This window comes from Coptis chinensis, chromosome 6 (genome assembly GCF_015680905.1).
Source record: "Coptis chinensis isolate HL-2020 chromosome 6, ASM1568090v1, whole genome shotgun sequence".
In the NCBI taxonomy this organism is placed as follows: domain Eukaryota; kingdom Viridiplantae; phylum Streptophyta; class Magnoliopsida; order Ranunculales; family Ranunculaceae; genus Coptis; species Coptis chinensis.
The window spans coordinates 29,216,719-29,360,897 of record NC_141461.1 but is presented as its reverse complement, the minus strand read 5'-3'; the positions used below and the strand labels follow the sequence as shown (position 1 = coordinate 29,360,897).

Sequence of the window (144,179 nt, the reverse complement as noted above, 5' to 3'; positions counted from 1 at the left end):
GATATCCACTGCTGTATAAGGGTAGGACCGCGTCCCTACACAAAATGTTATTAAGTCCTACCCTCCTGCAAAAGAAAGTTAGAACTTCTATATAACATATGTAGATATTATATTAGGTATTCAAAAGTAAACCCAAACACTCGCATAATCAAAGAATACAACAAACCCGCAAGGCGAATACCTTAGTTCCTCTCTAGGGCAGTCCAGAGAATCTGGTGCATTCATGGCACATTCAATGAATACCCGGGTCATTCATGGCACATTCAATAAATACCCATAGATAACGCTAACAAGCCATTTATGGCACATTCAATAAATGCCCACCTAACATATGACATCAACAGTCATAAAACTAAATTCCAAAACTTGAGGCGTGAAGAGTTCTAAAAGAGGTGGTAAATTTGTTTGCGCATTATTGGATTTTATTGCATATATTATCTCCGAGAACGAAAGAGTATCTTGATTCATGTATTTTTGGTTTACGCGTTATTAATTTCATGGATGTATAAGTGTTGTAACGTTGTGTATCGTAAAAGACTGAAAAATCACAAAGCAGTAAATACACGTACACAAGTATATTTAGGAAGGTCTTAGCCTAAGTCAAACATGCTAATAGTCCTAGACTTATCCTAATAGACCGAATCATAATTTTAGGAAAAAGTCAACTTTTGGGTCAACTGGTCAAAGTCAACCCTAGTCAAAGGTTTGACTAGTCAGCAGTCAACCGGTCAAAGGTTTGACTGGTCAGCAGTCAACCGGTCAAGGGTCAACAGCAGTCAAACAGTCTAAACTTATCTAACTCCAAAAACCCAAAAGCCTAAAGTCAAAGGCCCAAAGTCTAATACAAAAATCCAAATTTTGAAAATCTAAACTAAAACCCATAAGCCCACCCACGATTGGGCCCAAGCCCAAATCAAGATTTACTGTTCATCTTCTTCTTCCTCCAGCCACTCTCCTCCACCTCCAGCCACCACCGGCCATCTAACAAGACTCATGGTTTGACCCAAACCACACTATGAGTGGTTCGGCCCAACCTCAAACCCAACCAAGGGTCGTCTCCCTCACCAGCGCCATCAACTCTCTCCACCGATCAGCCACCACCGGATCAGCCACTCGCCAGCCCTCCCCACCTAATCGAAAATGCTCCCCTTCAAAACCCCTATAACATTAACCAAAGCAAGAACCTCAATTCTTAAATTCGAAATCCTTCAACCAAAACTAGATCTGGGAATTTCGACCTCCATTAAAGCTTGTTCAAAGCTTCAACCACACCCTCTCCAAAGACCCAAACAACCACCAACAAATCAACAATCAAAGCTACAGCCTAACCTTACAACAAAACCAACAAAACAAATCATTCCAACAATAAAAATCATGACGAATTTGGTTTGTTTTGGCGCCATTATCGCTCCTCCGAGCTTCAAATGCCCATCATCTCGCGACACCAACAAATCGCCGTCAATCAAAACAACAACAATCACAACAACAGTATTCAAGTTCAACTAATCTACAGGACGACTCTGGGCTCGCGTCTCCATTAACAAAGCTCCAGAGTTCGAACTGTTCCAACAGTTTCAATTCTCCAATTTTAGAGTTTCACAGAGTTTTTAACAACACGACGTGACACCGAATAATAATTGGAGAAAACACATAAATAAAATGGAAATATTGGACAGAAATAAATATCTCTGTATACACGTAAAACAACTATAGGTTTAATAAAAACAAAATAGCTACTCACCTTTAGCGCGCTCCGACTATCAACCAGCTACCAGAAAAACCTTCATTTTCTTCTTTTCAAGAAATCCCTTTTTTTTTTTCTCTCCTCTCTATAAAACTCTCATTTGTGTTTTTGACCAACCCTATTCTCGTTTCCTTTCGTTAAAAAACAAAACCCCCGAAATAGGGAAGAAGGTTTATCCCATAAACCCACGTCTCTTATTTCCACTAACACTTATCCTATTTTATTTATCTATTATCTATTATCTATTATTATTATTATTATTAGGAAAAAGAATAAAACACGGGGTGTTATATCGTGATTCTTGCCAGAGTGGCATCTGCTGCCGGAAATGAAGGATATGGTCTACTGGATCTCCTTTTCCATCGTACCTTTCGAATCTAGGCTAGTTGAAACGCTTTGGGACTTCTTTCGCCTAGATGCCATCCACCAATGGGTTGCAATTCAGACCGGCCATCACCTGACTAGCTGCTCCCCCACGACTCTTCGGCTGCTGCCGGTTAGCTTCCCAATCGTTATTTATCATTTCTTGCACCTGCTCAACTGTCAAACCGGTTATCGGATTTTCCACAAGATTCGGCTCATTCTCTTCCTCTTCCGCATTCCCGCTTGCCTCTTCACCCATCTCTTCCTCTTCCCTTTCTATTTCTCGTCTTAATTCGTCATTCTCCTCTCTTAGCCTCCCGATCTCTTCTCTCATGAGCCGCGTCGCTTTCGCTTCCTGCTCTTCTCTTCTATCTCCTTCTTCCCCAACCACTACCTCAGGCATTGGTTCCTGTGCGGCCCCCTTCTTCGGTCTCCCTACCTATTTCTTAGGTGCCATCTCTTTCTTACTCCTCGGTCCCCACAAATGGCGCCAAATGTAAGAACCAAAAACCTCCAATGGAGTAAAACACAAATAACACTCAAATAGAACCACAAAATCTTGGTTCCGTTCTCTCTTTCTTTCTCTTCTCTATTTTCTCTCTTTTTCCTTTTTCCTCTCCACTTTTTCCTTTCTTTTGCGGCCCCCTTTTCCTGTCTTCTTTCTCTTCTTTTTATACCCCTCCCCTTTTCTAGACCATCCATCTGTCCCTTCATCTGACGGCTCTCCTCTTAGCCGTACCTCGGCCACATCTACCCTTAGGGTTTCGCGGCCTGATTCTCCTGCTCCCTGGGGTAGCGTATTAAATTGCTTCCCTCCCTTGTCCCGCTAACTTGGTCTTCGCTCCTCTATTGAAACGCCCCCATCCAGACCGTCCCTCTTCCTTCCATCCCTCGACCCATCTTATAGCCGTACCCGTGCCACCTCCCCTCTCTAGGGTTTCGCGGACATGATCCCATACTCCCCAGCCTACCTTGTTTCACTACCTCCCCCCCTTTGTCTTTGACCCAGTCCCGCTTTATATAATGGGCCACTACAAATAATAAATGAAATGCACTGTGGAACAATAACAATTAATATTAGTTATGAGCGGTGGCGATGAATGAATGCGAGTGAGCGAAGCGATGAACAAAGAGGTGGTGAACATGAGCGATGAACAGTAAATCCATCCAAAGAAAAATTGAAACTTGAATCGAGATAAAAGAACTTCTTCTTGTGAGAAAAATTGAAACTTGAATTGAATACTAAAAATTAAAAAAAATAATTTTGATTTTGATTGATGGTGAGGTATTCCTCTCCTAACATACCACCAAACTTTGATTTGAACCTGACGCTCCGATACCATGTTAAATTGCATGTTAGTGGTGATGCTAGGAAAGTTGTGATCTCTACCCAGAGTTACATATTTATACTAACCTACTTTAGGTGTGAAGTAACCCAAAACATGATAATAGAAACTATTAGATATGGATGTCACACTTATAGAAATGTGGAACTTTACTTATAGAAATGTGGAACTTTACATATAGGACATATTCTAATATTACTAGCCATCTTCTTGATTTCGAGGTTCATTATTTTTTTATTAACCTATCCCACTTCTCCTCAATGAATTAATTAATTACTAATTTTTCTTTTACAAGGTGAAATGGGTAATTCTCAAAGTTTCATCTACACGTACATGTAGATTGCAAACCAATGCTGGGGCACTTACAAATTTTGAAGTTCTTGATTTTTTAAGATCTAGAGACGCATCAACGGACCCCACTCGAGTTATTGCCAATGTAGCTCCATCTGAGTTCCAGGTGTGTTTTAGATTTTCTGTTCAAATAATAGTACTAATAAGAGTTGTTTTTTGTGATTATGTTGTTAATTAAGTTTGTTTGAATGGTTTTTCATGTTAGGTTTATGATTATTTGGTTTAAAGTGCTGCTCACAATCAAACAAGAGAAAGTATTGATGAGTTTTTGACAAGTTGCATAAAATTTGATCTTGAAAAAGCTTAGAAGCTTAACCTTATTAATATCAGACCTTCTGCTGCTGAAATCGACTCGGTAAGCTAATTCCGATAGTGTGCAAATTTCTTTTCTTTTTGTCATATTTGTTAGTGTGTTATTGTTTTGCAATATTATGGACTAAGACAATTTTCATAATGCTACTACATATGCTGATTCACCGTTGCTCAATTCCAACATTAACCACTTCTAATTCACCGTTCATTTCAATTGATTTTATTCAAAAGTTACCACTTACTCCTATAAACTTGGGGAAAGAGTCGAGTTCTACGGTGTTACTTTCTTTGTTATGAGGTCAGCAAATCGCCATCACTTTTTGTTCAAATTGTTGTTACTTGGAATTTAGTAAGTTTGTCTACACTGAGTGTGGTGAAACTTATGTTATGTTATTTGGATTTGCTGAGCATAGTGTATCTGTAGCTATTCATTATAATGGCTAGAAAATCCTGATGACCTGCAGATTATATAAAAAAGTACTGTTTGTCCTGTTTCAAGTAGCCAAAGTGAGAGTTTTAATTAGTGATTCCTAATGGTGTTTATCATCATAAGCATCTGATTGTAAGGTCATAGTGTATTTTACCAGCTAGGATCTAATGCAGACTTTAGAAGTTCATCTGGATATAAGTAGGGCCTTTGCGGTTGCTAAAAATTTAAATAGATTTAGGTTATTTGGTTTCATCTCAATCGGCACGTACTATGCTAAGTTGAAACTAAAAGTGTAACAGTATGCTTATTTCTTCTTTTAGGCATGTGTTCAGTAGTTATTTGTTGTTTTCCTTTTTAGGCATTATGTTTCGTGGGAAAAGAAATGAAGTGATAAAAAATTTAGGTATTAGATAAGCTTCTAAGCTATTTTAAGTTAAAGACCAATACAACTTCAAACTTTTGATTTGCTTTAATGTGTAATTTTTTTTATGTGTGACCGTTGATTGGAATGCAAAATCAAAAAGGTGAAAAAATAGAAAAAGGTCTTGGGCATATATTAATTATACTTTTTAACTGTTGGTTTTCGCCAATTCACTTTAACTTTGTAGTTTTGAGCATGGGCATAATTTAATAGATCAATCACGTTTACAATCAGAGTAGTATGAGTGCTGCTTGAAGAACTGCCATATGGGATCATAATTAATGGCATCACTTATGGCACTGTAAACGTTAAAAGTGAGGTTTATGGTTCTTCCCCGTCTATTAGATTAAAAAACATGATACCATGTGATTGTTTGATTGGTTATTAAGAGTTTTCTGGAAAAAATCACAATTAAAGAGTTGTGTTCGCAGCAATGAAGTCATGTATGCGAATTTTCTTTTTAATCTTTTGGTGTAGTTATTGAGTCCAGTAACCTTGAAACCCATAATTTTGTTTGTTCGCACTCGCAGGCTAAAGATGTTGCTGAGTTTATTGCTTGGAAATCTCTTATTACCTTGCAAATGGATACTTTAGTCAGAGATAATGTTATTCGCAGGTCCTTGAACTTTACTCACTCATTATCTTAAATATTTTATAATGAGGTAGCTTAAGATTGTTATTTCATCCCAGTTTGGGTGAAACCATGCTGTGTCAGATGCATCTCAGGTGTTATTCCCAATTGTAGTTGTCTAAACCTTGGGTTTCTGTCCCCTTCAAGGGGAGAGGGATTGGCCTAGAACACAGAAAATACATTAGAACACAGAAATTTTCACTTCATAGGTTGTGCAACTGTGTTCAATGAATTCCACTCTAATAGTCGAGAACAAGTGTATTGAGATAATCCACAACTAAAGTTCTTGCCTGCTTAAGAAAAGTGGTATACCCTTGAAAATAACATACGCTGAATGATATAAGAAAAGTTCTTATAAACCAAATATACGCTAAATGTACGCTAGGTGTAAGTAAGTAATTAACAACTTAAAAATAGAATGATATAAGAAACTCTTCCTCAAAACCAACGAAAAAAAAACAAAAGCAAACAAAAAAAAACCTCACCCCGCCGGTACATCGTTGATCAATTCTTTCCCTCTCTCTCTCAATCTTCAAAGTGGAGAAAGAAAGAATAAAAAATTATAAAGGCGTGTACTATGTTCATCAGCAACATACTCAAGTTTGAAGCTTGCTAAAACAAAGGTAATGATCTTCCTCATCTTCTTTAAATAAACCTTGCCTTTAAATAAACCTTGGTTTGCTACTGCAAAGGTTGCAATTCCATTTCTAAATCAATTTATAAATTCATCGATTGAAAGAAACATTTTTTTTACAAAGGGAAAGTTAGGTTTATGTTGAAAGTTAGCAGCGCAAGAAGTGTAATATTTTTTATGGATTGGTTTTGGGGATTCATGAAGAGCTTCAAGAGGGGAAATATTGTGCTGAAATGGAGATTTGGAAGTTGGCCTAATATACAAAAAAGTTCTCCAGACTTTTTAACTGAATTTATTTGATTTTGTAGGTATATTTACTATCTTTTAAAACTGAAGCTGTTTGATTGGATACTTACAACCCAAAATTTGGGATTTGTGGTTTGCACTTACCAACAGTGCAATGAAAGTTTTGAATTCTTTTCAAAGATATTCAGCGACATGATGTATTTTTTGAATTAAATAAAATTTAATTTTTCAATGATGCTAATTCTAACTATCGTTCTTCAACAATTTTTAGACTTGGCAGATTTTCTATTAGTATGAGTTTTGTAAACCAAAATAATAGGTGTGCCGCTCTATTCATCATAAATGCACCATTATAGTTTTTTTTCTTCTCAAAGTACTACTGATGAGTTATATTTGTGTTTGTGTTGTGATGATTTCTTTTGATGAGAAGGAAAAAGGGTTTGGGCTTATATGCAAATTCATGATAAGGAAGTTAAGAGTTAACAATAGAGGACTCTATGTTATTGCTCAACCTTCTTGGTGGACTCTTTGTAGGTACATTTCATTCCTATGAATTTAGCGTTTATAGTTGTTTTGGTCATCTTCATTATATATTTTTTTTTACAAAATATGTTATGGCATGAGTAGTTGCTTTGCTTTAATCATTGTTCATTAGCAAGCCGATATCTGCAAGTTATTCTATTAATATAAGAGAATTTAATCGATTGGTTGATTAAGTGAGATTAGAGCAACATAAAAGCTATAGCTCAGGATAAGAATAGCGAATCAAAACAGCGAGTAATTTGTCATGAGGTGGGATAGACTTTTGTATTTAGATGTAAAATAATTTGTGGTTCTCAGGTTAGTCTCATGTGGCTATCTTTTTATTTTTATTTTGTTTCTTTGTAATAGTAGGCTTTCTCGGCCTACTTTCTTTTCACTTTTAATGAGATTCAACTTTACCGAGAAAAAAAAGAAGAAGAGCGAATCAAAACTTAGTTTAACACTTTTAATGGTTCGGGTTAGCCTCCTAACATGCCGCAAAATTTGCGTAATTGAAAATTGTGATAACCAGGGTAAGCTGGGTTCCTGCGTGTTATTTGTTTTGTTAATTTTGGTTATTGAAAAACAAGTCCTTTGTTACTTTTCGTCTTTCAGTAGTTATGAAGTCCTATGTAATGAATCATTTGAATTTAAGTTGGGAATTGAGATTGATGGAATTCGGTGAGAAGGAAAAGGCCATATCAAAGTTCTTTAGGGACTACGGATTGTTGGTCTTTTACTATTGCCAGCGTATGCAATGAACAACGATTTATTTGTGTAGTGTATTTATATATGCGTCAATGCTTGATATCAGTCTGCCCCAAATGATAAAGACCATTACTATATATAGGTGAAATGTCATTTGTTACTACTCAACTAGAATAGATACAATAAGGAAGGGAAAGGAGACAGTTTGAGTAAATAGTAACCCAAGTCCCAATCTGATCTGAGGGAAGAAGTCCCAACTCCCAAGGCAGTAGTGACTAGCGAGTACACTACTATGAGAGCCTAGAAAGTCAGATTTAGTTAGCCAGTCATTTCCATATTGCAAAGATGTGTTGATATTGGTAATTAGTTCGAAGCATTCAAGAAGCAGATAGTATTATAACTTACCAAACTGGAAAGAAGATTTAGAATAGTATCTATAGTTTTTATATATATAGTTATATTCAACTTTAACTGTAGTTTTATGTGTCATGTGGCAGAACAATAGCAACAACACAAATTCGTTGACTAGGAAAAAAACATTACAATAAGGTTCTTGAGCTAAATGGTTAGTTAAACATGCATTTAGATATTGACACATTAAGACCAAGTTTGTGAGCTATCAATTAGAAAGATAAATTTATATCCAAGTGTTTGTTTCTTTTTTTGATTTGTTTTTTCCTATTTCCTTCTTTCAGATGCAGAACGTTTAGATTGGAAGAAAATGAGCTTCAGTTCTCAAAATGAAAAAGGTTTTACCCCGATGATCAAGTAAGAATGTGTTAGCTATGTCTCTTGCAAGGTAGTGTTGTTCGGAGCTGGATCCCAGCCAATTCCACATCTGTGTTTCTGTGATTTTTTTCTTTTATAGTTGAGATCGCATTATTTAGTATAAAGAAAGTAGTAGTGCAGTAGTAAAAGAAGAAACAAAGGAGAAATTGTAGAAAGGTGTCACTTTAAATCTATATCTAAGGTTTATTGTGAAGTGGTTTCTATATGTGAAAGTTCAAGTAATTAAGTTGTTGGCGTGCAATGCATCTTTTGAATTTCAGGTACATGCCTTATACCACCATATCACGGTACTTGAAGTCTGAAGACTTGGGTGAAATCACACTTCTCACCCCAATACACCATTTTAGGAGTTGCAAAATAACTTCTCTTTGAAAGTTGATGGGACGGCTTCAAGAGGGGTTTACTTATATGGATTGTCTTAACCTGCGTTCATCTGAGAGAAGCTTGGCAAAACGAATCAACGCTTTTGCATTGGTGCCTTCTCTTTTCACCTCTTCGTATGTTCCTGTTTCCAAGTTAACTCTAGACAATGGCTTCATTAGAAGGTCTTTACCTATCTTGATCAGATCTTGCATGTTCTCTTTAGTGCTTATATCTACCGAGGAAGCAATTCCAACTAAATTGCCAAGCTGAGATAAATGTCAAAATCTTTGTTGATAGTAGTATAGTTAGGAGTTTGGTTCACTATTTATTCTTTAGGCTTTATATTCCGAGTGGTTCTGAATGTGGGTCCCAAGTCCCATAGAGATATCGAGGCTTAGGTCATGTTGTCAAATAACTGAATAGGTATTGTAGACATAATTATCGTTCACTACAAGTGATTAAACTCTTAACCTGATGGTTTTCCTTTTTCCAAGTCGTCACTCCCTGTTATTTGAGTGGATACTCACATTTTTTTTTGCTAGGTAAGCTGTAACTTCATTAGAATAAATTAGTATCATATGATGGTTTAGAAAATGTAAATGATTCAAAAACAAAATGAGGTATTAGATAACGAGATTAGTGTAGTCCATAACAGTGACGTAAGGGGTCTGCTGTTATAACAAATAATCCTTTTTAATCAATGATGGTAGAAAGTTGTGTTGGTGATATTGTACCTCAATACGCAAATAATTCTTTTCACTGAGGAGTGTTTGGAAGAGAATGCTAGCATGAATGTCAACCATATCTGCACTTGCTTGAGTGAAAGCATCCAACAACAACAGAGGTGAGCTGTCACCATTGTACAGCCATGCAAACGTTCCCCACTTGGCAGCCATAGAAGCATCAAACTTCGATTCTTCTTTGGCAGATCCAGTGCCTAAATATTACCATAAACCTCCCATAGTTCATGGGTTTGGTTGCGAAAAAATTCTGTTTTTGCATTATTATCTCTTACATGTTTAGTATCGAGCCCTCGATACGCTACATCAGAATCTTCTCTTACCTGCAACCCGAATTTGTTGACCTTAAATATCAATTCGTTCAGTGCCAACTTTATAAAGCTAGGTTAAGAATGACATACTATGTGTAAATATCTTATGCAACGAGTCCAACACATCACTTGTGAATATGCCAGATTAGTTTCACAATTTTAGTTACATAGATTAAGAAATATTAATAAATTATTGAAAATTTTAGCTTTATGCCCAATTGAAGTTTTTTTCAAAGATCTGAATAAGTATGAGTTGGTGTGCTCAAGAATTTGAAGAAATATTCGCCAAATTCAAAATTACACACACGGACACATATATGGCTATTTTTTTGGACAAGATATCATAAAATCTATTATACTAATTATATTTCTATGAGATGGACTACTGGAGAATGTTAACTCAAGAAAAGCTTTCTTGACTACAAGATTAAGACATTGCGCAGGTTGTGTGAGTTTTAAACTAACAGAAATTATCAACCATGGTAATAATTCACTTAGGATGTTAATTATGATACTTAAAATCATTCATCCTCTATGGTATCATCATGGCTTCATATTTTTGAATATTAAAAAAATAAAAATAAAAAAAAGTATTAATTTTGATTACCAAAATTCATTCCCTTTAAAATAAAAATATGACTTTTGGAGAGAAGGTTGATCCTATTAACCTTAACTAATATGTCTAAAATTATATTGTTTGACATTTTAAATATATGTTTATGATGTTTGGGTTAACTACAAATAGTTTTAAGTTTTTTATCCAAAAAAAAAAATTATTTCATTTAACTCGCCATTGGTTTCCTCTCAAAAACATTTAAGATGTGAGTAAAATGATCAAAAATTCGTTTGTAAAGTTTAAATTTGGAGGAGTAGGCTCAAATTGAATTCTTCAACTTACCATTCTTTGACCTAGCCTATTCATTTTTAAGGAATCTTTTGAATTGTTAATTAATGGTTCAACTTTACTTTTAAATGTACAATGCAACAAAATTGTCGTTCCAAAAAAAAATTGTCCAATGCAACCAACTTTTGATTCGTTTTTTTGTAAAAACCCCTTTTCAATCTTAATCCTTCTTTACAACACGCGAACCAAGTGAACTGCTTTTCTTTATTTCTCTTTTTTGTTATACAAATTTTGTATCCCAATACCAAACCCCTTTTGCATAGCATAACATATATGGTAGAACATACAGTTGTACAACAGTCGTTTCATTTTACAAGTTAGCAACTCCATTTGTGTTTCAATATAAAGGAAGAACTTAAAATAATAATCATGAACCATATTCATTTTAGGTTAAACTATTATGAGTAGTTGTACGTGGTTGGTGCCATCTTGAGTTTATTTGTATGGTGCATCGATATGTGCTTTTTATAATTGATGAGAAGAAGAATGAGATTACGGTTGATAAGAATTGGACATCCAACCCACAGACAGGAACGTTCTTAGAGCATCATATGTTTAGCTTGTAATTGCTACTAAAATGTAGTTAATGTTTCGGAATGCCCGACTTCAAGAGATCATTACTAAACCACAGCTTACTATGCTAAGTGAAATTACTAGAATATGTACGACTTCTTTTAAATACAGTCAGGAAAATGTCATAAAAATGTTGCTTTTTATTTGGACAAGTGGTCTAGGATAGAAAAACCTTCTTAGGACTAAAGGAGTGCAAAGGATAAATTTGTTTCATTGTGATTTGGTGATTGTGCAAGGTGAGAAACATTTGGCATTTCATGTGTGTCGGAGTTGTTTTCATACGATGTGCAAGAATTAATAGGCTCGAGGTCATGCACTGTAAGCTTGAGTCAGGCTTTTAAACAAGCATTGCAGGATCTAAATAGAGATTGTCGATGATAACAGAGTAAGTTGGTTTGAAGCGGTAGATGCCCATGTGTTTTTTCGCTAAATTTCCTTCTTTCTTCATTCAATAACTTAGGGCCCTTTGTCTACTCTTTTAATCCATTTACAAATAAGTTGAGATAGTTAAGGAGAAACTTTCTTAATAGAAAATTAAAGTGTGGATGTTTTTAATCCCATGCTGCATTAAGGTCTCTTTGTTGATGGTTTTACCCATCCTTGAAACTTCTCTTATGGATAGGCACCATAACATCCTTCATAGTAATAATATTATGAGTACATCAACCCGATTTGATTCACAATAATAACATTATGGATCATCTTTATAGCAGCTTCCTCATTTGATTCCGTGTTCACTGAAGAGCAAAGCAAATAACATGTTCATATGATAATACGTAATTGTCTTTTACACAAACATAACACATGATTAGAGAGTAAAAAGTTATTATGTTTCTAATTATTTTCATTACTGGGTTACAGGTTGTTCAGTAAATCAATTTTATTATAATTCATTAATAAAATTTAATAAAAAGGTGATTGTAGAGACATTAAGTATCAATACCCTTTCTTTAAAGTCATATGGGAACGTATTGAAAGTAAGTTTCAAGTCAGACTTGATTTCTAATGCCAATAACAAGCACTTAGAAAGGCAGAAGCTCTAGTCTGGTTCTTAAACTTGTGCCCCTGTACGAGGCTACTACGTTACAGTGGATGGTATGTTCTCCTTACAGAGACATAGAATTCATATAAATTTCAATGATGATTTAGTACCAAATACCTTATTCTGCAACCAATTCGTGCATAACCAAGTCTATACGACCTTTTATCTTTCAAGAAAGTAGTCTGCTTACAAAAAACAATCATCATCCATCTATAGGGTGTTGACAATATCCTAGAGCATGAGCCTTAAGAGAAATGTATTTGAGCAAGCAATCCCACTCACAATATACTAACATCCTCCATCAATGGGTGTTGAGCAGTAGACAAAGTTTTTAAGTGAAAACATGTTTAAGCCTAAATGAGGATCAAACTGTCAGTTACATGGGTATGTCTCTCATTTTTAAAACGAGGGGCTATCTCATCTACCACCGTCTGCCTATATCAGATATCTTTTTCAACTCTCTTACTTTTGGAACTACTACGTGATGTTAACACTTTGCTGTGTAAAGAATTGAAGTTTCTTATCCGTTCAGTGCTAACTCAAATTCCTTGCTCACGGTTCGTCAATTGTTTAGTTAAAGTAGAGATTCGTTCCAACCTAAAGCCTAGGATACATTACCAAGCTTTAGTTTGCTCTTTTAGGAAACTAATGAGTAAGGCTTTTATGCTAAGTCTTGTGTAACGCTCGTATTTAAAATATGTATTTATTTATTTATTTATTTATTTAAAATTTGTTGGATTGGATTTGGGATATGTGGGCCTGATTTCTGGGCCTGAGTCTGTGTTGGGCTTAGGTTTTAAACCCAGGTATATATACATATTTTTCTAGAGAATAGGATTTTAGATAAAAATAAAATAAAAATGGAGACGGAGATAAAAGCTCGCTTGCTAGAGTGTTGGAGTGGGACGATTCGGACTAGGAGGGATTCGTGGTGTTTTTCATTATTGTGAGTAGATTTTATCTTTCACCGACTACTAAAACTAGAATTTTCGTCTATTTAAAATTTACAAATTTATTGTCAAAATATATGAGTTTTCTGTTTATTTTTGCTGTTCATTCTGTTGTGTACTGAAATATTCTATCTGCTGCTAAAACCAAGTTATACTGATAAAATTGGGTTTGATTACTAATAAATTTTAATTATTTATCCATATAGAGATATAAACTGTCACTGTGAGTGTTGTTGATTGTGTTATCAGTTTCATTAGTTTTGGTTGGACTGTTTTGTTGGCTGTCGGGGTAGAATCGGTGGTGGCAATTGATTGTGGGTGGAAGGTGGCTGCCGATTGGGTTGTGTGTTGTTGTTTGATGGAATACGGTGGTCGGGCTATCCATTTGAGTAGTCTGTGGTGTGGTTGGGCTGTTGAAGCTTTGAAAAAAAGCTACAAGGGCGTCGACATTTGTGAACAGTGAGGTTTTGTTTGGGTTTTGACTTCACTCCAAAGGTTTGGTTTTGATGGGGATCGAACCCAACCATTTGGTGGTTGTTGGGGGTTGGCAGAAGCTCCCAAGACTCGTTAATGGTGGCGCGATTCGGTCGGGGTCGAGTTTTGGAGGTGAAAGGAATCGAGTTTTGTGGGTATGGAAAGATAGGGTTTTTCACAAGGGTCAAAACCGCTGGGGTAAAAGAGGGGAAGGAGGAGAGTTGGTGGCGCGTGAGCTGGAACGTGGAGGAGAAGAAGCTGCTGGAGGGAGGAAGACGACTGTTAGTTTAGTTGGGCTTGGACTTTGGGCCAAAGTCTTTGGTTTAAGTTGTTGGGTCGGATTCATTTCTATTGTTTTGAGCCATACCACATTAGTTAGTCTTTGGGCCTTATTGGTTTTCTTTGGGTCCGATTTTAGTTTGTTTGGTTGGGCCAGTTCTATTTAGTTGTTGGGCCGAAATCTAATTTTTGTTTTGGGCCGAATCTAATTAGTTAGTCTTTGGGCCAGATTCTTTTATTTTCCTTGGGCCGAATCACTTAAATTGTTTTGGGCCAGTTTCTAATATTGTTTGGGCCAGCCCATATAACTTCAAATGGATCCAATGGGGTGGGTCTTTAAATATTTAGATTTTTGGGCTTTGATTGTGGATTTTTGACTGTATAATTGTGCTACGTTTTATGTTGTAAATTGTATGGACAAATCAAATGCTAAAATGCTATGGAAGCTTGTATAAATTTGTTTGTCATTATCTAATTAAGATTGACGTGAGTAGTGTGTAAAACATACAAATATTGGCACGTAACAAGAGGGGAATTCTTATAAGACTTAGATATATACGTTTTTATGAGAATTAAACTACACATGGACTCATATTCATGGACTTTAGTTTTGGGCTTTTTGATGGTTGATCAGTTTGACCTGACTTGTGATTTGGACTCGAATAATTATGCGTGATATTTGGACTTAAGTTGTTCTTTCTTTTTAAAGTCGTTTCATTTTGATATTTGGTGGAATGGACTTATATTTTGATTATTTATATATTATTTATATTGTGCACAAATGGAAATAATGCGTGCATCTGATGGTGAATTGATTTCACATAAATATATTGAACGAATACATTACATGATTGATTACTACTATGAGTTGCTACTTAAATGAATTGTAGTATTTATGAAGGCTTGATACATTCCATACAGTGTAGTGCAATATATGATTGGCACGTGAAATAATAAGTTTTGAGATTTGATATAGAGATGTTTGGATATCGTGCAATGAATAGTATTGGCACGTGATAATGTGAATTTTTTTTCTAACGAGAAACGTTGAGCTTCAGTACAATTAAGTATACTGGCATAAGATAGAACAAGAATTATTATTGAGATTTTCCAAATATGGTGGTTTAGTGCAATAATTTATTTAGCACGTGATAGAGTGAAATGGTTATGAGATACTAAGGTATGACACCTGAATAAATTATGTAACGAAAATCCTAGAACCTAGCTACCACAACTCATGTGATTTGGCCCTAGTGATGGGTGTATGTGATATGATTGGCCCTTCTGGCGTTTCAGTGAATCTGAATGGCCCTTCCGGCGTAAGTAATTTGATTGGCCCTTCTGGCGTTTCGGTGAATCTGAATGGCCCTTCTAGCGTAGCCGAATAGTGGCTTGATTATTCTGTTCGCAAAACTAGAACGAGACGCGCGATATTTTTAGGCCGAATAGTGGCAGTACTCACATAATGGATTTCGTGTGAGGGTTACCTGGTATGCGATATCCCGCTTAGGGTAGCTACGCACGGAGTGGTTCATTATGTGAGGGGAGGCATGTGGATATACATGTTCGGTGTTGGGTAGCGATTGTGGTAGCCAGGGAAACTAGGTAAGACATAGATACGACGTGATTTTAGGGACACGCAAAGAAAGCCTTAAATAATATAATTATGGTAATATGTTGGTTAATGATATATCTTTAAATATATGATTGTATATGGTTTTGCAGAAGGGTGGGTTAACCTAATTACTTGTGCAGAGACGACCCACTCTGTAATTGAGCATGAAATGCGGTAAGTATAGAATATGCTTGGCTAGTTAGTAGTTTAGTTAGAACCTAAGGCGCCTCGGTGGAGGAACTAAATGCCTTTGCATTATTGTTGGGAAGCTAAGGCGCCTCAGTGGAGGAACTACCTGCCTTAATTATTGTACTTAAGGATGTTGTATTATTCGTTGGATGTTAAGGCGCCTCGGTGGAGGAACTAACTGCCTTATTTAGTGTGTAAGTATATGTATAAGTATATATTGTATTTTAGGGCTACTCACACCAGCATTGTTTATAATGCTGACCTGATTTGCATGGTTGCTTATCGGGTGTGTTCATTAAATGAACATAGTTGATAAGTCTTGACAGGTTTAATGTTGAAGAAAGTTGGTTGCTGCTTGTCGTTTGCGTTAGCGTCGCATTTCAGGATATGTTTTGTTTTCCCTTAAGGTGAAATAGATTTTCAGTTGAGACAATGTTTTTGTATTTTTATTTGTAATTTTAATTAAAGAGTTATTGAAAGGAGATTTGTAACCTAATCATATTTGTGAATTTTTGTAATGAAGAGGACTTTTGGTTATCTTAAATTTTTTATTGGTTTTTAATTATCCGCATATTTAAACTGATTATGGGTTTTTGGGAGTTGAGAGTGTGTCACACCTCGAAAATCGAAGAGTCGGGAACAAATATTGTTTTTCCGAATTCTGTCGAAATTCGGGGTATGACATCTTGATTTGTTTTACTTTCTAACAGCCACTTATCATACAAGACACGAAAACGGAACAACTAAGATTTTTAATAAGGTACTTAAAGAGAGAGAAAGGGTAGAAGATTATGTTACTCATGCAATGTCTCATTATATTCTCTTAGAATCAAATTACTACTGTCTCTAAGCCATTTTGGGTTCATTATCGAACCCCAAACAGATTGAAAATCGATCCCTAGTGAGATGAACTCATCTCTAAGTCCATTTCCCTAGCATGAGGAATTGAATTGATATTTTATCTCTGAAATACCATCTCAACTCCTGGACTCATGAAACAGACTCCTGTCAACTAGAGGAATAAAAGGTTAAATGTGAATCGCGCGCGCGACTATCCCAAGCGTGAATTGAGTGGCGCACGCGAGTCATTCTCAACTTCCAGGCCTCAAGTTTGGCCGGACACTACCATTTTGGGGTAGGGTGTTACATGGGTCCTAAGTTCTAAGCAGTTAATCCTACTTCTAAGAAACATATAAGAATCCTCACATGAGCATCATTAACCCTCCACCTTGAAGGGTTTTAGCTCATGATCCTTGGATTATTGAAAGACTACAAGTTTATCAATGCTAATGTAAGAGGGGAAGAATAATAATAATAATAAACACTTGATTTACCTAAGGGGAATGTTGAAATTTATTCAAGAATGAATTAAAGAGTTTTTACCATTAAAACTATTACAAGCTTTTTTTAACATAAAACAAAACTAAAGATAAACTACAAGACAAGGAATGAAAAGGAGTCAAGGGAGTGAGTGCTAAAATCAGCCCCCCTTCAATACATATGAGAGCTTTCTCTCTTCCATCCCACGTGAAACCACATCCCACATTAAATTCAAACCTATCTAAAACCAAATCAAGACAAATTAATCACTATTACAAGAATCCAAATTCAAGTCTTCCTAATTAATTAGATGCAAGGTGTTATGTGGTGCCAATTATTTGTTTGACTTGTGAGCATGACTTGGGACATGATATGACTCATCCAATCTTGCGGGCTCACACAAAGTGGGTCCACGTACTGCGTCTATTGGCGGGCCGGTCTTTTGGTATTTTTACAACTTTCCGCCTTTGCATAGAGTTCGTCACACTGATCGTCTGAGCAGCTCACTTGCCTAATTCGGAGTCCTGGTTCAAGAGATATGAGCTTCGAAAGCTTGATGCTTCTGTGCACTTAATCCCATTTCTGACTTGATTATGTCATGTTTGAGTCTTTGGGCTTTACTCCGGATTTGGTAGGCTTCACATGGGCTTAATCGGAAAACTTTACGTATACTCACTATTCCGTGCTTAAATACTGACTTTATCATCATTTTTATGTTGGTTGCGCAAACCTGCAAAAGCACGAAAATACTATTATTTCATGATTATTAAGCACATAATTAACCAAAATGTTACGTCTCTACGGGGTTATAATACAGTTTTGGGTGTTTATCACACCACCCCCAAACATCACTTTGTTTGTCCTCAAGCAAAGAAGAGATATATATATATATATATATATATATATAAATGGCCAAAAATGTGCAGTCCTAAGCTAATTCTCATTTCACAGAGTGCGGTTGCCTTGACCGTATGCAACAAGGCCTTAAACCACTAGGAATTCCGTAGTGGACGAGTTATAGCCTCATGAGAGTTTTCCAGAGAAAATACTCACAAACTTCATTTATACTATAACGACTCAGTAACAAAAGCTTGTTTCCTAAATTAATCTCAGATATCTATATATCTCCTTAGCGGGGAACAAGTATTAATTCCTTTGAAACTCAAGTTAATATGCATACAATAATTAAAACATCTATTTATGAACATGCATACAGTGAACTTTACATTGAAATGTACAAGCAGGGTCGTTTCTGAATCCTTTGGAGAGCGTCCCTAAATAGGTTCTCAAAGGTATGTGTCGAGACACAAATTCGCTCCTAATTTTTCCACTCAGGTTTCCCTAACTCTAATGTGCAGTGGAACACGTTTCCTCACATCTCAATGACAACAGAGGAGTCGAGGTCGATCGATCACATCTACTACTTATTATTACACCATCTTACTCCTAATTGATCTAGAGGTCTTTATTAGGTATTGTGGGGCTTAGGTGGTAGTGTAGAAGAAAATGGAAATGGGAAATAAAAAATGACAAGTATGAGAGAATAAGGTCTTCAAGATATTTACACTAGAGAAATCCTTGTTTTCTTTTCCTGCTTCTACCTGACTTTTCCTACTTTGCTCTTAAGCCTTTAGACTCCTTTTTATCTTTTTTTTTTTCAAAAGCTTAAGAAACATAATTATATTTTTCTTTCCTGAAGCAAGTAACTGACTTTTATTTGGAACAAGTCTTTCTCTTTATTTTTCTACATTTCATCCTATTCCTCATACTCATCATTTAGGTAGGTTATTTTATTTGGGGTTGATAGATGGGTAAGAAATTTTTAGTGAAAGTGAAAGGTTTTTATGAAAGGTTCAGTGGAGTGACTAGCGGTAAAATTTGTAACAGGTATGAATTTTTGGCTATGTCGATCCAAAGACAGCCTAAATTCTCGCCTAGGGTTCGAATGGTGTTCAAGTAAGTAGACGCGTGATTTTCTCTATTTGGAAAAACTACTCCTCTGTGTCATTACTCACATATCACACATATCGAGACTTTTTGGTTAGATTCTCACTAGATTGATAGTTTAAGTAGACTAACCGTGGGTGGGTCCAGAAACTTACTGCAATGTACAATCGATGATACTCAGTGCATGAATACTCATGAAAAGATGTAAAAACTATTTCATACGTATTATCTTAAGTTTTTTAAAAACAAATCCTAATGTGAGATTTCTAGACGATTTTTCATCATTGAAAATGAAACAAGATTTTGTCACTAAGTACATTCACTAACAAGAAAGTAGAAACTATATACAGTCTACAAGTTGCCTAATTTTTGCTAAAGGTTTAAAGCACCCCAAACTGTATGATGCTTAGTCCTCGAAGTATTAATAGATAAAGGAAGAAAGTACCTGAGAACTGTGAGCAAAATTAGGACTGGAATGCTGTAATAGAAAGTTATTATAACATAATATATTATAAAGAAATAAACAAAGAAAAACAATAGCACACTAAACATAACTATATACAATTAGATATATATATACACAATGGCCTACTCAAATTTACCATCCAGTAGGTCCTGATGGTCTGGCGTCTTCTAGAGTGAAATGCATTTCCTTAGCATCTCGCCAAAAGATAATTGTTTGCCAAATGGTGCTCTATTTTTGTTCTCCAGATTTGTTCAAATGTGCCAACATTTTGTCATCATTCGGGTAACAACGAACATGCCTCAGGTACCGTGAAGGATGTCGTCATTGCCGAAACCTTAAGGAACGAATTATTCTGTTTGCCGGGCACATAGAATCTACTTTGACCCAGTCATGAAAAGTAGCTAAAAACTGTGAGAAATGTATCATCATAATTCGGCAAGCGGTTACAGGTAAAAGTAGATACTGATGCCGAACAGTGCAAGCTCTTTTCAGATTGGAGATAACACAGTTTAAGATATCAAAGAATCTATGACCTTGAGCAAACATATTGAATACTACACAGGCATCATCATTGGTAGTAGAAAAATGTGAATCTCCCATGATGTTCATAAGGATAAACAACATCGCATTCCCCACGTTCATGATCATGCTGGCTAAGGGAATGGTGATGTCTGGCCATCTGCCAAGTGAAGCTCTTTCTTCTTTAATTGCAAGACCATCACCGTATCTTGCGCGAAAAGCAGGCCATGAAAAGGAACAAGTAGAGTTATGAAAGATGTATGGCCATGTTGCTACCGGCTCGTGATAGGGAAGATCCAAAGTTAGGGCAAGCATTGGTTCAGAAAAGATATGTCATGTGCCACCAACTTGGATTGTGAACCTATCTAAGAAGAAGTCGTGTGCAAGGTTGAATGCTGGTGTGTCTTCTATATTAGGATAAAAGTATGGAGCCAAACTTGGAGAATAAGTTTGGTCAGGTTGAAGAACTAGGGAAGACCACCCGATGTTGGTGATGTAGTCACGGAAGTAAAGGCCATAAGCATTGGAATCTATCATAGCCTGGAAGGATTGCTCAGGAATGATTTTCGGAGTTTCCATGCTTGATGAAGATGATCTTTGATGGAGTAGAGAGATGGGTAAGGCAAAGCTTCCTGGCAGACTATCAATCAGTGTGAGGAAGCGTCCAAAATAAAGTAGCCACATTGCGTAAAGCAACATGAGGTTCCTACCATAGGAAATCAAGTATGTCTCCCATGCCAGATGGATAAGGATATAGATGAAGAGAAGTGTCCAATAAAGTCTGACTAGATGGATGAATGAGTATGGAAGAAGATAGACCCCTCCTATAATCAAATTTAAAATAACAGGTTAAAATTTATCATAACTTGAATTATGACAATCCTAGTAGGCATTGCTTACAAAAGAAGACACAAAAATAACCACAAATTTTAGATTATTAGAGCACACGACGAAAAACTTAATAATATATTATTTTATTTATTTATTTATTATTTTTATTTATTATTTAAAAAGAAAATCATAGATCACGATGATGGTTATGGGGACGCAGACCGTGCACAATACTGTTTAGTTCATCAATTTGTTGGTTGAGCTGAAGCTGAATGTCCCCCTGATTGGCAGAGAATGTAGTTTGATTCTCCATTAGGAGAGCGTGATTTTACAAGGACTGAGAATGATTTTCCAAGATATATGCTTGTTCAATGTCGTGCATTGCTTGACGTTCTTGGAAATCTAGAAGACTTTTGATGATGATTTCCTGGCGTGCGTGTAGTGCCCGCATGCCTTGGTGAAGAAAATGCATGCCTTCCATAGGATTAAAAATGTTCAGCATGTCATTTTCATCAAAGAAATGTTTAGAGAATGAGCTTTGGTCTTCTTGTTCATCTGTCAGAGTATCTGGAGTCCAAAAACCAGCGGCACAATCTGTGTGAATTACAGTAAGGCCTGCTTTTTGAAGAGGTATTTCTGGATAAATAGCTGGATAACCCCAACACAACATAATTTTTGTGACTAGAGTAGGTAGAGGTGTTAACCGTTTTTTAGGCCTGGTGATCACGTTCCAGAGATATTGGATTATGCAAAAGTCATCCCTTTGATTCTGCATAATCCAAAGTAGGTGGAGTTGAGGTTTTGTCACTTCAAATGTTTGTATTGTACCTGCCACATTGTGCCCTAACCAGTGGAGCACAGCTCGTTGGTTATGTTTCAAAGATCATTGAAGAACAACGTGATGTATGTTTCCAATTTCGCCACGAGATACAGTGGCCTGTAGTAGTTGTTTGACGGTATCAAAGGGTGACTCTGGAATATGGAACTCCGGGTTATTCATTGGAATTTGTAGTATGTTGGAGATAATTTTCCTAGTCAATTCAAATCGTTGTCCATGGGCATGGAAACATAATTTACCATGTTTAGGTCTGCTAAATTGGTAGAACATCAAAACCAATTCTCTGGAATAAGCAGGTTCCGAATGATATAAAAGAGGCATCCATCCTCTATGTACAATTTATGTGTCAAAATATGGAGAAAACAGGTCGTCATAAAAAAAAATCAAATAATTTTTTTCAGGCACTATCTTTCTTGGTTGATCCATTTGAAAGTATAAGTGGGGGAAGGATATTAAAGAATGCGTGAAATTCAGATGGCTAAAAGAAGAGATTTATAGCCAATATATGAGCCTTTACGAAACAGGATGGCAAGTGTAGTTAGATCCATAATTAATATGGGGAAAACACAAGTGAAACATATGTTGTTGTTACACATAATTTTGTAACAGCAACTATGGGTATCCATAGTAGGTCTTTTCATGTCAGATTCCCAAAACAATTAATGAGTTGTTCACAATGTTAGAAAATATGGAGGAAGGTTTCACATGGCAGTTAGACCAACACATATTCTCTATCATGAGTTGTCCTATAGGGTATTGAAAATAACGTCCCTAAGACTGTGACTGAGGTATGTAAAGAGATAGAACGTACAAAGGTGAAGTAGCCACAATATAGTTAGACCTATAGGTAATTTCTGAATTGATGTAGCAAACCTCAATAATGGAAAATGGATAGAATGACAGAGCTGCGTGCGCGACATGTGTTAGACCTACCGTGTAGCGTGCGCGACTTGCTATGAACACAATGAGTCGAGATAGATTTATTTTTGTGAGTTCTTAATTTTGTTTATTTGTTATGGTTTTTATGATTTTTTTTTTTTTTTTTATGTTTATGATAAGATAAAAATACAACTAATACACACAAATATTAAATAGGGGACTTCTCCATTTAATACGTAAACCATACAAATGTTTGAGAATTATTTAACACACCACACTAATATACAAAGCAACAAAGGAAAAGAGAGATGTAGGTTACATAGATCTAGATATTCTAGAGGATGTTATGCATGATTAACAGTATCACAACGATAAATACTGTTATCAAGAAGACCCGGAATGCCGCATCACGTTGTTATTTTTTGAATATCTCGATTGGATCAATTATGTTGAAGAAGATGAGAGATTGTGAAGATTAAGTTGTGGAAAGTGAGAGAATGGGATGGGTGAAGTTTGATGAGGAGTGTCGGATTTTATAGGCGAAAATCTGACCATTGTGGATATTTGGGATAAGTCCGATGGACTTACTATTTGAATCAGTTAATCAGTCCGTTGGACTTAAAGATAAGGCCCAATGCATAAAGCAACAACTAATATCTATTTATAATAGAAGACCATACTCTCATAACATAAATAATTTCTTATTTAATCCGTATGGAGATACAAAATTATGAGAAATTAATTGACATACCATCTTACATTACTAGAAAAATAAAATGCAATACGTAAAGGAAACAAATGACAGAGTCATTTGCAAACTAAAAGAAGGAAGCTGCTACTGTGAATCTTCAGGGTTAGCTGAAGATGAACCAGGGTTCCAACGACGATAGGCACTGCGAGCTCCTAAGTTAGCTAACTAGTCTTGTATGTTCCCTAACGACTGAACCACTTATTCCTGAAACTGCTGCTGATTAGCCATCAACATGAGCTGGAAACGGCTCTGACGATTACGCATCTCCTACTAAAAGTCACCCATGGAAGTTTGCATCTGTTGTTGAAAATCAACCATGGAAGTTTCCATGCTCACCTGGTGAGTAAACATGTTGTGCATGCCAGTGTTGAATGTTTGCAAGGCTTCCATGGGATGGCTGATTCTACACATGGTATCCTTATTAAAATAATTAGGGGGAAAGAGGAGGAGGAGGCACATTATCTCGCTCAGCATCATCTCTTGCTATAGGTTCCCAGTGATGCAGGACACAAGTCTCAAAAATCCCAAAATTTTTGAAAGACCTTGTTTGGATTAATGGAGTAGCAGAATGGAACCCTAAATTAATCATAATCTGTGTAACAAGGACATCAAGAGGAGATTACCTCTCGGATGCAATAGTAAGGACATGGCCAAGGAAATGGACCATACAGAATGTTTCCTTCTTCTCCTGGAGTATCCACAACAAAAGCAAGAACGTCTTGTTGACGTTGGACATCTTCGATATACCAATCACATTGTAGGCCAGCCATTGAGTGACTGCCAGTTGGTTCCGTTGGAGGGAGTGTTGGTACACGCATCTCGAACCATCGTTGTATTCTCTCTCGAGTAACTTGTCGAACATCAATTCCATAGTGTTAGGATACTCCGATATCAGCAAGGTTGGACTATCAGAGTTGATCGGAATATTTGTTATAATTGACAACAACTCCAACGTGAGTTCACGTTCCATCCCATCGGCCGTAATCCAAAACTCATTTCCCCAGAATCTACCATTTGTTATAGAACTTCAACACTAAATCTTCGGAGTAGTGTTTCGGAATTAGGTGCAATAGATACTCCCACCCTCTACTTGCAATTTCTGCATAAAAAAATGGGTGAAACATGTCGGCATCATATAGATTTTTTTAAATTTCGTTCGACTGTGATTTGGCTATTTTCGGCCATAAAGATATCAAATCGGATTGCTGAGGGTGTATATGGGGGTGAACGAAGTGAGGAGAAGATCTTGTATGAAAATATTTGGATTTGGTGAAGATTTGATCGCGTGCGCGAGTCAAATTTAGGCTATAGGTACCGCGTGCGCGAGATTGTAGGTTGGGAACAAGATCCGATTTTTAAGGGAGACGAAATGGGAGAGGCTGACGCGTGGTATGGGTCGCATGAAGGTTTTATTGGCTAGGCACGTGACTTGGGTTGGTTTTGAATTTTTGGTCCAAGCCCATATGAAATCCCGAAATTCCCATTATGTCTTGAAATGTCCCGAAACTTCAAACATGAAATCTCGATTCGTTTCAACTCCAAATGGAGCGAATGAGCTCCCAAAATGATCAGCATTAAAAATGACATCCAATGTGATATGGCAAGGGCACATTCAAACTTGTTTTTTGAAAAGGTTGAAGAAGATTATAGAATATGTTAAGGGGTTGAGTCCTGTAAAAACAGAACTCAACTTTTTTTTTTTTTTTTTTTTTTTTTTGTTGTACAAATTTACAATTGGAGATTTACGTGTTAACAACACTGGACGACCGAATATCATACAATATCAGAACTTGAAACTACCAGAAAACTCACCATATACAATATCAGACAACTGTCATGTCGGCTCTGGAGCGAACCCAATCTAGCTAGACTGTGACTTAACCTTTATGTTTTGGGGGCCTAGGGTGCAGGACGGTACCGTCCCTGACCATTGTGCAGCGCAATGGTCTAAATAATAATATTACCCTTAGTACATATGGTATAGCCTCAAACTGCCCCAAAATAATATTACCCTTAGCTAGAGGTTGGCATGGTGAAATCCATTGCCTATCCGGATCAGGCAACATCCGATGTTGAACACGGATCTCTTTGTGCACAATGCGTAGTGCAAAGGGACAAATAAAAGACATGAATATATACATGTTGAGTCTTTTAACGTCAGATCCTCAAGACGAAAGTAAGTCTTTTAACGTCAGATCCTCAAGACGAATATGCGTCTTTAACGTCATATCTTCAAGACGAAAGTGAGTCTTTTAACGTCAGATCCTCAAGACGAATGTGAGTCTTTTAACGTCAGATCCTCAGGACGATTCCCAACCTGTGGGGACAATGGGGAGATGACGAAGTTTATCCTGCTTAGCTAGTGTCACACAAAAATATACCTTATACCGGCAAATATCGGATAGTAATTTAAGACCCCGATAGAAAGGTGTTTGACAATGCATACACCACCCAATCCTTCGCGCACATCGTTTACGAGCAAAAGTACTACGACCATTACCTATTCGAGATGGGTGAGACTTACACCAAATGATGAGCTGAAGTTCGAGAGAAAGAGAATAGAAAAGGGAAGAGAATGAAGGAGGGGAAATTTTTGGTACCCATTGTTTACCATAAGGCACGTTTGCTCGATTATCAGAAGACATTTATACTCAGTTCTGAAATAGAGTTTTTGTGGACTATGGTTCCAACGCTTGCAACCACACACTCTAGGAGATTTGAGAGAAGAAAATAGAAGAGGGCCCGACTACCCTAATAGTGTACTTCCCCTATTTTACACACATAGAAGGAAGTACACCAGCTAATCTATTAGTCTCTATAGACTGGATCTTAGAGAAGAGTCTTTTCGACATCTGGATAACGCAACTCATGATAATGTTTAAGGCGTTGGCCATTTACTTAAAATTTGCTATTATCGTTTAAATTTTTCAAACAAATAGCCCCATAAGGGGTGACAGCAGAGACCGTGAAAGGACCAGACCATCGTGTTTTTAATTTTCCTGGAAAAATGTGTAATCTTGAGTTGTACAACAAAACTTTTTGACCAATTTTGAAATCTTTTCTCAATATATGCTTGTCATGCACTCTTTTCATGTTGGCTTTATAGGATTTCGAGAGATCATAGGCATCACTCTGAATTTCCTCAAGCTCATTTAATTGCAATTTTCACTTTTCTCCTGCCGCATTGGTATTATAATTTAGGCTTTTGATGGCCCATAGAGCACGATGCTCAAGTTCAACCGGCAGATGACAAGGTTTTTCAAAAACGAGGCGGTAAGGAGACATCCCTATAGGTGTCTTAAAGGTCATTCTATATGCCCACAAGGCATCAGATAATCGGAGAGACCAGTCTTTCCTAGATGGATTAACTGTTTTTTCTAAAATGGATTTAATCTCTCTATTAAAGACTTCTACTTAGCCACTGGTCTGAGGATGATACGGAGTTGCTACCTTGTGAGTGACTCCATATTTTTTTACTAATAACTCAAAAATTCTATTACAAAAATGTTTTCCCCCATCACTAATGATAGCTTTGGGAACCCCAAAATAAGAGAAAATATTTTCTTTTACGAACAACACGACAGTCTTATGATCATTCGCACGACATGACATTGTCTCAATCCATTTTGACACGTAGTCAACAGCTACTAGTATGTAGAGAAAGCCATGAGAATTTGGAAAGGGACCCATGAAGTCGATGCCCCATACATCAAAGATTTCCACAATTAAAATTGGATTTAAGGGCATCATATTGCGTTGAGTAATGCGTCCTAGCTGCTGGCAGCGGGTGCATGCTTTGCAATGCTCATGTGCATCTCTAAACAGTGTTGGCCAATAAAACCCACATTGTAAAACCTTGGCCACAGTTTTCTTACCACTTAAATGACCACCACAAGATTGTTCATGGTAGAAGGATAACACATCACTGTGTTCCCAGTCGAGAATGTAACGGCGGATCAGTTGGTCAGAACAATACTTGAAGAGGTAGGGATCATCCCAGAAATAAAATTTCACAGTGGATAAGAATTTTTTCTGGTCATTACGAGACCAAGATGAAGGGACTTCCTCGATAACTAGGTAATTTACTATATCAACGTACCAAGGAGACGAAAAGACGGAATACAAATGTTCATCCAAAAAGGAATCACAGATAGGCTCAGTATCATTATCGACATCACTGACAAGTCGTGATAAATGGTCCACAACCACATTCTCACAACCTTTTTTATCTCTAATTTCTATAGTAAACTCTTGCATGCAAGAGGAGAATCCATCGAATCAACCTCTATTTTGCATCTTTTTTTGCTAATAGGTAACGAAGCGCCGCATTGTCAGTGTAGACTATTGTGGAAGAACCAACTAGGTAAGGACGAAACTTATCTAAGGCATATACAACAGCGAGAAACTCTTTCTCAGTGGTGGTATAGTTACGTTGAGCTTCATTATGGTTTTTACTGGCATAGTAAATGACAATTGGCTTGTCCTCTCGGTGTTGCCCTAGGACAGCTCCAATAGCGTAGTCACTCGCGTCACACATTAATTCAAAAGGTTTAGACCAATCAGGTGGTTGCATTAAAGGAGCCGTAGTCAGGGTGGATTTTAAGGTTTCAAAAGTTTGTTTGCAATTGAAATTGAAGTCAAAGACGGCATCTTTAAGCAAGAGATTTGTTAAGGGTCAAGCAACCTTAGAGAAATCTTGAATAAATCTCATATAGAACCCTGCTTGTCCTAAAAATGCACGAATATTGCGAATTGTTTTTGGTATAGAAAGGGAAGCAATTTTTTCAATCTTAGCTTTCTCGACTTTGATTCTGTCCTTTGAAACAATATGACCTAGAACTATTCCATTTGTAAGCATAAAATGACATTTTTCCCAATTAAGAACAAGATTTTTCTCTTCACAACATTCAAAAACCTTTTCAAGATTTGATAGACATATATCGAAAGAATTACCATATATTGAGAAATCGTCCATGAAGATTTCCATAAAATGTTCAACCATATCAATAAAAATGTGAAGCATACAGCGTTTGAATATACCAGGGGCATTGCAAAGGCCGAAAGGCATTCGTTTATACGCAAATGTACCAAATGGACAGGTGAACATTATTTTTTCTTGATCAATAGGATCTATGACTATTTGAAAATATCCTGAATAACCATCGAGAAAATAGTAATATGCATGACCCGCTAACCATTCAAGCATCTGGTCAATGAAAGGAAGTGGGAAGTGATCCTTACGAGTGACCACATTAAGTTTGCGATAGTCAATGCATATTCTCCATTTCACTAGAATACGAGTGTAGATGTATTCATCTTTATCATTTCGCACAACTGTAATGCCAGACTTTTTGGAAACAACGTGTACTGGACTTACCCAAACACTATCAGAGATAGGGTAAATAATACATGCATTGAGTAACCTTAAAATTTCCTCCCATACCACATCTTTCATGGTGGGGTTTAGACGACGTTGTGGTTCACGCGACATCTTTGCATTTTCTTCAAGATGTATGCGATGGGTGCACACACTAGGGTCAATGCCCTTAATGTCATTAAGAGGCCATCCAATAGCATAACGGTGTTTTTGAATGACATTAATTAAACAGAATTCCTGATCGTCAGTCAATTGTGATGATATGATAATTGGGTGACTACCATCTGGATCAAGATGTATATATTTTAAATCCGAAGGAATAGGCTTTAAGTCAGGGGTGGGAGGAGTGGGTATTAAAGATTCTTGGAAAAAGTCGTCTTCCATTGAGAAAACAGATTGATGTTCGTCCAAATCGCTTGACAGCACGGTAGTTGGGTCAAATAGTGGTACTGACTCTAATAACGTGTCGACTTCCTGTGTATAAGCATCAACATCATATTCAGAAATGCTAGAGGAAAGAAATTGGTGTACTTAATCATCAGGAAAAGAGTTTGTTAAATACTCTTGCACAAGGTTGTCAACCATGTTAACCTCACCATCAATGTCAACCTCTGGAATTTGTTTCATCAACTTGAACACATTAACCTCGGCCGAAAGATTTTTTGAAGGACATGGTCATGGAACCATCCCTACATTTTATGAGAGCATTAGCAGTTGTTAGGAACGGACGCCCTAAGATGATAGGAATGGAGTCACAAGCAACTTCTGTATCCAAAATGACAAAATCGACGGGATAGTAAAAGTGTTAGACTTTTACAAAGGCGTTTTCCATAATGCCTTTTGGATACTTAATGGAATGATCATCTAACTGCAGAGCCATGGTAGTAGGTTTAAGCTCATGAAGACCTAGTTGTTTGAATAAGTAATATAGAAGTAAGTTCACACTAGCGCCTAAGTCTAGTAGCGCAGTAGTCGTATATTTGTCACCTAATGTGCATGGAACTATTGGTCTTCTTGGGTCCTTGTATTTGACTATACCATTGTATTCGGTGATAGACCGAAACTGTTCGGTGAGGAACACTTGTTGAGGGACATTGGTTCTTCTTTTTGTAGTGCACATATCTTTCAAAAACTTTGCATGTTTTGGCAATTGTTTGAGGGCATCAAGAAAAGGTAAGTTGATTGTCAAATTTTTAAAAGTTTCTCGAATTTTATCAAAATTTTCATCAGGTTTATTCTTTGCTAAACGGGCAAGAAACGATGCCTTATGGCAGAATTTGGCATAGGGATCTACTTGCTCGTCTCCCAATTTTTGAGTTGGTGACTTTGTTGGACTTGGTGCTTCCATCGGAGGTTCATTCTCGAAAACAGATTCATTGGAACCTCTGGTTACCTTTGGTTGATCATCTGGCATACGTATTTGATTGTCTACAGTTTTGCCAGGTCGAAGAGTAGTGATTGCATTCACCTCACCCTGGTTTGGAGTATTTGTACCAAGTGCATTGGTGAGTTCAAAGGCAGTGTTTGCTGGCTTAGGGTTGAAGCTGCTTGTCCGAAAACGCCTTCGACTCTTTTTGCACTAATTGTTGAAGTGATTGTTGGATAGACGTCAGTATTTGAGATTGTTGGTTCATGTAAGTTAAGAAAGTCTCACTTGTCCTATCAGTAGCGAGTGGCACAGGTTGTGCAATAGGTACTAGTTCACAATTATTGCTGAGAAGTTGTTGATTATAACCAGAACTGGGATTTGCTGGAACAAAGCTGCGGTTGTTTTGATAGTTAGATTTGGAATTACTTGGAAACTGATTTTGACTTTATTGATACTGCTGATTATTTCCTTGGCGGTATGGAATAAAGTTGGTGGATGGTCGAACAAGTGGATTGGCGAAACTTGGAGGAGCCATCTATTGGGTATTTGGGCGCCAAGCGAAATTCGGATGTTGTCTCCAAGGTGCATTAGGAATGTTGAATGCACATGCCTCTTCTGATTGTTGGGAAAGGGAGGCATATAACAAGGGACAATACGCATCAGGATGGTCAGGACTGAGACAAGGAATACATGGGGAGGTGTTAACGTTCATGACCTGTTTTGGGAGTTGATCGTTTACTTGAACTCTGAGGGCATCTACTTTTTTAGTCAGGGATTCTATCAGATTTTTTAATTTGGGATTGGATTTTACCTCAAAAATAGATGTAGCTTTTGTAATAGTGTCCTTAGATGATCTAGAAGAATCAGTGTTACCCCAATGTGTACCTCTTGTTGCTTGTTTATTTTCAAGAAAAGTATATGCCTCAGTAGCTCCTTTGTCCATGAAGCAACCGCCATTCATTATATCAAGTGTTTCTTTTTTATGATCGAAAAGTCCATTAAAGAATGAACGAACAAGGGCAGTGGTGTCAAGCTGATGATGAGGACATTCTAAAAGAATATCAGTAAATTGACTCCATGCTTCTGTAAAGGATTCATGAGGATTCTGACAAAAGAATTGGATTTTCTGAAGCATTTCAGTAGTTTTCTTTTGCATATAAAATTGTAGCATGAAAGCTTGCACAAGTTTATTCCATGTTTCTATAGATTGTGGTTGTTGTCCTGCTAGCCAAATTGACGCTTTATCAGCTAAAGTGAAGGGAAACAACCTAAGTAAGACTTGTTCGGTAGAGACTGATGTATGGTGAAATGTGGTGGCTACTTACTGAATCCTACGGAGGTGATTGTAAGGTTTCTCATGGTCTAGACCATGATAAACAGGTAACAATCCAAAAATGTTTGGGAGGATTCGAAAATCGTTGGCAATATCCTCCAGTTTGATGCAGGAAGAAGGTCCTTCCTGTAAGGTAGTATAGAAGTCTGAAAAGGGCTTCTTAGCTAGTGGAGTTTCTTCAACCATAATGAATGAGGTTAACGGTGACAGGGGATCTTTATGATTTCTATTAACAGGGGAAGAACTATGTTGAGGTGAGAAATTATGCAATTGCCTATCGTATTTTCTCCTACGATAAATATGTTCAAATTCTTTAGTATTACCAAACCTTAATCTCATGCAAGCATAAAATTAAATCTGATGCACAAAAGGAACTTCTTATTACGTGAATTTTATTATTTTCTGAAATATAAGAAGTGGACAATGTAGGCCTAAGCTGCTGCTAACGTAGCAGTGAAGGTAGGAATACGTGTGCATAAAGCAATAGCCAGGTCACAAAAAAGATATGAGGGAGATTTTGCGTGCAAGCACGGTTCTAATTAAGTAACCTCAATCTTTCAAGTTTCTTAGACACCGTTGGAATATGTTTAAGATTTATGGATATATATATATATATATATATATATATATATATATATATATATATATATATATATATATATATATATATTATTTAAAATTTATGCATAGGATAAAGCCGCAAAATATTATTATTATTATTATTATTATTAAAATTTATGCAAGGTCCTCATCATTTTTTTTAAAAAGTTATTTAAAATTACTAAATAGGCATATAAAGTCTAATCAAGCATAGATAAGATACTCAGATGTAGCTAAAGATTGTAGCATGTGAAGGTATTCTACTTAGACGTATATAAATACTAATAGGCAAAGATATATCATTTATAAATATTTCTATATGAACAGGCAAATACACATCAGTAATACATATATGGAGGCAAATAGGCAAATATATATTACGTATATGTATATCTACACTAACAGGCACATTGTAACTACTCATACGTAGATTGATACTAAACATGCAACAACAGTCACGTATACGTATATATAGATATAACCATGCAAAACAGTACCACGGGCATGTATATATACATTAATATGCAATTCATAATCACTTAACCGCATATATATATTAACCGGCGTATTGATATGATTCATACATATTTCTAACCTAATACGCAAATAATAGTCTATTACCTATGACATAATAACTACATACATGTGAATCATGCAAAAGTATTATAAAATTTGGAACCTGCAAGCGTCCCGCAAAATCCGCCAAAGAAATGAAACGGTCGTTTCAACCCGTGATTACCCGAACACCAAAAGGAATTGTGAAATAGCTGTTGCAGTTGCAGAAACTTAGGCCCGACTCTTGAATGAAAAAGACCAGTAGGGGCTGCTGTTGAAACAATAGCAAGAACAGAGAAGATAAACCAGCACGTGAGGTATTGTTGGTGGACGCGAGTCACATATCGCGCACGCGATAGTAACGTGTACAGTAGGCCAAATTTTTCATAGCAGTCTTAGGTCAGGGTGTAGATTATGCTCCAGGTCCTAACTTTTGGAACCTATAAGTGCAACCAAAAATCAGTATTCAGATCAGTACCAAAATGGAGGAAAATTCAAAAAAAAAACAAAGAAAATGAAATAATGGAAAGGAATAAGATTGGGGTTTTCCCCTTGGAGTAATTCCAGCTTGGAAGGGAAGATCCTTTGGTCCTTAGGATGGCAGTGGCCCCGCCATTTGATGTTAACACTTTGTGGTGTAAAGAATTGAAGTTTCTTATCCGTTCAGTGCTAACTCAAATTCCTTACTCACGGTTCATCGATTGTTTAGTTAGAGTAGGGATTCGTTCCAACTTAAAGTCTATGATACATTACCAAGCTTTAGTTTACTCTTTTAGGAAACTAATGAGTAAGGCTTTTATGCTAAGTCTTGATTTGTTTTACTTCCTAACAGCCACTTATCACGCAAGACACGAAAACAGAACAACTAAGATTTTTAATAAGGTACTTAAAGAGAGAGAAAGGGTGGAGGATTATGCTACTCATGCAAGGTCTCATTATATTCTTTTAGAATCAGATTACTACCATCTCTAATCTGTTTTGGGTTCATTATCAAATCCCAAACGGATTGAGAATCGATCCCTAGCGAGATGAACTCATCTCTAAGTCCATTTCCCTAGCATGAGGAGTTGAACTGCTATTTCATCTCTGAAATACCATCTCAACTCCTGGACTCATGAAACAGACTCCTGTCAATTAGAGGAATAAGAGGTCAAATGTGAATCGCGCGTGCGACTATCCCAAGCATGAATTGGCTGGCGCACGCAAATCATTCTCAACTTCCAGGCCTCAAGTTTGGCCAGACACTACCAATTTGGGGTAGGGTGCTACATGGGTCCTAAGTTCTAAGCAGTTAATCCTACTTCTAAGAAACATATAAGAATCCTCACATGAGCATCATTAACCCTCCACCTTGGAGGATTTTAGCTCATGATCATTGGATTATTAAAAGACTACAATTTTATCTATGCCAATGTAAGAGGGGAAGAAGAATAATAATAATAAACACTTGATTTACCTAAGGGGAATGTTGAAATTTATTCAATAACTAAAGAGTTTTCACCATTAAAACTATTACAAGCTTTTTTTAACATAAAGCAAAACTAAAGATAAATTACAAGACAAGGAATGAAAAGGAGTCAAGGGAGTGAATGCTAAAATCAGCCCCCTTTCAATACATATGAGAGCTTTCTCTCTTCTATCCCACATGAAACCACCTCCCACATTAAATTCAATCCTATCTAAAACCAAATCAAGACAAATTAATCACTATTACAAGAATCCAAATTCAAGTCTTCCTAATTAATGAGATGCAAGGTGTCATGTGGTGCCAATTATTTGTTTGACTTGTGAGCATGACTTGGGACATGATGACTCATCCAATCTTGTGGGACCACAAAATGGGTCCATGTGCTGCGTCCAATGGCGGGCCGGTCTTTTGTCATTTTTAAAACTTTCCGCCTTTGCATAGAGTTTGTTGCACTGATCGTCTGAGCAGCTCACTCGCTGAATTCGGAGTCCTGGTTCAAGAGATATGAGCTTCGGAAGCTAGATGCTTCTGTGCACGTAATCCCGTTTCTGACTTGATTCTGTCTTGTTTGAGTCTTTGGGCTTTAGTCTGAATTTGGTGGGCTTCACATGGGCTTAATCGGAAAGCTTTATGTATACTCACTATTCCGTGCTTAAATACTGGCTTTATCATCATTTTTACGTTGGTTCTGCAAACCTGGAAAAATATGAAAATACGATTATTTCATAATTATTAAGCACATAATATTCAAAATATTACGTCTCTACGGGGTTTATAATACAGTTTTGGGTGCTTATCACTACGCACGCAGCATGTATAGTAAATAGGTCGAATTCTGCATAACCAACAAGTGTCCCAGGACCTAAGCTTACATATCACAACAAAAGATGCACTTAACCAACATTTATTGAGCAAGAGAGCTAAGTTCATAAGCATACAGTGTTCCATCTGTGTCAGATTAATAAAGCGCAAGATATGAGAAACTCAGAAGGTACTTGGGAGAAAAAAACAAAACAATGGGTTACAACAGAAGATGAGCAAAAAAGTTCAAAAGTTAATATAGATTTTACTTGCTTCAAAGTCATGGTTGTCCAATTATTATTTCTGCCCTGTGGTTATCAGCATATGGTTGACATTTTCGGGGTACTCGCTGAGGTTCTTATATACCTTTTGGGTTTTGAACGCTAAAACACACGCCATAAGCATAGGTTATCACCAATCTGTGCTTGCATATGGTGATTTCTACTATCAGTATAGATGACTGCAAGGAATTTTTAGTAAGATAAACAATTTATACATCAGTAAATATATATAAAACTGTAAAATAACTCCAGCGTATAATTCACCAATATTGCAAATAACATCAATTGTCGCCAAAACTATAAAGCCCAATTGGGTTCATTAATTATGGGGTCTATTGGCAACCCCTAAACCCCTTTTTAAGCCCTCTCACTACTTATTTCTCTCATTTTCAAAACAAGGGGCTATCTTAGAAAAGTATCTCAAATGGGATTATCCAAACACATAAACGGGCTCAACTTTTCTCTCCTAAACAAATAAATGTCTATGCATCCCAGCATGCTTTAACTTCTACTTGTCAAACAAAAAAAAAATTATAGATATGTTCAAAATTAGAATCATAATAATACTGGAATTCTAATGAAATAAGAAAATCTTTCATTTCCTTTTCAGCAACCTATATATATACAAAACATACGATCATATCTCCTCACCCCCAACGCATATAAAAAACAAAGGTAAACTTTTGTTTCTCAATTATTTTTTCTGACATACATGTTGAATCAAATATTACATATATCTAATTGAATTCCTCTAATTTTTTTCATTGCATACAATAGAAGATATTGAATCAAGGCTACAGAAAGAGTAACAGAAACGGTTAAGGTAAACAAATTTTTATTTTTACATCTACTTCAATTTTATTTATTAACGGTTAAGGTAAACAAATTTTTATTTTTACATAGAGAGAAAATATATTTTAAATAACATAATAAGATTTGAAGAAAATATTTTGTCTTTTTACTCTGTAAGAATAACGATTGTCTTGAACATGCTTCCGAGCACAATCTACAAAAGACATGAGATGAAACCCAAGGCAGCACAATTGCAGATGATCCCTCATACTCAATAGTAGTACTAACAATCATCAATCTAGTGGTTGTGCCAAAAAACATGCTAAAAATGACACCAAATAAAAAAAAAAATTATAACTTTTAAACATGTTTTCAAGTACAATCTACAACAACATGACAAGAACCTTTGGGCATCGACAATTGTACTCTTAATAGCAGTAACTATCATTTTCTGTGTATGATTATCAAGGAAGCACACTCATAAGAAATTAATGAAACACAACTAATGCAAAATTTTGCAGAAAAACTAAAGAAAGAATAATTAGTTTAACATGGTTTCAAGCATATTCAACTGAAAAATGAGATGAACCCTCAAGCAAGCATATAGTCCGCTAAATTAACCCTTGAACTATGTTAATTTAATTGATCTGATCCATTTTGTGTGTATATTTTCTGTAACACCTCTATTTTTATTAATGTCAAAATTAATTATTTCACAAAATTTTATATATTATTGATTATGTCTTAAGTTGACTATTAAATTGAAGTTAATATGTATGTTTAACTTTTTGAAAAAAAAATGAGGAAAAATAGTTTGTTTGGTTTAAAAATGGTTTAATAGGAACGTTTTTAAGTTTTAAAATAATGTGTAGAGATTTTATTAATAAGGAAACATGGAGAGAATAAATTCGTAATTTATGGAAGAAAATATGGAAAGACTGTGATTAGAAAAAAAATGTCTATAATTTGTGGAGAGAGTATAGTTTTTATTTGAAAAGAAAATGTGTAGAGAATTTGTAAATATGGAAATGTCTTGAGTTTGTTTTTGATCTAAAAGAAAGAAGACGAAAACAAAAGAAGACTAAAAAAAAAAAAAAAAAAAAGGAGTATTTCTATTACTTGGTGATATGGATTTACGTGGCGTGGATTCTTTTCTATGATTGTTCTTTCGATGACAACAACAAAAAGGTGAGTAGACTTTACTAATTAGTAATTTTCAATTATTTGGTTGTTGATTCCTATATATTACATTCAATTAATTAGAAAACAAAGAAATATATGTTGTGTATCTTGGAATGTTAAATTTTAGGGTATGATTAATAGTCATGAAATGGTGAATCAAATTTAATATTGCAAAGTTCTCTCACACTGATTATGCGAAACAATATGCACAAGGAGTCATTGTCACTAAAATCTAAAAGGAACTAATAATTCTTTTACTTATAGGAAATATAATCAAACACAAATTGGTACCTGATCTTTAAAGGCTCTCTAGCATGTTTATCATATATATCCTTCACAAAGATGTTATTAGAAACTATCCACCAGTTACCACCATGAGAACTATTTTGAGTATTTGACTGCTATTGTAGCTTTTGAAGCTTCTTTATATGTAGAGGTTGTTGCTTATGAAAAAGTCAAGTATGTTTAAAAAGTCCCAAGGGATCCATTAAACTAAACTATGATAGGAAACCAGGAACAAGCATACCAATAATTCAGCAACAAACTACTATTCTGGTTGGAGACATCAGGTAGTCACTTAGCGATTCTCGTTCAATATGTAGCCTTACATCGTTGTTAACTAAAAGGGGCAGAAGTTTACTAAATTTACCAAATATAAATATTGCAAGAAAATGTACTCCTATCTATCAAAAAGCCTAGAAATGTCCTCACAGAAAACCTCGTCTCTTAGTGTAGCAAGTCAGAACAGTCTTCTTCGATCTTCTAATGTGAATGACGCAATAACATCGAAGCCTATATAACATCGTTCTTTGTCAGCATACTTTTCTTTTCATCTTTTGGTGTCTTTTCTAGATCTTTCCCTTAGATGCTAGTGGGAGTATGGGACTCAACTCTAGTTAGACTCGTATCATTTGTCCAACTAGAGTTTCCCAATCACTTCTGCCCATGTGCTCTTCTTTGTTGCTCTCCCGTGCTCTGTATGTTCAGAAGCTTCTCCTTCAAAACAACTTGAAACTTCCATGTCTGATCCCTTTGTTGCTGTTAAATATTGCTCTACATCTTGTTGCAGTTTCGCAAGCGTATTTTGGCTACTTGTGGCTACTTCCAATGCTACTGTGTCTACTACCTTCCTTTCATTACCATCGATTCCCAAAGCAATATCCAGTGCTTGACCTCAATCTTCAATTCTTCTCGGTTTTTAAATCCGAAGTTTTCTTGGTCTGAGCTTTTTGCGAATCTCTCCAATGAACTAGCTCCCACAACCTCATTTCGTACAAGTCTTCCAACTTCCACTTCACTTCATCCTTAAAACTAAACTCAAATACAAACCGTAGAAATCTTGGGTTTCTTTTTTACATTCAGTCCAACTCATTCCTTGATATAAAATGCAACAGTGCTATATTGTAAGTTGTATAGCATAGGTGACATGTTGCCGAAGGTGCCAATAGATCTGTATGCAGAAATGTGTCCATGTCTTCTTATTTATTAGTCATTGTGAGGGAGGTTATACCATAAGTCAATCTAGTTTTGTACCTGCACATGCTGAAATGCAGGTAGTTTTAGATTACATGAAGTATTTAAAATATAGTGCTTAAAATGAACAAGTGAATGAACAAAATATTGGATATAGTACTCATTGCAGCATACCAGAACAAAAAGGACTTTGTTCTAATTCTATCGAAAAGTTTGAAAAGTGAACTAATTTCCCCCCTCTCATCAGCTCCAACTTCTTTAATGATGTTTTCATCCTATTAGTATAATCGACTGGTTCACTCTCTTTATTTGGAATGTAGTCTTATTTATCGGGAAAAAATAAACGTTGCTTTCTTGAAAATCTTGCTTTCAGTAGATTGTTATTAGGTTGATACACCCTAGTCAAGTTCAAAGAAGGTAACTATCTTTGTTTCTATTGTTATTAGGTGTTAAGAAAATTGGAATACCTGGACATGTGGGGAAGATGGAGCTGCTTTACTTAAAAAGTTCCTTATGTTAAAATTCTTAAATCTTGTTTGGACCAATGTAAGTAAGGTGTCTTATCTGCCTTCTCTTACATCCTTGAACATTAGTAACTGCAGCATTGAGTCCATCTTTGAACAAGGATATTATGGCTTTAAAGCGCTGCTTCTTTATCTGTTTTTCTTTTCTTTTTTGGTATCTAATTTATTTGTTTGATCTGTTCAAACTTTTCTTATATTGGCCCATATTGAAAGTGCAGAACATTGAAACTTTTCTTACTATATTTAACGCCATTGCTAGCTAAACTTATTGGAAGTGCATAACTTTTGCCATTGCTAGCTGAACTTATTGTTTTTTTCTTATTTCTTTAGGAAATACATCAATCACCAGTTCATGACAACTCACGCGATATCCAACCTCAATCTACCACTTGTCATTTGAAGAGTTACATAACAAAAATTGTGGTTGCACTTGGAGAAGTTTGCACCTATTTACCGACACCTCCAAGTTCGTATAATGTACGAATCGATGAGATACTCGGTGATTTTGCACCGTTGTATGAAGGAGATGGAAGACTTGGAGATATTGTGCTTGGTGATGTCATTGCTTGCCCAAAGAATTACGTGGTTTTTCATTGATGGCGATAGATATGATATGAATCGATAAGAATGCATCCTCTTTTGGCGTGCCTTGTAACCTTGTAAATCCAAGTACATGGTGTATTATTTTGGTCTGTGGATAGTGCTTACTTAGTTGTTGAATGCTTGTCTTGTAACAAGAGTTCAAATATTTTGGTACTATGTCAAACTTTTTTTGTTTGTTGTGTCAAACTTGATCTAAGGGTTATTGTATACATTTTGGAATGATATAAAGATGTTTTGTACTTCATTATTCTTATGGTTTCAGAATAGTTTGAATTTAAATTATTTTAGTACCCAATCAAATTGAAGCTGCAAGTGGATCGATCTATTTTCTACAAGCATGAACTATCTGTAATGAGAAATCGATCGAAGCACTTTTGATGGACTGGACACAGCACTAGATGGTTTCGAGCTGTTGTTTAAATCACTAGACCACAGCTTATAGCTGTCCACAAAATGCATTTCTCGACGGCTTATAGCTGTCCACAAAACAAATTTCTAGACGACTTATAGCTGTCCATTTAATTTAAATACTAGACAGCCACTAACCGTCGAGAACAAAATCGGCAGCATTTTTTACAACAGCCTATGAGACAGTCAATAACCGTCGATATTTGACAATCTCGACAGATATCAGCCGTCCTAAATACACTATTTGACATAATGTATAAGTCCGTATGCGTAAGTGAAAGGCATCCAAACACAACCCTCCTCTCCTCTTCTTTGCACTGAGTTAATATAACCATACCGAAAGAACACTACACATATTATGTGTTTGTGAATGTTAACTTTACCGTACGTCTTTATCCAAGGAACTATAGAAGGGAATGACTCTATGTTACAGCTCGCAACTATGTGCAAATGAGCATCAACATGCTGAAATAATAAGACCAATTACAGTGGCATCTCCATGCTGAATTACTCAAACTTGGCGAGCTTGTATCGATAACAACCCCTAATCTCATTTACTTAGACGAATTTGTATCGAAAACAGCCCCACCAGAGATGCCGTGGCATCCCCAAAACCACCACACTTTGTACATATGTAGATGTATGTAGATGGTCTAAGAGAGACATTAAGATAGTTAATATCAACCACACTCAAATCTTGGGTAGTAATTATAATGTATTTAATGCATAATTGCTTACCTCTATTGAGTGTACGTGTTGTTAGACGATGGTTATAATTGTAATATTCTGAAAATACATGTTAGATGAAGTAACTTGTAGCATATATCTAATATAGCATATGTTAAGGTTTTGTAGCATGCTAGCTTTGGATATTAATCATCGTGGATTTACTTTGAACTTGATGATAGTTTATTGGTAAATTTTTTTTAGTTGAAGACAATAATGGGTTGATCCATTAGATGTTGTGCTAGTACTTGAGGTCTTGTTGATAAGGTATTCTATCTTACTTGAGCTTATGTAAGAAGAGGAGGTGGAGTTTTCAGTTATTTTGCATATTCAGTGGCTAAATTTGCTTAATATCATATACCTTTTGTTGTGAGGGGTACAGTTAAAGTTTACTTTTCCTGAACCTATGATACCTAGGATATTAACCATGTTTGGCATAAATGCACTATTTAACATTGGCATGAAGCTTAACCATGTCATATATTATTAAGTAATGGGCATCGTTGTCTACGAGAGGAAACAATATGGGAAACAATCAATATCCTCATAAACCTAATTTAGTCAAGGAGATAAAAAGTTATGGATTGTCTTCTTAGACAATATTCTCCAGTGACTATTTTAGACAAAGAGATGTAACGCTTGTAGATTGTCTTATTAGGCATTATCCTCCTATGACTATGAATAAATAGTCAAGGTGATGTATAAGTGCGTAGATTGTCTCACTATGTAAGTTGGAATGTTGAATGATAAAAAGAAGAATGATAATGATATTATCTTGGGTAAAACCCTTTTCATCTAATTCTTCTATTCTTTAAAATTCATTAGTAATTTGTGGATTTCCTTTTATATAGATAGCATGAACATAATATAACTATGCTTAATATAATTCATAATCATAGACTTGAGTAAAGTATATTCTTGTCATAAAAGTGCATATTATTGTAGTTGTTTCTTTTAGTGTTTGTAGTGGTATAATGTGTTTTGCATGTAAGTTTGATTAAGTTGAGTAATCATTGAACTATGGGGGGATGTGACCCATATGTCTGACACTGTTTTACCATAGTTTACCTCACAAGATAACTGGAAAGATACTGAACTACAAAGTATGGAAAGGTCTTGGGCCTATCCAAAAATACTTCAAAATGTGGGGGGTGTCTTGCCAAGGCTATTGTGAATGAATCTAAAAGAAATATTTTTGAGACTTATAACTATCTAGTAGATGTTCATTGGTGAAACTCATAATAGTGATGTTTGTTTTCAGTTGTCATGAGTGATAACAATCTTGTAGATACCACACTATTATTGAATGTCTTATATGCTAATTTTATTTGAGGTTGTGCTTTCAGTGAAATTGGCATAGAGTGGTTGAATGTTCATAATTAACTACATAAGAGAATCCCATAATTTTTTAACAAGAAATTTTGAAGACTATCAGTGAGTATATCCACCATTCACGGTGATGACGTTTATATGTTTCTTGAAGAAGATTCATTAACCTATAAGAAAGTTGTCTGTCTATGAGAAATGTCCTTTTTGAAGAATACAACTCCTTTAAACTGGACTCTTGATTTACACAAATCATTAAGGGGAGGTAGTTAAACTACCTATTGGGGGATTTATAGGTTGAATTGGATCTTCAAGAGAAAACTAAAACGTGATAGTTGTATTGCAATAATAGCCAAAGGATTTCACTCAAAGAAAAGATTTATACTATTTTGGAACTTTGCTCAAATAACTAGAATTTCTTCTCAGAATTCTAAAGACTCTAGTTGAGTAGTTGGGAGAAACTACAATACCACGTAGTACCAGGTGAATAAGGGTGGAATTTGAGCCGAGGGCTCGGAGCTCGGCTTGGGTTTGGCTCGTTTAAGCTCGGCTCAAGCTAGCTCATTTAACCATATGAGCCGAGCTCAAGCTCAAATTAAAGCTCGTGTAACAAATGAGCTTGATGAAGCTCGGCTCGTTTAGCTCAAATAGCATATTTATAGTGTAAAATAACCGAGCGGCTCGAGCTCGCTTGTTTAACTATATGAGCCGATCTTGAGCATGGTAAAGCTCGGCTTGTTTAGCTCGAATTCCACCCTTACAGGTGATTAGTTTAAGGTATACAATTTAGTTAAATCTTTGTATGAGTTTATTCAAGCGCTTATAAATGGCATGAGCAATTCAACAACATATTGGTGTCGTATGGATGTCAAAATATTGTTGTTGATAAAGATGTGTACTTTCTTTAAAAGTAAAGCAAGACATATGTGTTAATCTCTCTTTGTTTAGATGATTTAATATCATGAGTGCTAGCATTGAGAATGTGTATGATCGAGATAGAGAAATTCCTAATTGAAACACATAATAGACCGTCATTGGAAATGATAGTTCATTATGTTATTAAACTCATTTCTGTAACTGTTATATTCAGTTGTCAAGATGTTGACATTTGAATATGGTTGAAGCCCACAGCGTACCTTAAACCAGACCGGCTGGATGGTATCGGAGAATTTTGGGCACTATAAAATTGAATGACTAGTGAATATAGGAATTATAACTCATGTTGGTCTCATTATGTTGTTTTAGCACTTAGTAGAAATATTTTCATTAAAAAGTATGGGTATTACGTTAGTAAGACTATGTCAACACTTCTTGTGGTAGATATCCATCTTATGAAAAATAATCTACTTGTGGTTTCTCATACTAAATATGTCAATATCATTGGTAGCCTATTGTACTTGATGGATTATATTTGTGAGACACGACATTACCTACATTAATGGCATAAGGAGTTGATAACCCATTGTTATTATAAGGAACATTGGATGTATAACGTCAGATTATCCAAGTACTATAGCGGAGCCATTGATTATGGACTTATATTTAGTAGATTTCCATCATTGTTGGAAGGGTAATGTGTTATAAGCTGGATCCAGTAATGTTTATGTGTTTACCCTAGGTGGAAATTAAGTATCTTGGATATCATCCACACTAATCGCCTTAGAAAAGGCATGTGATGATGTTGAGTGGATTAGCAACCTCTTGGCAAATCTTCCCATTGGCTCTAAACAGTCTCCCATTGTGTATATGCTTTGCAATTGTCTCATTGTAATAGCTAAAACATAAAGAAATATGTGCAATGGGAAAAGAACACATATAAGTTTGAGATAGAACTTAATCAAGCAGCTGCTAGAGATTATGTTAGGTCGGACTTAGTTTGGCCACATGTCTGACTGCACCACTTATTTGGAGGCAAGTGGTTATACGTCGAGGGGGATGGAACTTATGCCCATATATAGGGCGACACTTACGGCAACCCTACCTATGTGATTAGAGATCCCATGAAGTAGGTTCAAAGGGAAAAACAAGTCACTTCGTCGTTTGCAATACTATCGTCTTATTTATTTATGAGACGTCCCACCTTATGGCGAGATGGTACTATAGTATACATTGTATAACTAGAATTGCAGTGAGTAAAGATGAGTTCTTTAACTCTTATTGGATTCCATAGGCCATAATTTAATGAGGTGGTGTATTTAAACTGCAATATACACCTAATGGAAATCCACCCATGTGAATGTAGAATTGGGTCAGTTCTTATGGATAGTTGGGCAAATATTCTAGAGCATTCATGTAGCACATGTAGCGCAGGGCTAAAAAGCGCAACACTGCAGAATTGGCATATAATGAAAAAGCAGTGTGGGTGCATCTAATTTATTTTACTACAAATGAATGTTGGTTCAAAGATTATTCAATATAAAACATGTTACCCTATGACTAGTTCAAGCCCATAAAGCACCAGTATCTTAGGTATTGTTTTTTCGATTCTCTCTGGCATTTCGTAAACCCATTTTTTTTTTTTTTTATATCCTATTCCAAAATAGTGGGGGACTATAAGTATTTTGAAATAGTGGGGGATTGTTTGAATCTCTTGATGATTAGTATTTCAAATTACTATTCCCAGTAGGAGTCATTCTCTGATTTGGAAACCGAGTGTCTATTCCAAATAGGAGTCATTATTTGTTTTGGAAACAGACGAGCTTACCTCTATATAAACAAGGACTTTGCGTCCATAAGAGGTATTCAAGACAGAAAAAGATCTCACAAAAATAAAACCCAAGCTTCTCCTTCTCTTCTTACTATCACCACCAGAGAGAGTTATTACACCATTCTAGAAAGAAGTCTGATGAGTGCAAAAGCAGCCTTCTGTAACCATTGAATCATGTGAGGAGAAGACGTCATTATAGCCTTTCTACAGTAGTGGAAGGGGTGAAATCTTTCATTAAGGACAGTCTTATTGACACCTTGGTTGTTCATTGTTCGTCTACTGTTCCTTCTGTTCTACTCTAATTGTTGTTTATATACAACTATTCTATGTCTCATAAATAAATAAGACAATAGTACTGCAGGACGATGAAGTGACTTGTTTTTCCTATGAACCTACTTCATGGGATCTCCAATCACATAGGTAGGGTTGCCGTCAATGTCGCCCTATATATGGGCATAAGTCCCATCCCCCTCGACGTATAACCACTTGCCTCCAAATAAGTGGTGTGGTCAGACATGTGGCCAAACTAAGTCCGACCTAACATAATCTCTAACAGCTGCTTGATTAAGTTATATCTCAAACTTATATGTATACATTTCCCATTAACATATTTCTTTATGTCTTAGCTATTGCAATGAGACAGTTGCAAAACATATACACATCAGGAGGCTGTTTAGAACCAATGGAAAGATTTGCCAAGAGGTTTCTAACCCACTTAGCATCATCACATGCCCTTTCTAAGGCGATTAGCTTGGATGATATCCAAGACACTCAATTTCCACCAAGGGTAAACACATAAACATTACTGGATCCAGTTTATAAAACATTACCCTTCCAACAATGGTGGAAATCTTCTAAATATAAGTTCATAATCAATGGCTCCGCTATATTACTTGGATAATCTGACAATATACATCCAATGTTCCTTATAATAAGGACAATGGTTTATCAGCTCAATATCCCATTAATGTAGGCATTATATATGTCATGTTTCACATATATAATCCATCAAGTACAATAAACTACTAATGATATTTAGTATGAAAAACACAAGTAGATTATTTTTCATAAGATGGATATTTGCCACAAGAGGTGTTAAAATAGGCTTACTATCATAATACCCATACTTTTCAATGAAAAATATTTATACTAAGTGTTATAACAACATAATGAGACCAACATGAGTTTTAATTCCTATATTCACTAGTCATTCAATCCTGTAGTGCCGAAATTCCCCTATACCATCCGGTCGGTCTGGTTTAACGTACGCTATGGGCTTCAACCATATTCAAACGTCAATATCTTGACAACTAAATATAGCAGTTACAGAAATGAGTTTAACAACATAATGAACTATCATTTCCAATGACGGTCTATTATGTGTTTCAAATAGGAATTTCTCTGTCTCATACACATTCTCAATGTTAGCACTCATGATATTAAATCATCTAAACAAAAAGAGATTAACATATGTCTTGCTTTACTCTAAAGAAAGTACACATCTTTATCAACAACGGTACTTTGACATCCATACGACACCAATATGTTGTTGAATTGCTCATGCCATTTATAGGTGCTTGAATCAATTCATACAAAGATTTAACTAAATTGTATATCTTACGCTCATCACCTAGTACTACGTGGTATTGTAGTTCCTCACAACTACTCAACTAAAGTCTTTAGAATTCTGAAGAAGAAATTCTATTTACATGAGCAAAGTTCCAAAATAGTATAAATCTTTTCTCTGACTGAAACCCCTTGGCTAATATTATTAGCCTTGTATTTTGCAATACAACTATCACGTTTTAGTTTTCTCTTGAAGATCCAATTCAACCTATACATCCCCCAATAGGTAGATTAACTACCTCCCCTTAATGATTTGTGTAAATCAAGAGTCCAGTTTAGAGGAGTTGTATCTTTAAAAAAGGACATTTTTCATAGACAGACAACTTCCTTATAGGTTAATGAATCTTCCTCAACAAACATAGAAACGTCATCACCGTGAATGGTGGATATACTTACTCATAGTCTTCCAAATTTCTTGTTCAGAAATTATTGGATTCTCTTATGTAGTTCATTATGAACATTCAACCACTCTAGACCAATATCAGAGAAAACACAACCTCAAATAAAATTAGCATATAGGACATTCAATAATAGTGTGGTATTTACAAGATTGTTATCACTCATGACAACTGAAAACAAACATCACTATTATGAGTTTCACCAATGAACATCTACTAGATAGCTCTAGGTCTCAAAAATACTTCTTTTAGATTCATTCACAATAGCCTTGGCAAGACAACCCCCCCACACACACACACACACAAACATATTTTAAAGCATTTTTGGATAGGCCAAGACCTTTCCATACCTTATAGTTCAGTATCTTTCCAGTTATCTTATGAGGTAAACTATGGTAACACAGTGTCATGCATATGGGTCACAACCCCCAACAGTTCAATGGTTACTTAACCTATTCAAACTTACATACAAAACAAATTGTATCGCTACAAACACATAAAGAAACAACAACAATAATATGCACTCTTATGACAAGAATATATTTTACTCAAGTCTATGATTATTGATCATATTAAACATAGTTATATTATGTTCATGCTATGTATATGAAAGGAAATCCACAAATGATACTAATGAATTTTAAAGAATAGAAGAATTAGATGAAAAGGGTTTTACCCAAGATAATATCATTATCATTCTTCTTTTCATCATTCAACATTCCAATTTACATAGTGAGATAATCCACGCATTTGTACATCACCTTGACTATTTATTCAGACATAGGATGATAATGCCTAATAAGACAATCTACAAACGTTACATCTCCTTGTCTAAAATAGTCACTCGAGGATATTGTCTAAGAAGACAATCCATAACCTTACATCTCCTTGACTAAATTAGGTTTAGGAGGATATTGATTGTTTTCCATATTGTTTCCTCTCCTAGACAATGATACTCATTACTTAATAATATATGACATGGTTAAGTTTCATGCCAATGTTAAATAATGCATTCATGCCAAACATGGTTAATATCATATCATAGGTTCAGGAAAAGTAAACTTTAATTGTACCCCTCATAACAAAAGGTATACGATATTAAGCAAATTTAACTTTAACTGTACCCCTCATAACAAAAGGTATACGATATTAAGCAAATTTAGCCACTAAATATGCAAAACAACTAAGGACTCCACCTCTTCTTCTTATATGAGCTCAAGTAAGATAGAATACCCAATCAACAAAACCTCAAGTACTACCACAACATCTAATGGCTCAACCAATTATTGTTTTCAACTAGAAAAAATTTACTAATGAACTATCACCAAGTTCAAAGTAAATTCACGATGATTAATATCTAAAACTAGCATACTACAAAACCTTAACATATGTTATATTAGATATAAGCTACAAGTTACTTCATCTAACATGTATTTTCACAATATTACAATTATAACCATCGTCTAACAACACGTACACTCAACAGAGGTAAGCAATTATGTATTGAATACATTATAATTATTACCCAAGATCTGAGTGTGGTTGATATTAACTATATTAAGGTCTCTTAGACCATCTACATACATCTACATATGTACAAAGTAAATTAATATCAAACTACTTCTAGTCAAACCAATTAATATCTTAGTGATAAACACGTATAATTTGTTGACTAGATTATTAAAAAAGTTTAAGCTTAGAGATTTTTCTCCTAACACAAAACCTAGCATGCAACTCAAGGCAAGAAAATCATCATATAATCAAACCAAAAGAATTGCAAAGAGTGAAAGAACACGATACCTAACCAATTGAAAAACCAGATTACCATATTTTCCTCCTTCCAGAAAATCAGTTCAAAAGAACTGTACCACTGAATCAACTCATTATGAATTGGGTATGAAGTCTTATACCACTGGAAAGCTCTTTGAATCAGCTATCCAACACAAGAAGCGGATTGCAAAATCAAGCTCTGAACTGAAAGTTATAGCAGTTTCCGTAATGAGTGACGCAGCTGTCAAAAAGACGAATTGAACCTTTATGTTTTTCTTGATAGAAATCTCATATTTGACTCCTACAACCGTAGGATAAAGGTCTACAACCATATAGGGTATGATACACCACAAAATATCAATAAATATTTAATCCTTAATTGGTTTCCCTAACAAAAACGAAATTATTAGAAAATTTTTAAAGTCATAACCTAATAACACAAACAATAACTCAAAGTAAAAGACTTATCTTTTGATTGCCGTATTAAAGCACTCTCCTTTGTTCTACTACAAAATTATTTTCTTAAGATTGTTAGAATAGTTGTATGAAAACAGCAACTAGAGTAGAACGTATGAAGGAGAGATGGTAAGCGACAAAGATGAACAACCAAAGGCTGTACCAAGACATTTCCATACTTTGTAGTTCAGTATCTTTCATCAAATGCATGAAGAACATATTAGGCACTCGAACCTCAAAAACGAAACAAAAGCACACTATTACACATGAAGCTCTAAATTGCATCCCATTTCTTGTTCTGTCTCCCAATAGTGACCTGTCTTCCAAACTCTTGCCACAACACAACAGATTGAGTAAACTGATAAATTCACAACACACCTTTTCATGTTATTACTGAGTATGTTAGTGATGTGATGATTGCTCCAAGCATGAAGTGCAAGAGTGAAGTAGGTCAGTGTAGACAACATTTCTTGTGTGAACTCCAAAGAAACAAGGCAAAACTCCTTTTTTTACCATAATCTTTGTCGTATTTCTCAAAACTCCTATAGACAGTGACATATAGTTGACCGTTACTGAAGACATGACTGGGCAAATATATACCAATATATGGTATTGTCTGCCCTTATAATTTCTTGCATAGTTATGATAAGTGCGGTGTCGATTAGTTGTGGCAGTCCCACGATATAAAACTTGTTCAGGAATTTTTGGTTTTACAGCATAAAAAACTAACACAAGGATTAGTCAATAAGACATAATGTTGTAGTGGAAGATCAATGTCAATACTAAGTTTTTCAGTATATATAGCATAATAATTATTTTGAAAGAAAAAATATTGAAGTGATAAATAGTCAAGTTAAATGAAACGGCAATACAAACGGGAAGTCTATAGTACAACTACTACAACTAAAAAAACACCAAAAAAATTTGTTACTGAATGTATATACCTCCCCTTTGCCTATACACATAATTAAAATGGTATACCCTGTCCATACCGATTCAGTGTTGTTGGGGAGTCTATAACACCATTCTTAAAAGCATCAGGAGTTTCGTTTTGTGGCTTAGCTATATTAAGAAGGCAATGATCAGTGGACATGCCGACACAGTCTTGGAAGTTCAGATTACTACTTGTGCCTATTAACTTGAGAAAAAAAATGAAATATCCATACATGCAAAACACGGAAATCGTGGCCATACATATTTAAGTGTAATACCTTGTGTACCATGAGCAAACGTTGATGGGGAGTCTATAGTAGTCGGTGATTGGAACTATTGGCGAAACAATGGCAGCAGTTGGTGGGTCAGTGGGGTCAACTACATTACATATAAGTAATAATTATATCATAATTGCTAACCTAAATAACAATTGGTATACCAGCACTGGAAAATTTAGTAGAAAAAAAATCAACCTGTCATCATATTGAATGGAAGAGGACAGTCTGATGAAGCAATGACACGCTACAATTCTGAAAGAGGTATTTCATGTTGAATGGGAGTCTGAGATTGTCCCGTAACTGCATTGCTCCCTCGTAATCGATATTAACAGCTCTGCGCTCTCGTGTTTGATTCCTTTGGTGGTGCATATATAATGTTCTTTGTTCATCAGTTAGTCTCTGCCAACGTTCTATACTTTGAAGGCGATCACGTTCCCTAGACACCGAACGCTGCTCATCATCAGACATACTCAGTCGATGTTGCCTCATTCGAAGACGATCATATTCTCGCTGTGCAATTCTTCGTTCAGTAGTCATATTTCTAAGACGACGATGACGTTGCTGTTGTTGGGTGAGAAGGGATCCTAGACATAGACATGTAGAACCTAACGGTACCTTGAGTACTAGCAAAATCAATTGACTAAGCAACATTTATTTTTCCTGAACTCTAGACATGTACCAAAATCAATTGACTAAGTAGCCTAAATTTTTTGTACCAACAATTAATGGGATAGTAGATGGGATAGCCTTGAGCATCAACCAAATTAATTGACTAAGTAGCCCTTTTTTCACCCTGAACTCTAGACAGGTACCAAAATCAATTGCACTGAAGTCGACTTACTGCAAACAGCGAAAATTGTAGAAAGCGGTATTCTGCTTTCTGTGTATAGGGTGCGACCTGCACTCAGATATAGTGTGTATAGGGCGCGACCTGCGCCTCAGGCTTTCGAGGCTCCAGTAATTTGAGCGCGACCCGCGCTCGACTCAAGTGTAAACAGGGTGCGACCTGCGCCCCGTGTTTCTTAAGCCACCGAATTTTGTTGTTTCCTATTTTGTAAACTCTATATATACAATTGTAATCACTTTAGAATTCAATCAAGTAAATATACATTGAATTGAATTGAATCATCTGGTTCTACATGGTATTAGAGCCAAACCATTGAAATCCGCTGCATTGAATTCTTGAGTCTTAAACCCATTATTGAATTCTTGAATCTTAAACCCCTCTCACAAAGTTTTATTTTTTATTTTCTTCAAAAACCTAAATTGTTTGTTTTTTTCTGCAATGGCTGACTCTGACAACAATTCTTCAAGCATCATCCATCACCACTACACCCCACAAGACAACTCAGCGTTCCCAAAAACTGTTCCATTAGATGAGTCCAACTATACCATCTGGGCTCCTCTCATGCGGATGTGGATTGGAGCAAGGGGAAAGCTTGGTTATTTGACTGGCACAAAGGTTGAACCGCTTATGAATTCGTCAGAATATGAAGTTTGGGCAACAGATAATGAAAAGGTAAAAAGCTGGCTTATTGATTCTATGGAAATTTCTCTTATGAACCGTTATATTCGTCTTCCTACTGCAAAAGATATTTGGGAGGTTGTGGAGAAAATCTTCTATGATGACTCTGATGAAACTCGAATTTTTGAATTGAATATGAAGTGTTTTGAACGAAGCAGAATGGGAGACTTATTCCTTCCTATTACAACGAATTGGTGGCTATGTTCCAGGAAATTGATCAGAGGGTGACCTCCCATAATAACAGTGTTGAAGCTGTAGTCTATGAAACGTCCACGATGTCCAAAATGCGTGTTCATATGTTTTTACGTGGCCTAGATCAGGAGTATGATCAGGTGCATGGAGAGATCCTTCGGAAAGAACCTAAATTTTCCTTGGAACAAAGTTATGCTTACATTAAGTAAAGGTACAATCGAGAAACAAGGCTATGGGGCTTTGTATCAAATGAATCCCTCTGTCTTGGGCTGTTCATAGCAAGACAACTCCTCCGATTTTTTTTGGTCCTCCATGCCATCCTAAAAAGGTAAATCAAATCCTTGGGCGGATAAAAATGTGGTGTTTTGCGGAGACTTGGGTCATAGCAAGGAGAGATGTTATGAAGTGATTGGTCATCCTGATTGGTGGGACTTCTCGAAGAGGCCACGAAAGAATTTAAGCAAGGCCGCCATTGCTAATGTTGTGAATGGAGAGAATCCTTGACTAGAATTATGCTAATCAGGTATGAATGGTAAGGTTATTTCCAATAATACATGGATAATTGATTCAAGTGCATATGACCATATGACAAATGACCCTAACCTTGTGAAAAGTCTTAGACCTTCACCTCAGACCGTTGTTTCTCGCCGATGGTACTCCAACTCTGGTTAGCGGAGAAGGATCTATTGAGTTATCTAACACCCTCACTCTTGAATCTGTCTTAGTTGTTTCATCCCTTGCTTATAACCTATTGTCTGTTTGTCAAATTATCCTCGTACTTGCATGTACTGTGACATTCTATCCATCTTTTTGTGTTTTTTAGGACATTCTGACTCAACAGATTCTTGGTTATGGTGTTAGAAAGGGAAAATGTACTACCGGACTTGATGTAAACCGGAGAGAAACAAAAGAATTTTAACGGGGCAAGCTAATCGGGTTAATAGAATTCGAGAATGCAAAAAAGAAGCGTGGTTATGGCATCGTAGGTTAGGTCATCTATCTTTTAGTTATTTGAAGAGGTTTCAACCTCGGTTATTTTCGATTGTTAGTGAGTCCGAAGTTTCATTGTGACATTTGTGAACGGCCAAGAGCCACCGTATTTCTTATTCACCAAATATTAATAGATGTTATGTTTCTTTTATGAAAATTCATTCTGATGTTTGGGGTCCTGCTAAAGTTTCTTTATTTTCTGGAGCTAGATATTATGTGACTTTTATTGATGATTGCACTCGCATGACGTGGGTGTCGTTACTGAAAAACAAAAGTGATGTATATGGGATGTTTACTGATTTTTACAAAATGGTGGCGACGCAGTATCAACAATCTATTAGGGTATTTCAGTCTGATAATGGTGGAGAATTTGTGAATGGCCTCATGTCTGAATTTTGCAAAAGAATTGGAATTTGTCATCAAACCTCCATTCGGTACCAACAAAATGGTTTAGCCGAATGGAAGAACAGGCAGTTGTTGGAGGTTGTTCGTGCTTACTTGTTTGGCATGAATGTACCTCGATCCTATTGGGGTGAAGCAGTGAAATCAGCAGCCTATGTTATCAACCGTACTCCCTCACGGGTAATTGAGTTCTAGAATCCTTATCAGAAACTCCATACACTTTTGTCCATCCCATCTATGCCTAACTTGGAGCCTCGGGTGTTTGGATGTACAACTTATGTTCATATCCCACAACCAGAACGAAGTAAACTTGATCCTCGTGCGAAGAAGTGTATTTTTGTGGGTTATGCTGAGTTTCAGAAGGGGTATAGGTGTTATGATCCGATTAATGCCAAGATGTATATATCTCTTGATGTCTCATTCCATGAATTAGACCCGTATTACTCAGGGGGAGTTTCCCAGTCTTCCCTTCAGGGGGAGAGTGGCGATGAAGGGAATCCTGATGTCTTTGAAGAATTGGAACACTTGGAGGAACGATTTGAAGTTCTGGCGAGAAATTGATCTGTAGAATGTAGAGAGCGAAGCACATGATCCGGATATATCTGAAATTGTAGTACACGACATTTCCCCTTCTACATCAATAACTGAAGATCTCGATCAGAATGCTCCACCTCAGGTACCTCCTATAACCTTTAATAAGCCTGTTGGGGTAGAAAGTCTTGAACCTAGACAATCACAAAGAGCTAGTAAGGGAGTTCCTAAGAAACAATATGAACCAGACATCAAAGCCAATGCTAAATACCCTATAGCTAACTCTATGTCTAACCATAGCCTTTCTGAAACCCATGCACTTGTCATAAATCAATTGTCTACTATATCTATTCTTAGTAATGTGCAGGATGCTTTGAAATATTCAAAATGGAAAAAAGCAAAGAATGAAGAATTGGAAGCCCTTCAAAAGAATGTAACATGGGAGGTAGTTGATATGCCTGTTGGAATGAAGACTATTGGATGTCGTTAGGTGTTTACTGTGAAGCTTAATGCAGATGGAACTATTGATAGATATAAGGTGAAATTGGTTGCCAAGGGATACACACAGCGTTATGGAATTGATTACGAGGAGACTTTCGCACCTGTAGCGAAAATCAATATAGTCCGGATTTTAATTTCACTTGCAGCAAATAGAGATTGGCCCTTGCACCCGGCTTGATGTGAAGAATGCATTCTGAATGGGAACTTGGAGGAGGAAGTATACATGGATATGCCTCGGTGTGAAGAACCATCCCAAAGATGTTGGGAAGGTGTGTAAACTAAAAAGGCTTTGTATTGCACGAAACAGTCTCCAAGAGCTTGGTTTGGAAAACTTACACGATCAAGCGAAAGTTTTTGGGTACAAAAAGCGAGCAATTTGACCATACCTTGTTTATCAAACACAAGGATGGTAAGATTTGACTCTAATTGTGTATGTTGATGATATGATCGTTCTGAGGAGATGATCAGAAGGAAATAAATGAATTGCAAAAGTATTTGTCTAAGGAATTTGAAATGAATGATCTAGGACAACTGAAGTATTTTCTGGGTATTGAAGTTGCAAGGTCTAAAAAGGGGATTTCACTCTCACAGAGGAAGTATGTCCTTGATTTGCTTGCTGAAACCGGGATGTTGGATTGCAAACCCCCCATTGGATAAATCACGGACTCGCCATTCATTCTGACCAAGTTCCTACTGATAAAACCAGGTATCATCATCTTGTAGGAAGGTTAATCTATCTATCTCATATTAGACCTGATATTGCTTATGTTGTGAGTGTGGTTAGTCAATTTATGCATTGTCCTAGTGAAGAACATATGGATGCAGTCTTTCGTATACTGAAGTATTTGAAAAAAGCACCTGGCAAAGGTTTACTATTTGGAAAGTATGATGCATTGGATATTGTTGGATACACATATGCAGATTGAGCTGGTGATAAAATTGATAGACGGTCTATATCAGGATATTTCACGTTTGTCGATGGAAATCTTGTCACTTGGCGTAGTAAGAAGCAAAAAGTTGTTGCCAGATCGAGTGCAAAGCTGAATTTCGAGGTATGGCACGAGGGGAGTATGTGAATTGTTATGGATTAAATCTTGTCTTAATGGAATTGGGCTTCGAACTTCAAAAGCCTATGGATTTACATTGTGATAATAAATCCGCCATTCAAATTGCACATAATCCAGTTCAGCATGATAGGACAAAGCATGTGGAGGTTGATCGTTATTTTATTAAAGAAAATCTTGACAGGAAGGTTATTCGTTTTCCGTTTGTAACCTCTGAGGAGCAATTAGATGATGTTCTTACCAAAGGTGTATCCCACAAGGTGTTTGACAGCTCAGTTGAAAAGTTGGGCATGATTGACATCTATGCACCAACTTGAGGGGGAGTGTAGAAAGCGGTATTCTGCTTTCTGTGTATAGGGTGCGACCTGCGCCTTAGGCTTTCGAGGCTCCAGTGATTTGAGCGCGACCCGCACTCAACTCAAGTGTAAACAGGGCGCGACCCGCGCCCCGTGTTTCTCAAGCCACCGAATTTTGTTGTTTCCTATTTTGTAAACTCTATATAAACAATTGTAATCACTTTATAATTCAATCAAGTTAATATACACTAAATTGAATTGAATCCTCTGGTTCTACAAAAATACCAGATGAAACTAAGACAAACCCTTCAATATGTAATAAAACTTTTTTGAGACGTGAAAGAGAGGGAAGTAGAGCAGAAAAGGTTAGGTGTTTTTTGAGGCGGGGGAAGCTGAGCATAAAAGTCTTTTTGGCCAATTTTTTTAGCGGAGACAAAATTGGGAAGTGATAGACATCTCTACGTGTAGGAAATGTAGAACCGAGAGACAGCTTATTCAGGGAACTCACCCACGCCTCTTATAAGTAGTAGAGATAGAGATGTACATGTCTCGAAGACAACACAGTAAACAGAACTTAAATACTTATTCAGCTCATTACAAGGGTGTCAAGGTGTCGACTTACTCTAGATGTGAGGAGCTCCAAAACTATACAGAAACAAACATATACGATCTAATCCGGGCAAATAAATTAGATATTATTGAGATGGAAATCAGCTGGTCTCAGGAGATTTGTAGATGACTATGAGTAACTAAAATAAGCAGATTCATTGATATAACGTAACATTATTAAGTCTTGGAGAGTTTTGAAGCTCACCAATTATGTTTACATCACATCACTTCCTATAGCAAACTACATATAGGCGCCATTTAAGCCAACAAAACTGGACCAGTAATAAAATCTACGTAGCCAATTGTTTCTTCCCACAACAAATGGGGGATAATGACACTTCAGTTGTTTACAGCCACTAAAGCCATGTGCTCAATCAGGTCCAACACTCGGTTGCTGTAACCCCATTCGTTGTCATACCATGAAACAAGCTTCATGAAAGAGGAACTCAGTCCTATCCCAGCCTTTGCATCAAATATGCTTGACCTGAAAATAATGTCCACGAAAACTGTCATATAATGAGAGAAGCCACATGTTGCACATAAAGTCTATCCACTTTTGTGAGCTCAGGTTCAACGATACACCAAAACCAATAAGTTGCAGACAGGTTGGATCTTAAAAAAATTCTAGTTTGTATACAAAATTATCAGCGAGTTAAAAAAACAGATCTCATAATTTTGGAAGACAACGCTGCTAGTACATAAGATGTGCCTCAGCTAGAGTGCTAGATTATGATCAGACAGATTTTGGGGCACTATTAGATTAAGGGTAATTAAGCAGTCCCTGTGAAAGCTTAATGGATTACAGTGACTAAACTCATATTAATGGGTCAGCTGTCGCCTGAACCACTGAAAGAAACGAACATGCAAAGTTTCGACTCTACCTTGCGTCACCAACAAAATCATTAGAGACAACATCCTCGTCTGTGTATCCAAGAATGCCTTTCAATGGACCCTCTGAAGCATACCTGGGTAGAAAATAATAAACCAAGGTTAGCTGCATACATCATTAACAACATCTATAACAAAAAACCAAAAAAACGGAGTCCACAATTTGATGCAAATGAGAAAATTGTTCCACACTGTTCACAAAAGAGGAAGAAACAATAAGCATACTTGATAGCAGCTTTGACATCTTCATAGGAAGCACTTTTCTCAAGTCGACAAGTCAAATCCACAACTGAGACGTTTGAAGTTGGTACACGGAAGGCCATACCAGTAAGCTTGCCATTGAGTTCTGGAAGTACTTTTCCAACAGCCTATATAGTTCCAGGGAAGAAACCATGGTCTTTTAAAAACTTTAAGAGAAAAGAAGGTGAAAAAAAGGGATTATTTGGTGATTCTCCAAGTACCTTTGCAGCACCAGTTGAACTGGGTATGATGTTCTGCGCAGCTCCACGGCCCCCTCTCCAATCCTTCATTGAAGGGCCATCCACAGTCTTCTGAGTCGCTGAACAGGAAAGCAGGTGTTACAGTGATGAGTGTGTACAATTGCAAATATTTCAAATACTAAAAGTCAGTGTTCAGGTAGGAGGAATGCTATGAAAGAAGCCGTTTGAAGAGGGCTATAACCTTTGCCTTTGGACCTCTGGATATTAAAGGAGGGGACTCTCTTTTGATAGTCTAATACTGGATGGGGGGTTGTCATCTCAGGTTTTACTTAGTTGGGGTTTTCTCAATTTTCTTTCCTAGTTTTGATTTCCATCTTTATCTTTTCTCTTTTATGTATATGATGGTAGGTCTCTCCCCTCACCCTTTCTGTATTCTTTGAACAATGAAACAGAAGCCAATTTAACAAATATCGAGAGAGTGAGAGAGAGAGAGTTGCACCACAAAGCGCCCCTCGAAAGAAAAGGAACACAAGTTTTTTGTTTTGGGTGACTTTTTTCCTCAATTAATTTGTGGTCTTGGGAACTGAGTATCACAATCCGACTTCTAAAAACGAAACGATGTCGTTTAGGGAAGGGTTTTCATCTTCCAACATATATGCGCTTGAGATTTAGAGCAGAGAAGGGAGAGAGATATACCTGTAGTTGCATGAACAGTTGTCATTAAGCCTTCAAGAATGCCAAACTCTTCATGGACTACCTGCAAGATATATTTGATAAGTAAAGTGTAGCACTTGTTTTCAAGCATGTCTACGAGGTAACACGGATATACATTAAAGCTGAAGCAAATGGAACTGATCTACATAATCTAAAGTTTCTTACAGACCTTGGCAAGAGGAGCAAGACAATTGGTTGTACAGCTAGCATTGGAAACAACGTTCATGCTTGGCTTATACGTCCTCTCGTTCACTCCAACCACAAACATGGGTGCATCTGCCGATGGAGCTGATATTATAACTTTCTTGGCACCACCCTGTAGAGGCAAAGCAGATCAGTCAGTATAAGCTGAAGAAAGAAAAAGAGAAAGGAAGGTGGGGTGTAATTAAGAGAAGCAGAAGACATTCAGCTCATACTGAACCTAATAACACCAACCTTAATATGTAGTGAACCCTTTTCCAATGTTGTGAAGACACCAGAAGATTCAACAACATAGTCAGCCCCAAGTTCACCCCAAGGGATCTCTGCAGGGTCTCTGCGGAAAAATATGTTGTTAAAATCTAGAAACTAAGTATGTTCTTTGATAAGCACCAGTGCCTCGATAAAAAAGCTGGTACCAAAGCATCACCTTTTGCTCGTGACTACAACCTTCTTTCCATTTATTTCCAAGGTGGAAGCATCAATTACATTTATGGTTCCTTTAAAAACTCCATGAGTCGAATCATATTTGAACATGTAAGCCTGGAAAAGGATAACATCAGCCCAAAATTTTCACCAAGTAGCACAATTTGAAGTACGTATACGACAAAAAAGAAAAATGTGTTAGGTTTTACATTGGATCGAACTAAGGATGTATGCTGATACTAATTTTTGTATAATGACATAAACCACCTTAAGTCTCACAATCAATCTCATAGTCGGTACAAACAAAACATTTGTAAAATTTAGCTCCAATGGCAACAAAGAAAGGAAAAGAAAAACTGGAGAAGATACAAACAGTGTCCCCATACCATGTATGAGGCATCAATGAATGGATCATTGACAGCTACAACATCGATATCATCTCTACTTGTTGCAATACGTAAGACCAACCTTCCAATCCGACCAAAACCTACACAATATTAATTTTCAGATAGGCTGGAAGACCAGATGCATTCTATGCTCTAAAACTAAACTGCGATATTGCTAGTCTAGATGGAACCTAAAAGATGCAAATAAGATAATAATAAACAAGATTTCAAGAAAAAAAAGCTCACCGTTGATCCCAATCTTTGTCTTCCCACCGCTCCATGACTCTATACATGAGCAAATATAACACCAAATAAGACAACTTCACAGAATTAAAAACTAATCACCTTAAAAGTCCTATAATACAGCTCTTACTAGGAATGGTAGGGGGTGTCTCTGTGGCTGTGGCTTTGATAGGCTGAATGCTTCTTCCACTATATTTCCTATACAGTTCAGACAGAGAATCATGAGATTTACTGTGAAATTAAAGCAAAATTCACTACAATGTCATAGAAACCACAGTGTTTGATCACTCAACTGTAAGGATAATGAGTCAACTTGAACAGAGTTACATAAAATGCTTGTCTGGACCTTAGCTGACTTCAGACTATGATTGCCACTGAATGATTGCTGAGAAAGACAAAAAGTAACAAAAATCATTGTAAATTCAAATAAAACAAACAAGCAACAATAAAAAATAAAAAAAAAAAACTTATTCCTCTCCTTGAGACCATTTAATTCAAACATGCCCATATGATGTTGTTCTATCCTCTTCTTGATGTAAAACTCACAAACATTATAATGGATGATTGACAGTGGAGGGTGTACTATTCACTATCACACTATGAATCAATAAAAGCTGGGGATGCAACTTAAGCAGTTTCGACAAACAACAACAGCAACAAGAAAAGTGATAGTATCGAAACTTCATTTATATCTCCACTCATAATGCAAAATACTACCTTTAACCAAATAACCAATACTCATGTCCAAGCTCAAAAAAGCCAATCATTCATTAACAAATTATTTCCACAGTTCAGCTCATAAAATCATACCAAAACGAGCAAGTAATCATGACTACATATATAGAAAAATGAAATAATATTAATATTTAAAGATATATCACCTTGGGAGGTTCAATGAAAGAAGGAGGTGATGCTGCCACAGTTGATCTAATCATAGTAGAGAAAGCCATGTCTTTTTCTTCTTCTTCTTCTCTCAGATCTATAAACCCTACTACGAGAGAGCAGAAGAAGGATGTAACAAGAAAGCGCAGGCAGAGGAAAAAAAATGTTTTTGTTTTTTTTAAGTGGAAAGGAAATAATAAGGTTGCGTTGTTGCGGAGATACTTATGTTTTGGGTCTTTTAGTTGTTGGAGTGGCAGATTTTTGGAGGGGCATTTAGAGAAAATAGTAAAAATACTGTCTATTGGTTGACATCTACTGTTAATGTGTGTTTGGTTTGTATCGCGATGGGATTGAACGGTTGAAGGGGTTTTATTGATGTGACCGACTGTGTTTTGAAAATAGTTAGGTGTCACTCTCACTTTTAAAACACGTTGCACGGTTGCTCTGTTTCTCCCGTACTCAATTTTGTCGTTTTTTTTGGCTTAGCTGGGTCACTGGGGTGAGCAGTTGGGTAGGGTTTCAAATGGTCCAATTCTCGGTTAGAACCGTATATGCTTTATTTTGTTGTTGGAGTGTTGGACTCTTTTTTGTTGTTCCAATTCAACAGGATCCAATGTCACTCTCTATGGTAGGGTATCGTTGAATGGGAATGGTTCATTACGGCATTACCAAACAAAATGCTTAAGCCCTAGTATTTCAATGATATTTGTTGGAATTTCAATGAAATTGAAAGATATCTTACTTACTTAGTTACTTCTTGCAGTCAAAGCATTTTTTTGACTTGTCGAGATTGCCAAACTACTACCCTAGGCTTCCGCCCAACTTTTAATTAAATACTAGCTAATTAGTCCGCTGCCGGTTTGGACTGCTACATTGATAGTTCACGATGAACAATTTTACTTTTATCATTCTATTAATGGGATGCTAGAAAACCCTTAATACACGAATGTAATAAAAGTAGACATGAATCGGATGTGTACTTTCATAGAAAGAAAACCCAAACAAACTACACTAACAAAGAAGAAATAAAATTAAGGACATAGAGGCACACCTTCAAACACTTGAAGTTGAATATGTTGGTTCTTTTTCTTCCCAAGATCCAAGCCATTTTATTTTTAACCACGACATTGTAATAAATTTGAAGCTCTTGCAAAAAGGTCATTCTCAAAAGGGAACCAAGGAAGAAATTTCTAAGTGAATCCGAGTGAATACTTGAAAAAAAGTAGAAACTTCCTTTTGGTACATTTGTTGCATCCTCGACAATGCAATTATGCAACACAACTAACATGTGAACTAAAATTTGAACATTTTTTACGCATTTAGGCTCATCGACATATTTTTGAAATATAAAACTCAGTTCTTGAAACTTTCTTTTAAATTGAATAAATTCATGTTATCCCCCTATTCTTCATTATTAGTAATGTTGTTTACTGGTCCGAAAAAACTCAACTGGGAAACAATTGGGTTGTGAAACCTCGAGCAAAATGTTATTCTAAATCTCATTTTAGGTTTGACATCTCCTAGATTACTTAATGGATAATTTTCAAAAAATAGAGTTTGCTCAAACCCAATTGGAATGGGAAACATTGAGCTGGATTTAGTTGTACCAAATCCAAAGCATCTGTAGAGAATGAATACCAAATGAGGGTGGTCTTACTATCATGTTTTGCTCTTGAACTTCCTGTGTGCCTTACTGCCTTCAAGTCCGCAGGATCAACTCCTTTTGGAGAGCAAATTTAGATAGGTACTCGAAAATAATGAAATACAAATGTAAGAAGAAGTATACCAATGCAAGTGATATTCACTGAAAGATAAAACAATGAGCTCGCAAAACTTGTTTGGGTCTTTCTCAAGGGAAGCCTTCACTGCATCAATCCATGAAACAAACAGAAAAATTCATGTACATTAGTAACAATATATGCATTACCAATTTACCATTTGCTATTTATTTTGTATAATAATTCGACTCCAAATAAAGCTAAATGCGACCCGGTGAATGTTGCTTCTTCCATGACATCCATAACCCAAAAGGGTGAACTTTCAATGTATTAAATTTTAACAAAAGATATCACATAACCTCAATCCATTTTTTTCACCTTATCAATTGCAAAGAGAAAGTATCATAAAGCATAGACAAAACACCGTCCAAAAGTAAATATATATTTTGTATCAGTGGAGTTTTATTTTGTAAAATCGAACCGCCCTAGAATGACTCTAATTCAAGTGAGTGATTATAACATACAATACTCTAGTTGTATTCTTTTTCAGTTCATCACTCGCGTCTAACTCACCATGTACAAACTTTCAATGCAACTCAGATTTGGAGGTTTAATATAAGCTTTCATAAGGCATTAGGTTACCCTTTGTATGTTCATACCTAATCTTTTTCGTATCGTGATAATTGTCCATGCAATAAACCTTGTGTGTAAAACTAGCCTACGTGGGATTTTTGGTCTTGATTGTTATCGGCATTAGTATGCACCGGAAAGACCAACACGCGTCTGGCTATAATTTTGAATGAATATGTTGAGGTGAACAAAACTTCAAAGGTGGCTCCTTAGGCTATGAAAGCATGTGTTTTCTATGGTATTGTATTTGTTGGTGCTCAAGGTAACTCTGTTGGGTCCTCATTCCTCAAAGCATAGCTGGGAACCTTTACATTGTTGACTACATGCTTTGTCTGTATTTCATTTGTGTGCTTAATTTTGGTGCATGTATTCCACTCATCCCTTGTAGCTTGATGTTGGCAGGTTTACTGTGGTGCTCAACACTTCTTTGTTCTTACAGGGACTCGGATCTACATCCCACCTTACAGTGCTCGTGTTTATAGGGCCTTGATTTGCTTAGAGATAACTGGTTTGTGTTTTTGTGACACTTTCGAGGAAAATATCTTTGTTTGTAGAATATTTATCTTTGCATCTATTGAGCTAGTACGTAATCTTGTAATGTGTTTTGTGAGATTTGCTTCTATTGAGACCCTCCCGGTTGGCTCTCTTTGTTACAGAGTAGGTAAGCTTGTGAATACTTGGTGTTCAGGTTTCAAAAGACAACCCGGACTCTTGTATATACCGTAATGTTGAACATGCGTGTCACCACACTTTCGGGTTGCAACATCAATATTTAGAAAACACGCTTCCAAAGACAATTACTACCATTGATAGTTCACAATTACTACCATTAGAAAACCTTCTACATTGATAGTTCACAATAAATTGTTTTTACTCTGTACAGTAACTACGCTTTGACATATTTAGATATCAAATCTGGTACGCATGACAGCATATGACCAATTAGCCAAAACATTCTCACATTAAAACCGACATAATGATCAAAACATAATGAGTGGCCATTAACTAAGAAAGAAGGGGGATCACGACCAACTAATATCCTTATTTTCACTCTACTTGGTACAAAAATTCAAATCTTATGAGCATTCGAGTCATTTTTGCACATTATCTGAGAGATTTTGATCCCTCTTGTCGACCAAAATCTTCATGCTCATTATCTAAAGGATCATTAATTTGTACCATAGCGCCACTTATTGCACCACCACTAAAAAATTATCAACTGCCACCTCCAAAGATCTTAGGGCTCATTATCTAAAAGATCATTTTGACCATACCATAGCGCCACTTGCACCACCACTAAAAGGTTATCTTTGCTACCTCCAAAGAAGAAATGACACCATACTCCCCACCGCTTCCACCATAACCACGGCCAGTAGCACCTCCATCAAAATTGGTTCCACTACCATAGACACCACCTCCACCACCACCATAGCTGATATGCGCCACCATAACCACGTGTCATGTGTCTTCACATCGGGTTAAAACGAAGGAGTGCATTTCAAGAAGCTTGGACAGATGGGTTTCATGTTAAGTCATAGAATTTACGCACTTTTAACATGTAATTAACTTTCAAATTGATCTTGAATGTCTCATGTTAACCTGAGCTCCTACTTGCACTTTTGTGGTCGTTAAGTACTCTTCAATAGAATACGGCTTCTTTGTAAGTGATAGCATCTTAATACATTGCTAAATAAGATTTAATAGAAAATTAAAAGACACATGTTAAAGGCAGAAAACACATTAACCACATTAACAAAAACCTTAATAAGCACCATAATGTTCTACTTAAATTATAAATATTCCAAAGTACATACCAAAGTCACATCTACAGAGCCAGATATCCAATCTAGGCTTTGGCATAATAATTTAAAAAGTATGTGCAAATGCAAATCAAATGTAGGCTTCAGTCTGACTATTTATAAGATTAATCACGAACTGGATTGTTTATGGTATTAGCTAGAAGAACTTACAATGGTCCATTTGATCTTAGAGTTAGAAAGTGAAAGCAATCATATTGCGAGAAGGAGTATGTAGACACGTATCGAGCCTTCATCTTTCATCCAATGATCAGTGTAATGCAATTTTTTGCTGCAAAAGCAAAAAAATAAAAATGATGAGAGCAGCACCAAGAAAAAAATATATATGAGTTCTAGTGTTTCGAAACCCTTTTATCCTTCTTTAAATTGGGGAAGAAAGTGGAAGTATTAGGTAAGAAATTGCATTTATCAAAAGCGGTGTTACTAAAAAATGAGAAAATGACAGTAAAAAAAATACACTTTTGAAAGCGGCATCCACTTCCAATCATAAAAATTTCGATATCAATTTTAGAGCACCCTCTTTTGCAATGAAAGAAATTAACATGACAAACCGCCAAACTCATTAACAACTACTAATGGGAAAACTTTTAAAAGAGGACAACTACTACATTACAACAACACTAAAAGGTTAGTTGCCACGATGCTTTCGACTTCGGATTCCTATCTACAATGTAGCACCTGATTTTTTTTCACACAATAATTATGTGTTTTGTTGCCCTTGGTATTTTTTTAAACAATAATTGTTTTTCAAAATAAATGTGTAAATAATTTGCAAGCAATGACATTGGTGCAACTTTGCTTGATTCTTCTTTATGGTCAAAAGTAAAAAACGTTAAGACTACATAGTACATATATAATTAATGGCTCTGAGATTCTATTTGATGCATTGTTAAGCTGTTGATTACTTCAAATTTCAAGAGCAAATCTACATGAAACTTTGGCATACACTTTTCAAGACTTGAGCATTTCTATGTCCTGAATCCGAACCTACCTATGCAATGCATAAAAAGTTGCTAATACTATTATCATGTCATATTTGCTATCGAAGCAAAAGTAATCTAAAAGTAATTTAGTGACTTGAATATACCCTTGAACCAAAAGACACCTAAGAAAGATTTATGTACTATCAAGTTATACATTTTTTTTATACATGCACACACCCAAGAAGGATTTTAAACTCGAAACATTAGTTCCACGACTGAATTTCTTTAACTCACCCCCTACTGTAATATACTTACCCACTTTGGTTAGACTGAAATCAGAAGAACCACGAAAGACGTATATAGGTTCTTCAAACATACGATAGTCAAGACTGATTAAACATGACATTGTCTTCTTTAGTCTGCAAATTAAATGTCATATTATGAAGAAATCCTTACCAATATCTTCATCTTGATAAGTACATTTTAACCATTAAGAACATAAACTATGGTACGTTCTAACTTTTTTTTTATTGTACAAATCAAAGTTTTTCTGTTTCTTTTTTTTTTCTTTTCCAAATGATGTAGGCAAATAAACTATTCCAGTTAGTGAAAAAGAGCTGACTTCAGAACCAAAGACAAACTTCAATCATTCATTATGGAGGTATTGAATCATCGATTTGACACAAAGAGTTGATTGCAAATTAATCGCAGATTGCAAAATCATAAAAAAATAAACATTCGAAAAATCCCAGCATCACCAACACAAAGCACTCATTTATATACATATGTTAAGTTATGCATATCATATACTTAAACTGAAAAAGGTGAGCCAACACAAAGCCTATGAAGCTTACCAACTGATGGTCTTTCCTCTGTGAAAATTTCTCGAGCCTCCGATCTCGATTGTTGCCAAAGTAGATACTTTGTTTTGGTACCATTGTTTATCGAAAACACGCAAACCTGATTCAAGGTTTGACGACACGTTTTGTAGTCTTTGCAACAACAACTATTTCTACAATAAATAATTTGTAAGGAACCAATTTATCAACCTTGAATTCTTTCTTCACTTTCAATGAAACATGATGATTGCCAATTACAATACACGTTCTGATAGTTTCACTAATAATTGAATCAACACTCGAATCGAGGCACGTAGCAAAGTAGCAAAACGTGTTCAAACACTCAACACTCACTAGTCTCAGAGATGCAACTCGTCTATCTAGTGTCTATTAATACATTCCTATTTTCCATTAGAACCCCATATTATAGACTAAAGCATTTCTCTTTCACAGCCTCAGATTCACGTTCAAGTAAGAAACCTAATAAACACTACCAAGGGGAACCCTCTTCCAACGCCCATTTCCCACGCCAAGCAAAAGATTTAGGGAAATCGATTGGATTGCTGATTTCTTTAAGCTGCGCTGCATAAGCATTTGGAATGATTTATAGGTATGGCTAAGTACTTCCATATGAAGTCTCTTGGATACTAATACAACCGAGCATTTAGTTTTTCTTTTTCATTTTCTATTTTTCATTTATTTTTTTGCTTCAAGGTAACTGTATTGATTAAATAAACAGGTTACAAACTTACAACAGATGTTTGTATCCACGGTATAGGATTAGTAAATACTTTTCATTTTCAATATTTAAACAACTAAAAGATGTTATTATATACACAGGAGAGTTCCTTTCCTAATACTTGGTTTTACAACTAAAATGATGCAAAAGTTGGGAGGAACAGCTCACAAGAACTTCTCCATAACTTTCCAAATGAGTTTAGTGTCATAAGAAAGTTTGGAAGAAGTTATTGTCCTTTCATTACGCCAAAGAAGTACTCTCCTGATATGTCCTGAAAAGGGAGCACATCAGCCTCCCAAATTAGTCTTCACACAAGATTAAAAACTTAGACAGAATGGTATCTACAAAAGTTCATATTAGTGGGATATCACTATGAAATATGGCTCCACGGTCCTTTCAAAGATGTGATATGGATTCCAGGCCCACGCAGAAAAAAATCTAGCTTACTAAGAAAATGGACATCTCTCAAATCACACCATAATCAAGCAGGCAAACTAAACATTGCCATCATTAAGTGGTGACTCTATTTATAGATGGTAAATATACGGCCAGTAATGGAGGCACAGTATTTACACCCAACTAATGAGATTGGCACCCCTTCGAGAAATTCCCATGTATTAGCACCCCTCCATTAATCGTATAAGTTGACGTACACCCCTCCATTCTCGCGGGAACAAACTTCCGCAATCTTTATATACTCGCGGCAACGTCTTACCATGGTTTTGGAGACATCACGGTATTCGTTTGCTGTGGGATATCACGGTATCCGTATGTCATGGGTGTTCAAAACTTGAAGTACAAAAAAAAATCCTTCGCGGCAAAACTGTGTCGTGGGATGTGGGAACCCACAATAACTCGCTGACGTGGAATGTGGGAACTCACGGAGTCACGACAACTCGCTGCCGCAAAATGTGGGAACTCACGACAATTCACTGGCGTGGGATTATCAGGCATGTTGGGGGTGTAAAAGGACATATAGGGAATAACTATTATTCTTCTACCCTTTTGTCAAAGAGGTGTCAATCCCATAAAGTGGTGGGTGTAAATACCCGCCTTTACTTTTATGATCTCTTAATCGACATTCAAGAATATTTCGGTGTGCAAAAAGAAACCAAACTTATTGGAGGAGCAAGAGCTGCATCAATAATCGAGTTGATTGCCTTGAGAGCTGTAGAAGTCCCAATACTTTCAGAATTGTAATAGCCAAAACGAAAAGATGTGAGGGGCAATTCTCGCGATGATGTTTGTTGCCATTTGCTCGGGGGATCGGTACCTTTGACTGCATGGAGAAGTCATATAAACCCGAGTCTACCTAGTATATGAAATAGAAACCTACATATGGCAAATAAAAAATTACAATAATTTGCAGTAAGAATTGTTATTTGTAATATAATCCATTTATCGACCACGGTGACTTTTTCGACGCGGTGCATAGAAATTATGCACTAAGTTTACGCAATCCCCACATGTTTGCCGTGGAGATTAAACGTAGGTGGGAATAATAAGTTGTTGGAACAACATACGATTGACTTTTAGATGACAAAGTCAAAACAAAAGTGGTGTTCTCTAATAGATGGTCGTGGCCGATAATTAGAGCCATCCACCAAATAGACCAATATAGCTCATTGATTTGGGGGCTTACGCACCATCCACAACTATCCTTTTCTCATCAATGTCATGCTTGCGGATGATCGATTTTCAATTTTTCATTAGATTTCTCTTAATTGGCTATCTTCTACATTAATTTTAAGTAAAAGCGGAAAGGAGACAAAGAAGTTCTTAAATACATACAAGGCGAAACACGGGAAGAACCTTCAACCAACCATAGTTGCCGATGGAGCTCGTAAAGAGAATAGCAATAAGCATCTTGTTGAGAAAATAATTAAATGTGATTATTATTTTAATTTGGGATCCATTAACATACTTACCAAATTTCTTTGGTATAATCATTGATTGATATTTTCCCATTTCTAATGTTATTCTTTTCTCAAGGCGGACTTACATTTGGTGGATTCATAAACTTCAAAGACATGGATATGCTTTTGACAGAGATGAACACTTCCCAAATGACGTTTCCTCAATGACTTGTATAGTAGATTTGTAAAACATCATCGAGTTATATTTATCAAATTAATTTTCTAGATACAAATGGAAAGATGACTGAGAAGAAGAGTAAAGACTCAAGCCCAGAAATAATGTGGGAACCCCATATTTGCACACACACACACACACATGGAAAGAAATTGAAAAGGTAATAATTCCCAAAAAAATTGAGTATACCATAGAGCACAGTTTGCAAGATTTTGCATACAATTTCAAGGTACCAAAGAATCAGTAGAAGATATTTCAACTTTTTCAACACTGGATAAAACCGAAACAATTAAATAAGCATGATCAGAAATAACCACGCTGCGATTCATAGCAGTGCTAGAGCTGAATTCGTACGGTTCATAGAGAAAGCGTTTGTTGATGAACGAAAGTGGGGAGAGAGGGAAAGGTTTTTACTGCTCTGTTTCCACAATTAAGTCTCCCAACACTTCGTAGTTTAATTTTGACATTACTTTATCATTCTTAGTTTAATTTGGGAAGAAGAGAAGAATAAGAGAAAGGGCTTGAATAGATGAATTTTTATTTGGAGAGTTGGGAGTGTTTTGTAGAATTGAAAAAAGAGCATGGAAAGAGGTTTTTATCTATTTCGGTTAGGAACAATTGAAATCAGCAAAAGGGTAAGATTATAATTCCTTTTTTATGAAAAATCCGATGTGTCGATCTCAGAGAAAAGGGGGCTGGCGTGGGTCACTTGGGAGCATTTTCCACTACTCAGTATTAATGGTCTTTGATTAGAGAAGATGATCACTACATATAAGACCTATTTTTCAACAATTGGATTACTAGTTGGCGGTGGGGATTAAAACAAATAGTTACATTATTTAAGGTTTTCAACCTTACAAGTTTCGACATAAGGAAGACCAAGAGTTAAACTATTCTAGCTATTATTATTTAGGAAACTATATGGTTATTTCTATTAAGAGCCATTATTGAATTAGGAAGTTGAGTCTAGTAGAAATTCCGGCTATCTACTATCTACTATCTATATACTAAAGCAAGAAATGAGGCTCAAATCCCTTGGTTCTAACTTAGTTGAGTATAAACTCCCTCCCATGGCCCATATCATATAACCTCCTTATTATTTAGGTCTAAGCTAAATAACCTCACTTTGCTTCCAAAAAAAAGAGATAAAATCTAGTCTGCGTTTTTATTTACTATGTTATCTTATTTCCTTTTTTACCTTTTTGGGATTGAAATTTTCCCGACTATATGTAAATGTATTTTTACACACACACACACACACACACACACACACACACACACACATATATATGTAAAACTATATTTGCATAGTCATCGGAGTTATAAAACTTAAATTTACATAGTAACTTTTTGGGTTTGAAAATTTCCCTCACAAAAAATATATATATAAATTTAAATTTAAATAGATTAAGAAGACTCTGTAATTTTATATTGTCATATGTAAATTTACATTTTCATATGAAAACTTAAATTTACATATGTAAATTTAAATTTTAATATGTAAAAATACTATGAATGTAAATTTAAATTTTCTGAAAAAATTTCATATGAAAATTTAAATTTAAATAGGTTAAGAAGATCTGTATAATTTTATATTGTCATATGTAAATACAAATTTACATAGGATGACGTCCAGCCCGGTTTATCCTTAAGCGAAATTATAAGTAAAGATTGATGATATGATTTTGATTTTTCAGGGGGTATTTTGGTCTATTTTTTGGCTTTGTTGTTATGTTTTAAATAATAGGGAGGTTTTATGCATTTGTTAAGCCCTGGGGGGTTTTGTGTAACAATTTTTTTAGTGAGGGAGATTAAACCCAAAATCTATATACTAAAGTAGAGACCTCTAAGGGAGGAATTTCTCTCCTAGGTGGCACTCTAATATGAGAGATAGTCTTTTTTTTTAATAGCCTACAATGCCACATGAAACCTATTTAGAAAGTTTGAGTGTATTTATGCTTCCTATATATTTTACCAAAAAAAAAAAAAATTGCTAAAAATAAGTGATTTGAAGGAGTTTCACTCTCGATTTAGAGAAATTTTAGTAGTTCCCATTATTGCCGGACCAAAAAGTTTATATATTTAGGGATGGTTAAACGAACTCCAAAACTGGTGACTCCAATCTAACGCCATTTATAAAATGTCAAATCTTGCACAATCCAACGAATGAGATCTGTTTGCTTAACAAGAGGTGGGGCATTTCTGTCAAATGAAATATTCTTTTAACAGAACAAAAACCCACGACTCATCTTCTTCTCTTCATTTGTCTTCTCCAGTCTCTAAACCGCTTCTCTCTCATCCTGCTCTCTCTCTTGTGAAATTCAGTATATGCATAAAATTTATAAATTTATTTTGCTTCTCTTTGAATCAAATTTTCAATTTTTAAAGTGATGAAGTTCCCTAAGACATTGGAAGTTTTTTATGTGATATGGCCTCACGATATTAGGGGAATCTTTGAATTTTTTGGACTAAGCTTTGAAGTGAGAAAATCCAAGTGTTTCGCATAAAATTGATAATACTTTATGGATGATGTCTTGGTGTTTGATTTTGAGCTTTGATTTGTGTAAGTTTTTTTTTAGTTTGATCGTTGCAAGTACAATCTTGTCTGAATCAAATGAGAAATAACTAAGTGTTTGTATTGACCTAAAAACTCCTTCTCTTATAAGTCCAAAAGGATCTTTTCCTCTCTTCTTTCTCTTCCTCTCTTTCTCTTCTTTTATCTCTCTTTTTCTCTCCTCCTTCCCTTTCATTTGTGCAGCCCCCTCTTTTTCCTTCTCTCTCATTCTTTTTATACCCCTTCCTCTCGCTTCTGGCCCGTCCGGTGTCCCCCATCCAACCATTCCTCTTTCTGCGGTACCCACCGTCCTCACGCTCTAGGGTTTCCGGCTATGATCGCTACCTCCGGTTGGCCTCACTCGCTACCCCCATTTGGTGCCCGCGGAAACGGTCTTCCTCTAGGTTCAATTCCTGTGCTCTTGCTCTATCACACTATCTGCCTCCTTCATGATGTCGTGACTGGCATCATTTCCCAAGTGAGCCCATACAAATGCCCTTCTTCGATTCCACGGTCCTATTTATGGACCGAGGTGAGAACCCATTTCCTCTTCTCTGCGCCCCTTTATCGCTCCTTGGGATTCGCGTGTGAGAATGATTGCACTCATCCGCGACGTTCTTTGCGCCTCGTACCTCGTCTTTGCCACATGTCTCCTTTAGGCTGGCTCGCTGTCTTGTCGCCTTGGTTTCCTCATTCCTTGCAAGTACTCTTCTACCCCCAGTCCCTTCGATTTTCCCCACTCTTTCAAATGACGCCTTTACCCCTCCACTATATAATCATCTCTACTTCTTCTTCCTCTCCGACTTCACCTTCCTCCTCTCTCTCTCTAGCTTCTTTTTTTTTCTTTTTTTTTCTTCTCACTGCTCTCTTTATTCACTCCGGCCAACCTCCAGCTAGTGACCACCCTTCCCCTTTTTTGGTGAACTTCTTCCTTCTTGAGCATTCCACTTTCGGGCTACACTCTTCCTTGGTAAGTCTCTGCGTGCTTAAATCTCTTTTAATTTCGCTTTTATTTGAAATAATCACCTTCGAACCTATTCGTCTTCGATGTCGGTCTCTAAACCCTCTAACTCTTCATCTTCCCGATCCGATGGGGTAAGCGTCTCCCGCCCCTCCCCGTTCGGTGTGGTCCCTTTAAGCCTCGGCCATCCGGCCTCTTTTGCCGCCCCTTCACCGATTCCGTAAACCTAATTTGGCCGCAATTAGGGCTGCCTATGGTATTCCGGCCAACATAGTTTTTAGAGCATGTGCTCTCCATCACCCATTACCCTCACCTGGTTCCCCGACGTCCAGGGTATCTTGTAGTCATGGTGGGCCAAATTGTAGCCGGCTTTGCGACTACCTCTTACTTTGTTAGATGTCGAGGTATGCAACCATTTCAACATTCCTCCCTGCTAAGGCATAGGAAACTATTGGAGACTTATGTATTCTCGCGAACTCTTATAATGAGGACAGGGGACTCCAAAATCCGCGAGCCGCGACATCTTTTCTTAGTATTACATCAAAAGAGCACCAAAGATGTCGGGTTGGGTACCGATCTTCGTAATGCGTCCTCGAAGAAGTCCTTCCTACTTCATGTTACCACCCTCGGATAAAGTATGGCACCACTACCCGTTGTATGTGTCGTCACTTTCTATCCGTGGATCTTCCTAATGATTTGACTCTTAACCATCTCGCCTTCAAATCCGCGCGCGTATCACCGGTTCTCCCTTTCTCTCACGGTGTATTATTTCGCTTTTTCCTAATCTGCGGTTTCTCTTCCTTTGCACGGGGTGGCGACGATTCCAAGTCCCAAATCTACTCGGTATTTCCGGTCCTATCTTCCAACGACTCCATGACCTCCGGACCTAACCAAGCCGCCCACTTTTAGGTATTCACCCTACCACTGCGACCCCCATTCGCAAGTTTCGAACTCCAACATATAGGTAGTTTTTCTGCCTCCTTTTACCGCCCTCCCCCTCCCAAAGAACGCCAAACCCGAGCCTCCCCAAGAAAAAGTCCCTCTCCCATGCCCCCACGCCCTTGACCAACCCGGTCCGCTACCCCTACACCCATCTCCCACGGATCCCAAGATAATCCCACCTCCTTTTACCCCTCCCCTCCCAAAGAACGCAAAACCCAGGCCTCCCCAAGAAAAGGTCCTCTCCCATGCCCCACGCCAAGAACCAACCCGGTCCGCTACCCTACACCCATCTCCCACGGATCCCAAGATAATCCCACCTCCTCTGCTCCGGAAGGTGTCCATTCATTCCGCTCCATCTCTGATTGGGATGATCAATACCACAACTCTCCTACCAACGACATGGATGAACACACGCAGAAGTTATTTGTGGCGACTCGGCGATGAGGAGGTTATTAAGGTTCCATCCGCCGAGGTCCGGACTTCCAACAACAACCGGGCCTCCAAGAAGCGGACCTCGGGTTCTACCGAGCGAGCTTTCTACACAATAGGACTCTATTTGGTGACCTCGCCCCCAACCCCGCTACCGGCCCCTCGCCATTTCATCACCCCCTCTTCACGGGCGGGCAAGGGACCCGCTTCTTCCTTTACCGGAGAGATGCCTGACATCCCTTGCCACCGGTAGAAGAATTTCGCCCGGTCTTCAAGGTCGAACCGAGTAAATCTTGACGACTCTTCTGCCGACAATGCCGCCGCGGTTGCCTCTTCCTTATTTTACAACTCTCACTTACCCGCGACATCGCGATATGCATTGCGGCAAGACGCGTTCGGTCGCGATCACACTTCATTGTACACTAAGCGGGAAAGTGTACGTTTTTTTTTTTTATTTTTATTATCTTCTCCCTTGTGTATCAGGTCAGCTTGGATATCTCTTTTATGATTCGCGGCCTGCTCAGTGCCCGAAACAAACTGTCTACCTTGCAGAGGGAGCTAGATGGGCCCCTGGGTCTGAGAGCGGCCTATGCTAGCCTTCAATCCGAATTGGCGGCCACCAACTTGGCCAAGCTCCAGGGCGAAGATGAGCTCCAGGTTGCTGAGCGTTCCCATCAAAAGTACATGGACCAAGTCAATGACCGTCTGAGTTAGCAACGGGATTCACTTCTCCAGCACCATCAGCTCACCTTGGAATCCGCGCCTAGAAAGCATCGAGGGAGGCTCGGGCGGTACTAAACGGTATGAAGAAGCTAGTGCCGCTTTGAGTCACAAAAGAACCTATAGGACATGAACATACCGCCGACCGCTTCAAACTTCCGCCGACAAGAGGGTTGCCAAGAAACTTCAAGAAACAATGGATAAACTTGATGGTGAAACACTGCCAGCAATCCCACTCGATGTTTCAATGCCCGGAACCTTGTTTGACACACCATAACTTCTTTTTGACGTTAGTTAACCCACAATTTACAACAAACCAACGAACAACTGAAAGACAGAAAATAACAAGGGATAGATGGGAAAACTCTATCTCGGACTGAAGTGTAGTGATTCAAAAGTATTTGAAAACGACAATGAATTTATACTGTCTTTGTTGCTTATTTTAGTTCAGCTTATTCTTCGAAGACAAATAGGAAGAATGAAAAAAACTGTTGATCCCATGAACAATAGAGGTGGAAGAAGAGAGAGCGTTTTTGCCAATTTGAGAGGGGGAATCTACAGAATCACTCTGCAATATAAATTCAAAGAGATTACTCTTCGGACCACATCGACTGAAAAGCTCAACCACGACATATTATCTCTGCTTCAATATTTGTCCTGAGAGAGAATTATGCATATCAGATCACTGCTCGGCAGTGTAATTTAAACACCAAAATCAGAGAAACAAATAAAACAGCACGAACAAAAAAAATGATTTTAAAAATCAGAGAGAACAAATTTGAAAGAAAAAAAATACAAAGCCAATATATTGAAAGATTACAAAATAAAAGCTCATTAGTTAATTAAAAATCACAGATCCTGTCCATCAATATCCAAAATTCCAAAACTATACATAAAATTCCATTTCAAACAACAACAGCAAGATGGATGAAGCAAAAAAAGCATTCAGACCATAATAATTCAATGATCCAATACATTATGAAAATTTTATTTACGGTGAAAACAAAGAATTAAAGTGGTGTTTCTGAACAAATAAACTTTAATTCATTTACTACAATTTAAATGCTAAACAAAACAAATTCTAGCAAAGAAAGTATGGACGGTCTAACTACTTAAAGCTAAAAGAATCATAAAAGAAGTTCACTAGTTTAAGTCCAAACACATAATCTTACACAATTCACAGACAGAAAAAACAATATAACTAAATGGATGGGTGATAACTGAACTGAAGTTGAAACTGTGAAACACACATAACCAGCTTAAACAGAAACACATGAAAGATTGTAACTACTACTTACAGTGAAAGATCAAACAGTAATCCGAGTTTTGAGAAAGAAATGCTTCAGACTTGAGCTATAATCTCACTTTGAAAGGTTAAATGAAATGGCAAGGAAGAACAGGGACAGAGAGAGACGTATATATAGTGCAAGTAGAGTGTGGATGAAATGACAAAGTTAGCCCTGTAAATTTTCGTAGCGGACTTTATGCGCATGGTTAAATCATGGAATTTGGTCAATTAAATTTAGACCGTTGCATAGGTCATGTCTTAAGCTATTTACTCCAAGCTGCTTCATTCTAGAAAAGGTTATGCAAAATTTTGGGGCTGTTTTGTATTTATTTATGATGATATTAATCTTGCTCATATGATAAGCCACTAATCATGATTTCAAAACCAATAGAAGCCCTGAAATTATAGGCACTCGTCTAAAACTTCTAACTAACATTTATTTGGAAATCATATCTGATACCTCATACTCCTAAGTCCTAACTCTAAAGGCTAAGCAATCTCACTCTTATACAGTGAATTCTTAGAATCTATTCGTCTTGGTAAGAAAAAACGTGTACACAACTGTTGTATCATGTATGTGTCTTGTGCTGCAATCGTTTTTCTAGCGGGACATATTCTATTATTCTTCCAGGACTACCCATGTGCCGAACTGATGGCCCCCCGCCTCAGAACGCTATCATGTGAAATCCTTTCTTCGAATAATACGAATTTTCAACCAAAATGGTAGTGTAATGCACCATCAAGCCATCAAAATTGGAATCTCCTTGTCCACGCTTTGTCTGTGACATTGTTTTGTTTAGATAGGAAGAAGACAAGTTCACGGTCCTACCTCTATTTATCAAAATTCAAAACCAATTGGCATTATGCAGGTTCTACAACTCGAATTTGTGACCAATTTATGAGTAAATTAGAGTTACACAATTATCACTATGCCATGCAGACTTAGCGTTTGTGGGAGTTTTGGCACTAAATCAAACGTTATAATTTTGCATCGTTTTGATGTGCAACCGACCATCAAAACGATTACCCGAAGGACAGTAGGTGTTACAAAGTTTTCAAATAATTACTGTTAATTAATTTTGCTCCCTTCATAAATCACAACACTGCCCATGGAATTTAACTTTAATTTTACAAAAATGTCGCGCGGTATTAACAGAAGAAATAAAGAAACAAACACGGAGAAGCATTTTCATCATGTGCATTTCACAACCTTCCATACGATGGGAATGCTGGCCCAAGGCCTTCATTTATTGTCATGTGATGCGCGACAAAAGCTAGTTATTAAACTAACGAATAAAATGTGCAGGTTTCTTATGATCCATTGAAAAGCATCATCTAAATGGATGTTATTTTCTGCATCGAAGTTGCACAAATATTATATCAAACATTGTCTTCTTTAGTCTTATTATAAAGCTGCTCTATGTTGGCGCTAATCCATTTTCAATAATAAAGCCTACTTCAGTGATGATGCCATAACCTGAGAGATCTTGTACACAGAAGAAGGATCTTCAACCTCAATAATTTATGCACTCTGTACATAAATAATTGGATTTAATTATGCTAAATTTCATCCCTTATTGTTTGGATTGGAGGGAACATTGAACACATCCAATTGAGTTCGACATGTCGATAAGGTCACGCTTTAGGTGGCATTAAAACCTCCTCAATATTTTACTTAGCATGTAAAGAAAGGATTCTCTAAATCACTTATTTAATCAAATTGCTTAAAAAATATAAAGATAATAACAATAGATAGTTGATCCAAAACACATTGACTAGGCCACTTCAACAAAATTATGGAATTTAAAATCTTTAATGCCACTAAAGGGGGTTGTTTGTTTTTTTAATTCAAAGATCAGAGTCTCTTAAACTTAAGTTTTAAGCATTCATGTAGGCTCAAAAAAAAAAAAAAATTTGTTTTTTTATAGTTTTAAGCATTCAGTACTTTCAAGATTCAAGACTAAAGTTTCTCCTGAATGCTAAATTCTAATATTTGAAACGAGGAAGTCCATTCTTACCCTTTCTTAAGAACCCAATCTCAAAACTCATTTACTTTTTACCTTGACCTTTACGGGCTTCAAAATAGGTTCTTCAAAATTTGATGTTGGCATACCGAAGTTTTTTTCTATTTTTGAGTGAATGATATCCACTTTGTTAAAAATAAATTATATATATATTTTCCGAAAGTAAACAAAATATGAAAATAAACCGTAAAATATATTTGTGAAAACATATTTTAAATAAATTTATTTATCATTTCTTTTTCTTCGATAATCCATCTCCCTCCTCAAATATAATATATATTTTGTTTTACAAGAAATCAAGTTAGTGTTTAAAATAAATAAGATGAGTAAAATTGTCTCAATAATTTATATTCAAATTGAGAGCTGATTATTCTAACAGTAAAACAAACATATTTTTCGAGAATTCAAAGAATCGATATTTAGTATTTAGATAATGGGCCATTTAGCATCCAACATTCAACATTCAAAGACTAAAAAAACAAACGACTCCTAAATCAAATGTAGATTAGTTGATTTAGTCACCAAGAAGATTGTGTAAGGTCAATGAATCCCAATATCCCATGAACTAGACATCTATTTGTAGCCTTGATCCCAAATTTCCAAGAGTACTACGGATGTTTACTAAATGTTAATTACCATTCTCAAATATATGTGATTCATTAGTTATATACAAAGCCAGCATGTACAAACCTAATTATTTCCGATTAATGTGACCAGGAAAATAGTAAAATAGTTCGATCGATACCTAACCCCACCGCACTCAGGGAATCCGCTGGCCTCTAGATTCAGTTACCTCAAGATCTATGTATAAAACTATAAATCCATCATATGTGATGAAAATATATAAGAGCACCATTTGGTTTAAACGTTTAGGAAGAAATTATTATTCTTACATAATATCAAGGATAAATATATTTTGATTATCATTTGGTAACAGATAATGGATCGATGAAATGTATTGGTGTCGGTAACACGTTGCTAATGGTGAGTGGTTGATATCCAAAGTGAATAAGATGTGCTTTTGGTCAGACCCTTATCATTTAAACATGGTTAATATTAATTGTTACTTTGTTAGTAGAGATGTGGGTGCGTGGGGGCAATGGGGCATGAGACCATGGAGCCAAGTTGGTTCAGGATTCTCCAACAAAAGCACCCACGCTTTGAAAGCCAAACAATACTCCACCATGCTGCACTAAAGATACGTGCAGTGTCCTTTAAATACCAAAAAGAAGCATAAAGGACGGAAGATGAGGGAATCCATGCACTTATAAATGTAGAATATATACATTACATGCTTCCATCACTATATATAATAGGGACTTATGGAGTCCTCGGTTACCAAAAAAAAAACCTTACGGAGTCCTCTTTTTGTTTTGTTTCCGTTTTTTGGTTGTCATTATAGCTACGTCATATACCCTCCACCAACCATCACTATAGAGTAGTAACCAAATATATTGAGCGTGAAGTCAGCACTGAGCTTCTAGCATTCTTTTTATGAACTTTGTGCTTAATTATGTTGCCTAAATTTGGCGTCAACTCACCTAAAACTATAAGGTTATAAGGGCCCAAGTGAGATTTTTAGATGATGATGTTGATAACTTGAAGGTTCAATTTGGAGTTGAGATGCTAATATGCCATGTCTTAATTCTTAGAACTTGGGAAATCTTCGTTTTGGTTTCGTATCTCCTATCCTATCATTCATCGAAAATTCTTGTCATAAATCTTTCTTAGAAACAATGATATCGGAAATCAATGGTCTCAAGGAAGTAGGCATAATCCACTTAATACTCTAATAGGTCAAATAATCGAGGGATGAGACTCAAATTAAGAAAAGGAAAAATGATACAGAAAGTTAGAACTAAGTTCATGAAGCTCAATTGAAAGTGTCAACTGTCACTAACTTTTATCTATCTCATGCGTGCATATTAGTTTAGTGTCTCGAAATTAGTTAATACATATAATGAGTTTAGTGTCAACTTTGAATCTTCATCATGGTACACGTGTGATAGACACCTATAATGACCAAGCAAGCTCAAAAGTATGATGGAAGGAACTAATTCAATATTGATGGAAGTTGAGAAGTCATGCACAATCGCACAAAGCGTGCAATAAAAGGCCTTGGATGAGCTTCAAAGTTTTTGAAGTTCAAGTAATAGAACATCATTCAGGAGTGGATGTTGCACGTTTGAAACTCCCTTTGATGTCAAGAAATAAAACTATAATGGTTTTAAAGATGTAAATTTGAAGGTATCTTCATATTTCAGTAAATGAGAAACACCAGTATGAGACAGCATTAGCTATTGTAATTATTCCTTGTTTTGTTAAAGCAAAGAACATAGTGTTTAACCACTTAAACTAAGGGGTGTGTTTGTTATGATGGAAACACTATGGAAAGGAAAGGAAAAGGAAAATAAGAGTAGTCTACCTTTTCCATAGTTTTTAAGCTTTTTGTTTATCTATGGAAGGAAATGGATTTTTCCATACTAAACAAATGGAAAAAGGTTTTGGCCCTTAAATAATCCCCTCGAAAATTTTGTGGAAAGGAAAGGAAATAGATAGATAGGAATTTACTACTAATACACCCATAACCCAACAATACAATTATTCCTTTCCATAGCTTTGCAAACAAACACGATTATCCCAAATTACTTTCCTTTCCCCAGGTTTTACCAAACACATACCATTTAAAATTATTTCCTTTCCATTCCATTCCATAAATTTGACCACCCATTTTATTTCCTTTCCTTTCCATGAGTTAAAATTTAACAAACACACCCTAACTTTTAGGAGAGAAAAGATAATAAAGGTGGAAATGGGTGGGAATCAGGATTCATTCACCAACCAGAAATACTGGATTAGTCCAATTCAGAAAGCCATATAGCACAAGTAAATTAGGCCCATCAAATGGCCCTATTACACCACTAGGCATCCCAAAATTTACACAGTTGAGATTTGAGAGCAGTTCAAGGCATTTGCCAAGACAAAAGAATGCGTTCATTGAAAGATTTCTTACTACCTCGCTGACCTTCATGGTCAGTCATTAAACCGCTGATGATGGAATGGAAGGGATGAGATCCAAGGAATGGAAGGGGAGCTTATTCTTCTCCCCCTCCACCAGTCTCCAGTGGCAGGAGAATATTGAATATTTTCTACACTCAAGTCTCAAGCTAAGAGATGAACCCTATCAAGTTCTACAGAGGAAGTCTAGTCAGAATCTGCACAAAGCACCCCAAAGCCCAAAATCAACTCTTGAAATAGACTCCACCTGCACCAACCACTTCTCCAACTTTGATATCTGGTTTGTTTAGCCCTAATATCATCTAGTGCGAGTGCCTCCTCAAAGCTGAACCAACCTTTGTGTGCCATCCCCATTTCTCTACAGAGAAGTTACACATGCTGGCAATGTTTCAGACTGTAAAGGTGATGAGTTAGAAACAATCACCTCCAGTAAAGTTTCCTGTGTTGCCAGCATGGCATTAGTAGCCCCTTCATGCTTATTTTTCTGCACCCATGTGCTGATCTCCACCTCAAGTGGTACGTTCTCATACATTAGAGCTTTCTGAACTCCCCAGGCAGTGTGCTCTTGTTTTTCAGGACATTGAGTTGGGGTTAGCAATAGTAGCACTAACATCCTTCGCTATGCAGAGGCAGCAATTATTTCTTGCCCAACATCAACCCTCACTTCTCACAATCAACTCATCAAAGAAACACTTTCGATCAACCAATTTGACCTAGCGATTCTTAAAGCCTTGATATCCTCATAAGAGAGTGCCTTCTCGCTCCTTGCTGTTGAAGCTTTCATGGTCACCTTCTCAAAACCTGACTATTGCAATGCCTGAAAGTGACTAAAGCTAGCAGCCATTGTACATTTTCTCCTGACAAGTGAAGTAACACAATGGGCAAAATCTCCTCCAGCTCCATCTTTCGATTTAAAACCTTTTGGTTCTTCTGTATGGGTTTCTTTGCTCACAACTCATTCAAGGAATCATCCCAGGCAGTTGTGCTTTGACAAAAGCATATGGCACTACTGTAAAACACTCAAAAATCACATAATATGCATGACTCAAAATGATCATCCCCAAAAATGCACGTATGAAACACCTCACTACATAGAATCCAATCCAGATAATCACGGGTCCTTTTCAAAGAAGAAGCCAATAATCAACACATGCAAGCCAGACTATGGAGATGTGTAACAAAGTAATGCCCCTCAAGTACTTCTAACAAGTTAGAAAGAATGAGAAGATCAATCGAATAAATGACACGGAATAGAAAGAAAAAAAAAACACCCAGCTATATAACATGATACAAAACAACTACTAGAACGTATACAAGAAGTTACATCCTAATCCATTTGCAAGGAGTTACTTTCATGTATTTCTCATACAAAGTTTACTTATTGATTGAACAATTTAGCAATGTTTCTGCTGTGTTCTAGTAACTAATAGCATTGTCAAGTAATCAGGAAACATGTAACTGTTCCTTTGCATTGTCATACTCTACTGCAATCTGTATAGTACTTTACGGTTGTAATTATCTTGTCACCTTGATGTAAGATTTTTCACAACTATGGAGATGATAACAGCAGAGTGGTGTACAGAGGAGCATAGTTTCATGATCTAGTATGATAAAAGCGCCTCGCAAACACTAACTTATTTTGAATGTAAAACTTAACATCAAGCATGTATTTATTTTCCAATTAATATCAGAGAGTCAAACAATGAAACGGAGATGTAGCTAGGTTCTTTAATCATTAAACATTAAAAGGATCTCAACGATATTCCAAAACAAATACTCACCATTTGCTTGGAACAGATCAAAATATTTCCCAGAGGAAAAAAAACCCTAACACATTAATCTCGTAATTTCTAAACCATGATATCAAAGCAAAAACAGAAATGTGTGCAGACTAAGCCTATATTCATGCAGCACCGTAACATCCAAAGAATTAAGCTCAGACTACGCCTCTAAGAGTAATACATAAATTAAGGAGGCCCTATATTCCCGGAATTACATTTGATGTGACTTTGAATATATCTGAGTATCAAGAGCTCCAAGACGTGATGAAACAATCAAATCAGCCAACAATGCCAGTATTTTGGTGCTGGATTCACACAAAAAGGAGTAGAATGACAGCAACAGACATTGTATCAAATCAAATATCTCCCACTACCATAAATTCCTCAATTAACCAGGAAGACCAATTTGTAATCAAATAATACTTCCTAAAATCTCCTTTCTTGTAGTTGTTGTGAAGATAGAAATCAAATGAGTTCTGAATATAAGCTCATTTCATTATGGTGCTACTAAACATCTTTGAAGGAAGAAGTGTGTTTATCACACTATCAACAGTAATCTCCAGCAAAACACAAATAAAGCATTGTCTATCAACTTTGGTTTTCATGAAACAGGAATTATACTATTTCTTCATTACATTTAAGTACGCTGGTACTTTTACAATATTATATTGTCTAAATCAAAAGAAAATAGAAATTTAGCAAGTAAAACTCACACTGAAGATATTTTGCCTAAACTTTCATCTTTGCACCGCCTCTGATCAACAACCATGGACTCAAACACTTCCAAGAGATTCTCCAACTCCTGGCAATCATTCCCAAGTGCTTTCATGGCACACACAATACTCTCAATGGTGGATAAACATCCAATCTTAGGTTGCTGTCTCACTTCACTATACAAGCTGGCCTTGTTTTACATCTAGTTTTAAGTGTGGTAACAACTTCAACCATGGATTCTCATGGTACATTCTTTTGCCTTCGACCAAGTACCATCCAAAACAATCAAATTCTTCACTTCAAAATCAACGCCCTCTAATTTAATTGATTTATTTGTCGGAAAGTAGAGCAGTTCGGGAGAGAACTACAATTTTGTACTCTTCATTCTCTTCATATTCACCATCCAACTGATTTTTCAGAAATCTTTTCACAACAAACCCATTAGATATGACATCTTGTGCAATTTGGGAAGCTAACAGCTGATCAAAGTTGGGTTTCTCAGAACTCTTTCCAAGAGTACGTGATACTCATAAGGAACAGGTGAAACCACATTTTGTAATGGTGGCAGAGATGTCATATTGTTCTTCACCTATTGGTTTCATTACAATAGCTTCTTTGGTATCCGATATTGTCTGCATTGTAGTTAAAGCAGAACCCAAATCAGCAAAACCACTCTCACCTCTTCTTTCTTTATCTACAACTGGGTCAATTCGCCACCAAATGAGACTGGAATCCGCGACACAGTTTTTCCCATTCTTTTCATCAACAACATCATTCACAAAACTGTCCGTAGTATTGACACCAGCTTTCTTCTTTTCTCCAAATCCTTGACTAGGCTCAAAATCCAATATTTTCTCATTGTTTCTAGAAATGTCAACATGGGTAACGATTTTGTCACACGATTTCCAGCATCGGACTCAAAAAATTGGTTCTTGGGGTACTCCATTACAACCAATATCTACCAACTCATTCTTGTCATTAGTCCTCTCTCGACCCAACCCAATGTGAGCAACTTAATAAGAAACTTAGCTTCAAAATGAACATCAGAACAAGTAGCTATATTAACATTCTTCAACCCTAACCTAACAATTCTAGTTGAATTAAGAGGGTGGTTCTTCTCATGATCATGTTGAAGAACCGTAACGGCAATATGATTATCGTATACTGGAGATTTAAATCGAGAACAAAGACAAACACGAATCGGTTTGGCACAACTAGGACAAATTGGTCTCTTTTTGTTAAAGGAGTTTCCACAGTTCCCATTTCTAAGCCAAAATTTCCACAACAAAGATTGAATCTTTTTCGTTGTGTAAAACTTAGGGTGTGAATGAATTGAGCTCCTGCATGAAAAAAATTAATGGCATTTGATGAATTTGTCAGTTAATTAAACCCTAATTTTAGAACGGTTAAATTGAAAAGGACTTACCTTAACCTTTTCGTAGAAACTCCAACAACAAAAACAGAGGCAGGAAATATATAAATGAAACCCTAGTTTTTATGATGCTTTATATCTTATGGCGGGAAAAGTCACGTGATCTGTATGTTGTGGAATTTCAACAGTTCATGTTTGGCATTTTTCGAAATTTTGTCGACAAGTTTGTGAATATGTGACCAACTTTGTAATTCTATTTCCATAAGTTCGTGGTATTGACCAAGGACCAAAATATCGCCGATATATATTGATATTTTGGTACACTGATATCGATATTTTCGATATATATATCTACTGAATATAGAACTCTTTTTTTCCCGATATATATTGGAATTTTCGATATAACGATATATATCGACCGATATATCCAATATAAATTGTTGACTTTGACAAAATATTCTTGACTTTGACCGATATATTATCGATATTTCTGATATAATAGACGATATTTCCAATATAATCGACGATATTTCTTATATATCGACATACAAAACAAAATTTTGACTAGTCACAAAAAAAATTGATATATCCGATATTTTCAATATATCCAATATATATCGGTTTTTGGATACACCGATATATTCATCGATATCGATATTTTGGGCCTTGGTATTAACACACTACTTTATGGGATTGCCACCCTTTTGACTAATTCCAAAATATTCGCATCCCTCTATTAATCACATAAAACCACCCATGATAAGAAGTTGCCGCGAGATCCCATATTCCACGGAAAGTTGTTGCTGTGGGTCTTTTTTTGTTTTAATTTTTTTTTAATAACCACCGTAAAAAAAAGTTAGTTGCCGCGATATGATTGTATTCACTAAAATAGATTATTTGTTTGTGTTAATTATCAAAACTCTTCTTCATTAATTTGATCACAAATTTTTCTTATAAAGATATGAAAAATATTTGCCGCAAAATAGCAAAATTATGTCTCGATTATTTTTTTCCTCCTATAGTTTTGGTGTTATTCATAGAGTGTATAAATAAACTTTAAAGAATAAAATGAGATATCCATATGTCGTGTATTTAATACGCAAATTTTGAAGTGGGAAAAAAAAAAAAAAAAATCCTCTCTCAAGTCCTCGCTAGGGGAATCGGTCGGGGTTTGACCCGAATCCGACCCGACCCAAACCCAAATAGTTTGGGTTCGGGTTGATTTTTATATCCGTTTACTTATTCGGGTTCGAGTCTGTCGGATTCGGATTCAGGTTCAGATATATTTTTTGGGTTTTTTTTTAATTTTTAGTGTTATCCGATCGGGTTACCGGATATAATCGGTTCGGATATTAAATTTCGGATATAATTGGGTTGGATTCGATATAGCCATATCCGACTTGATCCCCGCCCTATTCCCTCTTGTAGGATATATGGAATCTCGCAACTATACACCGTGAGATATGAGATCGCTAGAACAACCCGATGCCGAGAACTATCGAAATGTGGGTATAAAAGATATATAAAGAAATAACCATTATTGTTATACTTTTTAGCAAAGAGTGCCCAATCCCATAAAATAGGGTGTGTCAATACGGCACCCCTTTCCATATAGTATTTGAAGTGTGAACCATGACACATGAAAATGAAAATGTGTTTCTTTTCTTGAAACATGAAACGTGAATCGTAATCTGGTTTTATGACTAAAAGTGATCAAAGTATTTGCAAATTTGTTTTCTTGCTAGTAAGCCTGAAACATCCTCTAGCGTGTAAATAACTAACAACAACAACAAGAAGTCATCTGCCGTTTATTTATCCGATTATTTTGGAGGATATCCCATTTTGATGAAATAAGGGCTACCCTGCCACGGATGCTTGTAAACTAAATCTTGGGCCAACAAGCAGGATAGCCAGAACGAAACTTTATTTTTTTCCCAAATTTGTATACCTGTTCTACAATGATTTGTTATTGATTAACTTATGTTATACCAGTCTGCATGTAATCCTACTGATTTTTTAATTGGTTGTGACTTGGTTGAATGGTGAGTCTGCGGCTTTTAATCCAAAAAAAACTTTAGCTGACTCCCGAAAGGGATATTCCGATTTTGTTTCAACGTTAAAGACAAAATTTGGAACATAGTTATACCAGCCATGCTTTCCCGCGAGACGTCAAAATGGTAATTATGATTAAAACCATGTCTAGTCTCGAAACCATCTACCCCTTCATTTCAACTTTGAATTGCCCGTTAAGTTCACCTTCCATACTCTGTCTCATTCTCAACTCTCTCTCTCTCTCTCTTTCTTCTAATAAGCTTTAAAAACATTAAGCCAAAAACTCTTCTAGCTAGTTCTTTCTTCTTCAATGGAACTTATATCACCAAGTATATGTTTAAGGAGTACATCACCTCGTTTTTCGACTCTTTCTGGTTTGGTTTTTCCAAGTTATTGGAAACGTGTTCAGAAAGTTATATGTTCTGAGAAGAAGACTGTGGAAGAAGATTTTGATAGGAGATTCTGCATTCCTCATATTACTGATGTCTTTGCTCATGATGCTCCAATGCCATCTACTTTCTGTCTTAAAAGCAGGTTGGTAATCTCTATCATCACAAACAGTTTTCTTTTTATTTTTTTTAATTTTGCTTGTATATATATGGGTGTGATTCACATGATATTATTGGTTGAATGACTATATAATAAGAAATAATTAAAATGATCAAGTGTGAGAGATTAGATGAGAGGATGCATGAGAAGTTGACTTTTTTCATTCTTTTTAAAGTTTCATTCAAGGAACTCACGTTTTGAATTAGGTGAGTGATGTTTAATTTGATGCAATCATGCAACTATATGTTTGAGTTATTTTTTGTTTTGGTTTTACAGACGTCCAGTAACAGATGGTTTTGTGGATGGATATCCATCAGACGAAAAATGGAATGGATATGTACACAATGATGACAAAGTTTTACTTAAGGTATTCTTTCACTAACCACTACAACATACATCTATATATGCACTTTCTTATATAAATTTATCAACCTATTTAAGATTATTTAAAGATTTTAGCTAGGTTACCCACTCGCCCTTGGTGTTAGGCAACTTAAAAAAACAAAATAGGTGTTTCCATGTGTTTGAGATTGTTATTAGGACTTAGGATTATGCAAACAACAAAGTAATAGATAGGATTAATCCATGGGCTGACGCAGAGGCCCAGGCCCGTGCAGTGAGATTATTTAGTTGAAAATATATATCCTGTCAGGAATGAGGATTTTAAGAAACTGTCAGTGAGATTCTTATTAGAAGCAGGTTAATACTTCTCCTTAAACTCCTTAGAAGGTTTGCATGATTAAATCGGATTCTGTTAGCTAATATTCTGAGGCTTTTATTTTATTGAATTTTTTTATGTTCTTTTTTTGTGTCAACCTGTCAGGTCATACGTTTTGCCTCACCTGACTCTGCTGGTGCCGAGTGTGTTGATGATGATTGTACTTGGTTAGAGCAATGGTACATATATCAACTTTTTCTTTAAATGTTTTATTATTGAGATAAATGAACTCTAGTGGGTTACTTATATGGATTTTTTTTTTTCAATATTGAAATTTATCGAATTGTTTTGCCGCAACAAGGAAATGTTATAGACCTTTCCTCTGTTTCAATGAGTTTAATTATATAGGATTTTTAGTATTGTGAAAATGATGATAACATCAATCCCTTAAGTGGATTTATAAAGATATATAGTCCAATAAACCTAGTAAGGAAACTAAAATAACAAGATCAATCAAAGCATAATCAAATCAAGAAATGATTGGGATTAGGATCTCCAATATTCTAGAATGTCCTAATCTAGAGTTCTAGACCATTATTCTAGAATATTATCGATATATCCCCAGCCATTTCATCCATTTCTTCAATAAGTTTCTGCAAGTAGTGTTGTAGGTTACAGATGTTTCATCTAAGAACATGTCTCATAGAGACAGAGGCACATGTCTGTAGGGATTGTCATTTGTTGGGATACTTGTTCAATGAAAATATGTGTGTGCCTCCTGAGTCCCGAGTACCAGTTCCCTACATACTTCAGTTTAGTACTTTCTAGGTGCCACATTGCCAGCTGTTCCCAAAAGGAATCGCATGGTCATGTGGTTCTCATGCGATGTTCCATACAAACTGCAAAAATAGCTCATCAGGACCTCATTCTCCCCAGAAGAGTCAGAGTTCCAATCCTAGAATTCCTGTCCACGCATTGGGCTTTTCACCTTCCTAAGCCTGTGTAATATTCTTGGTCATATCTTATTTTGTCCAAAGTCTTTATCCACCCCTTAAACTGGCTGTTACCAGGGCAGCACACCTGCTTCTGATATTTGAGTTCCTCTTTGAATGCATTGTGCCGCCCGCTCATCTTCTTATTATGATTCTTCCCCCTGTGATCAGGAAATGTCAGGAACACTAAAGTTACTCTTATTTTGTTATCTAGCACTTTTTAGTTCAACAATGTCATGCTATGAATTTCGTAATTGAAGTCAAGATTAAATTGTGATTTCGATACTTACACATATCCATGGCGGGTTTTATAGTTGTTTGCATTTTCTAATAAATATTCATCTGAACTCATAGGATTCATCGTGGCTGGACCGAGGGAGAAAATATACTTTAAAACCAGAGGAAGTGAATGCTGCGATTTTGACTTGGCGGAGGCCTCTGTCCCGTCTAAATGATGTTATTAGACAGGTTATAACAACATTGGCATAATCTTAGACATGAATGATTTTCATATTGTGTGATGAAGTCTGTATCTCTTTGTATCTAATGTTGGTCAGAGTAGACTGGTAGTTTTATTAACTGAGCACATTTTTTTTTGTACCTGCATGATGACACTTATTGGAAAAGTCCTTCCATCATGAGATACTTAGATGTACTTCCCCATTCTCAAAACTTCATTTGATTGACCTTTATTGCTGCAAGATATTCAGAAAATAAAAGGACTAGCTTCCTTTTCCTTTCTTTTCATTTTTTATTCTTGACGATGAAACTTGAGTTGGAGCCACTTAAGCATATGCACTTCTTAACTTTTTATTTTTCGAGTTTGGCAAGTCTGTAAAAGTTCGAGCACAATGTACTTCTGTGCTTTGGTTCAAAAGTCAGTTGAACCTTATAAGGAAGGGATTACTTCTGGTGAAGAAGATTGAGTGATTAGTGATCCTCTTGGGTTGTATTTAATTAGAATACTGGAATAACTGAAGGTCAACCTGGAAATTTTGTTTGAAATAAATTAAATGAAATCATTTTAACCTACTCAGTCTAACTGTTGAATTGTTTCCCGTTTAAGGTTTGGTAAACGCTTTCTAAGACCAAGGAAAGCACTGGTACAGAATGATTTTCACATACGTACTTATGCTGCAGATAGTAATTACACTTGAAATATATGGAGTTAAAAAGATTGTGGGGATCCCTTTGGTTTTCGAGGATTTTTTTCGATGACGCAATTCGAAATAACGGTACATACTTTAATTTCAGAGCTTATTAGTTGTGTATGCTCTCCAGATTTCATGAATTTATTCCAAGAGTATTTTATCAAATTGTATTTTATCTTTCGTTGATTTTAGCTCTCCCGGAATGTAGTTGAAAATGTTCATCTTTCTGGTGGAAGCATATTAGGAGTTTCACGTGGAGGTCCAAGTGTTAGTGACATTGTAGACAGCTTGCAGGTATGCTGTTGAACTTTTCCATTATGGCGCCTTCTATTTAAAAATTCCAGAAAATTGCTAATTTATAACTTCACTCCTGATTGGAGGTATAAGATGTTCTGACAGATGTAATTGCAAATGATATCAGAAAAGAGGAATCAACATGCTCTTTGTCTTGGGAGGAAATGGCACTCATGCCGGTGCTAATGAAATACACAATGAGGTAGTTGAATCTCCTGATCACTCCATAGTTGCAGTAGATGAACATTAAAAAGTAATGCCAACATGAATGTATTAAAGTTTTTTTTTATGGTAGATGTATTTAAAGTTTAAACCAAGAACTACTTGAACTTGAGAAAAAGTTTTACTTTCTTTATTCAATCTATTATCAGGACTCAGCAAAGGTCCTGTTAAAAAAGATTTTCTATACTGGAGGTTTCATTATATTCTGAATAGTCAATAATAACTGTTTCATAAAACCATCTCTCTTCTGCTAGTTTTACATACTATCATGTGATTCTATTTATCTGCAATCTGCATGGCCTTTTTCTTCTATGTTCTTTTCCCTTTTTCTTAATTGTTGATGTTTTTCAAATGTATATTTTGTTGATATGACATGAAATTACACAAGTATTTTGGAAGTCACCACTTTTGATTGTTATTATCTCCTTTAGTTCTTGTTTGCACACACACACATATTTTGCTATAAACAGAAGAAATATTGGTAAACGTGAATAAGTTAATGCTAGAATTTGAACAGTTAAATACTTGATTAGTTCTTCACAGAGATGTCCCTGTAAACTCTTAGTGAAGACTTATTTGATATTGTCTTAACTTGTTAGTGTCGCATTTACGAGGAAGATAAGAGTCGCTGTTGTTGGCGTGCCAAAACTATTGACAACGACATTCTACTGATGGATAAGACTTTTGGTTTTGACACTGCTGTAGAGGAAGCACAAAGAGCAATAAATTCTGCTTACATTGAGGTACAACATTGTACGGCTTTATCGATTATTGCATATCACCTGTTTTGAGTTGCCTTCTTCGTTCCTGAACATAGTGCCTTCTTTTGAGGGGTACACAACCAATTGAGCTAGAAGCTCTTGTGTATGTTTATGTTATACCGATTCCTGTCTTCGTTCTTGTTTATGTTTAATCCCTATTATTCTTTTTCCTTCTGAATTATAACAGGCACATAGTGCTTATCATGGTATTGGCGTTGTAAAACTGATGGGCCGAGATAGTGGATTTATAGCTATGCACGCCTCACTAGCTAGTGGACAAGTTGATATTTGTTTGATCCCTGAGGTGCATTAACAATATATTTGTAGATCACTGATTTACTCACACTTGTCTCAAATATTCAATCTTGTTGATGAAAGATTATTTATATTTCCATCTTGTTTTAAGGTACCTTTTCATTTACATGGTCCTCATGGTGTGTTGAAGCATCTAGAGTATCTTATTGAGAAAAAGGGGTTGGCTGTAGTATGTGTAGCTGAGGGAGCTGGCCAAGTAAGCAGTGTTTATCCATTTACGTCTTAGTACATCAAGAATATGTATCATTTATAATTAGTTGTTTGCAATTGAATATTTGTTACATTTTCCCTTATTCCATGATTGCAGCGTTATATCTACAACAAGAGTACGTCATTCATTTTGCATATGAAAGATGGTTTTTGCATTCTGTATGTCGTGTAGTAAGGACAGTACTTTGTTCGAGTGCTTCTTCTTGTGACAATATTTTCTATATATCCTTTTGTGCTTCTAGGTTTAGCCCATAGGGTGAACCAGTTGAATTTTGTATCTCATTGTGGCATGTGATTGTTTACATGTTGTGGTATGATTGTTAGGAAATTTAAAAAGAATGAAGAAATAGTTAAGGAATAATTGAAAAGTCTGGATGTGACTGAAACGTAGAAAGGAAAGAGACCGATGTTGCTTGCATGATGTGGACGTCTTTAGCTCGCATGTGTCGTGTATGTGAACCATGCATGCTAATTAGTATAACTAATATCTTTCAAATTTTATTCAGTTGTCCATTAAGTTATCTAGTTTTAGTAGGTTTATAATTCCTAGTTGGATTGATTTCTTCATATAGGATTTGGCCATAAACACTTTACCTTTATGTTAATTTTGAAAACTTCGGACTAAAATTATACAAAATTATTCATGAGAGATTGTACAAAATTATAGGGCAAGGACGCTCCGCAAGTTCTTTTTGAAGAGCAAACTTGAACCTTTTAGACATATTCGTTAGAACCAGCAATCATTGCGTAGCTATCTAGTAGTCTCTAGAAGAGTTGTACAGACTCCGATAGTAAAAGCCAAAGGCGTCAAAGGAAAATGGGATAAAACCGTGTTGGTTGGCCAGACATGCTCATTCATGTTTCTCCAACCCGATGGTGTTGTGCTACACATGCTTACCACCCACCGACCAATTGTAAATCCAGACATCCACAGATTGAAGTGACGATCTGCATGAAACTATGTGATGCATAATTTTATGTACGTGATTGTAACAATATTTGAAGCATGGGTAATATCCGCATTGGTCCACCCTTAAATCTTCTCAGAAAATGTCCCTTAGAACTCAAATTTATTCCAAAGAGCTTTGGGGGAAATAACACTTCTAAGATATAGGTTATGATTTGATGTTTGTTGTAATCTAGTCTTGCTTGGTGCTGCAGAATCTCATTGAGAGGACTAACGCTAGAAACGCATCTGGAAATATTATACTCGGAGATATTGGAGTTCATATTCAACAGGAGGTTTGTGTCTGCATTTTTTGTGCCATGCTTCTAGAATTACTTGTACTATTTTATCTAAGCAAATGGTTTTCTGCATTATGACATAACGTCTGTTGAGTGCCCACATAATTTCTTGATGAACACAGCTTGCGCATAATGTTAAGTTTCTAACAGATGGAAATATTATTGATAACTTGGATAGATGTTTAACGTCCTTTATATAGCATACAACTAATAAAGTTAATATACAAGAAGACAAAGTGTTAAAGAAGTCATAAAGTCATGAGCATAAAGTCTTGTGTAGGTTCTTCAATTGTCTTCTTTAGTGGGCTGCAGATACAGCAGTAGGGTGGCTTGGTGGTTGTAGGCACATTGCCATTTTCTAGTCTCAATACTCTCCCTCAATCTCATGGTGATTGAAGATTAGCATGAGATTGAAGCATAAATTGTTGTGTATTAGTTCTTTGTTGGACATCCATCTTGAGAATGCTGAAAAACCATTGATGCCTTTCTTGGTGAAAGAAGTGTTGTTGAAAACGCCATGTGTGGATTAGATGTCAACTCATGAGATATTAACTTCATTAAGTACCCAAATGAAAGTGAGGGAGCAACATGCTCAACCTAATAATTAGAAGTAGCCAGAGGCTCAACTTCCACGACGCCCTCAACAAAAAAATGTTGTGCCACTTGGGCTTCAGCAAGATGTTAACTCATCACATTGAATAATTGAAATGTAATGAAACAAATGATTGGAAGATCAGATACTTGGGACGGCTTTGACTTAACCGTAACATGTCGGACATGAATCCAAAAGAAAGATTTGATTGTAGAGGCTTAATGGTTTTGACTAAACCGTAACATGCCGGAAATTAATCTGAAAGAAAGATTTGATTGTAAGGCCTCCGAAGGCTTAGACTATACTTGACTCAATGCTAAGCCAGCCACTATGGACTTATTCATTGGTCATGGAAAACAAGAATAATTATTCTTTTGAGAAGAAAATTGGACTTGGGATTTGGGTATGCATTGGAATAGGCATTAAAGCAAATCACTAAGATAGGGTATCACTAGCAAGATATTGCTATCTTGGACAAAGGGTGAGCAAAGTGGTGATGGGATAGTTTCCACTTGCTAAAGGATTTACCCATTTTGAATGAATTACAGCAGCAAAGAGATTAACAAAAACTGGAAAAGTCGTTGATGAACATGGTGCAAGAGAAGCACGTTCATATGACAAAATGAAACCACATATGGATGACTGAAGATATAGACAACAAGATGGAAATTGATAAAATATTATGAAGGATGGCTAAAGATGCAGCAACACCAGATGCATCCTATAATGAGATCATGTAGAAGGAAAGGTGGTTCCGACAACAAAGATCATGTAGAAGCAAGCAAGTAGATTACGTGTTCAAGACAGATTAGACAAGAATCGCAGATGCGGAAAGAGAACGGATCTCACAATAATGAACCGAGAAATAAAAAAATAGCATGTACAAGAAGGGTGGACTAAGAGTGCCCGTCGCCGGTGAAAGAAGGCCACCAAAAAAGTGCTCTCAAAAGAGCACTCGCTCTGATTCCATGTTAAATTGCAAATTTCTCCATAAGCTCGAACTTATGTGAAGGGTAAACTCTATTATTATATACTAGAGGCTCATATAATGTCAACACTCTCCCTCAACGGGACACGCTAGAAATACATAAGTAGAAGGACTGGACATCTTCACCTGGTAAGAGTTGAACCCGAGACCTCTTAGAAACCAGTGGCTCTGATACCATGTTAAGTTTCTAATAAATGGAAATTCTGATAAGAGTTGAACCTGAGACCTCTTAGAAACCAGTGGCTCTGATACCATGTTAAGTTTCTAATAAATGGAAATATTATTGATAACTTGGATAGATGTTTACATATGGGTAACGTCCTTTATATAGCATACAACTAATGAAGTTAATATACAAGAAAACAAAGTGTTAAAGAAGTCATAAAGTCATGAGCATAAAGTCTTGTGTAGATTCTTCAATTGTCTTCTTTAGTGGGTTGTAGTAGGGTGGCTTGGTGGCTATAAGCACATTGCCATTTTCTAGTCTCAATACATAACACAAAATGAAGATCAATAAACTTGCATGAGGCTTATATTTTATTGCAATACTGAATGAGGAATGTGCTGAATTATGCATGGGTTCCTCATGTTGAATTATGATTGGTGTTTTGCCTATGAGATCTGTTTCTCATGCTTCATGAAAGATGGAAACTTTGAATTATATTGTTTCTGGAATGTTGACAAGTTGCATTCCTTTGGAAACATTGGGAAATTTGAGGAAAAAGAAAAATTCAATAGACGTTTGCAAATTAATGAGACTCAAAATTATACATTTAAAAAATTAAAAGCATCATACGTTATTCTATACTGTCTTCATTTGAAGAAAGTCGGAGCATCTCCATAGATATTTGATAAAATTACAGCCATGGGGAGACTTCTTCTAGTGCCATGAAGAAATACTTCATTTCCTAGAAATATCTAGTTTCTTAGAGCATCTTTAGGAGAGCAACAAAAAACACCAAAATTTTGAACAAAAAAAACACCAAACCAAAAAAACACCAAGCAACTTTAGGAGCAACATAAAAAAAACACCAAGCAACTACGCGGTTTTGTCAAAACCGCGCCATATAGCCCACGCGGTTTCGCCAAAACCGCTCCATAAAAGCCCATCTTACAAGTCCAAGCCCACGCGGTTTTGCCAAAACCGCGCGGTTTTCCAGAAACCGCGTGCTATAACCATTTAACTTTCTTGGTTTTGCGATGTTCTCTTCATTTTTCATGTTCCCTCTCATCTAAACTCATCTCCTTGAGCCAAAAAAAAAAAAAAACACTACCAAAACTCTTGAAGATTTTTTCAATGGATCATTCATCTTCTTCTGATTCATCTTTTTCTGATTCTTCATCAAGCTCGAGCTCTTCAAATGATAACACTGCAGTTAAAACTCGTAAATTAGTGGCTATTGCTCTACCTTTGGTTCGACATCGTCTGATTTTATTGTGTCGGCAAGAAGCGGAGTCTTCTTATAGACCACATGGTGGTTCGAAGAAAGGAAGAAAATATAAGCCTCGTCGATCTGCGAGGCAACACCGCTCGTGTAAATGCTAACTTCTTCGGGCGAAATCCTATATTTAAGTGACCACGACTTTCGGCGCTAATTTAGGTATGGGTCAGTCATTATTTACTCGTATTTTCAATCATCTTAATCATAATGTACCATATTTTCAACAAAAAGTTAATTGTCGCGGGTAAGTTTGGGATTAACCCAAAAATAAAAGTAATTCTTTGCTATACTGAATGCTTGCTTATGGGATTGCCGATCTAGTAGATGATATGTTACATGTTCTTTGAGCCAACTGCTCATGAATGCATGTGCTATTTCTGTGATGGAATTATTAGAATTTTGGAGGTGAATACTTGCATGAAACCAAATGCTTTGCAAATATTCAACGTTTGCTTAAAGAGTCCGTCGAGAACGCGGATGGCCTCGAAATGTTAGGAAGCATTGATTGCATGCACCGGCAATGGAAGAATTGCCCATCCGGCGTGCAAAGGGTCTCACACCGGCCATAAGCATAAACCAACAGATGATTTTGGAGGCGGTTAATGCGATCGTGGATGCATGGATTTGGCATGCTTTTTTGGAATGGCGGGTTCTCACAATGATCTTAATGTGCTTGACCGCTCACCAATATTTGATGATATAGTCAATGATGAAGCTATTCCTTGTAACTACACCGGAATGACCATCATTATGATATGGGTTATTACTTGGCTGGACGGTATTTATCCTAATTATGCCACATTGATTCAAACGATTGCTAAACCGACTATTGCACAAGACAAACATTTTGCAAAGAAGCAAGAAGCCGCTAGAAAAGACATAGAGCGGGTGTTTGGTATATTACAGTCGCGTTGGGCTATTTTAGCGAATTCGTGCAGGTTATGGTATTTGGAGAATATGGCTACTGTTATGAGGGCTTGCATTATTTTACACAATATGATTGTGGAAGATGACGCTAAACGGATATCCCCGCGATATTCCCCGATTTGGAAATACCAAGTAGAGAAGGTGCTCCTGAAGATCAACGCCACTTTGTTCTCTCTCGTTGGGCATCTGGCGTCGAGAGGGTTCATTCAAAAGTTGTTCATGATAGATTGAAGAATGACTTGGTAGAGTATTTGTGGAGTAGGCGTGGGCGGACTTGATTTCTATTTTTATTTGCACTTCATTTAGACTTTGTGTTTATTTATCGTTTCAATTTCTATGTATTTGTGGTTTTATGAAAGGATTTTTGTATATGAGAATTTTGAAAATACAAATTTTTTTTAGAATGATAAAATGTATCAACTTTAAATTAAAAGAAAATATTCAATTAAAGTACATTCTAATTAAAATTAAAATACAAACTTAAATTAAAGTACGTCATTAATTAAAAGACATAAATTAAAAGACAAATTAAAATACTCAAATTAAAAAACATACAAACTCAAATTAAAAGACATATAAACTCAAATTTAGACAATGCACTACTTTGACTACTACCGATTGATATTGCCAAGTCGATTCTTCATTTTTGTAAAATTTCGCCCTTTTTTGAGTTGCCAAATTTATTTCGTCTTTGGGTAATCCTTCTAATTTCATTCCTAATATTTTCGCATCATTTTCTTCTTCTCGAACTTCGGAGCATCTTTCTTCAATTGAAGTTTTTCTTTTGGTTTGAAGCTTCCAATCCATCGAACTTTTCTTCAATTGAAGTTTTTCAATTCCATCTCATCTTTCTTCAACTGTCTTTGAGCTTCCAATTCATAGCATTTTTGGTGGTTTTAGAAAGTTCCATCAGAGAAGCATCAAGTTTCTTAGCGGATTCCTCCACTTTAGAATCACCTTCTTCTTTATCTTTTTGCCTTCTGTTTTTTGTCTTCTTTCTTTCCAAGAGGTCTATCTTCAAGCCCATGAACTTGGTGTGGATCATAATCCATTGATTGAGTTGTCGCAGTTGATATTGGAATTGATGAACCTCCTTCCCCACTGTTTGACTTCGACTTTTTGGTGGGATGCAAATTATTTCTCAACTGTAGTCTCTTCCATTTGGGTGAGTCTTTCACCATATTATAGCATTGCATCCACTTCCAAACCTCATTATGCATCGCATATGCACTTATTGCTTCCTCAACCTACCAATTAAGCAAAAATTAAATTAGAATTGAAAAATGTATTTGTTAATCAAAATAACAAATAAAAAGTAAATACTTACCATCATATTGTCATTATAGCCACTTGGAGGAGATGCTTGAATTTTAGAAAGAATAGCATGAAACTTGTTGATATTAGCTTGAATAATAGACCAACGGTGTTTCATACCCGTCAAGTTGCGTTCGGTCATTCTTCCTAAATTTGCATGAAATGCATTTAGAATTCTAGCCCAAAAATCGTTCGACTTTTGCTCATTTCCTACTACACCATCTTGACTAACTTGTAGCCAACTATTGGTGAGAGCAATATCTTCTTCTTGTATCCATGAAGCCCCTCTTGATTTTGATTTTGGTTCTTGACTCATTGTTGTTTTAAGAATAGAGAGTAAAGAGTAGAGAGTAGAGAAAAGAAGTGAGTGTAAAAATATGGGGTGAGTGTTTCAATTTATAGGGTTAGAAAGATATAGCCGTTTTTTGGCCGTTGTTTTTTGGCCGTTGTTGTAATTGAGAGAACGCGGTTTTAGGAAAACCGCGCGGTTTTGGCAAAACCGTGTCATAGAAGCTCATTTAGCAGCCCAAGCCCACGCGGTTTTGGCAAAACCGCGCGGTGTTCCTACAACCACGTAAGTGATTTGATACAGCATCAAACCTGGAACCAAATATTGGTCGATTTGGTGTTTGGTTTGGTGTTTTTTTGGTGTTTTCATCAACATGTAGTTCTCCTGAAGTTGAAAAAACACCAAATTCTTAAGAATTTGGTGTTTTGATGCTAGGTTGATATCACTGCTAAAGATGCTCTTAGCTTGTTATTTTAGTATTTTTTCGAGCTTTTATTGGAGTTCTGCTCAACTTATCTTTGTCTTGTACTGTTTATTAACTAAAGCCCCTCCCATATAAACATCCTAGATGTATCTTGCAACATAAATTTTGTACTATACAACACAGTGTAAACAAAAAAAACCTCTTTAGTCAAGCACCATCATAGGCCTTAACTAGAGTGGACACTGTTTTAAGTCTCTAGTCCAGAATTAACATGAAGGAACATGTCCGAAAGATATATCCGATCTGAGGTCTGCATGTGCTTGTCCATCTTAGATCCGCTGCCCCTTGAATATACCTTGTTGTATCTGTATTCAACAGTATTAATCCTGCGAGTGTTATTAGCTTTGAATGTCATACATGGGCATTGTTGATTCTCTTTAATGTGTTCCACCTTACATTATTGATAAGTTTTGTATTTGTTTGTCACAGATAAAGAAGCACTTTAAAGAGATTAATGTCCCTGGTGACGTGAAATACATTGATCCCACTTACATGATTCGTGCATGTCGTGCAAATGCGTCTGATGGCATCTTGTGCACTGTTCTAGGACAAAATGCTGTAAGTCTCACTTTTGTAATGATCTTAGAGTAAAAGTTGGTTTAGGATTGGAGGAGGCCCCTGGCACGAGTGCCACATAAAATGTTACAAGCATGGTTCTCAAGACATCTCTTGGTTATGCCTGCACCTCTCCTGTACCAAAACTCAATCGGTTGAGTGATTTTAACCCTCTGGAACCCTCTGCCAGATTAAATATGCCCATCGTTAATTTTTCCAGACCATATGATACAGGTTGAGTGGTTGACATTACTAGACACAGTATTAATTGTTCTGTTGCATCTTATGTGGCCATATCAAGCTCACAGTGTTTAAAAGAATGCATCTAAGCCTCAAGGCGCTGTGTGAGGTCTGAGGCTAGCCTCAAAGGCCCTTGAGGCTTAAGCCATCCCCAATTAAAAAGGAAAAGGAAAAGGAGAATGATGAAAATTGGGGTTTGATGATGCAAGTTTGTGATTTCTAATAGAATGAGGTGTTTTGATGTGCACAAACATAACCTAATAGTGAATTTTTAATCTTTAAAGAAGAATGAGGGTTAAGTCATCAAAGAAATGGAAAAAGAAAAATATAAAAACATGCAAGGCTTAAGCTTGAAGGCACTATCCCATAAAAGGCTTAAGGCACTCCTTTTTTTTGTAAGGCTGGCTTAGGGGATGAAAAAAACCCTACCATTTTATTACTTGAAGGAAAATGAACTTACAAGATAGGAAAAGAAAAACAAAAATAAAAACAAAAACAAAAACAAAATGTAAAAAATGCAGATACGGCTGCAATAATCTAAAGCATAAAAGCTAAATATCCAGATGATCGGGAGGACAGTTTCTTTGAGATTGCCTCTTGGCCATCTTAGCATCATATTGAGCCTTCTTTGAGGGGTAAACCTCAATGCGTTTTTTTAAACCCTGAGAACGTGTAAGGAAAGCAAAACTAAAACTGAAGCATTATATTAACCTATCAAACAGTTCACTTGCATCTGTATTTGATATCCATGTGCTGGGATTTAGGAAATTAATCGGAAACTTAGGGTAGGATCATTCTAGACAGTATTGCTATAGAATTTTGTGAGGACTGCTCTAGGAGTACCAAGGAAGCAGTAACATGAAAACCAGGAGCGTAGCTTGCATTATTTGTGTAGCACTAGTTATTAATCCATCCCGGCCTTCTTACTTTTGTGTTTTCTATTTATTGTTCAACTTGAATTAGCGTCTAAATGTGTTTGTCATTGATCATAAAAACTGGTATCATGATTTGAGCAGGTTCATGGAGCATTTGCCGGATATAGTGGCATTACAATTGGCATATGTAATACGCACTATGTTTACCTTCCCATTCCCGAAGTCATATCTCAACCCAGGCATGTGGACCCGAATAGTCGAATGTGGCATCGTTGTTTGACATCAACAGGCCAGCCTGACTTTGTCTGATCGTCCATTTTGTGTTACCTATTTAGTGGAAGCTTTGGGATTGTATACAAGAGAAGGTATATGATATGGCACATATTTTCAGAGGTATATAAACAAGTCTGTTAGTAGTAATTAGAGGTAACACAGCACAAAGGAGGGCTTGCCTGCCCTCCACAGTTCATGTGTCTAAATGTAGAGCAGTTGAAGCTTAAGGTTCAAGAGGGTCATTCAATCATCTGGGAATAAGGTGATGTTGCTGTTGTTGTACACTGTATCTAGAAAATTGTAACAGTTTCAAGAATGTTGATCCAATTTTACTGTGGCGTTGACACAAATACATGCTCAGAGGTCCTACTTTACCAATGAGATAATTCTGTATATGGCACTGTATTAGAAGAAAAATGAAGCGGTTATCCTGATTACCCCAACTTAAATGTTTGAGAATTTGACTACAAACAGTAGCATGTTACTCCGCAATGACAAAGTTTTCTACGTGGAGATCGCCGATCCTGTTAAGGTCTACAGTTCCAATTGGTATGTGAAAAAGCCTTGCAGCACAAGCTCATTGCCAATCTGTTTTGAGTTGGATGCTCCAAAATTTATTATATCCTACCAAACTGAGTCTATCAGTTTCAGCTAATTTGGCAGGGAGAAACAGATACAAATACAATCCAACAGAATCAACTCTATGTTGGCACAAGTGATTAGCATAATGTGTTCATTTTTTCCAACCAGCAATTTCGAAACAAAAACAAATGAAATGTGCATACAATTATACAAACGTATGCATACTTACTTAGTAATATACTGAGTGAAAAGGCAGACTTGCATATTCCCATATATATTATTCTGTTGCAGATATACCTAAGTACACCGTTAATTAGTTGCATTTTCAATTAGCAGGCTGAGAAGTTATTGGCTCTGTTCTACAATCCATGAAGAAACGAACATAGCAAAATACCAAAACGAGCATGTAGCTTTCTATGTTAGTGGGTGTTTGGTTCTCATTTTTTCAAAAAAGTATTTTTTCTTAAAAAACACTTTTATGAAAAAGTATTTATTCTAAAAACAGTTTTTCAATAAACATGTTTGGTTGTGACTTTTCTTAAAAGCTATTTTATCAAATCAGATTTCACACTATATTTCCGATATATTTTGGCAATCGATGGCATAAATCACTAAAGTCTAAAACATCCTAGAGTTCATTTGCCTTTAGCTCCAAAAGTGTTTCCTTGAAAAATAGTTTTTAACTTAAAAAAACAAGTTTTACCTAATTATCATAAAACAAGTTTTGGGACCAAAAATATTTTTTGGATGAAAAACTATTTTTTTTAAAATAGAAACCAAACACATTTATTTTTTCAAAAAATGTTTTTTCACTAATAAACACTTTTTAGCAATAAATAAAGAGTCCTGGATCTTCTCCACTCAACGTTTACACATTACAAGATTTGCTTTACACATGTCCCATCATTTAACCCCAAAATTAATGCAGTAACGGAGTTAAGATTAAAAAAAAAAATTAGAAAAAAATTGCTACAAGTACTCAGACACAAAACTAATAATATGCCTCGAGATAGAACTATAATTGTAGCTAATCTATTACCCATTAGAGCTAGTCGCCAAAGCTGATAACAAAGGTTGGACTTTTACTTCAACTTAAAGATGGTTTGTTATCTTCATCATCTTCAAATAGTTGTGATGACGACGAACAACCATGATCATGATGAAGTTGAAGTTATATATGTTGGTTGTTTAAGAGAAGAGACACACCCAAGTGAATAAGACGAAGTGTCTCAAATCCTGCTTGACTCATTGTGCCCATGCCACTTTTTTACCATATGATATTTTCACTAAATTATCATGGCTTTTGTAAACAATAACTTTGGCATTTGTTTCATTGCATGTTACCCCTTTCACTGGATTTTGGAGGTCGTTTCGATAGATCATTATGGCAGGCTTATGTTTCTGTTAATAAGGTTTTTGCTGATAAAATACTTAAAGTAATTAACCTAGAAGACGACTTTGTCTGGGTACATGATTATCATTTGATGGTATTGCCCACCTTTTTGAGAAAGAGGCCGCTTTAATTAATAGAGTGAGGTTGGGGTTTTTCCTTCATAGACCGTTTTCGTCTTCGAAATATATAAGACTTTTCCTGTAAGAGAAGAGCATATAAGGGGTTTATTGAATTCGGTTTAGTTGGGTTCACACGTTTGATTATGCACAGAAATTCCTTTCAATGTAGTCGAATGCTCGGTATCGAAAAAGTGTTATATATATTGGTTTAGAGTATTATGGTTGCATGGTTCGTATTAAGATCCTTCTTGTTGGTATATGGGTCTACTTCAGTCTGTTTTAAGCCTCTGTCTATTGGGGAGTTAATGAACCAGGACAAAAAGAAGGAAACTAAAACACCAATTTCTCAACCTGGCAGTATGCTTAGAACAAAAGGCGGCAAAGAGTTTTGTGTATCAGTGTATGCGGGTTGTGTTTTCTTTTCTAATTTGTGGCAATTTTTCTGATTTTTTTTTTTATCTTAACTTCGTTACCTACATTAATTTTGGGGGTTAAATGATGGGACACGTGTAAAACAAATCTTGTAAGGTGTAAAACTTGATCTTTTCCACCCGGGTGGAGAAGATCCGGACTCATAAATAAATAGGATCCAAACACCCCCTTAGTCTCTAAATTGGGAGGATATTCTTTCAGTGACTCTTTTCAGTTTAAACTAGTTTGTAGTTTCACTGCAAATGTGCAATTTTTTTTTGGTTTCTTACTTGGTCAAAGATACCAAACTCATGTGAGTGTGAATATTGATAAATTGTGCTTATCTATCTATTATACTTAAAAGTATAATCTCTACATTGTGCTTATGAGCTTATCTATTATACTTCCCTTAAAGTATAATCTCGCGGCCCCCAATATTTGGCCAGGTAACTCGGTCAAAATCACCGAATATGTTTTATAAGGAAAGATGGAATCTGTTTCACGAATTACATGGTTGAATCTTAGATCCGCATGCTCTTCAAAGTTCAACCACCATACTTGGCTCACTGAAAGCTCACCCCATTGTGAGCTAATTTCGACAAAATAGTTTAGTGAACCCTTGCAACACAACGTGATTCGTGGCAAGAAATATCCGATACAATATCGACATGAGTCATGACGATATGTTTTTCTTTTCTAAGAAAAATATATTTCCAACAGTTACAAGGTTTGGGTTGAAATTATATATCGCCACAGTTTATACATCAAACCTTAATTTGTATTTAGATTTTAGATGACTTAACTTTTATATGTTGGATACAATTCTACTTGCTTAGTTGCATTATATTATGATGTTCCCGCTCTCCATGTGGTGTCTGATAAAAGGACTCATTTTCCATGTCCTATTTTGCAACCCAAAGAAGTAGACAAATAAATGATTTCTGAGACTTCTGACTTACTACAGCCTTTACCCATCTCCATCTCTCCACACACTAGCAAAGTTCTCTTGGGTCTTGTGCAGTCAAACACACCTACACTCACACTCACTCACTGATTTGAGGTCTGTGTGGGCAGCCCCAATTGGAAGTCTAGATCCCACTCCACAGAAAACTAGCAATGGGAAACTATGCACCAAACTACCAGAGGCATACACATTAGCACCACCCATTTAATGATTTAAGAGCTGCTAAAGCCTTTTACCATGAAACCTATACGAGTTAATTGGACAATGTATTCTTTACCTCTTGGGCAAATTTCACATACTCGATGCATTCTCAATCTTGGTTTAATATTTAAACAAGCAAGACCTACACAAGTAAAATAGATATATCCTTGATACAACCTTACATATATCCTTACTTCGGGTCAGACTACGTTGACACCCCTAAATGACACCTCGAATTCATATTTCTACTAAACACAATGATTTAATGGTTGATTTTTGGTAGATATGATATCTCCATTATGGATATGATCTCTGTATCTGTAGAGGTACATTTTAGTCACGACCTTACAATCTCGGAAAATAGAGTTTGTATAAGATGTTTGACTGAACTCAAGTCGGTGTTCTGAGCTGCCTACGTATCTAGTTCTCTAATTAACTGGAATCAAGTCAGACGTAATTCATCTTGAGTGATTGAGTTGGAAATGGAGAGAATGTGAGCCTCCCCCTTGAGAATGGAAAAGACGCCTCCTTATCCCCTTTTGCGTTGTTTTGATGATTGTTTTTACTCTTTCCGTTACGAAATAATGATCTGTCCTTAATGATGTTGTTAACTAGTTTGCAGCGGTTACGCTTCCTAGGTCGTTTGGACGACCTGATCTTAAGTTATATGCATGACATGCTTATAGTCTGGACACGTGGTCTGCCACGAGTGGTTGAGAGTGGAAAGTACTAACAATCTCCAAAAAAAAATCAACTCATTTAAGTATGTATAACATTGTCAAAAGTTGTGTGGAAGTTTGTAATTTTTTTAACCGTTTATATTTTTGACAAGACTAGATATATCAAAATGAATTGATATTGATCAACATGGCAAGAGGGTCTTCTCCACAAAAAAACCAACCATTAAAGTGTACTTTTTGACAAGGCCCAAAATATCGCCGAGATATCCGAGATATCAATGATATATTTTTTTTTTTTGTACACCGAGATGGAAATATCTGATATATCTCAACCGAATATTGAATATGTTTTTTTATATATTTAGCAATTTTCGATATAATGATATATATCGACCGATATATCCGATATAAATTGTTGATTTTGACCGAATATTGTTGACTTTGACCGATATGTTGATGATATTTCTAATATAATTGACGATATTTCCGATATATCAACATACAAAACAAAATTTTGACTAGTAAAAAAAATAGATATTTCCAATATTTTGATATATCTCAGTTTTTGAATATATCAAAATATTCACATAATTCAATATTTTGGTGCTTGGTTTTTGGTAGGGGTGTCAACATAGCCATCTCTGTTTCTCGCCATAAACCTTACTAGGTTTTGCAGTTGCTGTAAATCTAGCATTGGAAATTAGAAAAAGCCAACGCATGATAGAGAGTGGTGGATGACTGCGTGGTCAGCGAATTGAAACGACAATAGGAATAGTAAATAAGGCTTGGGCCATTCATTCTGAGCAACATCTGTTTCGGTCAATATATTTGGCAAGGTATATCATGGGGGGTTTACATTTTCAAGGCTCTTGTCCTCCCTCATGGTTTCTTCTATTCGTCCATCTCATATCATCTCATCTTATTGGATGCTGACAATTCTATATCATTATTGACTGACTCACAAGAGATTACAAGTTTAAGTAAGAGTTATTAAACCTTGCTTAGCTGTTTGTCGATTACTCCATAGAAGTTGATCACTTGATTTATCTATCTCATTAAATTTGTCTGACCAGTTAGAGCATTTGATGGATCCCACCAACTCACCAAGGACTTGCTAAGTTAAACACTACGTTATAGAGTGAATTTATTAATAGCTTCAGCCTTCGGGACTTTATCCCATTGTCATTTGTCAATACATGAGAATGTAAAAATGTGTTACAGAACTCATGAGTGTAGAAAAAAGTTCAGAAACTCTAAAATTTATTCTTTGTGCATTTGTATCTCAAGATTGTGTTGAAAAAATTTAGAGAACATCAGATTGTGGATGGCTTGTTTTTGTACCTCTGGAATGTATAGAGAGCTGAGTGCATTGTCTTATGTTTATCAAGGATAAAGAATTGTGATTTACTCTAAATCTTTTTACAGTTAAATTTATAATAAATTATGTATAATGTATATATAACTGTCTGCATACAGAAAAGAAAGTGGTTTGATTTCATTTCTATCCATTTCTTGTGATACCCGATGATTGTGTTTTTTCTATTCCACGAGGTTGGAGATTGTGTTAAAACTTAGGACAAATGATCACCCAAAGAGATCGTATTAAGTTGGATTGGAGCCTAATTATATAGAAAATTCTTTCGTCCTATTTCAGAAGAATGCACCACCCAATTTCACAAAGTAGCGATATACAGATGAGCATTTCTTCTTTGGACAACAGACCAAAATTCATTTGTTTGCTGAGATAGAATAGAATTCTGTAGGGACCTTCAGTCGGGTTGTTAAATATTTTTGCTCTAATGATAAGTATTTGGCTGGTTATCGAAAAAATGGGCCAATATGTATTATTAACAAATTGAAACAAAAACACAAAAACAAAATACATGAAAACAAAGAGAGTTCCAAGACGTTGTAGCTGGAGTTCCATCTGATTGTTTATTGTTAACATTCCTGAAGCCAGAAAATATTTTTAAAATTCATATGGTTTATGTTTATGTATGATTTTTGGTTGATCAGAGAAGATATCTAGGAGTGACTATTATCCACCGTGAACACTAATTTTTAGATAGGAGAAATTAAAAGAGTGCAAAGGGAAGAACATTAGAACCTCAGCTCACTGATCCGAATTCCCAAGTGCCATACCGCCATGAACATTTTTTTTTCCGATAATCAACCGCTATGAACACGAACCAATGGTAAAAAGAATGAGCGTTCAAACGTCGCATTTTAACAATCCAATGGGCCCCTCATTTGTTATGTGAAGATCTGTAAGTCTGCTGGGGCCTGGGGCCCATTTACACAACATACTGATAAACCACCATTTTTGCAGTACGATGTTACTATGTCCATTATCTTACTTTGCATAATAAATCTAAGTGACTAATATAATAAGTAGTTTAGCAGAGAACCTTAATATTATTAAAAGGGGATTAAACAAGAGACAAGAAGGGAATAATTCCTTCATCATTTTTAATAGTTTTCTTTCCTACAAAACTAAAACTTCCAAGAGGTGGTCCTATTCTGTTTCCTCTCTGAGTCTCTCTCTGCTCACCACTAAATACTACAGATTCTTCAAACGTTTCTATGTTGCGTTCCCAAGGTCCATTCTGACTCACAATGCTCTTTTTTTTTATGAAGAGGTAGAGTGCCATCAGGGTTCAGATTCCATACCAGACACACAGTCAAACAAAAGTTGACAGCGCACAAGAACTACCCAAAAGAGAAACTAATTTAAAACTGGGGATCCCTTTAAACAAATTTAACATAAACTATTTATTCATAACAAACCACTATCTTAGATGTATTAGGACTTAAGGTAACAAAAACCCACTCCTTAAGTCCTTAGTCCCTCACTCCCTCCTTTTACTCTATCAATGTTTTGGTGCTCTCTTTTTGTTCCCTCAATGGGAATGGTTTTTTTTTGTTCAAAATCTTCACAAAAAAACTAAAAAATAATTTAAAAACAACAAAATCCTCTCATTTTTCTCCCTCTTATCTTTTGAGATGGAAGGTACAACAAACTGTATCTCCCTCACAGATTGGTCCTTCAATGACTTTCTTCTCTTAGGCTGTTCAAAGTGCTGATATATGACAGCCTGGTGCCTGTTTCATTCATGCTTTGAGCATGAGGTCTGTTGATTCCAAATCCCCAACTCGAATTATTCATATTATTTTGTTTGTTCACTCTTTTTGGTCTTTTCTTTGAGATGGGGACCTTCCACAACCACACCAAAACTCTCATTCAACCAAACCAACCTGAATTTAATTTCATGACTTAAAATCCACTTCAGATGGCTGGTTTAATTTTCTCCTCTTGCCCTCTGGACTTGAATGAGAAGAATTTGCACATGACCCAACTGTTAGATCATCACTTTTATAGCTTAAGCAAGTAGCATCTAGCACCCCAATTGGACTCTGAGGCACAGATGGAACTGATGCACCAGTTGTAACCTTAATAACTCCACTAATCAATGAAACATCTTGGATAAGCTTAATACACTTCAACACCCCCTCCTGCAATAGAAAAAACAAAAGGGACCTCATTACTAAATTTATCAAATTGCATACTAACGAAATTCAAGGAATGAAACAAATATGCAATCCTCTTAAGGGTCCACCACAATTACCTTTTCTACATGTTGGATGATACAAGATGTTGCCTTATCAACATCTACTGTTTGAGTTTCTCTCAGTACAGATATTGCCACTGCTGCAGCAACTTCAGAAGGCCTGAAGTTCAAATGTTCAATACCTACATTCAATTCCCAACCAACATTGGCTCAGGACATTTCTCAATTAAAATTGTTTAATCTTGCATTTTGGAATAGAACAGCAATTAAAATAAATGGAAATAGACCTTTAAGTGTACTTAATATAATGTCGACGGATTGAGAGATGGATGATCTCAATGGAGGTTGATCGTCGTTGAACTTCCAAAGGAAGTAATCCATGAAGGAGAATGGAGTAATTGCTTGCATTCTCCAATTCAGAGTGCTCAATACAAGAAGCTCCATTCTCTGTATGGTTCTAGCTTCAAAGATGAATTTTGATTCACAAACCTACAAACATAAATCTAACAATATCAGGCAATGCGTTTGTTGAAAGTGAAGTAAAATCTCACATATTCAAACTGGTGATCACAGTAATTCAACAACATATCAGATTGGTTCGGCAATCAATACCATTTAATCTAACATGTTTTCTTTCTTCACCTGTAAATCTAAAGAAAGAGGTACATCAATTTCCTCCATTTTGGCTGCTAGGGATAAACAAGCTACAGCTAAAAGTTGCATCATCCAAGCTTTACCTTTCTAGACACAATCAAGAAAAACAAATTAAGACAGTTGCATTAGTATAAATAAATGGTGAAAATGAAAGGATATACTCATGAGTGTCAATTTAGTCAAACTTACAGGAAGTTCATAGGCTGATAAGAACCTATCCAAGTAATTAATTGATAAATAGACACTCAAAGGTCCAAAGCTGTAATGAGAGTGAACCTGTTAACATCAAGGACAGCACATTAGACATCTAATGAGAAAAAAGTAACCTACTCAAAATTGCAAAAATCTTGCTCATGTGTGCAAATAAGATCCCAGTAAATCCAACTCACAATAATCATCATGAATTAAAAAGTAAAACAAGAAAAACCCAAAATCCAATTTCTCAAAGTAAAACACTGAAAAGTCAAAAGTCAAAAATAAAACGAAAAGCCTTTTCAGTGAACACTTAAATCTCAAAAATTAGAACATAAAATTCCAAATTCAGATAAATCGTAAATCTAATAGAAAAGAAATCCCATTTCATAAAAAAAAAAAAAAAAAACCTTGGAAATCCATTCAACAGCCTCCATTCTCAAACCCAAATCTAAATCCCCACCTTTCAACCTTGCCAAATAATCATGTCTAGGCATATGTTCAGATTCTTTCTCAACCATTAACCCAACACACTCATCACTATGCAAAGAAAACAAAAAAAGGCTAGTATTTTGATTAAAGTTTTGTGAATGTTCTTCATAGTTTATTGCTCCAGCAACTCCATTATCAGAATCATCAAAACACATAAGACTGTTGTTGTCTTCTGCACAGAACAAAAGACTTGATGATGTGCAGTCAAAACTTGGGGCCATTGTCAACTCTCTGTCCACTCTCCACCTGTTGACTCAAAACTAGTCCCTATGCAATCTTAATAAGAGTAAGATGGTTTGAGATGTTAGAGAGAGAGAGAAAGTTTCATGTGAGTATAGAAGGAAAGAGAGGGGAATGAGGGGAGTGAAAGAAGGGAGTGGGTTAATATGTAGGAAAAGAGAGAGATTGTGGGAGAGAGTGAACCCCAGTCACAAGAAAATAAGTAAAATGGAGGAGAACTATGAGTCCAGGGTTAGTCAAACCAAGCCACGTGGTTTTTCCCTTGGAAGTTTCGGCTATTGGTGCTTTACATCCAACCCTAAATATCAAAACAATTTTCCGTGAAACAAAATGGTTTGATTTGTATTTTTTTCATATTATAAATTAATTAGTTTTTGGTGATGTAAAATGCAAATCTTTGTTTTTGTGTGGATCTCTTACTGTTAATATTCCTAGGAAATCTAATTAGTCCCGAACTACCCCTTTGACTCTAATTATTCTTATTATGCCAGCTATCCTGCTAGTCTGCCACACGCCTATACGATAGAGGCATAGAGCTATATAGGCATCTTTTTACTTTTCTTTTCTATCTTGAGTCAGGTTTTCGAAACCGGAATTCCAGCTATTTCTGATGGAAATTCAGGATCAATAGAATTCCAACTCTATACGGTATCATTTCGTTTTGTTTCGCTTTCTTTTAAAGATATATATTTAACAAAATTTTGACATTCAATTAGCTTGAGACATTAAGCTTATAATGATCACTGAAATAGACTGTTAAAGATGATTATGAATGTTCGGTGGCCAATGATCATAGTTGTCAATTTGAATATTCTCCAAATTTCAAAAAGTTCAAAATTACTAAAGTTTTAAGTTTTAATATTTTAGGTGCTATTTGGTGTCTTAGTATGACGCGTGTATTGTGTTCAATGCTTATAATTGTTTCCCATTTGGCTTAATTAAACCTCATATGTTGTTGTATTTTTCACACCAATTAACGTTATCACTAATCTCAACTCTTACTAATTATAACAGTATATATCACACGAAGTGTTTAATCCAACAATACGAATATATGTTGACAAGTAATATATTTACCATACTATTTTAGTCTCAACCTCCATATGATCCAACTTTTTCATGGTGTCTTTATTTAGAATAGACGAGATGTGCAATGGCCTTTAATCCTTTTAAATATGACAAAATTATAAATATGAATTTCTTGATGGGCAAATGTAACCTAATAAATAATTGGAATTTATTTTTTATCATTTATTGATTGCAGAAAAACATGGAAATTATTGAACTGGGGGAAAAAAATTCACATATAGACTTAAAAATGATTTTATACCATGTTAAATGTTAAGGTTGTTTTGGTCATTAAGTATTGGGTGCCCAAGTCAATTTTTCACACTTCAGAATTTTCATGTTTGGTAGAGGGTAATTTTGGGAAAACAAGAATGAAATGGACCAATGCGTATCTTCATCTTTTAACGTCGGGTTGTGACACGTGTAATTAGACAACTCAGCATGTCTGCAAGTTCTACAAAAAGCTTCCCGTATATTTTCCACGGAATGCTATTATAACACTAATACATTCAGCCTACCATATGTACAATTGTACATTTGTACATATACTAATTATTTCACCGAATATACTATTACTATCATACTCTCTCTTCATTTACCGAAATGAAATTTAGCATTGGATTTCTACCTCATTTTTGCAAGCCTAGACAAGGGGATATAGTATTATTTTTTTTCTTTGTTTTGTTTTGTTTTTTTTTTTTTGGACTTTGAGCCATGATTACAAATATTATTTAGTAAGTACAATTAAAATGATTTCTAACTGTTAGCAAGAAAAAATAATAATTTTAATTAATATCTAAGCCATTATGGAATTTACGCGGCTCTATACTTGAAAGATGATAATTGTGAAAACTAGCACTTTCCCCATTGTTTTTCTACGTATATATCCATGGACGTTTATAAACGAACATATCAAATTTGTGAAAAATACTGAAAAAATGAGAATTTAATTCAAGTCTCACTAAAGAATGTGAATTTCATGTTCCAAATTTGATCATAGCAATACCACAACTTTCATACTTAATACATGTGTTCTGATTTTGAAACGGTGAAATGTTAATCACTATCCGTTTGAGAGTAACGTAGATTCCTTGTTCGATCAAAACGATGTGAATGATGCATATATACAATAGCTACTTCAACGTGCAATACTGACATGGCTCAACAAATGCTGTAATTCAGTTCTCACATTGGCCTTGGCCTTGATGAGTTTCTTAAGCTAAACTGATCCATTGATCACTTCAAGTCAAGGGTACCTAAATTCAAGTCCTCCAAACGAACCGGTAACAGCGAAAAGTGTTGGATAGTTGTATGCGTTCCTAATCCTTAACTAAGTAAGTGTATGCATACACGTACTTGTATAGTTCACAAATCACAAGTGTTTAGGTGGGAATGTGGGATACCCCATGCATGAACCTACCACCAACAATTTTAGGTGTTGGTTGTAAATGTCTATTTTTATTATAGAGGATTAATAGGATATTATACCGAGTGTTTATGATTTAGCTATAATTTAAGTGGAGAAAAAAGAGTGTGTTGGTAAATGGGAATGATTGTTCTTCATGAATAAGAAGATGCCTATATATCCAACACATTAGGGTTAGACTGGAATCAAGCCAATGCAATTTTGGGGTTGATTTTGAAGGTGTTGTGATCAAGTTGGTAGGACATGTGTGGTGGTATAGACATGTGTGCTATCGAGATGAGCGACATGTCTACAAACTGCACGTGTGTAGTGATTCCTGATATTATGTTGTTTGAGCTGATACATAAAGAGTGTAGTTAAGGAGGTGATGATGGCAATGATTTAAGTGTTGCAGTGGATAAATATTGAATGATAATGATAGCAATGATGATGGTGGCAAATAATGATGTCACAAAATGAAGTTGAGTGATGAGTCATTAATGCTGAACCGATCTTGACGAGTTTGCGAATGCTCGTGTGTGTGTCTAGAGTCGAATCGAGTTAGCGGTATCGTTGTAGGTGTACTGTGTGTGAGAGATAAGATGTCCCTTACACTGGTTCAAACCAAAATAGTACAAGTGGAATTTTAATTAGCTATTATTTTTTTTTTTAAATTTATCTATAACTAATTTTAATTTAAATCTTCCAGCTCCCTAAAGGGGAGGGGGTAAGGGCAAAATCAACAAAATAAAATAATAATGGCAAAATAATAATGGCAGAGAAGGTACACCATTGAAGAGGCCCAAAATAGTATCAATCCCTCAACCCTTTACTACTCATATTAATGTCCTGCAAAAAATTTAATGATTTTTTTTTACCAATTCAACGGAATTTTATTCTTACTTGTGTTTCTCAGTAGGAAATTGTTGGAATAAGGTTCCATGCAACTAATTTGGAAAGCACCTATGGTTTGGCTTGTGCCAAATTGAATTACAGATAGAGAACCGTCACTACACGGTTATTGATTTGGAATTGAATTAGTTTTAGGAAACTAATTACTGTGAGCCAATCTCGACGCAGTTTTGGAAAGAGTTTCCTAATTCTTTTAGGAAACCAAATTGGAATTTGGGAGTCTATAAATACTCTCATATGTTAAGTAAAATTGTTGTGAGGAGAATTTTGTGAGAGAGAATTTGTGAGTTCCATTGGGGCTCTTGGGTATTGGTGAGTGTTTGTAATTTGCTCTCTCTATTGAAAATTGAATCTCCTTTTGTTAGTGGACGTAAGCATTGCCGAACCACATAAAATCTTTGGTCGCTTATTCTCTTTTTATTGTTGGTTGATTACCTTGGTAAGTAGTTTAATTAATCTTATTTACTACTTTTGGTTAGGAGTCTGGTTATTTGTCGATTTCATACACCGCTATTGTTGGTTACACACTTCCACCACACATTGTTCGTTTATCACTTCTATTGCATTAGTAGTGGCGTGCCACACTCGTCTTGGGGCACAACAAATAAATTGGTATCGGAGCTCCAGGTTCTACCTGGGGTTTTCTTGATAATTGGTGTGGTTGATTATTGGTGGTTTATGATCAGTTCCAAAATTTGCATTTTATTACCCGTATATTGCTGCATTACAGTCCCTCTTACGCTTAACGAAAAGACAACTCATAGCTTTTACTATCTTTTTCAGGTTAAAGAGTATTTTAGACCACTTATCATAAAAGTTACGTCTTAGCAAGAGCTTTAATCATGTTTATTATAAAGACCAGTAGTTGCTGTGGAAAAGTGCTGAAAAAGTCAAAGTCAACCAGTCAAAGTCCTCAATTCAGAAAACCAAAGATAGAGCCCCTTATCTCAAATTATGAAGATTTTTTCATAAACCTACCTTGGTCATGAAGAAACCAAAAGGCAAAAGCAAAAGTGAAAGAGTGAGGTGTCTAGTTTGTAATGGAGAAGGGCAAATCTGTAAAAGGCAAAAGTATGGGTATATAAGCTAAAAGCAAAGGAGAGATAAACCATCCATTGTCTTAGGATCAAAACCATTTGGTTTGTTTAATTTTTTGTCTTGTTTTTTAATTAATGTTATTATTTTTCTTGTTATTTTATTTCCTTTCAATCAATTTGTTATTTCCTTGTTCTTTATTTCAATCAACTTGTTATTTACTTGTCTTTGTTTCAATCTTCAATCTTGTTTGCTTGCTTTCATTTCAATATTTTAATCAATCTTTCCCTTTATGTTTTCAAGTCATTTCAATATAACAATCTAGCTTTTAAGTTTTCATTAGCTTAGAACCATTCTAATCATTTCAAGAGTCTACATTTCTTCTTCACATCTCCCTCACTCAAACTCTAAACAATTTAGGATGAACCTCAACTTCTAATCTAAACTCTTTTGAAGTATACAAACCACTACTAAAACTACAGTTTGTGGTGGAGGTTTTGTTGAAAATTCGATCTAGGGTTTTCTATTGAAATAAATCTATTTTTAGGTTTCATTGGTTGTTTTGGTAATATTTTGTGGTTATTGTTGGGTGTTATGAAAATTGAGAATATGACTAATATGTCAAGTTCTTCTGTTGAGACTCCTATTGATATTGAAAGTTTCAATGGAAACATCAATTTTGAATTATGGAAAAGCGAGGTAATCAATTTGTTGGTGGTTAATGGTTTGGATGATGCTCTTGATAGTAAGCCAAGAGATATAAAAGTTGGCGTTTGAGAGATGTTGAATAAGAAAGCTTGTGATATAGTCCGATATTATCTCTCTGATGATTGGAAGTACTTTGTCACTTTGGAAAGTTTAACAACAGATATGTTGAAGAAATTAGAAGACAAGTGCATGGAAAATATCGTAGATTGGTTGATTCTCGATCTAAGTTGAGAAGCGGAATAACTCTTGGAAAGAGTGAATGTGCCTATTGTCGTTGTTGGGGACATTGGAATAACAATTGTCCTAAATTGAAGAAAAAATTGAACCGTGCACGTTGTTGTAAAGATGAGAACTTGGTCGAAAATTTGTTGTTGTTTGTTACTGCTTCAATGGTTGAAAACTCCACAACTAAGTGGATTATGGATTCTGGTTGTTCTTAGCATATATGTTCCAATAGGAATTTGTTTACTAGCTTTAATGAGTTAGATAGTGGAAACGTTATGTTAGGTAATGGTCATACCTGCATAACATATGGAACAGGAACTATCAGGTTGAAGATGTTTGATGGAGCAGTTAGAGAATTGGTTGATGTTCAGTATGTACCATATTTGTTGAAGAATCTCATCTCATTGGGTGCTTTAGAGTCTAGTGGTTTAAAAATTGTTTTGTCTGGTGGAATTCTAAAGGTTGTTGATGGTGCACGTGTAGTAATGAAAAACATGAGACGAAAAAAATGTGTACTTCCTAATTGGAGGTGTGGTTGGTGCAGGTGGAGATTGTCCTCCCTGTATGGATGTTGGAAACTCTACCAAGATGAAAGATCTTGGTTTTGGAAAGGAACAGAAGACCGTTTCATTTAGGCACAAGTATGCAAACCGTGCTACGCATCGGTTTTTTTATGTCTTGAAACCTGTCTCTCGAGATCGATAGTTAGCATGGTTTCTTTGGATTCTAATTGTAAATGGTAATTGCAATTATATAGGAGAGACTCATCTATTTATTTTTTAAAAACAAAATAAGAGATAATTATATTATTTAAGTTATATTAGGGAGGTTCTTTTAAATTATTAATAATAAAATAGGGATTGTTTTAATTTCAATGTGGGAAATGGGGGTAATTATTTAATTTAAGTGACATTAGAGAAGTGTATCTAAATTATTAATAAAAAAAGGGACATTGTTCAAATTATATTAATAAAAGTGGGGCTTATTCTAAATTTAGTGAGGGAGGTGTTTCTAAATTAAGTAAATAAGGAGATCTTAAATTGCCTACTCGATATTGGGAAGGGTATTCCGGAAGACCCGGCTATCATATAGTGTAGATATTGTGAATTGATTGTGAAAGAGATATCTCAAATGGTGGAGACTGATGCCACTCTTTGTGACAAAAGTTTGGATAGGTACGCAGCTAAAGAAATAGTAGAAGCCACAGTTGTTCTTGAAAGTACTCAATCCCATGAGTACACTATAATTATGAAGTCACTTGTGCAAATTTCTAGAAAATTAAAATAGAGAATTATCCTCACCCTATTCCATCTTCTGAAAACCTAGGATGAAACGAAACCCTAATAACATATATATTATTAACCACGATATTAAAATCTGAGATCAAATTAAAACTAAAATGAATAATCCTTCAATCACATTATTAAACTACAAAGAAACTAATCAACTCTAATCAACCTAAACAAATAACCCGACAGTAAACTACCCGGCAGTTCATCACATAGTATTGTAACCCAAATAATAAATATACATCTACCTAGATTGACAGCAGTTAAATCGAAGAACAAAGGAATTACATTCAAATCCCTTAAAGAAAATTTTAAGAAAAACAAATTATACATTAACTCCATGAATTTAACGAGATCTAAAACTGTTTCTCTGAAGTTGTATGTATTTATTTGTGATGATAATAAATCATAAGTATACTAATTATAATCGGCAGACACGACAATATATAACCATCCAACATAACATATATATTCATGACGGGTTATAAATATCATGTTACATCGCTAGCCACGTAGAAATTTATACATATACAAAACATCTACTCACCTATGTTATGTTTACGAGAAGCGTGAAGGAATAAAAACTTGAGAACGAATAACGCCCCGTAACAATCGTCAGACAGCAATCCCCATAATCTTTCCCTTTCTCTCTGTTAAAAATCTTCATGTAAACTCCTGTGTAAACTTTTTTTTTTTTTTTTTTTTTTTTTTTCCCAAAACCCTCGAAAACAGGAATGAAGGTTTATCTCTTTACCTTTCCTATCTCCACTAATCTTTATCTTTATTATTATTTTTTTTTTTTATCTATTATTATTATTATTATTATTATTTTTTGTACTAGGAAAATAGAAAAAATGGGGTGTTATATTGTTGTTGGAACCGTACAAGGTTTTGGGGTATTGGAACATCTCTTAATCTTAGAGAAGGAATTGAAGCATCTCATAATCCGAGAGATGGTATTGAAACTTTTCTAGATAACTCAAGCTTTGAAGTGGAGATGGTATTTGATAGTTTGAACCCCATATTATTGAAATTGGTTGGTAGTTCCTTAGAGACTCACGCCATTCGGAGCATTGTTGTTGATCGAAGATGGAAGAACTATATATGCCGTCTTGGGGCACAACATAAATTATGACTATTTTAGAAGTCAAGGTATACATTATCCGTATCATCCATATCTACTACGAATTTTAAAGGGATTATTGTCTGTACGAGGACATCATTCAAGAATCAGAGTGTCAATAGTGGGAGCGTCTTTCTTTTTTTTTTTTTTTTTTTTTTGAGACGGACTTGATTAAAGTACAAAACTTTACTCTATAAACAGTGGAATGATAAAGATTGAGGAACCCTTTTTTATGTTACTTCACCATAAAATTGATTTTAACTTCGTTATTCTACTATGTTTATTCAGGATTTATATAGAGTAACATGCAATTTCAAATATCCCTAAAGATTAATGAATATTTAATCTTAGACCCCACCATAAAGCTATTCCTAATTTCCAATTTATTTGGAGTTGAACTCTTTTTTGGATGCAATTGTGTAATACATAGTGTAAGATCAATAAATGGTACATACAAAAGGAGGTCGTTCTATTAAGCTGCTGTTATTATTAGAAATCATGTGTTATTAAACTTATTAGGAATATTATTTGAACTTCTAAATATCCACTCTATAGGAAAAGAAGCAATTCTGAAAATGATTTACTTGATCTATTAACAATATATATATATATATATATATATATATATATATTTTGATAATTAACAATAAAAGGTTGAAAGAAGGCCAAATGTTGAAGTGCATGGCCGTATAGTACTTTGGTATTGATTATATTTAACGAAGCTCGACGCTAAGAGGTATCGATTTTTCTCCTTGACAATCCCATTAACCTCATATATATAATAGCATGTAGGCCCGTGCATACGCACCGGCTATTTCGAAAACATTTAGATTTTTTTTAGAAAATTGGGACTACCGTTTTAGTCGCTAATCTGTTTTAATTTTCTAACAAATTGTTTTAAATTAAATTTTAAAAACCCATTTTTTCAATTGGGAGAGAGATTATGTTTTAATAGGAGAATGATTCCCGTTTTAATTAGATATGCTAGATTTTCTCTTAATTTTCAATAGGGAGGAATTCTCATTTTAATAGGAGAAGGATTCCCGTTTTTAATTAGAAGTGTTAGAATTTGTTTTAATAGGAGAAGAATTCCCGTTATAATAGGAGATGAATTCTCATTGTAAAAAAAGATTCCCGTTTTTTAAATAGGAGAGAAATTCCTGTTTTAATAAGAGATGACGTGGAATTTTAATAGAACTCGAAAAATACCCCTTGTGAAAGCTTTAATATTAAGATATAGATGTGTGTGTAATCCAAATTTCCGAACCATGTGAAGTTAAAAAAAACTGAGCTAGAATCCTATGGCCAAACTTGGGATACTTGTCCATGCATTCATAAAAAAGCCTCTCACAAATTAGCCTTGCAGACATCCATTTCCCTTTTTTCAGACTTTTATGAAGACACAAATTCCTAAAACTTTCTTCCCTCTTTTAGATTTTCAAATGCAATCTTTTATGTCTTTGGAATTTCACTCCTTTTTACCACCTCTTTCACTGTTTCACCTAAAAGAAATTTCTCTGATAAAGGATCAAATTGGCCTAAACTTTAGCTCTGCCCTGTATCACATGAATATATGCATTTTACAATGAGACTTTTATAACTTTTAAGAGCTGGTAAGCACGAGTGTGCCCCTTCTTAGACTTCCTCATGGTCCAAAGTTAAAAGATAAATTTATTCTTTCAGATTTAAGCGTTGTAGAGTCCCATACTCCCATTCATGTCCACACTCCGCACTCCACTTGGTTTTTTTAAACTCTGAAAAAGCTCATTGGTAATTAAACACATTCTGTTTCTTAAAATCCAAGGTGTGTGTTTAACTACTTTGCCCAACATCTTCCATCACCCACTGACTCCATAAACTCTTCTATGCGTACTGAAGGACCCTGCACACTACAAATCAGCATAATATTAGCATTTTCAACTTGAATATAATATTCATTTTGTAATATAAGTTAAGCTTATCTAGCCTGTATCATATATGCCATTTAGCAGCATCCTGTGCATTATAGTATTACCATGAGATCTTAGTCCAAACATCTTTGATCGAGTAGCTAAAAATTACTAAAATCACAGCTTTGAACTCACATTTTCATCTACTAAAATCACAGCTTTGAACTCTTGCAGACTGTCTGTTTCTGTAGAAGAGAGGTGGCACGTGAAATTAAGAATGATATTAAGTCACTGACGCCGTGACGTGCGCGTGATTAATTGCCCCTGAAACCCAAGATTATATTGCATGCATGAATTATACTATTGAAAATATGAAAGTTAAGTTTTAAAGTCTGTTTGATTGGCTCGATGTTTAGTTTGTAAGGGAATTTAAATTTCTCCTTCGTAATTCATCCCTAAATGAAAACTATCCACAAGTTGGATAAATGAGCAAAACAGCATGGATTACGTACGAGACATGTCTAGTTATTTGTGAATTTTATCCCTCATATTGCAACTTTACGTAAGAGACATGTCTAATATTCCTCGATATTAGCTGGAGCTGATTTCTGAAAAAATATGGCGCTGGCCAACTTATTGCTCTTCATATATAGTTCCAAGGAACTCTGCCTAAAATAGTCTTAATTATTTGCCATACAGGGAGGAGTGGATGAGGACTGAGGATGTTTATGTCTGTGGTATTAGTGTATTACATTACATAGACATTGCCTAAGAATTATTGTGATAAATAACCTAAACTTGAGCACCTGTTGCAGGTTGTAGCCAAACATTTCACCCATTCTTTCAGAAATATCTTATAACTATATTAGGCACGGCTCCCTTTCCACATAGAGATTGCAACTGGTCGGCTGTGCATTTTTCACATGCTCTTCAAAAGCATCCAGAACATCCGCCACGTCTTCTTCTATGTCGCCACAATAGGCGCTGCTAATCAATCAATAAGATATCGCTCTGTGATCTACATTGGTTCCATCCTTCTTGGCAATTGCACGCAGCACAAAGTTTCAATAAGCATATATTTTTGTGTATTCAAATTTGAATTAAGGAGCATATCCTTAATCCTTATATATTCAAACAATTCTTACAGCTAGCAGTCTAACTGTACATAGGCATTTACTATTTATTTTTTATTTTATTTTGAGGGTCGAATCTCTCGCTCCCCCTTTTCCCCAAAGATCCATCACTGAACGTATACAACCTTGTGCTTGACTCTTGTGCAATTCCATCTGCACTTACAACTAACCCCTTCGAGAGATCTTCATTCATAATCGATAGATGACAAGCAGGGTATTCATGTTTCTGACTGAGGTACGGTGTGATGATTGCACAATTGACGACCAGCTTTCTCCTTTTTATCTCCATTATTGAATGTTGTAATATATGGGGGGAGTCACATTCATATTTCACCTACCAGCGCCACAATTTACTAGGCTGCATGGTTGGCTCGCTCTAGACTTTTCTCAATCTGATTATGAACACATGCAAGGACCAGGCAAGCTGTCTTGCTTGGGAGTTACGGTCAAGTACCGAAGGCCTTATGCGGGGGTGGCGATAAGTCACTTAGCTTGAATTCATTCTTCGCAGAAACACGCCTGTACTTGCATTTATCTAATTAGTCAAATGCACATAAGCTTCAAAGTTTCAGAATCCATAAAGAAGAAATCCCTGCCAATGAAGCTCATAGCTCTTGTGATTCATAAAATACAATATAGTGAAGTATGTATCTCAGAGTGTTTCTACAGCAACACACATTTTGAATCGAATTTGTGAACACAATGACGTGGCAAGCAGAGAGAGCTTGATTTGCAGTATTTCTTTGAGAAATACACACGCACCCCCTGCCTGATGAGTGCCACGTCAGTGTGTTCACAAATTCGGTTCAAAAAATTCGGTTGCTATAGAATTTTAGATGTATCTAATGGTTTATGCTTCGAAAAAAGAATGCTAATTAAAGGCTGGACCGCTGGAGTGCTGGACATTATTTTTCAATATAAAAATATTCAACAGTGATGGACCACATAAGGGTGCACATGTGAACAAAACTTAAATTCTTATTGTACTTAGGGGCCATTTGTTTTTGCCTCTTATAAGACTTTGAGGTCTTATAACCTCTTATAATATGTGGCCCAGTGATTTTGGACATTTTTTTGTTTGTTTTTCACATTATAAAAATGTTCTACTAAAATGTCTTATAAGAGTTAGATCTACTTCATTTATAAGTCTTTACAAATTGAAAAATGACTCAAACACCCCCTCATCCATATACCCCAAAATTTCATTTCTTCTTTTCCTTTTTTCATTATCTTATTTTTTCAAATAACTCTATTACCCTACCACCACCTAATGGTTAACTACCACCACCACCACCACCCCAAACTATTAAAACAACCACCACCACCACTACCACTACCACCACCACCATCACCACAACCACTACCACCACCACCACTACCACCACCATCATTACCTCCACCACCACCATCATTACCTCCACCACCACCACCACCACTGTGCTATTAAAACCACCACCACCACCACTACCACCGCATTTGTTAAGACCAATATCATCACCTCCACTACCACCACCACCACCACCACCACCACAAAGTTTATTAAGACATCCACCACTTTTACTACCACCACCATTACCGTCTTATTAAAACCAATATCATCACCTCCACTACCACCAACCTAACCCAATTAAGGTAGTTTTCTAAAATCGATATTCTAATTATCAAAATTGATTTGAAATTTCAAACTATACGTTTGTTTTTCAAATTAATATATTCAAGTTAAATGTGATGTAAAGTAGGGTTATATTTGTCAAATAACCATTTATAAGATGTCATGTATTTTTTTTTTTATTTTTTTTTGAAAGTCGCTTATAAGAGGAACTTAAAATAAAAACAAACCACTTTTATAAATGAGACCATCTTATAAGACCCTCTTATAACACATGGTCTTATAAGACCCTCTTATAACTTAACCCAAAAAAACAAATAGCCCCAGAATACACATTTGTTCTACCATCATTTAATTCTGCTCAGTATATATAGATTTTTATATTTTGTAAAGAAATCGTCATTAGGTATAGGATATAGTGTGTCTCCGACCCTCCGGCCGGCCAATAGAGTTGCAAAATTTAAGCTACCTAGGTGGTTAGGTCGTTCTACAATTCTACAAACCGTGCATAAGTTGCAGCACCTAGCTTCTCCATTGTGTGCTTATCTTGGGGGGGAACTCAAACAGTTTTCGACCAAAAAGGACAACTAACTTTCACCTTTTTTTCAATTTGGGAAACAAACATTTTTTTTTTATCAATTTGGAGTCCATACTATCAAATTTTATCAAAGTGTGGTTCCCTACTTTTTTTTTTGTTAAGAAAATAAATTGAATATCCAAGAGTAATGTGTAAAAATGTTAAGAAAGTAACTCTAATTGAGGATCTCTCTCTTTCTGTCTGATCGCTTTTTTCCCAACAGCTCTTTGAGCTTATAACGGCTCTATTGAGCACCACCAATCGTCGGAGTTCACCTCCACTTCCAACATCATCAGGATAACATCTCCATCTGAGGCTAGTCCTATTTGAGGTCAATCCTCAACTGATTTTGTCCAAAAATCTCTTTTACCTTTATCCAAAAAAAAAAAGTCCATTCTCCTCTCCTTACCAACGCTTACTCTCACCACTATCTCTAAAAGAAGCTTTGTTTCACACCTCATCCACCAAACATTACCACATAAAAAAATAGTTGATTTTGTCAAGCGTACTAGATTACCACTCCTCGCCTCATTATACTGCCATGCTCATTATACTGCCATGAGTAATTGTGATAGGAGTTTGTTATTTGGTATTTTGAGCAAATCATATTTATGAATCTGAGAAGTGTTTTCTCCTACTCTCTCCTTGTGAGCTTAAATTCTCACAATTTACAGTGTAGAATCAAGTACTAGCTTCAGTGTAATGGTCCTTGGAGTTTGGCGCCACCTCTAAAAGCACCGTTAGCAATTAATTATCTTGTCAACAACAGTGAACAATTAGCAGCACTTACCATCGCTCTTTGGAGCTCTGTTTATTAGATGACAAACGACCATCGCCGTTGCATACCGTCTGTCGAGACTCACTTTTAAAGCAGTGATTCTCGTCTCGAACCTTCGGATAATCTCTTTTATCTTATTGGTTTCTTCTATGCGGCAAACCAGATAAATTTACTGAACACTCCTTTTATCTTTTTTCCTTACGTGTTTATATATATGCTTAGACAGTGGTGCTAATTTTCTTATCTCATATTTAATTGTTTGACACACTAACACGCACCACTCTAAGAATTTTTAGTTTCATATTGTTTCTCCGTAAGTTTGTACGCCGTGGTATACGCCCCTATATATCTAGTATGTGATTGTTTTTAGTTAAAGTTTGTGGGGTTATGGTAGCAATCTCTATATAATTTCAAGAGTCATGAGTATCTTTGTCTGGAATTGTCCCATAAGTGGGGCTTCTGCGACAATTCATGAACCCGAAACACACGTGAGCTCAATAAAACCCGATATTTTGTTTTCTTTCCGAGACAAGAATAGATGCATTTCAAGAATAATGGAGCAGATCTTATAAAAAAAAGAAAATTATTCTCTCGAACCCTACATTGCGCTATTGTAAAAATAATCCCGCAGAATGGCAAACTTTTGTCGATCTTTTCCCAAATGCTTGGAAAAGTTTATCATCTTGCTGCTAATCAAATTATCCATGGCTCATTGTTGATCATCAAATCAAGAAGAAAAGATCATGGACCTATAGTTGTATACCTTAAACAAGGATACATTCACATGGTCAAACAAGAGATTCAAGAATAATGGAGCCCAAACCGTTTCACTTCCAATCAATGTGGACAAATGAGCTGGATTGTAAAAGCGTGATCTCCAAAACTTGGAACACTCACTCTCAAGGATCTAAACCTTATCGGTTTTGCACTAAGTTGAAGAAAGTCAAGAGTGATCTTAAAAAGTAGAATAAAGATGTTTTTGGAAATATCCACTATCGTATCAAAAAGTTACGCGAATAGATAAGGAAGTGTCAGTCAAACCCAAAATCCAACCCATCCCTCAAAAGTAGGCTCCTGGAAGAACTTAACCAAGCAATCGAACTTGAAGAAAAGTTATGGAGGGACAAATCAAGGGATACTATGCTACACTGTGATGGCGCAAACTCTCGATATTTTCACCTGTCAACTGTTGTTCAAAGAAACCGTATCGAGATTAACAAATTGAAAAAGACAGATGGAACTTGGGCAGAAAAGCGACATGCAATCAGTATTGTTATTGAAAAACATTTCAAAGGTCTTTTTACCTCTTCGAACCCTATTAGAAACATAAACGAGCTCAACATCATTGACCCCATCATTACAGACGATGGTAATGAGGACCACATCAAAGAGATCACATTAGAAGAAGTCAAAGATGCTTTGTTTTCCATGGACCCTCATAAAACGACGCGCCCAGATGGGTTTACCCCGCTTTTTTACCATAAATTTTGGGATATCGTCCACCCTGAGCTTATAAATACCATCAAAAGTTTCATGAACTCTGACCACCTCCTAACTGAGATGAACCACACTAATATCACCCTAATCCCCAAATGTAAGCTATCGAAAACTCTGGACCAATTCCATCCCATAAGCCTTTACAACGTTATCCTTAGAATCATCACAAAAATCCTTGCAAACTGCATTAAACCTCTCCTCAATAAATTTATATCCCCGTCCCAAAGTGCTTTTGTAAAAGGAAGACACATTTTTGACAACATTGTCCTTGCTCATGAGATAGTTAGAACGTTGAAGAAGAATAAAGGTGTGTCGGGCTGTATGACTATAAAGCTAGACCTAAGCAAAGCTTTTGACATAGTAGAATGAGGCTTTCTTCTGGAAACTATGGAAGCTCTTGGTTTCTACAAAAAATGGAGAAATTGGGTAAACCAATGCATCTCTACTACATCCCTCTCCTTCAAGCTTAATAGGTCACCTACAAGTTTTCTCAAGCCAAAGAGGGGCATTAGACAAGGAGATCCTCTTTCACCTTTCTTATTTATCATTGGCACGGAAGTCCTATCACGCCTTCTTACCAAACCTGAGAAAGAAAAGAAGATACATGGAGTAAAGATCAGTCGAAGTGACACACCTATATCTCACCTCCTCTTTGCCGATGACAGTTTCATCTTTTGCAGAGCAAACCTCTTCGAGACTAATCATCTTAAAGATACTTTGAAAACTTTTAAAATTGTCTCCAGGCAAGAGATAAACTTCCAAAAGTCAGGTATTTTCTTCAGCCGCAACACTCACCACCAAAACAAACAAGATCTCAAAAGAATCATTAAAATTGAAAAAACCATCGCCCATGCCATGAAAAATATCTTGGAGCCCCCTTGATTCTAAGCAGGAAAAGTAAAAAAAATTGAGATGAAGTTCTCCAAAGGGTTCTTCAGAGAATGGAAGGGTGGAGAGCTAAACTCTTATCCCAAGCAGAAAAGCTTACCCTCATCAAAGCTGTCACTTCAGCTATGCCCTCGTACATCATGTCTATCTTCCTGTTACCGACTTCGACTTGCAATAAACTAGACTCTTTGAATGCAAATTTCTTTTAGGGAAAAACAAAAGACAATACAAACAAGATTCATTATACATGTTGGAACAAGATTTGTCAACCTAAATCTTATGGTGGACTTGGAATCAGACTTGCTTCGCACCACAATACTGCTTTATAAGCAAAGTTATTCTGGAGAATAGTAAAAGAACCGGACAAACAAGGGGCCTCTAGTCTCCTAAAGAAATATCCATGAAGGAAACCAATCCTTCCAGTTAAATGCCCAAAGGGCGCCTCAAAGATCTGGAGAGGCATAATTAAGGCAAGAGATGAAATTCTCCCTCAGTTATGTTGGCACATTGGATCAGGAAATGAAATAGACATATGGATGGATCCCTGGATACCTACCTTGCCAAACAAAAAACATTTTGGCCCCTCGCCATCAAATAATAACCCCTACAAGAGAGTAGCAGATCTAATAGACTCGGAAAACCGCACATGGAAAACAAATATTCTGGATAGCCTCTTTCTTCCTAATATTGTGAGGGAAATTCTGAAAATACCACTCAGTCATAATGAACATGTAGACACCATCAGATGGGTGAAGGAACAAAATGGGAAACTGAGCGTAAAATATGTCTACAAATATCTCATCACAAAGACAGTTGAAAACAAGCAAAATCCGCACCTCTGGAAACAGATATGGAATATTGATACAGCATAAAGAGTCAAGTTGTTCCTCTGGAAAGCTATCACTTACAGTCTTCCCACAAAGGAGAACTTGAGGAATAGGACTATTACTAACTCTGCAACTTGCCCGCGCTGCAATAACCAGGTGGAATCTACTTCTCATGCACTTTTCCATTGCAATATGCTAAGACACATCTGGTATGCTTCTAAACTTTCCATTAGAACATACCACTGGAACCAAACTGATTCAATCAATACTATTTGTTATAACTTACATAATAAAACCATTTTAAGGAACACTATAAGTAATTTTGCCACTACTATGTTTTCCATTTGGATTAGTAGAAATGACATTGTTATTTTCAAGCAAAAACATACAAATGTTTTCAATATTATACGTAAAGGCGTAGAGCTATAACTTTCATTACAAACAACGAAAAATCCTTCTCCAAAAATAACCATTTACACATGTGGCCACAAATAAACAACAATTGGCACTACCTCACCACAGATGCCTCTTGGGATTGTAACACAAACCAAGTAGGAATAGGTTTTTCCTTATGGAATAACTTTGGTTACTGTATTGGTGTAGGACACAATAAAGACACAGTCTTTGACCCAAAATTGAAGAGGCAGAAGCACGGGCTATTCGAGGAGGAGTAGACTTGATTAGGCGATTGGAGATCCAATGTCTTGCCTTTCTCACGAGCTGCAAAAACTTAGCTAAAATTTTGCAAAACAGGGGAACAAGTTTATCTTGGGGAGCTACCTCAATAGCACATGATATTTATGCTTGTACCTCACTGCTGAATGTATGCACTTTTCACTTTATCCGTAGGGATTCTAGTTTTGTTGCTCATGAACTAGCTAGTAGGGGTAGGTGAGCTACTCCTTTTTTCAGTTTGAATCCTTCTACTGCAAGATCTCTGATTTAGTTATGTGTGGATGATGTAAATTCTATAGGAAGCTCTTCCTAAATTTTGGAAGTGCATTCCTTTTATCTATATATAAATTTTTTAAAATATATTAAGAAAAAGAGTATGAAATCCAATAAGTAATGTATAAAAATGTTTAATCTTATTTGAATCCAAGTTATGTAATGATGGTTAAAATAAAATAAAAATAATAATGATGGTTTAATCCTTGATTGGATTTATCTTCGATTTTAGCCTCAACTCAGCATTTTTTTTTTATAGGGTTTCCTCTTCTCGATCTTTGACCAATTTGGAGATTTTTTTTCTCGTAATAATAATCAATTTATTTTCTAAACAAAAAAGAAAATGGTTTTGACTGTTCCATTAAATAAATTTGGAAGGAATCACTAAAAGTTACCCACATTGATAATTTTTTATAGTATACAAAAAAAAATTTGGTCCCCAAATTGATAAAAATGTGAAAGTTAGTTACCCATTTGGTCAAAAACTGGAAACTCAAAACACATACATATATAGACTTGAACGATCAAATGAATATAATGTGCACTACCTTCTCCAAGGGCCATGCATTCTACGTCACCATTAAATTAGTATAATTGATATGATTCACGTTTGCAAACATGGCATGAAGACACGTGTTGAGGTATATTATTTTTATGCAACTATATCACTGTCTATATGATTTTAGTGGCATTTATTATTTATTTATTTATTATTATTTTTTAACTAAGAACATATTTTATTAAATATCAAAAATAAATCATACAAATGATTTAGATGAAAATCACGCTACAAATTGCGCTTTAAACCTTTTAGAGGACAATCAATTAAATTTTATATGTCAGGATCAATATACAACACTTTTTATACAATGACCTCCATCTCACTTTACAAATTTATTTACGACTTGATTATCTATGAATCTCATCTTCCTACCATGGAGAACATTCTTGTAAAAATTTGGCTCATTTGGAAATTTCTAAAGATGTCAAAAGAGGATTGTAAAATTTTAAATCATGGCTGTTAAAATAAATAACATTTTAAAATCAAGTTTTGAAAGGGTTAAAGATTTTGGAATGATATGAAATTTTGTGGATATGATCTTTATATTGGTAAAATCATATCCACAAAATATTAGACATTGGTTCAACTTATTAAAGGGTGTTGTATAAATTGTTATATAAAAAGTGTTGTGTTGTGTTAGGTAAAACACCTGATTAATGCGAAAATGATCTGTCAGCAACAAGAACACTTGATATAAACTGAACTTTTATTTATATTTGTGGAATTATATTACAGGAGGGAGAAAAGAAAACACTCTTATCACTCAAAACAAAGAGAAAATTGAAAACTAAAATTAAAGATGTTCCTCAACAAGGGTAAGGTATCTTTTTTATACTAGTCGGATCTCAAAATATAATTTGGAGTCCGCACATGAAGTGGCAACGTGTGCTAAAGGAGTCGCAATCGACAGGGCCACCATGACAAGGCATACTTGTCTTTTACTTCTGTCTTTAAAGGATAAGAATCCTTATAATGCTCAAATCATATTCAACTTTTGACTTTGCATAAAAACAAAAGGTAAGATGTCCCTCTCAAGGGTCCCACTTGGACAAAGTATTGTGATTCAAGCGGTAAGGATAAGAATCCAAAGCCAAATAATGCTGATTCTGTTTCTGGTCCTTATCATGGGCCATGATGCCATGATAATGTTTTCTCTTTATGGAGAAGAATTCTGGTTTATGTCCTCTTCATGGGCCATAGGTGGTCCTTATTTCTTCTAGAGATTCTAGAAAGCTTGCTGTGAAAACCTGGACTCCCTTATTTTTTAGAGGAAGTGGGCTTGGGCTCCTGCTTAGCCTTAAGAGCTTCTTTGAATTTGGCCCATATGTCAATAGGTTCGACTGGAGGAGTGGAAGAACTCAGATATATCTAAGTTAAAGCTTCTGTAAGATCAAAATTGTCACCCAAGTCCTTATCTGGCTGACTTTCTCCTGCTAGGCAAGCAAATTGATTTGTTTCTTCTTGGCTATTATTTGATGTCATAGAAATATCATCATGCTGGAAAGATGCTATTGCATTTTCTGAAGATGAAATCTCCTTAGTACCGGGGGATGTTGTAGTCGGTAGCTTAAAGGAATTCAAAAAATGACTCTTAAGCTTCTCCATACATAAGTCATTAATTTGACTTTCTGAGAAACTTGGATTTTGAAATTTGATAAGATTCTTCATCATATCAAAAGGGTTTCCTGTATCCATATCTTCGGCATGATTATGTCTGGGAGTATGCTCAATGAATGATTTCAAATCACTCTCAATACTGATAATGGTGTCTTCTATTGAAAAAGTAATCCATCATCTTGAATAAAACTTCTTTTTGAGAACTGGAATTTTAAGGTGATTATATTCACATTTAAAATCCCACTTGAAAATCCATGGTATACCATATATGGTAAAAAAAGGTTAAAGACGGTAGTCCCATTGGCATATTGTCATCACCTTTTAGCTGAGGATGATAATCCGTCCATTTCAGAAAAATATCTAAAAGGTTCTCAGGGAGAATATCAAGTTCAGGACCAAAATACTCCCACCACTGAAAAATCCAATATGGATAGTCAGTCTTGATAGACTGAGGACATAGCTTAACAAACCATGAATGTTTCCTGTGAGCATTATGATAATAAAACACATTAGTAGAGGCTGAGATATAATCCCAGTAATTATAAGGGGTATTTATCGAACTCAATTTTTGACATTTGTTGGGATCCAAACCCCATTCATTATAAAAGATAAATCTCTTAAAAATTGTTTTGCTGTAAGAGATCGGACTATATTCTGAATCAGGCTTCTGTAATGTATGGTTAATATCCATAACAGAAGTAGCCGAAGCTAAAATTTCTTCATAGATATATCTATGTTTGCCATCAACAACAGGATACTGTTGTGTATGACTGTTTGATCTGCCCTTTTATTAGGGACATAAGGAGTCAGAGGAGTAAGAACTACCTTTTTCATTGACTTTCCTTTTTGCTGAGATATATGAGGAAATTGCTCCACATTGTCAAGGAAATTTATATTTTCCTTTGTTCTTTCCACGGCCTTTAGTGGTATAACCACGACCTTTGCCTCGTTGAGAGGTATGATCCCTGCAAAAATTCTCTAGTTAGAAAATCTGGCAATGAATTAAAATCACCTTTGATATATTCAATATCAAAATCAAAGGCAGAGAGATCAGCTTGCCATCCTACAAAAATCTGTTTGGAAGCAATATTCTTGATATCTTTCTGTAATACCTGTTTAGCAGCACTACAATCAATACGAACCAAGAATTCCTGATTTAATAAATCATCCCGGAATTTATGAATACATTTTACCAGGGAAAGAATCTCTTGCTTCATAGTAGAATAATTAATCTGAGCTTTCTTCCAAGTGCCAGAAATAAAACAGATTAATTCTTCTTTACTAGAAATGGGATTCTTTTGTTTTAAGATACCACCATAACCAATATTGGAAGCATCTGTTTCAACAATCTTAAACCACTGGAAATTAGGTAAAGATAAGCAAGACAATTGCTTTGCTTTAAGCTTAATCTTTTGTACTGCAAGAGTATGTGCTGGACTCCAAGCTGTTGGAACCTTGGTCAGTCTGGAGTAGAGGATAGAGGTATCTTGTGAAAGATTTTTATAATAGTCCGCTAAATAATTAAGACTACCAAGAAATCTTTGTAACCGAGTTTTGTCTAAAATTTCATCAGGAAATTTAGATGCAAACTCAATGCTTCTGTCTATAGGAATAATTTTTCCTTCAGTAATATTATGACCAAGAAAACGAACAGTTGTTTGAAACAAATTCATTTTAGGTGTCGATACTACTAAACCCTTTCTTTTAATAAGATCTTTAAATATCTTTAGATGTTTAATATGTTGTTCTAAAGATTTAGAATAAATCAAAATATCATCAATATAAACAATAGAAAAATTCGAATAAGGATTACAAATATCATTCATAATATTCTGAAATTCTAAAGGAGCATTTTTTAAACCAAAAGGCATTACAGTCCATTCATAATGTCCAAAAGGTACGGTAAAAGCAATTTTATACCTATCTTCAGGAGCAATTTGGACTTGCCAATATCCTGACTTAAGGTCAAACTTAGAGAAAATGATTGTTGTAGATAAGCGATCCAATAGATCTTTCTTATTAGGAATATGATATCTAATCCATTGTAACGCATCATTGAGGGGTTTGAAATTAATAACTAATCTTGGAACTCCTCTCTCATTCTCAGCAGCTTTATTAACATAGAAAGTTGTACAACTCCAAGGAGACTTACTCGGAGTAATTAATTTCTTATCCAGAAGACTCTAGATCTCCTTTTGGCATAAAGTCAAATAATCTGATTTCATTTGACTAGGTCTAGCCTTAGTTGGATTAAACTTTTTATTAAAGCTTGATTCATAGGGTAAAGAGACAATATGTTTCTTTCTCTCCCAAAAAGCATTGGGGACATCACTACAAACTTCAGAGATAAACTGATTCTTTATATTCTCAATTTGAGTCTGAAATTCCTTACACTACTAAAAAAAGGGTTTATAAACTCAGCTAAAAGGTGAGATGTTAGAGTTTTTATCTTGGTTTTCTAGGAAAAAACAACCGAGGTAAAATCCACTGAGGTAATAGAGTTCTATAAAACCGAGATAATAAGCTACTAAATTATCTCAGAAGTCTGACATCTTATCTAAATATATTATCTCAGTTTTCTAAATAAAACCGATATAATATAGAATAAACCCGAGATAAATTGTGATTGAACCCAATAAGTATAGAAGAAAACTGAGATCGTTTTTAATTGAAACCGAGATAATATAAAAGTAAACCGTGATAAATTCTTATGGAAAGCGTGTTCATATGTACAATCTTTTATCTCACCTTTTTATTTAGCCAATATATTTTGTCATTTTTTTAAAATTGCACTGGTATTGTTCAATTAATAATTAATTATGACAACCTGCAAATAAAAACCGCATTCCCTTTCATATTCATAAACATCAACACCAATCAACAAAAACAACCCAACATAAGTAAATTTCTTTGAAGAATATGATTTTATTCAATAAACAATGTTGAACATGACATAACTTCCAAAGTGTACTACTGATCAATCATTGGTAAGAACTCAAGTATTGTATCAACTAATCTTCGAAAATTTATATGATGTCTCTATCTCTTGATTACATATGTCATCAGGTAGTCCAAAGGCAAATAAAGAGTGCCTGCCACTAAAGGAATTTATACATCTAGATCTTCAATCTCATTGCTGACCTTTGACTCCCATATCCGCTAAAACTTGACCTCTGACTCCTTTTCTGCTCATTTTAATATCCACATCAAGGATTGAATGTGCATTATCTGAGTTAAAAGAGGGACCATTTTCAGATTGCTAAAGGCATGTTGCGCACCAATAAAGTCAAAGCCATATAGGGTCTTTAAGCACTTTTTCGGGCTTCTTTCATGCCTCATTTCGCATAGCTTTCCACAAACTGAACAACAACATGATTGCTCAAATAGCTATGATTTGTTTTAACTAGGAGTAGCTTGATAGAGTCAAGCTTGTGACGTCTCATGTACCAGACAATGGACAACAAGCTTCCCAGATACACCAACTTCATGATGGTATTATACAGTAAGATATAATTAGTAAACGAATCCAAATACCAAGTAGCGAAAACAATAGTGTAGAGTTCTTGAGTCTCCGACAAAATGTCTACATCCAATATAGAAACACATATACCATTCATTAATTATATGTTGCATCACTATCAACATAACTCTATGTTTTAGGCAAGGGCAAGACACTACAAAAAATGGAAATGCATGAAAAAGCACAAATAAACAAATACTAAAATAAGGTGCACCCATTTGACACCCCCCCCCCTCCCAGCGCGGAATTAGCAAGTGGACAATAAATCAGTAATCAACCAAATGTGAGTCAAGCCATACCCGTCAGCTCGGAATGAGTGAACTTCTTCAAACTACACATTCCACAAGTGATACGTAAAAGAAAATATCATGGTCATGGTATACACACTTCACCCTAACTTGTTTGCACACATTTCCATCTAATCATGAAATACTTTTTGACAAACAATTTCAATATGGCATACAGTGTACCCTTTTCGACAAACAATCTTTTAATTTATCAAACTAGTAATATATCAAGGTGCATCAAACTAGTAGCATTTAATCATTGTCATTGGTGTTCGTGTTATTATTGTTGTTGTTGGTGTTAGTTCCAAACTTAAGTTCCATGTTTTAGCACATGGATCTCGTTTTGCAGGGCCAATGTGTTAATCTCCTATAGGTCAAAGTAATAGAAGAACTCCAGTGTGCAAGGATCAAAATGTTAATGAAAAGCGTACAAGTTCCAATTACAATGGCCAGAAAAAACTAATTAACAAGAGAAACAATTCTTACATTGTTGCATATAGAGTGTATCCCAGTGACTAAGTATTTGTTCTCTCATCTACGTCCGCATGGCTTGGGCAATCCCACCGCTCAGGAGCTCGAAATGGTGCAGAACAGTATGCTGCTTGCTACCCATTCCTAGACAAGAACCCGAAAAATCCCAGTTTAATTAAGCATGTTAACTAGGATAAGTATTTCATGAATTATATTGGAAAAAGGTGGATCTAGGAAAACCATCTAAATGCTAGTAAATCACTTATTGTGAGGCAGACATACAAAATCAGTGATGAACAACATAGTTCAAAATACATATGGGGAAAAATGAAGTATGAACAGATATTTCCAATATATTTACCAAAAGACAAGTAGGGTATATAAACTTATTGCAGCTCAAATAATCTGGCTTCATGCGTAAAAGGCAAATGATAATTTAGTATGAAATATTCAGCTAACAGGAGGGCTCTGATCAGCTGACCTTGTTGAGACTAAGCCATTTTGCTCCACAATCTGTGTGGTAGACATGTTTGCAGGGTAGAGTAATCTGCTGCTCCCGTCTTTTATATTTCATTTGGTAAATCACATGCCTGATATCAACAATATTAGAAGTCTTGTTGTGAATTGTAGAAACATTTATCTTCTTATTGGAGTACCAATGAATTGGAAAAAATAGCGTTAGGTCGAGGCAAATAACATTTCAAGGATACATGAGAACGCAACACACATATACAACAAATAAAAACTACACTATACACTTTACAGTTAACACCAATTATAAGCACGCAGTCTATATCATACAGGAAACACACACTCTTCAAAGAATCACAAAACAAAAACAGAAAGGAAATAAATATTAGAAATGTTTGAGTTGCCTAATAGATCACCAAGCCTTTTAGAAAACTACCACGTCAAATAAGAAAAAGATATTCTTTTAGTCCTTTTAGTTTCAGTTCATGAATCTTGTTAGTTCTTCATTATAAAAGTTGTCATTCAAACTTACGCAAAATAAATCTATACATGCTCGATCTAACCAACGAACATGATGCAATATGATAAGCTTTGAATAACCCAAGCACCATCCCTCCATCACAGGTTCATTGCAGCTAACATATTCTATCAAAAACTTGTCTTTATACTTGACACTGAATTAAACTTCACTGCTTTTCTCCAAAAAATGGAAAAAAAAAAAAAAAAATCACCAACTGATAATCTACTCCCAACGATAAAACAAAGATATGCATCACATGATATTATATATAGATAAAGTCAGAAGAGAGAAGAAATTAGAGTGCAAATTAATCTGGTCATATAATTGTTCTCCAAGGCCTCGCATTGCCTGCTGCCCCTTAACCAAGATAAGATTAAAATTATAGTGCGTCTGGTGAACCTTTGGACAAAATTATAGTGTCTGAGCAATAACTCAAATCAAGTAAGACTTACATTCCTCGGGACTGTGAAGTGTAGCTGTGCTGGAACTTCCTCCACGAATAGCCTCATTGAAAAGCTTTGGTACTGACAAGGCCCGCTGCATTGCCCATATAGCCAAAGGCCATGTGTAACAGATAGATCGATACTGCTCATTAGTATTTCAACCTTAAGGAGTTTGAAAGTGAGATTGACGCAGTAAGTGACATTGAAGTAGAGCAACATAAAACAAAAATAGCTAAAAAATGAAACTCACAAACTATTAGAGGACAACAAGAAAATTACACATAATCTATGATACCAAGAGATCAAAACTACTGTGGCCCCACTTGATGTAAAATGCCCTGAACCTAAACTATTTCCTTTAGACTTTAAGCATCCCACAATATTCATGTGCGCCATCAGTGCACTTAAAGATCACATTGTGCACAAATAGAGTCTATAACAACAAACTGTGAGAAGTTGATATTGGTCCTCTGGGCATAAATTCATATGCAAACCTATATTCCAGCAGCAACAGACACTAAAAATTTGTCTTCTAATAGTAAAGGCTTCAACTGCAAAACCACTTCCCGAACTAGAAAAGAAAAAAAAAAACAAAACAAAAATACTTAATGTTAATATGAATAGAATTAAGCTACACATTTTTTTTTAACAAAATCAAAGACTGAGACATATTCTAGTACAAGTATCATGAAAACATAAAGCAAAATGCATTATTCAGAACATCTCATGATAAAGACAAAATCCCAATAATACTAGAACAAAAGAAAGACAAAAAAAAATGCCCAAAAGATCTAAAACCCAACAAGCCTAGATAAATCCCTTAGGTGTTGGTGGCTCTGGTGTATATCTGATGGCTATCATGAGATGATACCATCCTGATGGAACCTCTAGCCATCAAATCTTTGATTGCCCTCCGTGCCAATGATCCATTCACCCTCAAACGATCAGACAAGATGGAAGGAGTGATAAGCTTGTACTTTGGGACTTCAGAAAGAAGCTTATCATAACTAGCTTGATCAAGCAAAACCATATTGTTCACCTTCTCCTTTTGCTTTCCCTTACTCCATTTCTTCTTCTTCTGCTTTCCACCACCAGACTTTGCTGGTTTTGATGACGGGGTGGTGCCTTCTCCTTATTTGGTGCCATTTTCGCTGCTGAAAGATGAAGAAAACTGAATGCCGCATTTTAAGGTGATTGAGGTAATGACGGAGAATTGAACCGTGAAATAGAACGACAGAATCCACAAGGAAACATAAAGAGGGAAATAGAATCAAAGGGTACAAGCTACTTCTAATACTGAGCAAAACCCAACACCTTCTAACCTCTTCATCTAATGTTTGATTAAAAGCCAAAAAATCGAGCAAAAAAATTGAAAAAAATATGTTCTTCCAATTTTAAAATAAAACCCTAGAAAAAAAAATATGTGCTTGCAATTAAAAAAGTCGGTACTTACCTTAATTACCTTGTTGAGATGTGAGAAGGAGAAAGAGAGAAGGAAAAAAAGGGGAAGGAGAAAAGTTAAGTGGTGGTGGGGGTGAAGCTAGGGAACTGTCTGTTAAATTATTTTGTTCTCGGTGTGTGAGAGAGTGTGAGAGGCAAGATTTCTATTATCTAATCGTGTCCTCCTTTTCTGGTGATTTCTATTTTCTATTTTGCAAATCTATTCCGAGATATTTGGTATGAGGTCAATTATATCAATGAAGTGCCGAGATATTTTGTATAATATCAATTATTTCTATTGAATGCGAGATAACTTAAATTTCTTATTATATCAGTGTCACACCATGTGAGATAATATATTTCGGTTTATCTCGGTCACGTAAGAATCGAGATAACATATTTCTACTCATAGCCAATAACTCATTTATGGGACATATTATCTCGCTCATAGCCCGAACTGAGATAAGGATAATTTTAAAACCGAGATTAAAACCCTTTTTTTTTAGTAGTGTTAGTGTTAAGTCTTTGTTGTAATTTTAAAGAAGTTATCTCTTCTTTAAGAAAGTTTAATTGATTCTCTTTAGTAATTAAATTATTATTAATTACTTGAATCTGTTTATGTACTGGAGGATTTATAAACTCAAAACTAACTTTCTGATTAGCAACAGTTGAATAAATACCTTTCTCATTAATTTTGGTAATAGGTGTAATAGAATTAAGAAAACGATTTCCTAAAATAATATGTCGAGAAAGATCTTTAACCAGAAGGAAAGTAGAAGATAGACAATGACCTTCTTTGCAGATGAATACATCTGTTAACTGGTATGCAATATGCATAGGGGTCCCACTAGCAGTAGAAAGGTTTTGAGTAGATTTCTCAAAGTATTTAGTAGGTATTAAACCTTCTTGAATACAATTTAAATCTGCTCTACTATCAATGAGAGCAATATGACATTACTAAAAAAATAGGTTTTCGCCGTGGTCAGAATCGGTGGCTAAAAGTATAAATTTCGTGGCAAGAAACGTTTTGCCACGGGAAAACATTTAGCCACGCCCGAGGCAGTACAAGGTGTGGAAAGAAGTTTTTTGCCACGACATTGTGCCACCGCGGCAAAAGAGTAGACATGTTGCCGCAGTCATGCCGCTGCTAAATGTTTATTAAATTTGAATTAATTATTTCGTTTTTAAATATCAAAATACATTTTGCCGCAGTGGTGGCCGCTACAAAAGGATGCCTAATTGCCACGACAGACCGCGGCAAGAAATTTTGCTTCAATTACTCACTAAATTTGTTTTGTAGCAACTGACCGCGGCAAGAAGTGTTGCTTCACTTTCTTTCCGCATTTTTTTTTTGCAGCAATTAGCTTTTTATTTTTATTTTTATTTTTTGAAACAAAATTTAGCATAAACAAACCAAACTATACCAACATAAAATTACGATAGTGAATACAAAGTCAAATTTCATTCCACATTGAAACAAGTAATTATGAAATATACTATATAATATAAACCAACAATTTTTTCCTTATATTCTTAAGAGTAATTAGTCTAGCAAAAAACATAAAAAACCACAAAATAACTTCACTAAAAATCCATCATGAAGTACAAAAGTCAACCAAGTACAACCCTAGCTACTATATATCCAACCAATAGTACGTTTGGACCAAAATAAAAAAAAAAAAAAAAAATCCTTGTGATGTCGAAACTGATCGTGCATATGCAGCCCTACAATATTTAGCCCATCCTCCTCGATCATCAATTCTGCAAAAACAAAAGGGATACACATGAAAGAGGGGGACATAGGCATCACATATGAAAAAAGAATTTGAATTACCAATAATTAAGTCGAGACATAAGAGGATTATTCTAACGTCTCTAAATAGTCCAAGTCGTCCGACAAAATAAGATCAAAAATTGAACGGGAAGGTAATTCAGAGCCAATGATATTAAAGAACGAGCAAACGCAGCACCAGAAAGGAGAATGAGTACAACAGTCAATCCATGTCATCTAAACCCAACAAAACAAGTTTTATACCAAATTAGTGAATACGTACATCAATGGGAATTAAGACCTATGAGTTGAAACAGTAAAAAAAAATACGAATAAAAAGAAAACCTACCAAGAGCACTAAAACTAATAAGAAAGGAAAGAACCCCACCTGAAGCTTTTCAGCTCTCACAAGATTCCAAACCGAATCACCAAGTAAGTGAACAGAAAAAATTGTCAAAGTACGGAGTATGAACTTTGATCATCTCCATCTGTTTCTTACCCTTGAGAATGCCCCTACCACATTTACCAAACAGACTGGTTGTACAAAAGAGAAAATGCTATAGATTCTCTGGTAGTAGCCCAATAAGCAGGCTACCTTAATCAACCAGCTTAAGCAGTGCAAGGAACAAAATGAAAGGATACTAGACTGAATTACCTTGTTGATTCTTATACTCGAGACTCGCTCCATGGTCCATGAGAATGAAAACTATCTCAGTCTGATTGAAGAGTGCCACCTGGAACCAATAAAAAGATCTTACAGTGTGAGTTCTTCTCAAAAAGAACAAATACAAGACGTTTGAACTTAGAACATCTAAACCTGTTTCAAACCAAACCATGTGCCTCTAATGAAGGCCTGAATCCAATGGGAGTTAACCCCTTCTACTTTTGAAATCTATGCTTACAAAGACTGCGCCAAGGCGGCCATGGGGACCCAATTTGATCAAAGCACTAAAATTTGGTTCCCCCTCTTACCCTTGAGAATAAACTCATCAGAATCAGATTGATTCAAAAAAGAAAAAAGAGGAAAATCTAAGTGAATGAATCAAATCTACCACCGAACTGAAAAAATAAAAAAAACAAAAACACACTTCACTATCACTTACAGATTTCCAAGAAGAAACACCCAAGTGAGTAAGTAACTTTAGGTCTTCTTTAAAGCTCGGTTTTTCGAGAATTCTTTTACTAAATTTGGACTGGTTTTAGTTCTCTCTTTAAATTCAATTTTTTTTTTGGCTTGTAAGTTATTATTATTTAACTTATGTGTAGACCTTGTCTATCTGACTTGACAATAGTTATCAAGTTTTTATCAGCTTGATGTTCATGGTTAGAAAACATAGCCAAATGTCCATCTTCTTGTGCTGCTAGACTATGGTGCTGTGCTCCCTGATATGGTGATGGTCTCAAATGACAAAGAAACTAACAGGATTTGAAGAAGAAATTTCCCAAACTTTAAGGGGCACATTATCAAGTATTCCTCGCGGAATGCTTTGAACTTCTCATGTTTAAAGAGAAGCAAATGGCATCTAATATGTCTCTATCTGCCTTCCCAAGTAGTGAAAACATGTCGTAAACTAGGCGGAGGAAATTCAATCGTGTTATTGGGCTCTATTGAAGTAAGACAGTGCAGTAATCATATATTCAATGCATACTTCTTAACAAAAGGGATAAACATGAAAGAGGGGGAATTGATAAAACTTAAAATAGGATTAGACATATAAACAGGAAACAAGCAAGGGACATATGACAGAGGACATGACAGATGACAAGTTAAGGATTGACTTACTTAATTGGAAGAAAGACGCGAATGAGTTGTAGTCATCTCCAAGAGCTTTTGCATTAGTCGTGCTTCCATGTCCGCATCTCGGGCATCGAATTGTCTCTTCATCTCATCCATTTCATGTTGCCTTTGCTCATCTTTATCCTGTGCTTGCCTCCTCATCTCTTCAATCTCACGCTGCCTTTCCTCCTCCTTCTCTTCCGCTACTCTTTTCATTTCAACCACTTGGTTTTCCAGGTCATTCACCCGATTGTCCGAAGATAATCGGGAGCCAAAGTAGCTGGTTGGTGTTACACCTCGTTTCCTCAACCTCACACGTCCATGCCGCTCTGGAGGCATCACTTCCCTATAAATCTCATTTGTGAGAGGTAGCTGTGCCCCATGTTCATCTCTACCTGCTAGGTGATTCATTTTCTCCTACATATTCCAGGAAAAAGATACACATACTATATTAAATACAACCGAGTAGGATATTCAAGTTGAAGCCATTACTAAGGATCAAACTGATACATACAATGTAATCTCTTGATTGATCATCAAGAGCGTCATGCGTTTTTGAACTTTTGTGAGTCCTCACAAAAAGATCTCCTAGGGAAGGGGGTGCTCCGTGCTCCTTACTCTAACCAAACATAAAGAAATTTACTAATTGTTACTAATCTAATTCAATACCATATTAGGAATATAAAAATAATAAGCATATGTACCATTATCTCTTCAAACTGAGGAAAACTTATTCTTCCAGTAGCGTGCTTCGCTATTTGCTTAGCACGATTAGCCTTGTTACGTTCAAAAATGGCCTACACATAATACATAATGCATACGAATTGAACTTAGTTAGTATTGTACTATGTAAAAATATATAAGTTAAATATTACACTTTCTCTTACTTGCTGCTCCGGAGTATCCCAAAACTCCACAAGCTGAACCCACTCTTGTTGTGATAGTTGGTGTGGCCTATGGCTTACACGCTCTTCATATGTGGTGTAGGGGGTATAAAATTTCCTTTTCCATTTACTTTTTTTGTTTCTAAATTCGTCCGAGGAAATTGGACCCAAAGTGGGCTCCTTCCGAGTCTCATCAAGTTCCCATGAATCCTAAAATGAGAGACAAAAAGCTTAACCAATGTTGCATTTATGTCTATACTATGAGGAATCATATTTCTACTAAGAAATGAATTAGACAATGTTTTTCTATTAACAAGTATATGTGCATCAACTCCAAAAGTCCATACCTTAATGTTATCCCATAACCACTGTTTGTGGCCTACATCTTGGAGCTCCCAATTTTTTGTCCAGTTAAATCGACGTGACATTGCCATTAATACTCCAATAGACTCAGAGAACAAGCTTGGATGTTTCTGAGGCCCCACTAGTTGTTTGTCTTTCCATAGCAATTCCAACTTTGAGCCATTTGGTTGGTCAAATACCTTAGGAAGGGTAGACGTGCCTCTAACCCACGTTCCAGCTGTCCACATATGCCCCACATTAATTACACGTCAAACAATAATGAAATTGATCGAAGGTCCACGTAAATTTAAACTTACCGCCACCAGGGGATCTTCTCAGTCGTCGTTTTACCATTGCACCTGTCTAAATCGTCCGCGAAAAGCAATTCATCAAATTAAATCCATCAAGGAAGACAGTAGAAACTGATATATATGACATTGTTTAGTGATACCATCTTGAATTGTTAGTAAAAAGTTACAAAAAAAGGTCCCTACTGAAAAATATTTGTATATATATGACATCATAGGTGACGAGAAACAAAGCAAACTAAAATCACATAATAACCACTCCCAAAACAAAAAACAACATAAAAAATGCAAACTACATATAATCTTCGTCACTGTATTCAATGATGTCTTCATCACAATCACTATCATTGATGAAGTCTTCATCAACGTCAACGACATTTTCATCAACAATATTCGCAACAACTTCTACTCGATCAATCTCACTCTTAGTCCAACCGTTAATGTCGTGTGTGTTGTCAACTATGTTATCTACATCTTGCTGCATGCAAGACATATTATCTTGAGTCGGCTCAACTACTGAACCCATATCATACAAGTCCCTTGGAAGAGTCTTCAACACAACTCGCCAATTATCGTCCAAATTATCCTGAAGATAAAAAAACCTGTTCA

At 35.9% G+C, this 144,179-nt stretch overlaps 5 protein-coding genes, 2 long non-coding RNA genes and 2 pseudogenes across 7 annotated transcripts; 2 read left to right on the top strand and 7 right to left on the bottom strand.

Annotated features, from left to right (window-relative positions):
- The first annotated feature begins 3,631 nt into the window (after positions 1 to 3,631).
- Positions 3,632 to 8,723, top strand: LOC147492489 (uncharacterized). Its single transcript, XR_015199231.1, has 5 exons — positions 3,632 to 3,910; positions 4,010 to 4,159; positions 5,498 to 5,583; positions 6,909 to 7,012; positions 8,404 to 8,723. It is a non-coding gene; the product is annotated as an uncharacterized LOC147492489 (long non-coding RNA).
- Positions 8,724 to 8,901: 178 nt separating this feature from the next.
- Positions 8,902 to 51,011, bottom strand: LOC147492488 (patatin-like protein 2). The gene is made up of 5 exons (XM_086567520.1): positions 50,723 to 51,011; positions 50,495 to 50,574; positions 50,245 to 50,401; positions 9,595 to 9,797; positions 8,902 to 9,126 (listed from the first exon to the last, which is right to left on the bottom strand). Exons 1-5 carry the CDS (start codon positions 51,009 to 51,011, stop codon positions 8,902 to 8,904), a joined length of 954 nt encoding a protein of 317 aa, XP_086423646.1.
- Positions 51,012 to 56,721: 5,710 nt separating this feature from the next.
- On the bottom strand, positions 56,722 to 61,010 carry LOC147492487 (glyceraldehyde-3-phosphate dehydrogenase GAPCP1, chloroplastic-like). The gene is made up of 13 exons (XM_086565451.1): positions 60,761 to 61,010; positions 60,173 to 60,264; positions 60,010 to 60,077; positions 59,883 to 59,921; positions 59,637 to 59,737; positions 59,255 to 59,367; positions 59,062 to 59,161; positions 58,796 to 58,942; positions 58,609 to 58,669; positions 57,934 to 58,031; positions 57,698 to 57,840; positions 57,466 to 57,549; positions 56,722 to 57,068 (listed from the first exon to the last, which is right to left on the bottom strand). The coding sequence occupies exons 1-13, from the start codon at positions 60,827 to 60,829 to the stop codon at positions 56,924 to 56,926; spliced, it is 1,260 nt and encodes a 419-aa protein (XP_086421577.1). The 5' UTR covers positions 60,830 to 61,010; the 3' UTR covers positions 56,722 to 56,923.
- A 22,887-nt stretch (positions 61,011 to 83,897) lies between these two features.
- LOC147492486 (uncharacterized) lies at positions 83,898 to 84,895 on the bottom strand (annotated as a pseudogene).
- A 2,680-nt stretch (positions 84,896 to 87,575) lies between these two features.
- LOC147492485 (ATP-dependent 6-phosphofructokinase 5, chloroplastic-like) lies at positions 87,576 to 102,192 on the top strand. The gene is given in 16 exon segments (XM_086566606.1): positions 87,576 to 87,907; positions 88,199 to 88,289; positions 88,746 to 88,819; positions 89,927 to 89,936; positions 89,938 to 89,964; positions 89,966 to 90,040; positions 90,713 to 90,761; positions 90,764 to 90,807; positions 90,916 to 91,017; positions 91,145 to 91,219; positions 91,839 to 91,982; positions 92,188 to 92,304; positions 92,407 to 92,511; positions 93,687 to 93,767; positions 100,236 to 100,364; positions 101,618 to 102,192. Coding segments are annotated over 16 exon segments (1,515 nt in total). The 5' UTR covers positions 87,576 to 87,683; the 3' UTR covers positions 101,786 to 102,192.
- A 6,636-nt stretch (positions 102,193 to 108,828) lies between these two features.
- Positions 108,829 to 111,376, bottom strand: CYCD2;1 (Cyclin D2;1). Its single transcript, XM_086568581.1, has 6 exons — positions 110,925 to 111,376; positions 110,512 to 110,598; positions 110,311 to 110,409; positions 109,956 to 110,157; positions 109,726 to 109,850; positions 108,829 to 109,612 (listed from the first exon to the last, which is right to left on the bottom strand). Exons 1-6 carry the CDS (start codon positions 111,225 to 111,227, stop codon positions 109,367 to 109,369), a joined length of 1,062 nt encoding a protein of 353 aa, XP_086424707.1. The 5' UTR covers positions 111,228 to 111,376; the 3' UTR covers positions 108,829 to 109,366.
- Positions 111,377 to 137,840: 26,464 nt separating this feature from the next.
- On the bottom strand, positions 137,841 to 138,186 carry LOC147492483 (small ribosomal subunit protein eS25 pseudogene; annotated as a pseudogene).
- Positions 138,187 to 139,994: 1,808 nt separating this feature from the next.
- Positions 139,995 to 141,799, bottom strand: LOC147492482 (uncharacterized). Its single transcript, XR_015199355.1, has 3 exons — positions 141,363 to 141,799; positions 140,915 to 140,993; positions 139,995 to 140,249 (listed from the first exon to the last, which is right to left on the bottom strand). It is a non-coding gene; the product is annotated as an uncharacterized LOC147492482 (long non-coding RNA).
- A 243-nt stretch (positions 141,800 to 142,042) lies between these two features.
- On the bottom strand, positions 142,043 to 143,616 carry LOC147492481 (uncharacterized). The gene is made up of 6 exons (XM_086567519.1): positions 143,580 to 143,616; positions 143,268 to 143,500; positions 142,924 to 143,130; positions 142,741 to 142,833; positions 142,551 to 142,655; positions 142,043 to 142,453 (listed from the first exon to the last, which is right to left on the bottom strand). The coding sequence occupies exons 1-6, from the start codon at positions 143,614 to 143,616 to the stop codon at positions 142,043 to 142,045; spliced, it is 1,086 nt and encodes a 361-aa protein (XP_086423645.1).
- Positions 143,617 to 144,179: the final 563 nt, after the last annotated feature.

Bases quoted from the DNA above. Each gene is read 5' to 3' on its own strand.
- LOC147492487 (XM_086565451.1), bottom strand. From the start codon at position 60,829: ATGGCTTTCTCTACTATGATTAGATCAACTGTGGCAGCATCACCTCCT. The intron at 59,922-60,009 runs GTAAGAGCTGTA...GCTCATGTATAG, and splicing joins GACACCCCCTACCATTCCTA to AGTCATGGAGCGGTGGGAAG. The intron at 58,032-58,608 runs GTATATCTCTCT...TTTCCTGTTCAG, and splicing joins AACTGTTCATGCAACTACAG to CGACTCAGAAGACTGTGGAT.
- LOC147492481 (XM_086567519.1), bottom strand. From the start codon at position 143,616: ATGGTAAAACGACGACTGAGAAGATCCCCTGGTGGCG. The intron at 143,131-143,267 runs GTATGGACTTTT...CTCTCATTTTAG, and splicing joins GGTTATGGGATAACATTAAG to GATTCATGGGAACTTGATGA. The intron at 142,454-142,550 runs GTATGTATCAGT...TGGAATATGTAG, and splicing joins ATCAATCAAGAGATTACATT to GAGAAAATGAATCACCTAGC.
- LOC147492488 (XM_086567520.1), bottom strand. From the start codon at position 51,011: ATGACTACTGAACGAAGAATTGCACAGCGAGAATATGATCGTCTTCGA. The intron at 50,402-50,494 runs GTTTGCTCATGG...TTTTTTCTCAAG, and splicing joins ACTATAGACTCCCCATCAAC to TTAATAGGCACAAGTAGTAA. The intron at 9,798-50,244 runs GTATACCATTTT...GGTAATATTTAG, and splicing joins ACTGAATCGGTATGGACAGG to GCACTGGATCTGCCAAAGAA.